The sequence below is a fragment of the Drosophila ananassae genome, assembly GCF_017639315.1.
Source record: "Drosophila ananassae strain 14024-0371.13 chromosome 4 unlocalized genomic scaffold, ASM1763931v2 tig00000054, whole genome shotgun sequence".
In the NCBI taxonomy this organism is placed as follows: domain Eukaryota; kingdom Metazoa; phylum Arthropoda; class Insecta; order Diptera; family Drosophilidae; genus Drosophila; species Drosophila ananassae.
In genome coordinates this window covers 7,374,173-7,518,351 of record NW_025319037.1, presented here as the reverse complement: position 1 = coordinate 7,518,351, position 144,179 = coordinate 7,374,173, and the positions used below count along the sequence as shown (strand labels likewise).

General features: G+C 40.3%; 2 protein-coding genes across 2 annotated transcripts; both read left to right on the top strand.

The window, feature by feature from the left end:
- Positions 1–51,565: 51,565 nt before the first annotated feature.
- LOC6505486 (meiosis-specific transcription factor mei4) lies at positions 51,566–135,726 on the top strand. Its single transcript, XM_032455876.2, has 5 exons — positions 51,566–51,837; positions 117,784–118,175; positions 134,631–134,814; positions 134,866–135,360; positions 135,416–135,726. Exons 2-5 carry the CDS (start codon positions 117,787–117,789, stop codon positions 135,677–135,679), a joined length of 1,332 nt encoding a protein of 443 aa, XP_032311767.1. The 5' UTR covers positions 51,566–51,837; positions 117,784–117,786; the 3' UTR covers positions 135,680–135,726.
- LOC123257748 lies at positions 97,119–102,170 on the top strand. Its single transcript, XM_044717686.1, has one exon. It carries the CDS (start codon positions 97,119–97,121, stop codon positions 102,168–102,170), a length of 5,052 nt encoding a protein of 1,683 aa, XP_044573621.1.
- Positions 135,727–144,179: the final 8,453 nt, after the last annotated feature.

Genomic DNA, 144,179 nt, shown 5'->3' with positions numbered 1-144,179 from the left:
AAGACTCGATATTTGGATTTCCATTTCACGATTTGTCTGAGTGAACACATCAACGGAAATTCAAACACACCTTCTGAAATTCAAATTTTATTGGTCTACAATATCTTGTTGACGCCGGACTTGGGTTGTGCCATACGAGACAAACGATAAATACAGCTGAATCGTTAGCTTTAGAGTCTTGAAACGCTTGTTTATAAGAGCTGTGTCCCGAGGATCCATCAAATCCCCACTTAGAGATTAGATTCATTTCCTGAAGTTGGTCATCACTCAGGGTATTTATGACATTATTCAATGTTTGACATAATCTCATAATAGTATGATCTAACGCCAGTTTCAGTTACAGTAATATCTGTTGGATAGCAAAGTTTTTTAGCTCCTTGAACTGATTTTTGAACGGGAATTTTTCAGGATCACTTCTTCTTATCACATCATACTGCTCGCGCGATAGCTTAGCTTCTATCAGGACAGACAATGCATCTTTAGGAGTTGTTGTTGTGGTTTTAGAGATTTCTCAAAAGCTTTTTCATAACACTTAGCACGTTCTGGATGGTCGGAAATATATTTTATAAGCTTCGAAGCATGAACTTGACCTTCAGCTCGTAAATTCATACAAGTCGCGTAAACCAACTCTGAGGTAGAACATGATTCACGTAATTGTTTAGTCTTCAAACGTTTGGTTTTTTCTGAAGAGTCCTTGAAAGATAAAACGGGTCGACCGTGACCTCTTTTAACTGATGAATTTATAGTACTCAGGAAACTAATTGATTTCTCAAGCCACTCTTTATTATATTTTTCAAATTTTTGAAGTGAAACTTCTTTAGGCGCGTAATGGATTTTCGGGGACGGAGTAAAACCGAGTCAGGATCGACACGAAAATGCGAGTACCCCACCCCCCTCACCGTTCACTGTCCCTCTCTCACCATATGCGCTTGTTGAGGTGGGAGAGCCGCTCACGAACGTTGTCTCTCTTCTCTTCTTTCCCTCTCTCAGACACCAGCGAACTGCGTTATTGAACTTTTTCAAAAACACACTCAATTTGGATATTGTTAATGATAGGAACACTAGCACGACTAGACACGGGACAACAATCGATGCAGTTTTTGCACGATTCATTAAGGATTTAAGTGCTCACGTATATATCTCGCACTTTAGTTACCATAACCCAATTATCACGACATTAGGAAATGATATTCATGAAATTGACAATGAAAATGGCACATGATTGGTAAATTGTCATTGTAATTTCTTTGTAATTTTTATACCCTTGCAGAGGGTATTATAATTTTGGTCAAAAGTGTGCAACGCAGTGCAGGAGACCTCTCCGACCCTATAAAGTATATATATTCTTGATCAGGATCACCTCCTGAGTCGATATGAGCATGTCCGTCTGTCCGTCTGTCCGTCTGTCTGTTTCTACGCAAACTAGTCTCTCAGTTTTAAAGCTATCGAGTTGAAACTTTGCACACACCCTTCTTTCCTTTGCAGGCAGTATATAAGTCGGAACAGCCGGGATCGGTCGACTATATCCTATAGCTGCCATATAACTGATTGATCGGAAATGCCATAACTTTGTTGTTTTTTAAGTTAGAGGGTTGGGACTTTCCACACATGTTATATTTGACCAAAATATCTTGTGTACAAAATTTCATAAGGATCGGCCGACTATATCCTATAGCTGTCATAGAACGATCGAAATTGGCATAACTTTGTTGTTTTTTAAGTTAGAAAGATGGGATTTGGTACAGATTCTATTTTGGGAAAAACAATCTGATTTGTCGAATTTCAAAAGGATCGGCCGACTATATCCTATAGCTGTCATATAACTGATTGATCGGAAATGCTATAACTACGTTGTTTTTCAAGTTAGAAGCATGGGAGTTTCAATGGATTCCTCTTTTGGCAAAATAATTCGATATGCCAAATTTCATAAGGATCGGCCGACTATATACGATCCGCTATATATCTAATAATATAAGATGCGTGGCGCCACCTAGCGGACTGCGACTCAACTGCAAGGGTATATCAACTTCGGCTCCGCCCGAAGTTAGCTTTCCTTTCTTGTTAATTGTAATATTGTTATTTATGTAATATTGTATACTTGTGAATAAATTGAAAATTTTTGGAACTATACATTAATCGAACGTCATTCATCTATAGGAAAATATTAGAAAAAGCAAATTCATGCTTCGTCGTTGAATTATTTAACCTCTAATTTTCAAACTAACCTAAGAGAGAAAATAGAGATGATGAAATGAAAATAGAGAGAGAGGAATACTAGAAGTTTCACTTCTGTCTTGCGTAGGCTTGACACACCCTTTTATTCTTTTATTCTACTCGCTTTGCACCATCTTGACTTATACTGGAACTTGAAACTACTCAAATCATTTTTTATATCCTTGACATGACCACTTGTTCGTTTTTGTATCTCTCTTACCAAAGACATGTATTGTTGCTCGAAACTCTTCTCGCCAGAACTGGACATTATATTTAAAAGTTCTTTTCTTGTAATACATAATGTATTAGAAAACATTTCTGAAAAATGAGAAATAGCGTTGTCGGCGGGTAGGAACAAGTTGTGTCCTGTCGACATTGACACGGGCGCCCTGCTTCAAATCGTTATATTTTCTAAAGTAGCAAAAAGTAGCAGAAAACAAAAATTGCTTGTAACAGCCTATACAGCAATGATTATTTTCAGATAACAACCAACCTTTAAAAGTGCTTAGAACCCTAACGAAATTTCTATTGTTTATTAATTTTCCAATCATACAACTACACCACAAACATTATCTCGACTAACGGAAACTATTCAAAATTCAAATGAAAAACCATTACTGAAAGATATTTACATACCTGCGGATGAGGATTCCATTGCACGATAAAAAAAAAATAATTATTTTGTTGTGAAACTAATTTTAACTTGCGAGTAAATCACCTCTACTGAATAGCACGGTCAGAATAATAACTAACAATATCTTTTGTTTGGTTTCTTAACATCATCAAAAAGTACCTTACATATTATACTAGTGATGCAATATAATGAGAGAATACTGCAATCACTTTCTTTTTTCTCAATTTTTGGCATCTTTTTGGGATTCTGCCCCAGTGTGCTCCGTAACTAATACTGCGGCATCAGTACGTACCGGGGGTCCGGACGGTTGATAACCATGTTTGGTGATTGTTACGGGGGTTTTAATTATTGAGTGTGTGATCGCTTGAAGCGATGCCACAGAGGACATATCGGACAATTGCTCATTAATTTTGAGATATTTGGAAGCCGAATATTTCTCAGGTCCGGCCCTTGGGGTGGCCAGAGATATAAGTGGCTGCATAGTTTCGGCTGGGCAGGCTGAAGATTATTCGCCACAAGAACATCACTAAAACAGAATTTCTTACGCTTTGGAAACTCATTTAGTAGATGAAGACTACTAAACTGTGTATCGATCGCACAGAACTGGTCATTGATTTTACGAAACCACTGATTAACTCCTTGAATCCACTTTTAGTCTGTCTCATAAACGATCTCATTTCGTCCTGAACAGTACGACAACCGTCACAGCAAAAGGTGAGACCAGACCTACGTGAAAGAGTATCCGAAACTGAGGCCGTGAACCCGGCACACTTAGCGTGTAAAACGTTTTCACAAAGCCAGCAGTGGATGGGGAGAGGGAAGAGGAGATTGTCTTATTACAAGACTTCAGCGCACAGAAAAGTAGAAGATATAGTCGACCGATCCCGGCCGTTCCGACTTATATACTGCCTGCAAAGGAAAGACGGGTGTGCAAAGTTTCAACTCGATAGCTTTAAAACTGAGAGACTAGTTTGCGTAGAAACGGACAGACGGACAGACGGACATGCTCATATCGACTCAGGAGGTGATCCTGATCAAGAATATATATACTTTATAGGGTCGAAGATGTCTCCTTCACTGCGTTGCACACTTTTGACCAAAATTATAATACCCTCTGTAAGGGTATAAAAATGCGAAGCCTGATGGAGGCAAGCACCCAATCTTACTTATCAGAATTGTAGGGGCCTACGAAGTAAGCTCCTATTCTGGTAGAGATTCTGATTCTCTATTCCTTTGCATCCGATATTATAGTCTTTACTGAAACATGGTTAAGGCCGGAGATCCTTAGCTCTGAAGTTTTTCCAAGTAGGTACACTACTTTTAGACATGACCGACCTCTGCGATGAGGAGGAGTCTAAATCTCTATTGACTTTAATTTCGCATCTGAAGAGGTAAAGTTAATAGAGTTTGGTGATCGTTGTTTATTACTAGTCTGCTATACAGTCTGTTTCCAATCTTATGTCCGATAGTGACCTTCTAGTAATTCTTGGTGACTTTAAGTTACCAGAACTCACTTGATCAAATACTGAAAAATTTTCTGTTTTTAAGGCGGGCATCGTTGGCTTGCCCAGATCAACCATGTTAGAAATGCATTAGGTTTGCTTCTAGACTTATGTTTTGTATCTGATCCAGATGGTACCACTCTTTCCAGAGCTTTGCCTCTTAAGATCCATATCACCCCAAGCTTGAGGTTTCAATCGAAACCATTTCTGATATAGATCAGAAGCCTTCCCGCGTGTCAAATAAGAGGCTGAAATAAAAGGCTGACTTTCACAAACTTAATTGGTTAATTAACACTTTTGACTGGTGCGATATTCGATGCAGTTTTTGCACGATTCATTAAGGATTTAAGTGCTCACGTATATATCTCGCACTTTAGTTACCATAACCCAATTATCACGACATTAGGAAATGATATTCATGAAATTGACAATGAAAATGGCACATGATTGGTAAATTGTCATTGTAATTTCTTTGTAATTTTTATACCCTTGCAGAGGGTATTATAATTTTGGTCAAAAGTGTGCAACGCAGTGCAGGAGACCTCTCCGACCCTATAAAGTATATATATTCTTGATCAGGATCACCTCCTGAGTCGATATGAGCATGTCCGTCTGTCCGTCTGTCCGTCTGTCTGTTTCTACGCAAACTAGTCTCTCAGTTTTAAAGCTATCGAGTTGAAACTTTGCACACACCCTTCTTTCCTTTGCAGGCAGTATATAAGTCGGAACAGCCGGGATCGGTCGACTATATCCTATAGCTGCCATATAACTGATTGATCGGAAATGCCATAACTTTGTTGTTTTTTAAGTTAGAGGGTTGGGACTTTCCACACATGTTATATTTGACCAAAATATCTTGTGTACAAAATTTCATAAGGATCGGCCGACTATATCCTATAGCTGTCATAGAACGATCGAAATTGGCATAACTTTGTTGTTTTTTAAGTTAGAAAGATGGGATTTGGTACAGATTCTATTTTGGGAAAAACAATCTGATTTGTCGAATTTCAAAAGGATCGGCCGACTATATCCTATAGCTGTCATATAACTGATTGATCGGAAATGCTATAACTACGTTGTTTTTCAAGTTAGAAGCATGGGAGTTTCAATGGATTCCTCTTTTGGCAAAATAATTCGATATGCCAAATTTCATAAGGATCGGCCGACTATATACGATCCGCTATATATCTAATAATATAAGATGCGTGGCGCCACCTAGCGGACTGCGACTCAACTGCAAGGGTATATCAACTTCGGCTCCGCCCGAAGTTAGCTTTCCTTTCTTGTTAATTGTAATATTGTTATTTATGTAATATTGTATACTTGTGAATAAATTGAAAATTTTTGGAACTATACATTAATCGAACGTCATTCATCTATAGGAAAATATTAGAAAAAGCAAATTCATGCTTCGTCGTTGAATTATTTAACCTCTAATTTTCAAACTAACCTAAGAGAGAAAATAGAGATGATGAAATGAAAATAGAGAGAGAGGAATACTAGAAGTTTCACTTCTGTCTTGCGTAGGCTTGACACACCCTTTTATTCTTTTATTCTACTCGCTTTGCACCATCTTGACTTATACTGGAACTTGAAACTACTCAAATCATTTTTTATATCCTTGACATGACCACTTGTTCGTTTTTGTATCTCTCTTACCAAAGACATGTATTGTTGCTCGAAACTCTTCTCGCCAGAACTGGACATTATATTTAAAAGTTCTTTTCTTGTAATACATAATGTATTAGAAAACATTTCTGAAAAATGAGAAATAGCGTTGTCGGCGGGTAGGAACAAGTTGTGTCCTGTCGACATTGACACGGGCGCCCTGCTTCAAATCGTTATATTTTCTAAAGTAGCAAAAAGTAGCAGAAAACAAAAATTGCTTGTAACAGCCTATACAGCAATGATTATTTTCAGATAACAACCAACCTTTAAAAGTGCTTAGAACCCTAACGAAATTTCTATTGTTTATTAATTTTCCAATCATACAACTACACCACAAACATTATCTCGACTAACGGAAACTATTCAAAATTCAAATGAAAAACCATTACTGAAAGATATTTACATACCTGCGGATGAGGATTCCATTGCACGATAAAAAAAAAATAATTATTTTGTTGTGAAACTAATTTTAACTTGCGAGTAAATCACCTCTACTGAATAGCACGGTCAGAATAATAACTAACAATATCTTTTGTTTGGTTTCTTAACATCATCAAAAAGTACCTTACATATTATACTAGTGATGCAATATAATGAGAGAATACTGCAATCACTTTCTTTTTTCTCAATTTTTGGCATCTTTTTGGGATTCTGCCCCAGTGTGCTCCGTAACTAATACTGCGGCATCAGTACGTACCGGGGGTCCGGACGGTTGATAACCATGTTTGGTGATTGTTACGGGGGTTTTAATTATTGAGTGTGTGATCGCTTGAAGCGATGCCACAGAGGACATATCGGACAATTGCTCATTAATTTTGAGATATTTGGAAGCCGAATATTTCTCAGGTCCGGCCCTTGGGGTGGCCAGAGATATAAGTGGCTGCATAGTTTCGGCTGGGCAGGCTGAAGATTATTCGCCACAAGAACATCACTAAAACAGAATTTCTTACGCTTTGGAAACTCATTTAGTAGATGAAGACTACTAAACTGTGTATCGATCGCACAGAACTGGTCATTGATTTTACGAAACCACTGATTAACTCCTTGAATCCACTTTTAGTCTGTCTCATAAACGATCTCATTTCGTCCTGAACAGTACGACAACCGTCACAGCAAAAGGTGAGACCAGACCTACGTGAAAGAGTATCCGAAACTGAGGCCGTGAACCCGGCACACTTAGCGTGTAAAACGTTTTCACAAAGCCAGCAGTGGATGGGGAGAGGGAAGAGGAGATTGTCTTATTACAAGACTTCAGCGCACAGAAAAGTAGAAGATATAGTCGACCGATCCCGGCCGTTCCGACTTATATACTGCCTGCAAAGGAAAGACGGGTGTGCAAAGTTTCAACTCGATAGCTTTAAAACTGAGAGACTAGTTTGCGTAGAAACGGACAGACGGACAGACGGACATGCTCATATCGACTCAGGAGGTGATCCTGATCAAGAATATATATACTTTATAGGGTCGAAGATGTCTCCTTCACTGCGTTGCACACTTTTGACCAAAATTATAATACCCTCTGTAAGGGTATAAAAATGCGAAGCCTGATGGAGGCAAGCACCCAATCTTACTTATCAGAATTGTAGGGGCCTACGAAGTAAGCTCCTATTCTGGTAGAGATTCTGATTCTCTATTCCTTTGCATCCGATATTATAGTCTTTACTGAAACATGGTTAAGGCCGGAGATCCTTAGCTCTGAAGTTTTTCCAAGTAGGTACACTACTTTTAGACATGACCGACCTCTGCGATGAGGAGGAGTCTAAATCTCTATTGACTTTAATTTCGCATCTGAAGAGGTAAAGTTAATAGAGTTTGGTGATCGTTGTTTATTACTAGTCTGCTATACAGTCTGTTTCCAATCTTATGTCCGATAGTGACCTTCTAGTAATTCTTGGTGACTTTAAGTTACCAGAACTCACTTGATCAAATACTGAAAAATTTTCTGTTTTTAAGGCGGGCATCGTTGGCTTGCCCAGATCAACCATGTTAGAAATGCATTAGGTTTGCTTCTAGACTTATGTTTTGTATCTGATCCAGATGGTACCACTCTTTCCAGAGCTTTGCCTCTTAAGATCCATATCACCCCAAGCTTGAGGTTTCAATCGAAACCATTTCTGATATAGATCAGAAGCCTTCCCGCGTGTCAAATAAGAGGCTGAAATAAAAGGCTGACTTTCACAAACTTAATTGGTTAATTAACACTTTTGACTGGTGCGATATTCTGGCATGCACTGATATAATTATCATAGAAACATTTTTATTTTACATTAAATACATTATTAAACATTTTTTGACTTATTTGTAATCCGTCCACTTCAAAAAATTTTCCTTGGTTTACAAGGTGCCTTACGAAATTAAAAAAAGATAAACCCAGGCTTCTAAATAATTATAAAAAACACTTGTAGCAGCATAGATTTCTCAACATACTTAATAGAGATTTAGATTTTACCGTCCAAAACGCCAAATGTTTTAAAAATTATATTTGCTGCGATCAGATCGCTCCAGGATTTGTCATCTGACCACAAGGAAAACTATTAACGCTTCTCCTCACTAAGTTGTTTAGAAAGACCTTCTATTTCGAATAACACCCCACATCAGAGCTCAAAACATTATTCCGGCTCATCAATTTGGGTTCCGCTAAATTCATCCAGCATCTGATCCGCCAAAAATGGAGTTCCTCGGTCCCACACTCTTTGTTCTTTACAAATCCCCACAAATGAGTTTCCGACTTTCAACATTGATGTGTTCGGTGACGTCACAACCATCCTTAGCCGTTCTAAATGTCCGAATCTGCTCAACAATCAAAATGCCGAATAGGAACAGAATGGTACAAGAAGTGTACCATATATCTGCCTGAGGTACTAAAATTAACGAACAAAAGTGTAAAAAACAGGGACCGTAATCATTATGAGTTTTATTTTAAAAATCACAAATTAATTATTATTTTCTGAGCTAAAAAATAAAAAATAATCATTATTCTCAGAGCGAAAAAAAAAAGAAAATCCAAATATAATGATTATTTTGTGATTTTTATTTTTTTTGCTAAAAAATATCAAGCAATTTGTGATTGCGGGCTAAGAATTAAATTTTTTGGACATATGACTGTATATCTCCATAGACCAGGTATATAGCTCCAAATTAACACTATGATTTTTCCGCGATCACTCCTCCAAACCATTAAGAATTATAAAAAATGGGAAATCGTGCAATCATTTAAAACATAAAAGTGCGTAAGTGCACTTCGTATTTTGGGAAGGAGTGCGTAGAAGTCATTGCATTAGTGTTTAACACATTTATTCATTGGGGATCATTTGTGTCGAGATTCAAAATGTGACGAAAGAGAATATATGCAAGCAACAATTTATTGTTTATTTTTTTTGAGGACTTTGTTATACCACTTTGTTATAGCGTCAATTATTAATTCTAACCCCTTGTGTCGATTTCAGAAAATACTGCGGACCTGGATGTGCTACCTCTGGCTCATTTTGTAAATGGCTGCCGCCCTCAACGTTCATCGATCCGGACCTTACTGCCCTAAACTTCAACCGTCTAGATATCCTGGATATCCGTCTGGATGGGTGGCAGAGTGTCTCCTTCTTGCTGCCAGTTTTCTGTGCGCTTTTGAAGGAGGAGTATCTTACGCTGTTGCAGCAGCATTCCAAATGGCGTTTCAATGAACTGGCCTCTGGCCAGGATACTGAAGCTTGTTTCTGGGCACGACGGAGTGAATTGGGTAGCCATACTTAAGACAGCTTAAGTATGCCTACTTAAGACAGCGGTTGGAATGACTAAGCATGCGGTGACAAGGTTGTGTCTGCTTCCAGCCTCCAACGGGTGGCCAAGCAGCCAAAGGCAAAGCTTATATAGATTCTGAGGCGGAGGAGCAGGTTCTAAGAAAAAATGCTTATAGGTGCACAAAATTGCCCATAAACTATATTCTTACTCGGCATGTGCCTGATTTTTTTTTGTTTTTCTTGCACATGCGGAATAAGAATATATTTAATGTGAAATTTTGTACGCCTATATAGCATTTTTTCGTCACCAAAATTGATATCCGATATTTTTGGCTTGACATGCAGGTTCGTCACCGGAAGTTTACATCGTCAAGAGATTTTTTTTTATATAAGTTGTTTTCTTTTTGTATATATACAGTGGCGAGCAAAATTGAGTGCATGTTCAGAACTCAGACTTTCGTCACCCACAAAATCATAACCACACAAGATAATCCCAAAATTTTTTTTGTTTTATATTCATTATTTTATTCTTAATAAATTTTAAGCAAAAACAATCATGGCAGAGATAAATTCTAGGAGAATTACAAAATTTTTAATTATTAAATTAATATTAATATTTTGTCCAAAGACCTTTATTTGAGATAACTTCCTGTACACGGTTAGGCATGCTCTTTACAAAATTTTCAATTATATCTTTGGGAATACGTCTTCATTTAGCTTCAACACGCTCTCAAAGGATGCCCATGTTTGATGGAGCTTATTGCCCGAGCCGTCTTTTCACGATTGACCAAAGATTTTCAATCGGATTGAGGTCGGGACTTTGTGCTGGCCATTCCATTAATTTAAAAGGTTGCTTTTCAATCCACATTCTTGTTTATAGCCAAGGAAGCACCCTTTGGAGTTAGAAGCTTGTTCTTCCTAATTTCCGACATCATTTCCGACTCCTTCAATAATTTCTTACGACCTGCGTCTTGCACTTTGGGAGTCACATTCCGTCCGTGTTCAGAAGCAGCGATTACCGCCGATTGGCTTATACCTAGCCTTTTGAAAATAACACGTGATGTACAACCATTCTCGGTCAGGCTAACTACATTATTTTCAATATCTTCAGATAATTTTCGCATTTTTATGCTCGCAAATTTTGAACAATTTATTTATAATTACAAGCTAATTCAGTTACACTCTGCTTAGTCTGAAGCACGTTTTAATCTGTGCTACGAACATTAAGAATAATAGAAAATCAAAAATAATGGTGAATCTTGCCGTGTTGTGCTGATAAGAGAAGTTAGAAAGCGAAAATAGGCAAAAAAGTGCCTACGTGCAAAATTGAGTTTATGCGTGTTTTTATACCCTTGCAGAGGGTATTATAATTTTGGTCAAAAGTGTGCAACGCAGTGAAGGAGACATCTCCGACCCTATAAAGTATATATATTCTTGATCAGGATCACCTCCTGAGTCGATATAAGCATGTCCGTCTGTCCGTCTGTCTGTTTCTACGCAAACTAGTCTCTCAGTTTTAAAGCTATCGAGTTGAAACTTTGCACACATCCTTCTTTCCTTTGCAGGCAGTATATAAGTCGGAACGGCCGGGATCGGTCTTTGGTGTTGGTGTTTTTTAAGTTAGAAAGATGGGATTTGGTACAGATTCTATTTTGGGGAAAACAATCTGATCTGCCAATTTTCATAAGGATCGGCCGACTATAAACGATCCGCTATATATCTAATAAAATAAGATGGGTGGCGCCACCTAGCGGACTGTGACTGAACTGCAAGGGTATATCAACTTCGGCTCCGCCCGAAGTTAGCTTTCCTTTCTTGTTTTTCGTTTTTTTTTGTAATTCTCCTAGAATTTATCTCTGCCATGATTGATTTTGCTTAAAATTTATTAAGAATAAAATAATGAATATAAAACAAAAAAAATTTTGGGATTATCTTGTGTGGTTATGATTTTGTGGGTGACGAAAGTCTGAGTTCTGAACATGCACTCAATTTTGCTCGCCACTGTAGATCTTAAATTATTTAAAATAAGAAAGGAAAGCTAACTTCGGGGGGAGCCGAAGTTTATATACCCTTGCAGTTGAGTCGCAGTCGGCTAGGTGGTGCCACGCATCTTATGTTATTAGATATATAGTGGATCGTATATAGTCGGCCGATCCTTATGAAATTTGGCATATCGAATTATTTTGCCCAAAGAGTAATCCACTGAAACTCCCATCCTTCTAATTTGACGAAAACAACGAAGTTATGGCATTTCCGATCAATCAGTTATATGGCAGCTAAAGGATATAGTTGACCGATCCCGGCCGTTCCGACTTATATACTGCCTACAAAGGAAAGAAGGATGTGTGCAAAAATTTCAACTCGATAACTTTAAAACTGAGAGACTAGTTTGCGTAGAAACACACAGACGGACAGACGGACATGCTTATATCGACTCAGGAGGTGATCCTCATCAAGAATATATATACTTTATAGGGTCGGAGATGTGTCCTTCACTGCGTTGCACACTTTTGACCAAAATTATAATACCCTCTGCAAGGGTATAAAAAGACACATAACACGGTGCGACAGTGAAAAAACACTTGTGAAACGAGATAGTGTAGGTTGTTAATCTGGTCGAAGAGAACTCAAAAATATTTTTTTTATATTTTTGGAACCCTCCAATTTTTTTTTATTTAAAAAAAACCGTTTTTCGGGACTTTTTTGCGCTTAAAAATTCCTGAACGCGTTTTTTTCAACCGATTTCAAAATTTTCGGTGTTTTTCAATAGTTAAATGTTGTAGCTTTTGAAAAAAAATATATCTTCGATTTTGTTGAACAAAAAGGACAAAATTTTTACACCTGAAACTAAAGTTTTCGACTTTTATTCGTATTTTTCGGATTTTGATGCCAGTTTTCCGGTAAAACTTACTAAAATTCTGTCATGTTTGCCACATATCAATGTTGTCTCATTCATTCTGAATAAAACGAGATAAATTTCATCAAAAAATAATGAAAATTGGTGAAGTTATAACGCTTTTCCCAAAAAAAGTCAATTCAACCTTGCGTGCGCTCCGGAGTACCTGTGTGTATGTCAGGAATATGCTCTTCTTCTTATAGTGCTCCCATGGTTTTATTGACTTTTTTTGGGAAAAGCGTTATAACTTCAACAATTTGTATTATTTTTTAATGAAATTTGTCTCGTTCTATTCAGTATTATTGAGACAATATTAATATGTGGCATAAATGACAGAATTTTTGTCAGAAGAAAGCAATATACTCTTATTTTTATACACATTGTTCCTCCGAAGCGCCCGCTAGGTTGAGTTGACTTTTTTTGGGAAAAGCGTTATAACTTCACCAATTTTCATAATTTTTTGATGAAATTTGTCTCGTTTTATTCTGAATGAATGAGACAACATTGATATGTATCAAAAATGGCCGAATTTTTGTAAGTTGTACCGAAAAACTGGCATCAAAATCCGAAAAACACAAATAAAAGTCGAAAACTTTAGTTTCAGGTGTAAAAATTTTGTCCTTTTTGTTCAACAAAATCGAAGATATATTTTTTTTTCAAAAGCTACAACATTTAACTATTGAAAAACACCGAAAATTTTGAAATCGGTTGAAAAAAACGCGTTCAGGAATTTTTAAGCGCAAAAAAGTCCCGAAAAACGTTTTTTTTTAAATAAAAAAAAATTGGAGGGTTCCAAAAATATAAAAAAAATATTTTTGAGTTCTCTTCGACCAGATTAACAACCTACACTATCTCGTTTCCCAAGTGTATTTCGTTTTTTTTTTTTTTGTCGCACAGTGTAATATATAGAATATTAAAGTAACCCTCTGGACAGACGATTTACACAGTTAGCAATACTTTAAATGTAAGGATTATCTTAAAATAATCCGAGCGTTCAACAATACTGCAAGTCAATATGGGAATCAGAATAAAAAAATCCTCTAAAAATTCATCCTCCAAACTTTCGATTTTATTTATTTAAAAAAAAAATTCCCCATCAAATATACACAATCATGTATGTTCATATGTATGGGTACGTAACGCCAAGCTTGGCAAATGGCTGCAAAAAATTGGTAGCTCCACTTATAGGACTATATTTTAAGTAAACTAATTTTTCCAGATATAAGCGATATATCCAAAGTTGCGTCTCCACGAGAAATATAGATAAGATCGAAAAAGCCAATTTTAATATATATTTTTTTTCGTTGACAAAAAATTTATTTTCAGTGTATTTTGTTTTGTCTATTATTAAGACGTTTGGTCTTAGAGAAAGTAGATAGATAGATATTTATAGAGAGATAGAAAATAGAAGATAGATATTTAAAAAACCTTTTCAACGGTGTTTTAATGTTCATTTATTCACTATATATTTGCTTAAAACTAATGAAAATTAACAAAAGCGTTGCTAGCTGCAAATGAAGCTGTCGATGTGATGAGATGTAGAAAAGGTTGTGTTTTTAGAGATGGCCTCCGGCGATATCGATACTCTCATAAGATATCGAGTTCGATTGTGTTATGGTAAGCACTTAGGGTTGCCACAGTACCCCCCTCCTAGAGTTCCTGTTAGGAAAGATACTTTGCTGGGAATCTGACTCGTCGTCCTGATCTTGATAACTGATCGGTTGGCTGGGCAGTTGGCGCTGTCGTTTTCCCTTGAGTCGAGGGAGATTCGTTTTGGAAGATGTATGCCGGTTTAAGTCTGTCGATAGACACCTTGTTGTCTTTTGTATGTCCTTTGAGCGTAAAGTACTTGTCGTGCTTTGCTAGCACTTCGAACGGACCCTCGTAGTTTGCTTCTAGAGGGGTTTTGACTCGATCCACTCTGACGAAGACGTGGGTACAATGGTTTAAATCCGGGTGCACAAATTCCTGCGGTGTATGATGGTGCACTGGCTTAGTGGTTGGTAGCCGAGATATGGTTTTTTGAAGAGCCTCGGCGAACTCAGACTCGGTATGTTTTTGTGTGTTTGGTGTAAAAAATCCGCCAGGGACACGTAGAGCGGTGCCGTAAAACATTTCAGCTGGGCTCAACCCAATGTCGCTTTTAACTGTTGTACGTAGGCCTAGGAGGATTAAGTGCAGGGAACTGCTCCAGTTAATAGGATCGGCGCATTTTAAGGCCGCTTTTAATGTTCTGTGCCAGCGTTCGATCATCCCGTTGGCTTGTGGGTGGTACGCCGTCGTGCGCAGGTGCTTAAAACCGCAAATTCTGGCGAGCTCTTGGAAAAGTGTGGACTCAAATTGTCGGCCTAAATCTGTTGTGATGTGGAGAGGGATTCCGTACAGAGCGAACCAGCCCGAAATCAGAGCGTTGGCCACCGATTGTGCTGTGATGTCGACTAAAGGGATTGCTGTGGGCCATCTTGAGAAGCGATCGATACACGTGAGGCAGTATCGGTATCCGTTGGATGATGGCAGTGGGCCAACGATGTCGATATTGATGTGCTCGAAACGGGCGTCGCTGGCGGCATACTCTCCCAGTGGCGATTTTGTGTGTCGTTGGATTTTAGCTTTTTGACACGGGATGCAAGAGCGTACGATTTTGGCCACATCCTTCGCCATGTGGGGCCAAACATAGTGTTTGCCGACCAATTTATTCGTCGCCTTAACTCCTGGATGGCTCAGCGAATGCAGGGCTTGAACCACGGTTTGGCGTAGACATCTGGGCACGAACGGGCGTATCTGGTTATTGGCGACGTGGCAGTACAATTGTTTGTTTGAGCCTGAAAGAGATAATTTGGTTAGTGAGATGGTATTTTCTGGATCAGAATTGAGTAGCGATTGTAGTTCGTCGTCGTTTTCCTGTTCCAGTGCCATCTCGTCGAAGTCGATGTGTTTGATGGCTTCGATGCGTGAGAGAAGATCAGCCACGTTGTTTTCCTCTCCTGTGATGTGCCGGATATCGGTACTGAATTGGCTGATGAAATCCAGTTGGCGCGCGCGTCGCGGTGATGCTTTCTCGCTGTTTTGATTGAAAGCGTACATCAGCGGCTTGTGGTCGGTAAAAATTATAAAGTTTCTGCCCTCCAATGCGAACTTGAAGTGCAAAATGGCCTGATAGATGGCAGTCAGCTCTCTATCGTAGGTGCTGTACTTCTTTTGCGTCGGTGTGAATTTCTTGGAGAAGAAACCCAGTGGTTGCGTCTGCTCGTTGACAATCTGATGTAACACGGCACCCATGGCGTCATCGGAGGCATCGGTAGTTAGTGTTAATTGCGAGTTAGGTGCCATGTAGTTCAGCAACGTTGCGTTTGCAAGCTCGTTCTTGCAGGCGTCGAATGCGTGGTCGGCTTCTGTGGACCAGAGTATCGGGGTCTTGTCGTTCTTTTTATTGCCTTGGATTAGAGTCTGGAGTATGTGTTGGTTATCAGCAGCACGTGGGATAAAAGGCCGATAGAAGTTGATCATACCCAGAAACTTTTTTAAATCTTTAGCTATAAGCGGTTTTTTAAAGTGGCGAATGGCTTCCACTTTTGCTTCGGATGGTTTCAAACCGTGCTGGCTGATGTCATGTCCCAGGAACGTGAGTTGTGATTTACCGAATTGGCACTTCTCGAAGTTCACGGTGAGATGTGCCTTTCGAAGGCGGTCGAGGATAGTACGGAGGTGTGTCTCGTGCTGCTCCGCGGATTCTGAAGCGATCAGAATGTCGTCGATGTATGCGAAAACAAAGTCGAGATCCTGTATTACGTTGTTTATGTGACGCTGAAAAGTTTGCGCTGCGTTGCGTAAGCCGAATGTCATGAACAAGAATTCGAATAGCCCAAAAGGCGTGATAATTGCTGTTTTGGGAATATCTTGCGGTTCGACAGGGATCTGGTGATATGCTTTTTGCAGGTCGATTTTTGAAAATATCTTTTTACCGTGTAGGATGCTTGTTACATCCAGTATGTACGGAATAGGGTATCGATCCGGCACTGTTACGTTGTTTAGTGCTCTGTAGTCGCCGCATGGTCGCCACTCTCCGTTTGCTTTCTTTACCAGGTGTAATGGACTGGACCAGTGGCTTTTTGAGGGGCGGCATATTCCTTTTTCGATGAGGTAGGAGAACTCAGTCTGTGCGGCTTTGAGTTTGTCGGGCGCTAGTCGTCGGGCGCGGGCGTGAGTAGGCGGGCCGTTGGTCGAGATGAAGTGCGTTACTTCGGACTCTGCTGGCAGCCGGTTCGAGTTGATCGTTGCGAGATCGCGGTATTCGTGAAGCAACCTAGCGTATTGGTTGCTCGTGTCGTAGGATAAAATCGCGTTGATTTTACGTTGAGGCGCGTGACATGTTGATTCGTGCAGCGTAGCTCGATCGATGAGTTTGCGTCGTTTCATATCGACGAGTAAGTCGAAATGTTGAAGGAAATCAGCTCCAATGATAGCGCAGTTGACGTCAGCTAATACGAAGGTCCAAACGAAGTTTCGTCCCAATCCCAGCGACACTGTTATGCGTTTTTCTCCATAGGTTTGTATCTTCGTACCATTGGCGGCGAAAAGAAGCTTTGGAGTGAGCATAGTTTTTGCGATTCTGCAGGGTGGCATCACTGAAATGTCGGCGCCGGTGTCGATGAGAAATTGAGTTTTGGAGTAATTGTCGTTGATGGCGAGGCGGGCAATTGTGCTGTGGTTTTCTTCGAATTTGTCCGCCGAATCCGAAGACTGTTTTAGTTTTTTGGTTCGGAGGAAAACGAGCACGGTTGGCGACATTTCTTGGCGGCGTTGCCAAATTTGCTGTGGTACCAACAAAAGCCTGAAGTCGGGACGCTGTTGCGATCCGTTAATGTGGGTGAGCTATTCTTGCGGTAACGGTTTTTGAACAGCGCGTTGATTTGTTGCTCGATGCGGTCTAGACGTTCGTCGAAAACGGTGCTGCTGGGTGGCGCCGATTTGGCGTCAACGGTGCGTATATGGTGAAAATCGCCGACTTCCATGACTTTGTCTGCCAACTTAGCTAAATCTGCTAGGCGGGCGTCCGATGCTTGCAAGATCGCTTGCACTTGGGTTGGTAGGCGCTGCAGCCACAGTGCTTTTAAGAATGTTTCGTCAACTTTGTTTGCGGCGAGTGCGTTTAACTCGTTGAGCAGTTGTGTGGGGCGCTTGTCACCAAGGTCAGTCTCCGAAATCAACTTCTGGATTTTCTTCTGCTCGCTTTCGCAGAAGCGTTCCAAAATACACGACTTTAAGTTTTCGTACTTGCCTGTGCCTGGTTGGTTGACGATGGCGTCGGCGATTCGGGCCAGTACCGGTGCTTCGATTGACGCCAGGATCGTGTTGAATTTCGTGTCGTCTGCAGTTATTCCTGCCAGAACGAATTGGGCTTCGATTTGCGACAGCCATAATTCTGGGTGCTCGGTCCAAAAGGGCGGAATTTTAACCGCCACGCGGTTAATAACTACGTCGGAACGGCGAGTAACGGTATCGTGAAAAACGTCGGCGTCGTCTTGTGTGGTGTCGTTGTTTGCCATTGTAAGCACCGGTACTCGCGTCTATATAGTGATCACGTCGGGGTCACCAATTTAATGTTCATTTATTCACTATATATTTGCTTAAAACTAATGAAAATTAACAAAAGCGTTGCTAGCTGCAGATGAAGCTGTCGATGTGATGAGATGTAGAAAAGGTTGTGTTTTTAGAGATGGCCTCCGGCGATATCGATACTCTCATAAGATATCGAGTTCGATTGTGTTATGGTAAGCACTTAGGGTTGCCACAGTGTTAAGCATCTTCATTGATTATAAAGTTGTGCATTTTCTTGGATAACTGAAACAAATGGCGGATCGGACGGCTGGAGGTACCAATCGACGCGTCTTTAGTTGAGCGTCTTTTGGAATGGAGTGCGAATAAAGTGATTCCCAATATCAATATAGTTGTTCAAAATTTTTGTATTTTCACCCTAATTTCTCCCAAACCAAACGCCGTTTGGAAAATGTTTGGAAAAATTATCCAATTAAAACAATAGTTTTCGATTGGTATACAATTCATCAGATCGGATGCCTACAGAAAATTTGTAATTCTTCGGCTATATATACATAGAGTCTCCTCGTGTATGCCAAGGCATGTAGGTCGCCCCTCGTGGACTGCCGTCCACAGTGGTCCAATGAAAACAATACGTTTTATTTGGTACATCACTTATTCAGATTGAACGCACACAGAACATTTTTAATTATTCCTAGCGAACTGCTATCCGCTGTGATATTTTACAATTTCATTGAAAATATAGTATATAGTATAGAATAGTAGTATAGAATAGGTTACTTACCACTTAAGTCGCTAGGGCTTTCTATGATAACGCTAAGGCATAAATTGGGAGTGAATTATTATGGAAGTTCCTCCATCTTGCCGCTGATCTGCGTGTTGACATTCAGGTGGGGAGGATAGATGCAACTTCTTCTCGTCTTGCGGAACCAATTTGTTAATTGTCTCCACTGGCGACTAAGTCAGCGCCCAGGTCTGACTCAATTGTGGACTATAACCTGCACCCTTCCAATGGGTCGTCCGCTTCGCTTCGATCGTCCGTTCCAGCCGTGAAGGCTCTCGATGCTGCAACCGCCCTTAACCGTACTGACGATAATTATATTTCAATTGTCGATGAGTCTGCTGCAACAATCGACAAGTGCGCCTCCGCCTGGCGCAATCCCGGAAAGACGTTTCCCGTCACTCTCGTTTCCCTATTGGCTCCTTACTCAAGCGCTGTCTGGGTGACTCTGGGTCTAGATGGACACGAGAATAATAGACCTTGGTTTGTTTAATACGGTCGCTATCAAAAATCTGACAGCTGAAATCTGAATTTGTTGGGCTCGGGCAATCATGTTTAATCTATAAATTCAGTGAAACGTATACACGTACTCTGTGAGCTTGCCCGGACAGTTGTTGCGAGCATGGCAAGCAAAACAATTTCACTACAATTTACATATTGGCGTGGCGTTCTATTTATAACATAAATTTTATTCTTTAGCCGTCAATCCATAAACCACAAACTAAATACAGTCTATTAATCAAAATGTTATTTTGTGGAAGAAATCATTAAGCAGCCTTTCACTTTTGACCATAGGAACTGTATAGTCCTTTAAGCAGGACTGACTGGAAAGATAATTCACAACACATAGTATTGCATTAAATGAAGAAATACAATACGCAGGCCGTCGCAGACCATGGGTACGATCGCGAGGGTTGTTTATCTGCAACACAAATAAAAGAGGGAAATTATATGTTGCTCGCACAATTGATGTGCGACTGACTTTTGTATGAAGTTAATTTGAGTAGCTTGGAGACACGATATCCTTTTATTAAGCGGTCGATGGGTGCGTATTTAGATCCATCCCACGACCCTGAAGAATACGAAGGAAGGTACCTGAGGGCAAGGAAAATACTTGTTTCAGGAATATTTTTACTGGAACGTGTGACCGTATCTGAAGGAGTGAGTACACCTGTTTCCCAAGATTACGCAATTTTCGTGGTGGAATCGCATAATCAATTGCCAAAAATTTAAATGTTTTTGTAGAGACTTTAAGGAATGGCCGGCATTTTGGGATATATATAAAAGCAATAATATTAAATTTATAATATAATTTATAACTATCTGACTGACAGTTTCTATTTATGAAGTAACTAAAATATAGTTATGGTTCGATTGAAACCATTGAAATATCAAGGACCGTAATCATTATGAGACTTTTAATGAAAAAATTTGGTTTTTTAGATAAATCATATCAGCTTTCATGGAGCAGAATTTTTCTTCAACAAACCCCATTACATTTCTTGATGTTTTAATGCTGGCATATCTCAGCCACGAAAAAATTTGAAAAGTCAGCGTTTTGAATCCTTTCGCATCGATAACTGCTAGAGTGAGTTTTTCGTCTGTGACTAAATCTATACACGCATTTTTGACTTCGGCTTGTCCCATCGTCACCGAAAATTTAACTTTTTTGGGTGCACACTCTTCGTTGGTCATCGTATCCACTTCCGTATCATACACGTCTTTATGTTTAGTTTCTATGTGACACACACCTGTTACATCAAAACTTTGAATCCTTTAACTATCTCGGGCAAAAGATCAGCCATGACATGCTCCAGTAGACGAGGCTTAGCGCGAAAACAGCGTATGCATTTGTTTAAAATTCCTGAAACGGTCTTTCTCCCTCCAATGGGCCAGTATTGAGAACGGATTTTCGCAATTAGCGCCCGAGGGCCGGAGTGTAGGTTCGGAGTGCAGGTAGCCGAAGTGACGGGATGGCCTCTTGAAAGAATGATCGGATGACATCTATCAAAATTCAGCGAAGAGTGAGACAATCGCCCGAAGCGAACCAGCATCATTCACAAAAGGAGCGAGCGAGGCAAGCGGTCTTGAGGGTGTAATCAATATGCGCGATTTTAGTAAGCCTATCTCTTCCTTAATTCGGTAAGCTGGACGACGCGAATCAGCAGATGGGTTCCTACTTGAAGATCATGACATAATTTGTAAATGTTGTCTCTGTAGGGCGATAAACGCGTTGGCAAACGTTCACAATGAGGCGATATCCCTTTGTGGAACCGTAGCCAATAAGGTCCTGGCGCGAAGTGTGATGGTTTTTTTTCGGCCACAATAGCGATGGGCCAATCATCTTTGGATCAACGAAGAAATGGAGGGCCATGGGACCAAAGCTGGAAATTCAAAAGCTCAGTGGGAAGAGAACCTATTAACAGTAGATCGGCTAGGTAGACAATAGCAACATACCGCCATTTCATTGCCTTGGTGAGCTCCTGTATGATAGAGACGCGATTAGATACAAACACGTCAAATCGAGCTTGTTTGTCTTGAATCCAGGATAGGGCAACCGAGAAGTCACACCAACAATAATAATCTCCTTTATACGTTCCAAGATCAGCAACTTAGTTCCATCTTCGGTATTGTCTGAGTTTTTATGGGTGCCACTCGACCCTTTGAGCATAACAGCCGACAATCAGACCCGGACAATACTTATACGCAAGCTCCATCCAAGCTAGCGTTGCAGAATTCGTGGACCTCCAACCTTTCTCCTGACCAACCTGAGTTTGGTCAAAACTGCAATAGAATTACAAGCACTTGGGATTGAGAAGAGAAGGGATTAAGGAAAGCTTTCATCCCATGACAAATTTTCTCTGCATAGCTTCTGCAATAAGGTCTTTGCCCTGGTGACGACAGGACCTACCAAGCCCCTCGGGTCATATAAACGAGCGACGGAAGATAGTATAGATCTCCTGCTTGGTTTGGCGGTGGGCTGAAGAGCTTTAATCGAAAACAGCAGAAGGTCAGCTGAAGGATCCCATGCTAATCCAAGAGTCTTTGTGAACGGACTGCCGTCCGTTTTATGTATGACTCCGTATCGCTTTCGGGTACTCCTTCCAAAACCTCTGGGATGTTGGAGCACCATTTCCTTAATTGAAACTGACTCTTGTTCAACAGGTTCGATGTCTGAGCTATTCTCTCAACCGCTTCGGTCGTCGTTGGGGCACCATTGTCGAATCGAAAAGGATGTGCTATCCAGTTCAGTGTCTTTATTCGAATGATTTATTAGATTCTTACACTAAGGCTTGCTAGCTAACGGCGCAGCGGCAGAGCAGCCGTTTTATATATTTTATATATAAGTAAAGTTACAATATGTAGAAACGGGCAGAGAGTTATGCATGCACATATGTATATAAGTGGTCAGCGTGGGAACCATGCTGACTCGGCTCTATATGGTGAATGTAATTGCATATCATATTACATATGCACATGAAATGTGTTTGGGCACTTGGCACGCTGTCGCTGAGTACATTGTTATTGGTAGAACAACGAAGTGTTGTGACTTCGGCTAACAAAGTGTTGCCGCTCAATATTTATGTTGTGTAATAAGAACTCATATGTGCATACACCACACCAAATATGAAGTCGTCCACATAAAAACACTGGAGGACAACACGAGAGCAACGGCGGTTGCACGCTAGGCAGCGGGAGGGTGAGCATCAGTAGGCTAAGTGCTCAGACTTGATGAACATAAAGCAGAGGGCAAGACGCCGGACCTCATCGTATCGTTCCTCAACTGACAAGGCGAGGAACCTTCGTGTGCCCGCACAAAGCATACGAAGCAGGCGGAACATTCAGGAGTATGCACGATCGGTCCTAGGCAAATGCGGAGCTAAGGCCAAATCCAAAGGGTAAGGCACCTTTCTTCCAGAAACCAAGCCATAGATTCCCAAAATGGCAGACTGTCATCACTGCTTCCTGCTAGAGATTCTTCCCACTTGGCCTTTGTGGTCAAGGGAAACATCATAGTTAGCGTCAGTAATCTCCAGAGCTCTCACAGTCTCCAGGGCTGAGTCCCGCAGGCTTGAAATGAGCGGATGACTGTCAATAGTCGTCCTAAACTGGGCGCAGAAATCCGGCCACTCGGCATAGCCGCCGCTAAATGTTGGCAACGGGGGCAATGAGGGAGGAGATCTGTATGAAGTAGGTGAAATCCCAGCACCCCTGGTTCCATCCAGAAGCGTAGAGTGCGCAGCAACTCTCATAGAAAGCTAGGCAACCTCCACCTGGAATTTTTTCTTGAATTGCCTTTAACGATCCTATTTATATTGCAGGTGGAGATAACTCTTGAGAAAACCCAACTTTTGATAAATCGTTCGAGATGTACAAGGATTAACGGGCGGCTCAGGCGCAATATAAGGAGGGCCACTGGAGCGAATCGGGGCTGAGTCTTCTAGGGAAGCTGGAAAAGTTGAGAGAAAGATCACCAGTGGGTAAGCCTAACATTCAAGCAAGAAAGTTTCTTTAGAGAAATTAGGAGTATATGCTGAAGGACCCCCTGTGGGTAAGTCCGACAGTCTCAAGTGCGGGACTTAGAGCGAGTACGCAAAGTTCTGTGATCCGTGGCTCAAGAACCCCTTGAGTCCGGCGGCTGTACGCGAGTCATCAAGCAAGGATAAGTCAAGGAGTAAGTGGGGAAAGGATCAAAGATCCGCGGCGGAACTGAAGCCCAAGGGTAAATCGAGTCGGGTTGGTTTATTCCCGGACATGAAAGGTATCCTGGTGTCCATTATCGATTCTTGACCGTTACGACCAGGTGTGATCCTGTATAGCTGTCGCGTAGGCACGCAGGTGTTTGGAGGCGAGTGGCGGACGTAGCCGGGGGCGTGTCCTGTGGCGTAGGTAGGCCTTTCGTGCCGTGATCCGGGCGCCAGGCACCAAGAAGCGTATCCTGCCCGTCTGGAGGAGAGGATCGGCGACAAGTGCTGTGACAACAACGGGAGCATAGGCCCCGCAACTGGAGCACGTGAGTCCAAACGGCGGGAACATGCTGCTTGCGGGAACGGCTTCTTGTAGTCGGGGTACCTAAGTATGACATCCGACGATGAAGCCAAGAAAAAACACGCTCTGTGTAATAAATAAAAAATTGCGACAGACACCCTCATGTTTGCATCGTATAAGTTCTAAGGAAACACATCTTTTTTACATGACAACACATCTGCTTTACATGAGCATTCTCATTCTCTTAGAAGATGATGCCATCATCCACATAAACATAACAGAAATTGACGATCTGCCCTCTTAGGATGTCGTCAATGGTTCTTTGGGAAATACTGCCTGCATTCTTTAGGCCAAATGAGAGTCTTTTGAACTTATATTTTTCACCATTTACGGAGAATGAAGTTTTTCACGTTCGCCTTCAGCGAGCATGATTTGGTTATAGCCGAACTTGCTAAACTGTTCCTGTAAATGGGGGATTCTTACCCTAGTGACGGTTGTTCTCCCTACCGACTGGCTTACGTTTCTTGTCGCCAGTGAAGCTAAAAAAGGCTTCTCATCCCCAGATTTTGAGTCGCTCGAATACTTTCTATAGCTCCCATGCTAACTGATGGGGTCAGTCATGAGTGAACGCACATATAAACGGACAGACGTTCATTTGAATTGCTTTGAGCAGTGGGTAAATAAACAACAACAAAGCGAGTCTTGCGCGGCTGTCGTATGACTACGCTATGCAAATGAAAAACTTTGGTGTTTTTTAAGTTAGGTACAGTCTTGGCAAAGTAATCCGATATGCCAAATTTCATAAGGATCGGCCGACTATATCCTTTACCTGCCATATAACTGAACGATCGGAAATGGCACAACCATGGCTATTTTTAAAGATGCTTGGGGCTGTTTCCGACATTTTTATTAGAAAATTTATTCGTTCGTGAAATTCTCATAAGTATCGGCGAACTATATACGATCAGATATATATATAATAAAATTAGCTGCTGCTTAACTGCAAGGGTATATCAACTTTGGCTCCGCTAGAAGTTAGCTTTAATTTCTTGTTTGTTAAAAACATGTTGGAAAACGAGTCCACTTACATAATTTTTTAATAGCTATTTGCTACTTTAGGGGGTTGAGCAATGCAGTATTTTCCATATCGATGTCAAAATAGTAACTTCTTCCTGGGGTGCGTGTGTTCTTCTTTAAGTTGGGCGCCAACTAATACACTTCCCATTAGTAGAATTAGGATGATTCTGTTGCGGGATTGACTGGTCCCGTGTCGCTGGCCTTGAGCTCAGTCCGCAATAAAAGATAATGATTTAACGGCTATTGCCAGAGTTATTATTTTGCTATCTAGCCGAAGTCGGCGGTTCTTAGCGGCCACGCAAATATGCTGTGTTTGCCGTCTGGACACGAGCTTCCGGTATAGGAGCTTCTGGGTCAGCAAAATGCTAGTCGCTGAGAATTGGACTCTTGTTCTGTTAACTTAGTTAACTTACATGTGTATTTATAATTTTATTGTAATTTTAGCCCAGTTGATGAATAATCACAACATTTTCCTTAATTTTAATTTATTCAGCTTTATTAGGACACGTTCTTTTTTCTAGAAAATAAGTGAACCAGTTATTAGCTTCTGGTATAGGAGCTTCTGGGTCAGCAAAATGCTAGTCGCTGAGAATTGGACTCTAGTTCGGTTAACTTAGTTAACTTATATGGGTATTTATAATTTTATTGTAATTTTAGCCCACTTGATGAATAATCAGAACATTTTCCTTAATTTTAATTTATTCAGCTTTATTAGGACACGTTCTTTTTTCTAGAAAATAAGTGAACCAGTTATTAGTCTTCTTAGATTTCGATGCTCACAGTCACAGGAACTGTCTGAGAGAGAGATTTTTCTCTTTACAATAGCGTATTGTGTTTTAGTATCATTTTAACCTAAATTTTCTTTCTCGATTTCATATATGTATATATTACACAGGCCAACAGCAAAAAATCTCCACGCATAATTTTACCCTCTCCATATCCAATATTTTTTAATAGCTATGACTTCTTAAAACTATGAGATTAAAAATTCATATTTAATTGAAGAAAATCTTGCTTAACTAATAAAAATAAATTCTATTAAATTATTTCGAGTTTTAACTTACATCCAAAGTTAAAAAATGATATGATCTACAGATTTTAATAAGAAAAAAAATCTTCCATAGGAAAATGTTTGGGGAAAAATCATAGAAGTTCAAAAACAAATAAAAACAAGAAAGGAAAGCTAACTTCGAGCGGAGCCGAAGTTGACATACCCTTGCAGTTCAGTCGCAGTCCGCTAGGTGGCGCCACGTATCTTATATTATTAGATATATGTATAGCGGATCGTATATAGTCGGCCGATCCTTATGAAATTTGGCATATTGAATTATTTTGCCCAAAGAGTAATCTGTACCAAGTCCCATCTTTCTAACTTAAAAAACACCAAAGTTATATAGGATATAGTCGGCGGATTCTTATGAAATTTTGTACATAAGATATTTTGGTCAAATATAACATCTGCATAAGTCCCAACCCTCTAACTTAAAAAACACCAAAGTTATGGTGTTGGCACCTAGTGCCAAGACCTACTACCCTATATGCACACTTAGTAATTTGATCCAATCAATATGCATCAGCATGTCGCAATATACAAACCCACTAACCGATTTTCTCACCTATAAACAATTAGTAATAAGCATAAAACTATATCCAACCTATTAACCCAGCACTAGTAGACGGCGCCAAAAGCAGAAGCAGCATATCAGCGGGAAGAATGACCGACTGACCGATGCAAGTAAAAACCAGCCAGCTAAGCCGAAATGCGCAAGCAGTACATGAACAAACAATCTGAGTCAGCAGACTCAGAGGTGGGTGACCCTGGCATTAACCTTAGTTTAGCACGTCCAGAACTTTGACCTTTCTTAGATTTAATGATGTATAATTTAGCATCTTATATAAGAGTTATTCTTCTGAAATAAAGACAGTTCCGAAATCAGAGTCAATCGTCTCGTTACTCAGTGTCTGAACCACGGCACTTAAAATCAACCTACTTCGAGTGATCCTGTGTAAAACGGTTCACAAATAGGACTCTCTGAAAGCTATCTACTTCGCGTGGCTCCAGTGTAAACGGACCACCAGTAGAACTTTCATCATCGAATCTACTTCGAGTGGCTCCTGTGTAAACGGACCACAAGTAGAATCCGCGGCATACCAGTCTACTTCAAGTGTTGCTCCCGTGAAACGGACCACAAGTAGACCCCGCATTACCTAACCTACTTCGAGTGTTGCTCCCGTGAAACGGACCGCCAGTAGGACCGGCCGATAAGGAATCAGCCGAACCACCATACCACCGGTACTTGAGGAAAACCACCCCAGGACTTCAAGCACATCAACTCATGCCTGATCACAGCAAGCGTCTGGCCAACCCGAGCAGTCCCTTGCAGAATCCAGGTAAATTTAGTCAGGACTATTTACGGTTTTGACTACGACTCCGGGACCTACCGTTACTCCCGTGAGTTCAAGTTTGACGTAGTTGCCGCATAACGCTCTACGGACGAACATATGGCATTTCCGATCAATCAGTTATATGGCAGCTATAGGATATAGTCGACCGATCCCGGCCGTTCCGACTTATATACTACCTGCAAGGAAAAAACGGATGTGTGCAAAGTTTCAACTCGATAGCTCCAAAACTGAGAGACTAGTTTGCGTAGAAACCGACAGACAGACAGGCGGACAGACAGACAGACGGACAGACGGACATGCTCATATCGACTCAGGAGGTGATCCTGATCAAGAATATATATACTTTATAGGGTCGAAAATGTCTCCTTCACTGCGTTGCACACTTTTGACCAAAATTATAATACCCTCTGCAAGGGTATAACAAGAAAGGAAAGCTAACTTCGGGCGAAGCCGAAGTTGATATACCCTTGCAGTTGAGTCGCAGTCCGCTAGGTGGCGCCACGCATCTTATATTATGAGATATATAGCGGATAGCATATAGTCGGCCGATCCATATGAAATTTGGCAAATCAGATTATTTTGTCCAAAATAGAATCTGTACCAAGTCCCATCTTTCTAACTTAAAAAACACCAAAGTTATGCCAATTTCGATCGTTCTTTAACAGCTATAGGATATAGTCGGCCGATCCTAATGAAATTTTGTACATAAGATATTTTGGTCAAATATAACATGTGTGGAAGTCCCAACCCTCTAACTTAAAAAACACCAAAGTTATGGCATTTCCGATCAATCAGTTATATGGCAGCTATAGGATATAGTCGACCGATCCCGGCCGTTCCGACTTATATACTACCTGCAAGGAAAAAAAGGATGTGCGCAAAATTTCAACACGATAGCTCCAAAACTGAGAGACTAGTTTGCGTAGAAACCGACAGACAGACAGACGGACATGCTCATATCGACTCAGGAGGTGATCCTGATCAAGAATATATATACTTTATAGGGTCGGAGAATTCTCCTTCACTGCGTTGCACACTTTTGACCAAAATTATAATACCCTCTGCAAGGGTATAAAGACAATAAAGGAAAGCTAACTTCAAGCGGAGCCGAAGTTGATATACCCTTGCAGTTAAGCAGAAGCTTATATTATTATTATATATATCGGATCCTATATAGTTGTCCGATCCTTATGAGAATTTCACCATCAACAAAATTTCTAATAAAAATATTGGAAACAGCCCCAAGCATCTTTAAAAATAGAAAGGTTGTGCCATTTCCGATCGTTCAGGTTTATGGCAGGTATAGGATATAGTTGGCCGATTCTTATGAACATAGGATTAGATTGCCCAAAACGAAACCGTAGACAGTCCCATCATTCTAGCTTCAAAAACAACAAAGTTAAGCCAATTATCCTAATATCCTAATGTTTACGTTTTACTTTTTTAAGCCCTTTTTTATTTGGATTTTATTTTTAAATAAATAAACTATAATCTGAAAAGATATACTCCATTTTTTTTTAGGGTATTGACCAAATATATGCAGACTCCAAAAAGCAAAGGTGCCAATCAAATACACACACATGTATAAGTAAATGCAAGCTTCACAGGAGGCTGCTCAAAATGGGTAGCTGCACTTACAGAACTATATCTTGAGTTAACGGATTTTGCCAGATATGAGCGATATATCAAAAGTTGCGTCATCTCAAAAGCTATCTCCACGTGCAATATAAAAAGGATCAGTCGACCAAATTTTGAAAAATATTTTTTTTTCTTAAAAAAAAAGTTTATTTTCGGTGTATTTTTTTTTGTGTACTATATAGACGTTTGGTCTCAAAGAAAGTGAAATTGATATTTAAAAAACCATTTCTACGGTGTAAAGCTCATTTTAATATCTTTCTTAATTATAAAGTTATGCATTTTTTCATTAACAAAGTTTTTTTAATTTTTTGACGTAAGCTTAAGGTATTTAAAAAAGTTGTAGAACAATAGTTGCTCATATGATAGTAACAAACATTTTCCAATTTTTTTCAGGATTTTTAAGAAAAAAATAGTGCAAACAGACAAACCGACAAACCGACGCAAACTGGCTTCATTTTGAAGAAGAAAAAATCGAATTTTTCGAATAACTTCTAAATGAAATGTCGGATCGGGTACCAATCGACGCGTATTTAGCTCTAGAATTCGAGTATATAAAAATATTCTATCCTTCTATTCTAATGTGTCCACCAGCCCCACTTTAGTGATTAAAATTTTTTTTACTTTCACCCCAATTTCTACCAAACCAAATAACTTTTTGAATATGTTTCGACAAAAATTATCTAATTGAAACAATACCTTTCGATTGGTATATCATTCATTTAGATCGGTTGCCTACAGAAAATTTTTAATTCTTCGGCTATATATAGAGTTTCCTCGCGCACGCCTAGGCATGCAGGGCGTCACCTCGTGGACTTCCCTCCACAGTGATAATATTATTTCTATCTCCTATTTCCGTTACTTTATACAGACCCGTATATTTATACCCTTGCAGAGGGTATTATAATTTTGGTTAAAAGTGTCCAACGCAGTGAAGGAGACATCTCCGACCCTATAAAGTATATATATTCTTGATATATATTCTTATTCACCTCCTGAGTCGATATGAGCATGTCCGTCTGTCTGTTTCTACGCAAACTAATCTCTCAGTTTTAAAGCTATCGAGTTGAAACTTTGCACACATCCTTCTTTCTTTTGCAAGCAGTATATAAGTCGGAACGGCCGGGATCGGTCGACTATATCCTATAGCTGCTATATAACTGATTGATCGGAAATGCCATAACATTGGTGTTTTTTAAGTTAGAGGGTTGGGACTTTCCACACATGTTATGTATACACACATGTTATATACCAAAATATCTTGTGTAAAAAATTTCATAAGGATCGGCCGTCTATATCCTATAGCTGCCATATAACTGATTGATCGGAAATGCTATAACTTCGTTGTTTTTCAAATTAGAAGGATGGGACTTTCTGTGCATTCTAATTTGGGCCAACTTATATGATCTGCCAAATTTCATATGGATCGGCCGTCTATATCCGATAGCTGTTATACAACTGATTGATCGGAAATGCTGTAACTTCGTTGCTTTTCAAGTTAGAAGGATTGGAGTTTCAATGGATTCCTCTTTTGTCAAAATAATTCGATAAGCCAAATTTCATAAGGATCGGCCAACTATATACGATCCCCTATATACCTAATAATATAAGATGCGTGGCGCCACCTAGCGGACTGCGACTCAACTGCAAGGGTATATAAACTTCGGCTCCGCCCATTAGCTTTCCTTTTTTGTTTTAATCTAACTTTTGACCTGATTCATTTCTTAATAAAACTTTATCTCCTACTGATATAATATAAGTTAACACCCGGCACTCTCGCCCCCCCCCCCCCCCTTGCTCAGCACTATTCGCCCCCTACTACGACTACGCCTCGAACTCGACCCCAGACTCTTAAACCCCAATCCACAGCATAAGCAATTCCCAATATTCAAGTTCTGTGGGTTCAAGTACATCCGGGTATGTCGCAAGGGTGCAACTATGTCACAAGTGTGCAACTATGTACGCTGACTAGAATGTTGCGGGAAAGCTGACACACACCCTGAGTGTTACGCTGACTCTTGACTCCGGATAGCTGACACTTCACCCTCTGACACCACACACGCCGACACCGCACATGCTGATACCACACATAGTGTTGAAGTGGGTGATCGGCCGAAATCGAACTGTCGATCGGAGGGTCACAACTCTGGGAAGTCAGTCTATTCTTGACCGCCGAACTACGAAGCTGAACCAACTCCAACATTCTCCATCGACATATAAAAATATACCCCTTCCGTTAAATAAGAACTTACAAAACCGATTGTTAATATTAAGCGACACGAATAAATTGTACTCCCAACGTTATCCAAAGATGAACCAACGACTTTTCATCAGGTGAACCATGGAAAGACACCTTAAATGGCGCCCGAGCAGATAAGTAGAGTGAATGTGAATTATGGGTGTTAAAAAATTTTTTTTTTCCAAAACAAAAAAGAAAAAATGAATAAAAAAAGGTATAAAAGTGTAAAAATCTTTCTCAAAATAAAAAGAAAAGAGAAAGAAAAAGTTGATAGGAAAGTCTATATAAGTAAAGTAATAAAATTTTTCAAAAAAAAATAATAAAAATAATAAAAAAATTGAAAAATAGATGGAAAAGGGCAAAAGCAAAGTAACGTAAAGTTTTCTCAAAATAAAAAGAAAAGAAAAAGTAAAAATGGTTAGGAAAAAATATAAAAGTAAAGTAATGAAGACGAAGAGTTTTCTCAAGATAAAAAAAAAGGAAAAGTATAAACAAAGTATCAAAGATTTTTCTCAAAATATAAACAAAAGAAAATAGGAAAAATAAAGAGCAAAAGTAATATAAAAGTAAAAGTGTAAAAATATAAGAATAAAGTAGCAAAAATTTTTCTCGAAAAAAAAAGAAAGTAGGAAAAATAAAGATTACAACAGGAAAAGTAAAAGTATAAAAGTATGTAAGGAAAGTAATAAAATAAAATAATAATAAAGTATTAAAAAAAGGGAAAAGAAAAATAGGAAAGAGTAGAGAATGTAAGAGTGAAAATGAAATTAAAAAATTACAAAAAAGTTGCATAAAGAAACAAAGAGTAAAAGCCAAATCTGTGTTGTGATAAAAATAATGAAGCAATTACCTACTGCGGCGGTTTGCTACCAAGGCATATCCGCGAGTGCTAAAAGACATTCGCGAGTGTCAAGAATTATAAACAAAAAAAAATTTAAAAAGGGAAAATATGCAGCAAAGCAGCACCCGTAATACACGTTCACTTTACAACCTGTTATAATTCAATAATATTGAATTCTGTTATTCCACATATTTAAAAAATTTTCTTTTTTCTCATCATCAGAAGAATTTAAAGAAGACCAACACGAACACTACAATATTGATACACTTATGCTTGTAAAGGGTGAGTAAAGCGCTTCTCCCTTTCTCTTAAGGGGGCAGGATGGTTTCAGGGGCTGAAAAAAAGCACATTTTTGCGATTTTTTTTCTCATTTCTGAGTGAACGAAATGATCCAATTTTTTTACACGATAAATGGCTATATTTGTAGAGTATTTAAGAATATTTTTTATTAAGAAATAATTATTATTTATTCCGTGACGGCAGTCGGCCGGAGTCGCTTCAAAAAATTGGTCTCTTGCGGTGCGTAAAGTCTGGCCTTACAGTGTTATCTAAAATCAAAAAATTGAATTGATTTACTTAAAATATTTGTTTCTTGTGCGGATGAACGAAACCATTTTGAAAAATATGCAATTTTGAATTTTTGGCGCGGTTTCAAAGTCAAAAGTGCCATTTTTACATAAAAATCCGCCCATTTTTGCCCCTAAAAAAAGTAAAAAAATTTTTTTTTAAAAAAAAGCGTTCGTTCATCCGCAAGTATTTATTGTATTAAAGATGTGTACAAAATTTTATTAAGATCCGAGCATTACTTTTTGAGTTACGTTACGCACCGACTTGAAAAAGTTGTTTTGAGCAAAACGCGTCTAAAGTTTTAAAAGCAATGGAAAGTATATGGAGAGAAAGAAACTAGAAAATCGGTATCTCAGCAAGTTTTAGTCCGATCGACATGAAACTTTCACAGGATATTCCTAAGATAATGTTCTATTATATAAAAAATTTCTGAAAAAAAATTTTTTTTGAAGCCTCAAACCATCCTGCCCCCTTAAGTCAAATAAAGATTGAAAATTCTCTTTTATTATAACTATAATCATTAAAATTACAAATACTAAACTATATTGCAAGAATTTAAAGAATTGAATTACTTACATACCTATTATTTTTATAGGACTTTACACGTCATTCTCTTGTGGCCCCTTAACGCAATTTCTATAATATTTTTTCCGAACGAAATATTTTTCCCTCCCTTTTAAAATGGAAGAAATCAAATCTACCCTTCAAAAATTCGACGAGAGCCTTAAGACCCTATTCGATCAGGTTATAGGAGTAAAGGAAGATATTAAGAAAGTCGGGACAAGGGTAGCCACGCTGGAACAAGAACACGAAAAACGTAACCCTACGGTAACCCAACCCGTTCCGTTGGTCCGTCCGCGCACCAAATACGAATTAAAAGAAACGTCCACTCTGCCAGATTGTGTGAAGGAACTTCAGACTTTTGAGGGGGAGCCCGGGAAATTTGTGTCCTGGGTTAACAGGGCTCAAGCCATTGTTAATGACTACGAGATCATTATAGGCAAGCCCTTGTATAGGACCATCATTCTCTATATTAGGCTGAAAATAAGAGGCGACGCCGATTTTGCGCTTTCTTCTTACAATGTGGAAGATGATAATTGGTCGGAAATTAAGCGGGTTCTCTCGCTTCACTACGCCGACAAACGTCCGAACCCTTGAATATCAACTGAGCCAACTGACCCAAGCAGGTAGAACTCTGGAAAAATTCTATAATGAGGTCAATAACCACTTTTCCTTGATTTTAAATAAATTAAAACAATCAGAGCATGCGACTAACGTGACCAGCGCTCTAATTGAGATGTATAGGGACAAGGCGCTGGATGTTTTCGTACGGGGGCTCAACGGCGATGCTTCTAAGTTACTCATTATTCGGGGCCCAAAAAATTTGCCTGAGGCATATTCCTTTTGCCTAGAGCTTCGGAATGTATCGGTCAGGGTTAATGCACGTGTGGAACGCGCGAATAGGTTCGCCCCATTTCTTCAACCCCGTTACCCGACAAGCGCACCGCGCTATGCGCCTCCAATAGCATCCCCACGGAATTCGTCTTCAGTCCAACCACCAATAAGGGCACCGGCGGGCATGAACTTTAACGATAGCTCATCCGGTAACTCGCGAGGTTTTAATAGTTTCCAAGAGCCACGACCAGCCATTAAGATGGAGTCAAACCGGTCTGGCCAGTCTTATCAGTCCGGCTTTTGCGTACGCCGTGGACACGATGCTAGGTCCCAAAATACTTCGCCTGGTTCGAATCCCTTCGGTTCCGTCTAGCGTGGTGACAATGCCTGAAAACGACACGCAAAATTCCGCTTGTCAGTCTACTTACGAAGACGAAGCGGTGAGCGCCTACGACACGAGCCTCGAGTATGATGTCCCACACCATAAGGCCAACAACGAGAACGCTAGCGATGAGGAAAATTTTATGACGGACGCCTATCCAGCGTGCCATACATAGAATACAACGCGAGGAATGGCAGCAAGTTAAGGTTTCTTATCGACACCGGCGCGAGTAAGAACTTGGTTAGCCAAAAACACTCCGACGGCTCCACCCCATTACCTACTCCCTTTTACGTTGAATCTGCTGCTGACAATGTGTCGAAATACGTACTCAAGTACTTCCAATCCATGCTTTGAGAATTTTAAGCTGAATAAAATTCGAATAACGCAGAGATTGGTAAAAGATCAATTCATCTCCGCGAAACTCTGCTATAGGCTCTACATTATTTTACGGTGCCTAGAATGATAGTGTCGGACAACGAAAGGGGTCTCCTTTGCCCAACGGTACTAAACTACCTCCGAACATTGGAGATATAACTATAAAATACCCCTACTTAAAAGAGCGAAACCAGACTGTGGCCATAATAAAAATAGGACTGAACCTAGACAATATGAGTCGGGGGATAAGGTTTTCGTCGCTAATAAGCAAATTAAAACTAAAGAAAAACAACGTTTAAGACCGGAGGAGGTACAAGAGAATCGCGGAGTCACAATTAAAACTAGATCAGGAAAAATTTTGCATAAATCAGACTTGAGGAATTGAAGAGCGCTTTATGAACCTCTCGATTTTTTAACATACACATAGAATATTTTTCTATTTTTAACACAAAACATTTCTCCATTTTAACACACATACAAAACATTTCTCTATTTGAACATACACACAAAAAAACATTAAATGTAGTACACAAATAATTTAAGCATGAATACACAAATATTATACACACAAATACACAAATAATTTAAGCATGAATACACAAATATTATACACACAAATACACAAATAATTTAAGCATGAATACACAAATATTATAAGCGCGGATAGTATATACACAAGCTTTTCTTTCCTTCTCGATCAGGATGCTCCACGAGTCTTGCAATCATCGCACATCAGCCGCGCGCATATTCAAGTACGACGCACCCGTCGTTCCCCAGCAACAAGGAGAAGTATAGCGGATCAATGGAGTGTTTAAGCTGGTACATGTCATCGACCTACCAAGGATAATGCAACTAGAAGACGACACCAGCCGGGACGCGGCAACCCTGATGGACCAACGTGTTAGCGCAATAAAGAGACACTACCAGGAGCAAGCAGCGGAGGGTATAAACAGAGTGATGAGGCCATCATCACGCAGAGCTCGAGCAATAAACTGGGTTCAGCCTGGAAATGGATTGCAGGATGATCAGACGCGGAGGACTGGAATGCGATACTCAACTCGGAAGAGATGATCAGCGAAAACGGCAACCAGCAAATTCGGATCAACGTCAACGCTCAAAAAATACAGCTAATGTCTGGCGTTTCACGAGGCGTAACCCTTTCCTTTGTCTTGGAGGTTTCGCTAACAGTAGTGGTCTTCTCGATCTTGTTCATCATCTGGAGGAAGTTGACCTCCACCAAAGGAATACCAACCACGAGGGTTATAATCGAGGACCTGGAAAACCCAAAGAGGATGTCGACAACAGCTCACCATTCTGCCAATTGATCTGCGGGATGCAGACTTTTAGAGGGGGAGGAGTTAACACCCGGCACTCTCGCCCCCCCCCTTTGCTCAGCACTATTCGCCCCCTACTACGACTACGCCTCGAACTCGACCCCAGACTCTTAAACCCCAATCCACAGCATAAGCAATTCCCAATATTCAAGTTCTGTGGGTTCAAGTACATCCGGGTATGTCGCAAGAGTGCAACTATGTCACAAGTGTGCAACTATGTACGCTGACTAGAATGTTGCGGGAAAGCTGACACACACCCTGAGTGTTACGCTGACTCTTGACTCCGGATAGCTGACACTTCACCCTCTGACACCACACACGCCGACACCGCACATGCTGATACCACACATAGTGTTGGAGTGGGTGATCGGGCGATATCGAACTGTCGATCGGAGGGTCACAACTCCGGGAAGTCAGTCTATTCCTGACCGCCGAACTACGAAGCTGAACCAACTCCAACATTCTCCGTCGACATATAAAAATATACCCCTTCCGTTAAATAAGAACTTACAAAACCGATTGTTAATATTAAGCGACACGAATAAATTGTTCCCCCAACGTTATCCAAAGATGAACCAACGACTTTTTATCAGGTGAACCATGGAAGGACACCTTAACTTATATCTATATTGTATTATTTCTGATATGATCAGTACCTTATTTTTATTCTTATGCTCTTCTATCATTATCCTAGCTCTTTTATATGCTACTTCTAATCTATATTTACTTTCTTTAGCATAATCATCTATATTATATATTTTTTCTATGCTATCTATGCTATTAAATTTTATTGGTAAATTACTTGTTTTACCAAATACTAGCTCATATGAACAATAATTATGTGCCATAGAGGGGGTCGTGTTCAAACAAAAGACAAAATATTGAATCCATATCAGTTTTATCAACCGATATATAAGATCGTATGTATTCATTAAAAGTTCTATGACTTCTCTCTCTTGTTCCAACTGTCTGGTGGTGGTGTGCTGTAGACTATACTTGCACATATACTTGAATATTTTTAATACTTGCACAAATTGCCTATAATTAAATGCTTGTATTCTGTTCCCATGTCCGTATTGAGCGTCTTTAGTGGACCGTACTTCAAAATACAAGATTCAAATATTGTTCTAGCGACAGTATTAGCGATCTTCTTTGGTAGAGGTATGGCCACTAAATACTTAGTTAGGTCACATATTAAAGAGGGAGTTTTTCGTCTGTGACTAAATCTATACACGCATTTTTGACTTCGGCTTGTCCCATCGTCACCGAAAATTTAACTTTTTTGGGTGCACACAAATAATTTTAGAATCCCGCTCAGAAACGAAGCAGTGGAAAGGTTCTTGACTAACTCTTGACGAAGCAGATAAACACGCTCACTTAACATTTGATAGGGCCTTTTTTTCAAGACTGCCTTGTAGAGAAACGGTCCGCAAAAATCCACACCTGTTACATCAAAACTTTGAATCCTTTAACTATCTCGGGCGGAAGATCAGCCATGACATGCTCCAGTAGACGAGACTTAGCTCGAAAACAGCGTATGCATTTGTTTAAAATTCCTGAAACGGTCTTTCTCCCTCCAATGGGCCAGTATTGAGAACGGATTTTCGCAATTAGCGCCCGAGGGCCGGAGTGCAGGTTCGGAGTGCAGGTAGCCGAAGTGACGGGATGGCCTCTTGAAAGAATGATCGGATGACATCCATCAAAATTCAGCGAAGAGTGAGACAATCGCCCGTCAGCACGAAGCAAACCAGCATCATTCACAAAAGGAGCGAGCGAGGCAAGCGGTCTTGAGGGTGGAATCAATATGCGCGATTTTAGTAAGCCTATCTCTTCCTTAATTCGGTAAGCTGGAAGACGCAAATCAGCAGATGGGTTCCTACTTGGAGATCCTGACATAATTTGTAAATGTTGTCTCTGTAGGGCGATAAACGCGTTGGCAAACGTTGACAATGAGGCGATATCCCTTTGTGGAACCGTAGCCAATAAGGTCCTGGCGCGAAGTGTGATGGTTTTTTTTTCGGCCACAATAGCGATGGGCCAATCATCTTTGGATCAACGAAGAAATAGAGGGCCATGGGACCAAAGCTGGAAATTCAAAAGCTCAGTGGGAAGAGAACCTCTTGACAGTAGATCGGCTGGGTAGACAATAGCAACATACCGCCATTTCATTGCCTTGGTGAGCTCCTGTATGATAGAGACGCGATTAGATACAAACACGTCAAATCGAGCTTGTTTGTCTTGAATCCAGGATAGGGCAACCGAGAAGTCACACCAACAATAATAATCTCCTTTATACGTTCCAAGATCAGCAACTTAGTTCCATCTTCGGTATTGTCTGAGTTTTTATGGGTGCCACTCGACCCTTTGAGCATAACAGCCGACAATCAGACCCGGACAATACTTATACGCAAGCTCCATCCAAGCTAGCGTTGCAGAATTCGTGGACCTCCAACCTTTCTCCTGACCAACCTGAGTTTGGTCAAAACTGCAATAGAATTACAAGCACTTGGGATTGAGAAGAGAAGGGATTAAGGAAAGCTTTCATCCCATGACAAATTTTCTCTGCATAGCTTCTGCAATAAGGTCTTTGCCCTGGTGACGACAGGACCTACCAAGCCCCTCGGGTCATTTAAACGAGCGACGGAAGATAGTATAGATCTCCTGCTTGGTTTGGCGGTGGGCTGAAGAGCTTTAATCGAAAACAGCAGAAGGTCAGCTGAAGGATCCCATGCTAATCCAAGAGTCTTTATGAACGGACTGCCGTCCGTTTTATGTATGACTCCGTATCGCTTTCGGGTACTCCTTCCAAAACCTCTGGGATGTTGGAGCACCATTTCCTTAATTGAAACTGACTCTTGTTCAACAGGTTCGATGTCTGAGCTATTCTCTCAACCGCTTCGGTCGTCGTTGGGGCACCATTGTCGAATCGAAAAGGATGTGCTATCCAGTTCAGTGTCTTTATTCGAATGATTTATTAGATTCTTACACTAAGGCTTGCTAGCTAACGGCGCAGCGGCAGAGCAGCCGTTTTATATATTTTATATATAAGTAAAGTTACAATATGTAGAAACGGGCAGAGAGTTATGCATGCACATATGTATATAAGTGGTCAGCGTGGGAACCATGCTGACTCGGCTCTATATGGTGAATGTAATTGCATATCATATTACATATGCACTTGAAATGTGTTTGGGCACTTGGCACGCTGTCGCTGAGTACATTGTTATTGGTAGAACAACGAAGTGTTGTGACTTCGGCTAACAAAGTGTTGCCGCTCAATATTTATGTTGTGTAATAAGAACTCATATGTGCATACACCACACCAGATATGAAGTCGTCCACATAAAAACACTGGAGGACAACACGAGAGCAACGGCGGTTGCACGCTAGGCAGCGGGAGGGTGAGCATCAGTAGGCTAAGTGCTCAGACTTGATGAACATAAAGCAGAGGGCAAGACGCCGGACCTCATCGTATCGTTCCTCAACTGACAAGGCGAGGAACCTTCGTGTGCCCGCACAAAGCATACGAAGCAGGCGGAACATTCAGGAGTATGCACGATCGGTCCTAGGCAAATGCGGAGCTAAGGCCAAATCCAAAGGGTAAGGCACCTTTCTTCCAGAAACCAAGCCATAGATTCCCAAAATGGCAGACTGTCATCACTGCTTCCTGCTAGAGATTCTTCCCACTTGGCCTTTGTGGCAAGGTCCAGCTTTTGGAAGATGATCTGGATGAAGATTCACCCTTGAATTTCGGTCCCGGACCTCATGAGGGCCAGCAAATGACCATTGAATCGGTCGGATAACAAAGCATTGCAACGGATCCCGAATCAACCAACCTTAGCTGCATGTGAGCCTGGAAGATTAATCGTCGGTTACTGAAACGGTTGCGCAAAAGATCAAGGGAAACATCATAGTTAGCGTCAGTAATCTCCAGAGCTCCCAGAGCTCCAGAGAACCCAACCCGTTCCGTTGGTCCGTCCGCGCACCAAATACGAATTAAAAGAAACGTCCACTCTACCAGATTGTGTGAAGGAACTTCAGACTTTTGAGGGGGAGCCCGGGAAATTTGTGTCCTGGGTTAACAGGGCTCAAGCCATTGTTAATGACTACGAGATCATTATAGGCAAGCCCTTGTATAGGACCATCATTCTCTATATTAGGCTGAAAATAAGAGGCGACGCCGATTTTGCGCTTTCTTCTTACAATGTGGAAGATGATAATTGGTCGGAAATTAAGCGGGTTCTCTCGCTTCACTACGCCGACAAACGTCCGAACCCTTGAATATCAACTGAGCCAACTGACCCAAGCAGGTAGAACTCTGGAAAAATTCTATAATGAGGTCAATAACCACTTTTCCTTGATTTTAAATAAATTAAAACAATCAGAGCATGCGACTAACGTGACCAGCGCTCTAATTGAGATGTATAGGGACAAGGCGCTGGATGTTTTCGTACGGGGGCTCAACGGCGATGCCTCTAAGTTACTCATTATTCGGGGCCCAAAAAATTTGCCTGAGACATATTCCTTTTGCCTAGAGCTTCGGAATGTATCGGTCAGGGTTAATGCACGTGTGGAACGCGCGAATAGGTTCGCCCCATTTCTTCAACCCCGTTACCCGACAAGCGCACCGCGCTATGCGCCTCCAATAGCATCCCCACGGTATTCGTCTTCAGTCCAACCACCAATAAGGGCACCGGCGGGCATGAACTTTAACGATAGTTCATCCGGTAACTCGCGAGGTTTTAATAGTTTCCAAGAGCCACGACCAGCCATTAAGATGGAGTCAAACCGGTCTGGCCAGTCTTATCAGTCCGGCTTTTGCGTACGCCGTGGACACGATGCTAGGTCCCAAAATACTTCGCCTGGTTCGAATCCCTTCAGGAAGGCACAACGATTGTACCACATGACGGCGGTTCCGTCTAGCGTGGTGACAATGCCTGAAAACGACACGCAAAATTCCGCTTGTCAGTCTACTTACGAAGACGAAGCGGTGAGCGCCTACGACACGAGCCTCGAGTATGATGTCCCACACCATAAGGCCAACAACGAGAACGCTAGCGATGAGGAAAATTTTATGACGGACGCCTATCCAGCGTGCCATACATAGAATACAACGCGAGGAATGGCAGCAAGTTAAGGTTTCTTATCGACACCGGCGCGAGTAAGAACTTGGTTAGCCAAAAACACTCCGCCGGCTCCACCCCATTACCTACTCCCTTTTACGTTGAATCTGCTGCTGACAATGTGTCGAAATACGTACTCAAGTACTTCCAATCCATGCTTTGAGAATTTTAAGCTGAATAAAATTCGAATAACGCAGAGATTGGTAAAAGATCAATTCATCTCCGCGAAACACTGCTATAGGCTCTACATTATTTTACGGTGCCTAGAATGATAGTGTCGGACAACGAAAGGGGTCTCCTTTGCCCAACGGTACTAAACTACCTCCGAACATTGGAGATATAACTATAAAATACCCCTACTTAAAAGAGCGAAACCAGACTGTGGCCATAATAAAAATAGGACTGAACCTAGACAATATGAGTCGGGGGATAAGGTTTTCGTCGCTAATAAGCAAATTAAAACTAAAGAAAAACAACGTTTAAGACCGGAGGAGGTACAAGAGAATCGCGGAGTCACAATTAAAACTAGATCAGGAAAAATTTTGCATAAATCAGACTTGAGGAATTGAAGAGCGCTTTATGAACCTCTCGATTTTTTAACATACACATAGAATATTTTTCTATTTTTAACACAAAACATTTCTCCATTTTAACACACATACAAAACATTTCTCTATTTTAACATACACACAAAAAACATTAAATGTAGTACACAAATAATTTAAGCATGAATACACAAATATTATACACACAAATACACAAATAATTTAAGCATGAATACACAAATATTATACACACAAATACACAAATAATTTAAGCATGAATACACAAATATTATAAGCGCGGATAGTATATACACAAGCTTTTCTTTCCTTCTCGATCACGATGCTCCACGAGTCTTGCAATCATCGCACATCAGCCGCGCGCATATTCAAGTACGACGCACCCGTCGTTCCCCAGCAACAAGGAGAAGTATAGCGGATCAATGGAGTGTTTAAGCTGGTACATGTCATCGACCTACCAAGGATAATGCAACTAGAAGACGACACCAGCCGGGACGCGGCAACCCTGATGGACCAACGTGTTAGCGCAATAAAGAGACACTACCAGGAGCAAGCAGCGGAGGGTATAAACAGAGTGATGAGGCCATCATCACGCAGAGCTCGAGCAATAAACTGGGTTCAGCCTGGAAATGGATTGCAGGATGATCAGACGCGGAGGACTGGAATGCGATACTCAACTCGGAAGAGATGATCAGCGAAAACGGCAACCAGCAAATTCGGATCAACGTCAACGCTCAAAAAATACAGCTAATGTCTGGCGTTTCACGAGGCGTAACCCTTTCCTTTGTCTTGGAGGTTTCGCTAACAGTAGTGGTCTTCTCGATCTTGTTCATCATCTGGAGGAAGTTGACCTCCACCAAAGGAATACCAACCACGGGGGTTATAATCGAGGACCTGGAAAACCCAAAGAGGATGTCGACAACAGCTCACCATTCTGCCAATTGATCTGCGGGATGCAGACTTTTAGAGGGGGAGGAGTTAACACCCGGCACTCTCGCCCCCCCCCCTTTGCTCAGCACTATTCGCCCCCTACTACGACTACGCCTCGAACTCGACCCCAGACTCTTAAACCCCAATCCACAGCATAAGCAATTCCCAATATTCAAGTTCTGTGGGTTCAAGTACATCCGGGTATGTCGCAAGAGTGCAACTATGTCACAAGTGTGCAACTATGTACACTGACTAGAATGTTGCGGGAAAGCTGACACACACCCTGAGTGTTACGCTGACTCTTGACTCCGGATAGCTGACACTTCACCCTCTGACACCACACACGCCGACACCGCACATGCTGATACCACACATAGTGTTGGAGTGGGTGATCGGCCGATATCGAACTGTCGATCGGAGGGTCACAACTCCGGGAAGTCAGTCTATTCCTGACCGCCGAACTACGAAGCTGAACCAACTCCAACATTCTCCATCGACATATAAAAATATATAATATTAATATATAATATTAAATAAGAACTTACAAAACCGATTGTTAATATTAAGCGACACGAATAAATTGTTCTCCCAACGTTATCCAAAGATGAACCAACGACTTTTTACCAGGTGAACCATGGAAGGACACCTTAACTTATATCTATATTGTATTATTTCTGATATGATCAGTACCTTATTTTTATTCTTATGTTCTTCTATCATTATCCTAGCTCTTTTATATGCTACTTCTAATCTATATTTACTTTCTTTAGCATAATCATCTATATTATATATTTTTTCTATGCTATCTATGCTATTAAATTTTATTGGTAAATTACTTGTTTTACCAAATACTAGCTCATATGAACAATAATTATCGTGGGTCGTGTTCAAACAAAAGACAAAATATTGAATCCATACGTCCCAATCAGTTTTATCAACCGATATATAAGATCGTATGTATTCATTAAAAGTTCTATGACTTCTCTCTCTTGTTCCAACTGTCTGGTGGTGGTGTGCTGTAGACTATACTTGCACATATACTTGAATATTTTTAATACTTGCACAAATTGCCTATGCTTGTATTCTGTTCCCATGTCCGTATTGAGCGTCTTTAGTGGACCGTACTTCAAAATACAAGATTCAAATATTGTTCTAACGACAGTATTAGCGATCTTCTTTGGTAGAGGTATGGCCACTAAATACTTAGTTAGGTCACATATTAAACAGGTCACATATTTTTCGTCTGTGACTAAATCTATACACGCATTTTTGACTTCGGCTTGTCCCATCGTCACCGAAAATTTAACTTTTTTGGGTGCACACTCTTCGTTGGTCATCGTATCCACTTCCGTATCATACACGTCTTTATGTTTAGTTTCTATGTGACGTCTTAAATTTCACAAATAATTTTAGAAGCCCGCTCAGAAACGAAGCAGTGGAAAGGTTCTTGACTAACTCTTGACGAAGCAGATAAACACGCTCACTTAACATTTGATAGGGCCTTTTTTTCAAGACTGCCTTGTAGAGAAACGGTCCGCAAAAATCCACACCTGTTACATCAAAACTTTGAATCCTTTAACTATCTCGGGCGGAAGATCAGCCATGACATGCTCCAGTAGACGAGACTTAGCTCGAAAACAGCGTATGCATTTGTTTAAAATTCCTGAAACGGTCTTTCTCCCTCCAATGGGCCAGTATTGAGAACGGATTTTCGCAATTAGCGCCCGAGGGCCGGAGTGCAGGTTCGGAGTGCAGGTAGCCGAAGTGACGGGATGGCCTCTTGAAAGAATGATCGGATGACATCCATCAAAATTCAGCGAAGAGTGAATCGCCCGTCAGCACGAAGCAAACCAGCATCATTCACAAAAGGAGCGAGCGAGGCAAGCGGTCTTGAGGGTGGAATCAATATGCGCGATTTTAGTAAGCCTATCTCTTCCTTAATTCGGTAAGCTGGAAGACGCGAATCAGCAGATGGGTTCCTACTTGGAGATCCTGACATAATTTGTAAATGTTGTCTCTGTAGGGCGATAAACGCGTTGGCAAACGTTGACAATGAGGCGATATCCCTTTGTGGAACCGTAGCCAATAAGGTCCTGGTCCGAAGTGTGATGGTTTTTTTTTCGGCCACAATAGCGATGGGCCAATCATCTTTGGATCAACGAAGAAATAGAGGGCCATGGGACCAAAGCTGGAAATTCAAAAGCTCAGTGGGAAGAGAACCTATTAATAGTAGATCGGCTAGGTAGACAATAGCAACATTCCGCCATTTCATTGCCTTGGTGAGCTCCTGTATGATAGAGACGCGATTAGATACAAACACTTCAAATCGAGCTTGTTTGTCTTGAATCCAGGATAGGGCAACCGAGAAGTCACACCAACAATAATAATCTCCTTTATACGTTCCAAGATCAGCTACTTAGTTCCATCTTCGGTATTGTCTGAGTTTTTATGGGTGCCACTCGACCCTTTGAGCATAACAGCCGACAATCAGACCCGGACAATACTTATACGCAAGCTCCATCCAAGCTAGCGTTGCAGAATTCGTGGACCTCCAACCTTTCTCCTGACCAACCTGAGTTTGGTCAAAACTGCAACAGAATTACAAGCACTTGGGATTGAGAAGAGAAGGGATTAAGGAAAGCTTTCATCCCATGACAAATTTTCTCTGCATAGCTTCTGCAATAAGGTCTTTGCCCTGGTGACGACAGGACCAACCAAGCCCCTCGGGTCATATAAACGAGCGACGGAAGATAGTATAGATCTCCTGCTTGGTTTGGCGGTGGGCTGAAGAGCTTTAAACGAAAACAGCAGAAGGTCAGCTGAAGGATCCCATGCTAATCCAAGAGTCTTTGTGAACGGACTGCCGTCCGTTTTATGTATGACTCCGTATCGCTTTCGGGTACTCCTTCCAAAACCTCTGGGATGTTGGAGCACCATTTCCTTAATTGAAACTGACTCTTGTTCAACAGGTTCGATGTCTGAGCTATTCTCTCAACCGCTTCGGTCGTCATTGGGGCACCATTGTCGAATCGAAAAGGATGTGCTATCCAGTTCAGTGTCTTTATTCGAATGATTTATTAGATTCTTACACTAAGGCTTGCTAGCTAACGGCGCAGCGGCAGAGCAGCCGTTTTATATATTTTATATATAAGTAAAGTTACAATATGTAGAAACGGGCAGAGAGTTATGCATGCACATATGTATATAAGTGGTTAGCGTGGGAACCATGCTGACTCGGCTCTATATGGTGAATGTAATTGCATATCATATTACATATGCACTTGAAATGTGTTTGGGCACTTGGCACGCTGTCGCTGAGTACATTGTTATTGGTAGAACAACGAAGTGTTGTGACTTCGGCTAACAAAGTGTTGCCGCTCAATATTTATGTTGTGTAATAAGAACTCATATGTGCATACACCACACCAGATATGAAGTCGTCCACATAAAAACACTGGAGGACAACACGAGAGCAACGGCGGTTGCACGCTAGGCAGCGGGAGGGTGAGCATCAGTAGGCTAAGTGCTCAGACTTGATGAACATAAAGCAGAGGGCAAGACGCCGGACCTCATCGTATCGTTCCTCAACTGACAAGGCGAGGAACCTTCGTGTGCCCGCACAAAGCATACGAAGCAGGCGGAACATTCAGGAGTATGCACGATCGGTCCTAGGCAAATGCGGAGCTAAGGCCAAATCCAAAGGGTAAGGCACCTTTCTTCCAGAAACCAAGCCATAGATTCCCAAAATGGCAGACTGTCATCACTGCTTCCTGCTAGAGATTCTTCCCACTTGGCCTTTGTGGTCAAGGGAAACATCATAGTTAGCGTCAGTAATCTCCAGAGCTCTCACAGTCTCCAGGGCTGAGTCCCGCAGGCTTGAAATGAGCGGATGACTGTCAATAGTCGTCCTAAACTGGGCGCAGAAATCCGGCCACTCGGCATAGCCGCCGCTAAATGTTGGCAACGGGGGCAATGAGGGAGGAGATCTGTATGAAGTAGGTGAAATCCCAGCACCCCTGGTTCCATCCAGAAGCGTAGAGTGCGCAGCAACTCTCATAGAAAGCTAGGCAACCTCCACCTGGATTTTTTTCTTGAATTGCCTTTAACGATCCTATTTATATTGCAGGTGGAGATAACTCTTGAGAAAACCCAACTTTTGATATATCGTTCGAGATGTACAAGGATTAACGGGCGGCTCAGGCGCAATATAAGGAGGGCCACTGGAGCGAATCGGGGCTGAGTCTTCTAGGGAAGCTGGAAAAGTTGAGAGAAAGATCACCAGTGGGTAAGCCTAACATTCAAGCAAGAAAGTTTCTTTAGAGAAATTAGGAGTATATGCTGAAGGACCCCCTGTGGGTAAGCCCGACAGTCTCAAGTGCGGGACTTAGAGCGAGTACGCAAAGTTCTGTGATCCGTGGCTCAAGAACCCCTTGAGTCCGGCGGCTGTACGCGAGTCATCAAGCAAGGATAAGTCAAGGAGTAAGTGGGGAAAGGATCAAAGATCCGCGGCGGAACTGAAGCCCAAGGGTAAATCGAGTCGGGTTGGTTTATTCCCGGACATGAAAGGTATCCTGGTGTCCATTATCGATTCTTGACCGTTACGACCAGGTGTGATCCTGTATAGCTGTCGCGTAGGCACGCAGGTGTTTGGAGGCGAGTGGCGGACGTAGCCGGGGGCGTGTCCTGTGGCGTAGGTAGGCCTTTCGTGCCGTGATCCGGGCGCCAGGCACCAAGAAGCGTATCCTGCCCGTCTGGAGGAGAGGATCGGCGACAAGTGCTGTGACAACAACGGGAGCATAGGCCCCGCAACTGGAGCACGTGAGTCCAAACGGCGGGAACATGCTGCTTGCGGGAACGGCTTCTTGTAGTCGGGGTACCTAAGTATGACATCCGACGATGAAGCCAAGAAAAAACACGCTCTGTGTAATAAATAAAAAATTGCGACAGACACCCTCATGTTTGCATCGTATAAGTTCTAAGGAAACACATCTTTTTTACATGACAACACATCTGCTTTACATGAGCATTCTCATTCTCTTAGAAGATGATGCCATCATCCACATAAACATAACAGAAATTGACGATCTGCCCTCTTAGGATGTCGTCAATGGTTCTTTGGGAAATACTGCCTGCATTCTTTAGGCCAAATGAGAGTCTTTTGAACTTATATTTTTCACCATTTACGGAGAATGAAGTTTTTCACGTTCGCCTTCAGCGAGCATGATTTGGTTATAGCCGAACTTGCTAAACTGTTCCTGTAAATGGGGGATTCTTACCCTAGTGACGGTTGTTCTCCCTACCGACTGGCTTACGTTTCTTGTCGCCAGTGAAGCTAAAAAAGGCTTCTCATCCCCAGATTTTGAGTCGCTCGAATACTTTCTATAGCTCCCATGCTAACTGATGGGGTCAGTCATGAGTGAACGCACATATAAACGGACAGACGTTCATTTGAATTGCTTTGAGCAGTGGGTAAATAAACAACAACAAAGCGAGTCTTGCGCGGCTGTCGTATGACTACGCTATGCAAATGAAAAACTTTGGTGTTTTTTAAGTTAGGTACAGACTTGGCAAAGTAATCCGATATGCCAAATTTCATAAGGATCGGCCGACTATATCCTTTACCTGCCATATAACTGAACGATCGGAAATGGCACAACCATGGCTATTTTTAAAGATGCTTGGGGCTGTTTCCGACATTTTTATTAGAAAATTTATTCGTTCGTGAAATTCTCATAAGTATCGGCGAACTATATACGATCAGATATATATATAATAAAATTAGCTGCTGCTTAACTGCAAGGGTATATCAACTTTGGCTCCGCTAGAAGTTAGCTTTAATTTCTTGTTTGTTAAAAACATGTTGGAAAACGAGTCCACTTACATAATTTTTTAATAGCTATTTGCTACTTTAGGGGGTTGAGCAATGGAGTATTTTCCATATCGATGTCAAAATAGTAACTTCTTCCTGGGGTGCGTGTGTTCTTCTTTAAGTTGGGCGCCAACTAATACCCTTCCCATTAGTAGAATTAGGATGATTCTGTTGCGGGATTGACTGGTCCCGTGTCGCTGGCCTTGAGCTCAGTCCGCAATAAAAGATAATGATTTAACGGCTATTGCCAGAGTTATTATTTTGCTATCTAGCCGAAGTCGGCGGTTCTTAGCGGCCACGCAAATATGCTGTGTTTGCCGTCTGGACACGAGCTTCCGGTATAGGAGCTTCTGGGTCAGCAAAATGCTAGTCGCTGAGAATTGGACTCTTGTTCTGTTAACTTAGTTAACTTATATGTGTATTTATAATTTTATTGTAATTTTAGCCCAGTTGATGAATAATCACAACATTTTCCTTAATTTTAATTTATTCAGCTTTATTAGGACACGTTCTTTTTTCTAGAAAATAAGTGAACCAGTTATTAGCTTCTGGTATAGGAGCTTCTGGGTCAGCAAAATGCTAGTCGCTGAGAATTGGACTCTAGTTCGGTTAACTTAGTTAACTTATATGGGTATTTATAATTTTATTGTAATTTTAGCCCACTTGATGAATAATCAGAACATTTTCCTTAATTTTAATTTATTCAGCTTTATTAGGACACGTTCTTTTTTCTAGAAAATAAGTGTACCAGTTATTAGTCTTCTTAGATTTCGATGCTCACAGTCACAGGAACTGTCTGAGAGAGAGATTTTTCTCTTTACAATAGCGTATTGTGTTTTAGTATCATTTTAACCTAAATTTTCTTTCTCGATTTCATATATGTATATATTACACAGGCCAACAGCAAAAAATCTCCACGCATAATTTTACCCTCTCCATATCCAATATTTTTTAATAGCTATGACTTCTTAAAACTATGAGATTAAAAATTCATATTTAATTGAAGAAAATCTTGCTTAACTAATAATAATAAATTCTATAAAATTATTTCGAGTTTTCCCTTACATCCAAAGTTAAAAAATGATATGATCTACAGATTTTAATAAGAAAAAAAATCTTCCATAGGAAAATGTTTGGGGAAAAATCATAGAAGTTCAAAAACAAATAAAAACAAGAAAGGAAAGCTAACTTCGAGCGGAGCCGAAGTTGACATACCCTTGCAGTTCGGTCGCAGTCCGCTAGGTGGCGCCACGTATCTTATATTATTAGATATATGTATAGCGGATCGTAAATAGTCGGCCGATCCTTATGAAATTTGGCATATTGAATTATTTTGCCCAAAGAGTAATCTGTAACCCTCTAACTTAAAAAACACCAAAGTTATGGCATTTCCGATCAATCAGTTATATGGCAGCTATAGGATATAGTCGACCGATCCCGGCCGTTCCGACTTATATACTACCTGCAAGGAAAAAACGGATGTGTGCAAAGTTTCAACTCGATAGCTCCAAAACTGAGAGACTAGTTTGCGTAGAAACCGACAGACAGACAGACGGACAGACAGACAGACGGACAGACGGACATGCTCATATCGACTCAGGAGGTGATCCTGATCAAGAATATATATACTTTATAGGGTCGAAAATGTCTCCTTCACTGCGTTGCACACTTTTGACCAAAATTATAATACCCTCTGCAAGGGTATAACAAGAAAGGAAAGCTAACTTCGGGCGAAGCCGAAGTTGATATACCCTTGCAGTTCAGTCGCAGTCCGCTAGGTGGCGCCGTGCATCTTATATTATTAGATTTATAGAGAATCGTATATAGTTGGCGGATCCTTATGGAATTTGGCATATCGAATTATTTTTCCCAAAGAGGAATCCACTGAAACTCCCATCCTTCTAACTTGAAAAACAACGAAGTTATGGCATTTCCGATCAATCAGTAATATGGCAGCTATAGGATATAGACGGCCGATCCTTACGAAATTCGACAAATTTTTTTCCCAAAATAGAATCTGTACCAAATCCCATCTTTCTAACTTAAAAAACACCAAAGTTATGCCAATTTCGATCGTTCTATGACAGCTATAGGATATAGTCGGCCGATCCTTAAGAAATTTTGTACATAAGATATTTTGGTCAAATTTAACATGTGTGGAAAGTCCCAACCCTTGAGCTATCGAGTTGAAACTTTGCACACACCTTTCTTTCCTTTGCAGGCAGTATATAAGTCGTAACGGCCGGGGTCGGTCGACTATATCCTATAGCTGCCATATAACTGATTGATCGGAAATGCCATAACTTTGTTGTTTTTCAAGTTAGAAGGTTGGGATTTTCAATGGATTCCTCTTTGGACAAAATAATTCGATATGCCAAATTTCAAAAGGATCGACCGACTATATACGATCCGTTATATATCTAATAATATAAAATGCGTGGCGCCACCTAGCGGACTGCAACTCAACTGCAAGGGTATATAAACGTCGGCTCCGCCCGAAGTTAGCTTTCCTTTCCTGTTTTAATTTAATATTGATAAATCTGCAATCAATATTTTGGAAAATTGATAAATAATAACTATTCAGAGTCCGCACATTAACCTAATTAAACTGATTATTGACTAATATATGCAATATAATTTTGAAAAGACCAGGATATAATGACATCTACTAAAAGTATAAAATATAAAATAGTTCGTATTACAGTAGTATCCCTAAGGGTGCATTTAAAAATAAAGAAAAAGTGGTGGAGGAATAATAAAATAGGTTGGGTTTAATCACACGTATACTATTAGAATAAAAAAAAGACCTTGTCAAATTAGGGTGGTTTGGATAAAGCTATTCGTAGATGTCGGTCGATGGTCAATCGGCCACTTTCGGGTCGAGTGCTATGTTAGTAAGGGATATGAAAAGTAGTGGGCTTAGTTCACTACTCTTGTTCTCTGCAATAATACTCTCTTATACAAAGAATTCCATTAAAGTTATCCCATATTTTGTAAAAACAAGAGGGTTGCTTGAACATTTAATATACAGGTGCAAATATAATCTACATGTGCAGTATATTTCAAGAAGTTCCATCGAAAACAGGTTGACAAAAAGCAGTGGTTTTGTGCATAAAGTAATAGTAAGGTAAGATAGATAATTTATAAAAAAAATTTAATTAAGAAATATTGGTATCAGGAGTTCCGTATTCAGACATATCTTTGTTATAGTTTTAATAACTAATCATTAAATAATAATATTAAAGGTCATGTTGCATAAATTAAAAAACTACGAAAATAAAAAAAATACGTGGCCATGCTTGAATCATAATGGTCAAAACGTAGGTTCAGAAAGATAACTTTTTTTTGGTGTTGCTGTTAGGAAATATTTAAGAAAAAAATTTCGTTTAATACGAAATTCGTTTAATACGTGCGCACATACACATAATATATGTATGTGCGCACATCTTTACATAAAACAAGAAAGGAAAGCTAACTTCAAGCGAAGCCGAAGTTGATATACCCTTGCAATTAGGTAGTAGCTTGGAATATAGTTTGTCGATCCTTATGAAAATTTCACAATCAAATCAATTTTCTAATAAAACATCCCCAAGCATCTTTTAAAATATCAAAGTTATTCCATTTCCTATCGTTCGTTAAGATATAGTTCGGCCGATCCTTATAACATTTTATTTGAAATAGCTGCCATATAACTGATGGATCGGAAATGCCATAACTTTGGTTTTTATTAAGTTAGACAGTTGAGACTTTCTACACATGTTCTATTTGTCCAAGATATCTTATGTACAAAATAAAATCATAAGGATCGACTGACTATATCCTATAGCTGTTGGCATAATTTTGGTGTTTTTTAAGCTAGAACGATGCGAGTTTCTACGGATTACATTTTGGATAATCTAATCCGATCTGCCAATATAAGGATCGTCCAACTATATTTCATATACCTGCCATATAACTGAACGATCAGAAATGAAATAACCTTGCTATTTTTAAAGATGCTACAAAATACTGTTTCCAACATTAAATTAAAATATTAAATTGATGGTGAAATTCTAATAAGGATCGGCCAACTATATAGAATCCGATATATAAGATAATAATATGAGCTGCTACTTAACAGCAAGGGTATATAAACTTCGGCTCTGCTCGAAGTTAGCTTTCCTTTCTTGTTTAATATATTTTTAATGTTGAAAAATTTATCAACGTTGTCAAGCTTTTTATTTCCTCACAACATTTCTTCATTGATTTAGTTGAGGATTTGAGGTGCCTATCGATAAAGTCCTTAAATGTTAAAAGTTGACTCAACATTTGGTATGTTGAACACCAACGTGTGGACACATCGAGTACTGGTTGCGGGAGAGATTAATTTTCTTTTATTTACCTATTGAAAAAATTGAGCCAAATACTTTGACTTATATGCGAAAGGAAAAAGGGTATCACCACGGTGATTATCACCACGATTATGGTGTCTGTAATAATTTGGGTATTATAATTTTGGTCAAAAGTGTGCAACGCTGTGAAGGAGACATCTCCGACCCTATAAAGTATATATATTCTTGATCAGGATCACTTCCTGAGTAGATGTAAGCATGTCCGTCCGTCTGCCTGTCGGTTTCTACGACCGATCCCGGCCGTTCCGACTTATATACTACTTGAAAACAAGAGGAGGATGTGTGCAAAGTTTTAGTTCGATAGCTTTAAAACTGAGAGACTAGTTTGCGTAGAAACAGACAGACGGACATGCTCGTTTCGACTCAGGAGGTGATCCTGATCAAAAATATATATACCTTATAGGTCAGAAATATCTCCTTCCCTGCGATGCACACTTTTGACCAAAATTATAATACCCACTGCAAGCACATAAAAATATTTGAAAACTTAATTTTTAGGCACTTTGGGCTTTATAATTTAAGCGAGGATGATTCAATGATTATACAGATGTTTACATATGTATATATGTATTCCAGCTAGAAGATAAGGCATGCGTGTCGCCACCTAGCGCTCGTTTCGCCTGAAAAGCTGCTCATCCGGGAAAAAAAAGAAGCTGCAAATTTCTTGGGAAATTTTTTCGGAGTGCGAACAATTCCCAAACAGCTAATGGCACTTTGCACTGGCCGGTCGGATCGGGATGGTTAAGGTACCAATCGACGCGTATTTTCGATCAGAATCTGTGTATATAAAAATATATTTTGTCTATTTCCAAGTATTTTACATTTGCGCAAATTTCTCCCAACCAAAATACTTTTGACAAATGCTTGGATAAAATCCATCTAATAAAAACAATACCTTTCATTTAGTATATCACTCATTTAGATTGAACGCAAACAGAAAATATTAAGTTTAATTTTTCGGCTATATATTGTGTCATCAAGCACTAGGTACAAGCGGCTAGCGGACTGCCGTCCTCTGTGATAATTGTTTTTTGAAGAGTGTGCCAAGTTTGTGGCAAGTGATGTCCAAAGGTGTGAATATGCAGTTGTATTTTTGATTACAATCTCTTTTATTTCCAAAATATTGTGCATTACAATGTTTATAAAAAGTTTTTATATTCGGTACTCGTTGATACCATAGGTAAAAGTTCATTAGTTAAGGCAAGGGGAAAGTCGTTAATAAATTATGAAAAGTGTGGATTCAAGATGGCTTCTTTGTGCCGCGTAGCAGCTTTTCAGCACACAGCCTGGTTCTCCATCGGGGCCTGGAGAATAAACGGACTTGACCTTAAGAAGATCCGATAACACGCCACTTTGATGAAAAGATGGGTAAAATATAAGGTTGACTTATTTTATTTTATGTAAAAAGCAAAGCTGGAATGGTTCTTGGTGAAAACGTTGCACTGTTCGCATAGGAGTTTACAATCGTAAGCAGAGGAGGAAAAGATGCATGTTCACGCTTAATGTTTAAAAAGTTAAGGTAAAGTTACAAACTGCTTTGGATCCTGAGTGAACTGAATCTGGCAGCGGCGAATATAACTGATATAACATTCTACGTTATGCACGGTGGCCCGAGCTACTAGGTATCTTGAATACCTTATTGTACAGCCAGTTATTTTATGCAATGCAAACGTCGATAGATCGGAACAATCAAGTAAATGGATCCTTAGGATTAAAAACGAAATTCCATCAGGATCTGGATCGAAACACAAGTGTAGCAAGTCCGACATAACGAATTTCTCCGAACGTGGTTAATTTTGCCAAGTGGCATACCAAACATGCCTTTGGAGTTGTCGTGGAGCGTGTTTAATAATAAAGACGGTGAATTATCATCATTAGACTACATACAACCAAGTTTCTGTAAAGACTATAAAGTGGGATGCCAAGAAAGAACTATCAGAATACAGTTTCGGATATTTTATATATATGATAGGTGAGTGTTAGTGAAGAAATTAGTTTTTTGCAGCCGAGGAAGATAAGGTGAAAGGTGTTCAGTGGCTCTAAAATGTGGGAGCTTCTATAAATTTTTTTCTTCCCGTACTTGACTGATGTTCTTGCCCGAAAATGCTCTCTGGCCAAAAACTGACAGAACAAATCTTATTGAACATCTGCACGGGCACACGTATGTGAAAGATGAGGTGTGCCTTTATATGTGTATTTAAGTTTTTTAACGTCCGCCATCTTTAAGTCAGCTATTGTTTTGTCTTTGCTGTAAGCCGCAGTATCAATCCGAAAAGTGAGGCAAGCCGGAAAACAAATATATGTTTCGATGGGGGATCACATGAAAAGGTTTTGGTGTGTAGTTACTAATACTGTGCAGCGTCAGATGGTACCGGGGGTCCACACGGTTTATTACTCTGTTGGGTGACTTTTAAGGGGGTTTGAATTGATGGGTCTGGTGGTATCACTTGAGGCGATGCCATAGAGGACATATCGGACAATTGCTCGGTTATACGGAGATATTCGAATTTTTCCTAGGTCCAGCTCTTGGGGTGGCCAGATATATGAGTGGCTGCATAATTGTTGCAGCAATGATTAGCTGCATAACAGCAGGCTGAAGATTATTTTCCACAAGCACATCACTAATTGAATCACTTTGGAAACTAATTTAGTAGCTGAAGTCTACTAAACTTTGACCGATCCCGGCCGTTCCGACTTATGTACTACCTGCAAGGAAAAGAAGGATGTGTGCAAAGTTTCAAATCGATAGCTCCAAAACTGAGAGACTAGTTTGCGTAGAAACCGACAAACAGGCGGACAGACGGACAGACGGACATGCTCATATCGACTCAGGAGGTGATCCTGATCAAGAATATATATACTTTATAGGGTCGCAGATGTCTCCTTCACTGCGTTGCACACTTTTGACCAAAATTATTATACCCTCTGCAAGGGTATAAAAATAAGGAAGCAGAATTATGCTTCGAAGATGGGTGAGCAGGCGAGAGTTAACAATATTCTCCGCCACTATCAGAATACTCTTCAAGACGTACTCCTTTGGAGCCACTTTCTTCACTATGTGACACAGCACTCATTGAACACACTACACCATTGGCTCCCAGACTCCGACCTCTGACGAATTTGCTGGGAAATTAAAAATCCATTCAATGCTTACTTGACAGCTCCGTCTGGATCCTCACATGTCCGAAGACTTCCGAAAATCTCTTGGCCTACCTGCCCTCTCCAACGAAGTTTTTGCCGTGTTCGCTACGCAGTAAATGCACTGGCCCTCGTCGGCAGATTTCTGATCACAATTATTCAGAAATCCATGGCCAGTTCCAGATGAATCGTCCGGAACGTAAACAGGCAACTCACCGCTTTTCCTGGGGACGAACGGCGGTCAAGACCCATGCTCTTAAACGGCCAACCACTGGCCTCCAGACGAGCCTCCAGCAGAGATCACGTAATCGGTGGCATCGGCCGCGCTCTGTGCAGCTTACACTCCAAATTCGCTTCTGATGAGGTAAAATCACAAGCGTTTGGTGACATTGAATTTCTTTGCATCAAAATCACTTTGTCCGATCAATCTTTGTATGTTACCTGTTCGTACATACCACCTTCGTCCGAACCGCCAACATACTGGCAACATTTGTCCGCTATTCGTTTGGTTTTCGATCGTCTGTTTGATGGTGACCAGCTGATAGCTCTGGGTGACTTTAATATCCCAGAACTTATGTGGTCAAATGTTGATAATTCACCGTCTTTACAGCTTAACTCCCACCATGACTTCCCTGAGGGCATGTTCGACATGTCACTCGGGCAAATTAACCACGTTAGAAATTCTTTAGGTCGGCTGTTGGGCTTATGTTTCGTTTCTAATCCTGATGGAATTACTCTTTCCAGAACTTTGCCCCTTTCTAACCCCCTTTGCCCCTTTCTAATCTAAAGGATCCATATCATCCCACTCTTGAGGTTTCAATCGAAAATAATTACTTTTTTGACCTTAAGTCTACAGTTAAATCTCAGAAAGTTCGTTTCTTTCGTAAGGCTGTCTTTACGAAATTAAATAAGTTAATTTTGGAATTTGATTGGTCTGATTTACTGGCATGCGAGGATATAAACAACGAATCCGCCTTGGTATACAAGGCACCTTATAAATTTAAAGAATAGTATGAGTAGACTTTTAAACAAACATAGATTATCTGGCTGTACAGTTAGTTATTCAAGATACTTAGTAGCTCGGTCCAATTTCACCGTGCATAACGCAGAATGTTATAGGAGTTATATTCGCCGCTGCAGGATTCAGTTACTCAGGATCCGAAGCAGTTTTATAACTTTGTAAACACTAAGCGTAAACATGTATCTTTTCCCCCATTGCTTACGTTTGAGAACTCTTATGCGAACACCGATCAGGCAATGGCCGATCTCTTTGCACAGTTTTTTCAAACTACCTATTCACCTAGCAGCAGTTTAGCTCAGCCTTACACTTATAATATCCAATCAGCCAACCTTATATTTTGCCCATCTTTCGATCAAAGTGGTGTGTTATCGGATCTTCTTAAGGTTAAGCCCGTGTATTCGCCAGGCCCTGATGGAGTACCAGGCTGTGTTCTGAAGTACTGCGCCGAGGCACTGTGCAAACCGCTTGTTAAACTCTTTAATCTATCGCTGGAAACTTCGATCTTTCCCCTTATGTGGAAGGAATCCTTCATTATTCCGCTGCATAAAAAAGGGAAAAAATCCGACGCTGCTAATTATAGAGGCAATCAGCAATTCCAAAGCTTTTTGAAAAACTTATCACTCCACATTTGCAACACCTATGTAGTTCAATAATAACTCCGTGCCAGCATGGCTTCATGAAGCGCCGCTCCACCACTACCAACTTATTGGAGCTAACATCTTTTATCACGGATGGCTTCCGGAATGGCTTACAAACAGACGTCATATACACTGACTTCAGTAAAGCATTTGACTCTGTTAACCATTCACTTCTTATAAGTAAACTCAGTCTTTTGGGATTCCCAACTGATCTTCTTATGTGGATTTCGAGCTACTTATCAGGGAGAACCCAACGTGTTTTCTTTAAAGATGTTACCTCGCGTTTAGTCCGCGCCACATCGGGGGTGCCCCAAGGAAGCCATCTTGGACCCCTACTTTTTACTCTGTTTATAAACGACTTGCCCCTTGCCTTAACTAATTCACTTGTACTTATGTACGCTGATGACGTTAAGCTATGCCTTCAGTATAAATTCACTAGCACCCAGTCTAGACTTCAATCCGATTTGGATAAACTTCAAAATTGGTTTTTAGCAAATAACCTAAAGCTTAATGGATCGAAATGTAAACTTATGTCTTTTTACCGATCTAGTCCTCACCAGGCTATGCACTTTCTCTATGGGAACGCCTTAGAACGATTAACTCAGGTTAACGATCTAGGTGTCCTATTAGATTTGAAACTTAAATTTACCGACCATGTATCTACCATGGTTAATAAAGCTATGTGCTTGGTTTTATTAAAAGATGGTCAAAAGAATTTAATGACCCGTACATAACTAAAACGTTATATACATCCCTGGTCCGTCCGATTCTTGAGTATGGATCGTGTGTCTGGAGTCCTCAATATGGAGTACACCAAGATCACATTGAATCTGTACAAAAAAACTTCCTTACTTTTGCGCTTAGGGGACTTAATTGGAATGCAAATCTTTACCTCCCCTCTTATCATAGTAGACTTTTACTAATCAACTTACCATCATTAACAAATCGTAGAACGATGCTGGGTGTCATGTTTTTATACAATCTTATTTATGGAAATATAGACAGCCAGCATTTACTAACACGCTTAAATTTTAACATTCCTAGTAGAAGGACCAGAAACTTTCGTTCTCTGCTCCTCAGCCATTGTAGTTCGACATATGCCCAACACGATCCGTTCAGGGTATTATGTTCGGACTACAATGGTCTCTACCACATCTTGTCACTTTGCTCTACTAACAATCTTAAATCGCTTATATTAACCGCCTTATCTGTGCAACACTCTTCCTCGTAATATCTTTCTCCTAATCCTCGCTTATCTATCTCGGATCTATTCCCGCGATTCGAGCCGTACGTTAAGCGGCAGCGTCCCTCGGTCGGTTGGACGGGAGGTGGGCTGTACGTATGCAGTGGGAACCGCGCAAAAAAAAAAAAAAAACTCCCTTTTCGTGGCCATTCTCTTATCATCCGACACGATGGGGACAATTTTATGGTACTTTACTAGAATCTCATTGGGATCCGAATTCAAGAATCGCGTGGGATTCACAGTGCTGCGCCGCAGTCGGTCAGCATTCAGCTCCAAACGCCATCACACACATCTTATATACCTCGGGATCCCATTGGTCACCATTATCTCTTCACAAAAATCCACAGACTCCGGCAGCGCGTTACCTGAAATGGAAGAGAATAGGTAGCCCTTGGCATAGTGACGCAGGCCCTTGCACAGCGCAGAATTCAACGACAAATCTCCAACTCGTGCAGCTGCATCGAATACCAATCATATCTCTCTTGGCTTGTTAAGATTAACCACTCCAAAATGTGCTATCAAGCCTTATAGCTGTCCGTAGCGATTTCGTTTCATTCCAAACGCCTAGTATCTCCCTTGACAACATGATCCGTGAACATTCCTGGGTAAACTGCCCGTTTCGTTTAATTATCCTCTCAATATTGATTAACCGATTGCACGCCATATCATAGCTACGTGGCAACACTACGTGATCCGTTTTCCAAAATAATCCCATCTGGTATAGAATCCTCGCGGTACAGCTGTGCAAAACTGTACACGTTTCCATTCCAAATCCAAGTAGATATTAATTTTGGAAGCATTTTATACAAAGAATACTTATAAAATTCCAGCTACCGTATCTTTGAAATACTCATGCAAAAATGAAATATTCAATTTAATACATTTTTTTGTGTTTCTAAGATTTATCCCTTTTACGAAGCTCACGAAGCAGTCGCGAAGTAACGGTTCGTTTTGAATTTGTGGATTATTAAGACAGTGTTATATAATTTGAATTTAATGGAGTTTCCCAACTCTAAAAAAAGGGATCTAGTTCAAGAAAAGTGTGCAAACTCTATTAGTAAGATGTAAAGTTTATAATTTATAACAAACTGTTTTTGCTGGTTGGAGCTCGCAGCAAATGCTGCGGTTAGCTCACAGAGTTTGTGAATCGTTCCACCGAATTTATAGATTCGACGTGATTGCCCGAGCCCAGAAATAACACAGGGTGCTTCCTTTCACAAATATCCCCCTTATTTTATAATGGTTTAAAAGGGTGAATCTCACCGACTGCTCGGCTCAGACGATCGACCGCTCGTCCTCCCGTCGTTCCCCGGTCACCGTTCCGGGTTGGTGCAAATACACACGCCCCCCCAAAGCTTGCGCCTAGCAGGACGTGTGGTCTTGGTGCCTGGCGCCGTTTGGACTCACGTGCTCCAGTTGCGGGACCTATGCTGATACTGTTGGGCTTGAGTTCCCGAGCTGGCTACCCCTCGCTTTACAGGATCATACCTGGTCGGAACGGTCAGGAATCGACGTACGCCAGGCCGATCCGTCGCTATCGCTATGACACCAGGATACCTGTCGTGTCCGGGAATAAACCAACCCGACTCGATTTACCCTTGGGCTTCAGCTCCGCCGCGGACCTTTGATCCTTTTCCCACTTGCTCCTTGACTTCTCCTTGTTCGACGACTCGCGTACAGCCCACAGGGCCACATATCACAGATCCTTGCGCACTCTCTCTAAATCCCGCACTTGAAACTGTCGGACTTACCCACTGGGGGTCCTTCAGCCTATACTCCTAATTCCTCCAAGGAAACTTTCTCGCTTGAATGTTAGACTTACCCACGGGGGTCTTTCACTCAATTCTTCCAGCTTCCCTAAAAGACTCGGCCCCGATTTGCTCCAGTGGCGCTCCTTATATAGCGCCTGAGGTGCCCGGTAATCCTTGCAAATCTCGCTTCCTGCCGTTAATCCTTCGTTCCTCTGTTCTCGCCGTTAGCTTTCTTCAATTCTTATCGCATTTCTATTGGCGGGATCTCTTTGTTGCTGATTATTAGGTTGGATATTGTTTCATGCTTATTATTAATTATTACTCGGTGTGCCAATAGGTTAGTGGGACTGACTATTGTGTATTGCGACATGCTGATGACCATTTATTAGATCAGATTACTAAGTGTGAATATATAATCCAATGCGGCTGTGCGTTGTTGTTGGACCGTCTCAGTGAACCTTTGTGTCGCCTTTCACTAGAAAATATTGTGGATCTTAAAACTAATTACTAAAAATCTAATGTTAATACCAAAAAAAAATTGAATCATTTAGTTGAGATCTCCAACATTCATAAGATACCAATGATATTTCTATCCGGCCTGTTGTCTCCTTCGCCTTGTTGCGCGCCCTCGTAACCATTCTGCTTGGGCATCCCATGTAGTACTAGGCGTTTTTTCTGGTTGGTCAGTGCGCATACAGGACTCTTGGTCTTTTCTTGGCCTTGCTTCTTGCTCCCTTTTGGAGATGCCTGTTACCCATGCCGGGTGATGCCTCCCTACATACTCTAGAATTGGAGGTGACTTCAACTCCCTGAATTTCCTTGTTTACTGGCCCTTGCACTTTGTGCTCTTCAGTTGTGAGTTGACAAACTTGGGCTTGTGAATCAGGGTCCGTCTGCGGCTCTCCTTGTTGATCCGCCATGCGCGGGGAACTATGTAATCTTCCAAATTTTATTATTGGCCCCTTGTCGATGCATGCAATCAAACTTTGTTCCAATACGATTTCACCGAAACCCTTTCGTGGCTTGTTAGCTTCCGGTGTCGAAGTCGCCGTATTACAGACGACTTGTTTTGCCATGATATCAGGAGATGACTTGTTCTGCCTTGATTCCGGTCGCACTAGCCCCATCACCATCCATACAAGCACGGTATTTTTAAGTAGGGGCTGTCCTTCTCCCAAATATGTCTGTTGTGGCCTCATAAGCTGGGATATGATTTCGGCGCCCAATAACAGGTCAAAATTCTGGGGCTGCGTAAATACAGGATCGGCTAAGCGCAACTGAGGTGAGATATTTCGTGGCTCTTGAATAGGGTGGGATGTTTGATTGGGCATTATTTCTGGCAGTACAACGACGTTGACTTGATTTTCGAAATCCGTGGTTAATGATAGGGTCACCACAGCTATTTTTCGCGATCTTTTAGTTGTTCCTCCCAGTGCAGCGATGTTCAGGGTTGATGGCTCCAATTGTAGTCCAAGTGTATCAGCCATCCATCTCATCTCTAAGCAGGGCTGTGGCTGAACACACCACTCGTGATGAACTGGATTGAAGTGGAGCGGTCGATGTTTTTTTTTGCATTGTTACTTGACTGGTTGCCTGACGCTCAAGGTTTTTTAACATCTCCTTCAGAGATTGTCGATTGGTTGGATCGGTGATGGCTAGATCTAGATTTCTAGAATCCCAGAACTCTACTTTAAAGCGTCTATTGACGCTTTGAGTACCTTGAGAGTGGCGACCGTTCGGAGCACGGTATCATGTAAGCTGTGCAGCTGGTCCATTTGTTCTGAGGTGTCCTAAAAGCTCTTGGATCGCGGATTTAATCAACAGCCGTTCATTGTGGTATCGATTCTTTAGTCGTTGCCAGGCATCCTGGTAACTGGTCTGTCCGCCAATTGACGTTGAGATTAGGCTTTTTGCTTCACCAGTTACATGATTCTCCAAATGACGGAATTTTACTGCATCTCTGAAGTCTTGATTGTGGATGCATTTCGTAAAAATTTCGAAGAATCGTAACCAATGCCGGTAGTCTCCGTCAAACTCCGTCAATGGACGTGTTAATGCCAATGTTAATGCCAGTGTCACCCACCTCTGAGTCTGCTGACTCAGATTGCTTGTTCGTGCATTGCTGGAACATGCATTTCGGCTTAGCTAGCTGGCTTTGCTTGATTCGGTCAGTCGGTCATTCTTCCCGCTGATACTGCTGATTTCCGCTTCTGGCTCCGTCTACTAGTGTTGGATTATTAGGTTGGATATTGTTTCAAGCTTATTGTTAATTATTACAAGGTGTGCCAATAGGTTAGTGGGACTGATTATTGTAAATTGCGACATGCTAATGACCAATTCTTAGATCAGATTACTAAGTGTGAATATAGGGTAGTTGTTATTGCCGGGATATATGGCTCCCACGTTTCTTTAGCGAACACACAATTTTTCTTATTAATAATCTTTATTCATCAATATGCGTGTTATGAAAAGCGCTAAAAAACTTCGTGTTCTTCCACACGTTAACTTCACCGTATTTCTCTTTTTCTTTCTGCCTAGCGATGGCCGACGCTTTGTCTTCTTTTGGCCGTTACTAACCTATCGATAAGTTTACATATGTGTGCTTATTCTAACAATTTAAATTTAAATCAAAATTCTGTTACGGCGGCAATATTCCCTCCCCCGTAATTGATCCCGGTTCGTGGTCAGTTACCATCCTCCAAGCCGAGGTCCAAAACCGCTATTTTCGTTGCTGGTCGTTCCAAAAGCCGTGCTGGGTCTCGACGAACTTGCCCATCCTTGGCCATCATTATGTCGATCACTCGTCTTTTTAACCACAAGTTCCTGGGGAGGAGCTCGTCCACGATGACTACGATGCTCCCAATGGTTATTGGAGGTACCTTCTCAAACCATTTGGTGCGCCTGGTTAATACGGGTGCATACTCTTTAATCCATCGCTGCCAAAAACGGTCCCCGAAGCGCTGAGGGGTCAGAGCGGCGTCATCCTCAGTGTCCAGATTTACGGCCGTGAGCGGTCGTAAGTTGATGATAAATTGAGCCTCCATCAACGCGTTCCTCAGGCCCTCGTCGTTGAAGGAGTAATTTGGGCAAATTTTCTTCAAAATTCCTTTTGTTGTCCGGACGAGCCCATGCTCCACCCATGTGTGGTGCTCCTGGTGGGTTGAATCGCCACTTTATTCCATCAGACTTAATGGTAATCATATCGTGCTCGATATTTTTTAGCTACTCTCGCACGGCTTTTTCCGTGGCTCTTAACTTCGTACCATTCTCTGAGAATATTTCCTTTTGTGTTCCTCGAAGCGCCATAAAATTGGAGATGCACATCATGCATGAACTTGTGCCATTACTTTGCAAGCTCTTAAGGACTTCTTTTGAATTTGATGACCAGTTGCGGATCTCGAATCCGCCTCTTCGATGAACCTCTAGGACTTGTCTGGTGGTCTGGATGGCCTCCTGTTCGTTTCTCATGCTATCGATGTAGTTGTCGACGTAGTGCGCCTTTTGGATGGCGTTTAAGGCCAATGGGGATCGGCGAACAGGAGTATTAGCGCCACTGCTTTATACAACCGCCACCAGTTCGAGAAATAGTGCGCATTGAACGTAACCGCAGATCTCGTACGCGTTGTCAACACATGCTTCCTTATTTCCGGATGCTCTCCTGCTTTGTAGGTATTGGCCAATGGCTGGATTCAGCTTTTAGGAACCCAGGGCCCGTTATCCACGTCTTTTGCTGGGTTTGGACAGTGATCTGGGCAGAATAGGACTCTAGCTGTAAGTCTCTCAAATGCTGGAATCTGCTTTGGCAGTGCTTGGTTCTAAACGGTCTGGACGTTGTTCAGCCAAAAAAAACTATCGGAATGGATTTCCGAGATTTGGACTGACGGTTTCACGGATTCACTCTCAAATAGAGTTGTTTCTGCGGTCCACTGTAAACACATAGGCGCAGCTTGGCCTTGTAGTCCTAATATTTGGAATACAGATGCGTCTACTAAGGTCACGGAGTATCCTTCGTCTAGGAATGCATAGATTTCGATCATCCTGCTGCCATTGCGTAGCTTAACTGGAACGATGCGAAAGAATTGACTTCCGTGGTTGTCGTCTTGATGCGTACTCACGAGACTTTGTGTTCTGCCTTGTTCCGTGTGAAGTAGCTCATGGTGCCTTCTTGTACATCCGTTAACTCCACAGCTGCCGGTTCGGCATCTATTGCGATGTACTTTGAGGCAGCAGAAGCATGTTTTACTCGATGTGATTATCTGCCACCTGTGCTCCGTGTCGAGGTTCTAAAACGCCTGACATTGTGGTGGGCGGTGATTGATGTTGCCGGACGCCACGCACCCCGATTAAATTTGCTGCTGAGCTGCTTCCGTCTGGCTCGCGATCGATCGTGCTTGTCCTCGTGATGGTCCAGGCTTATCCGCCTCTTGTCTTTGCGTTGCGTGACTGTTGTGAGTGTTAACTACGCCCGATTTGTAAAACGATTGAAGATGCTGCCTCTGCGATCTTGTACAACCAATCGCTGAATGGTTTAACTGCTGCTATCCTAATGGTGGTGCCAGTCTTCGCACCTTTTCCACCATTCTTTCTAGAATATGCTCTGGTCTGCCGAAGAAAATCTTCAGAGTGCTGATGACATCTGAAACTAACGAGCCTTTCCTTTAAACGACTTTTGCAGACGTAGCATGTTTTCCACGTTAGTGTATCCGGCTGCTGTGGTGCTGTGTTTGAACGTGCTGATAAATAACGGCCACTCTTTGGGTCTTTGGGTATAGGATCTTTGGGTATAGCTTGCCGGCCCGCTATTTGACTGATCGTTGGTGAATCTGTAGCTCGAATCATCCCGGCTTCCGGTACATCAGTGGGATTCATCTGCATGAGAAGTTTATACTTTTCTTTTATAAACTTTGCCACCGATTGCCTTTTCTCCTCTAGCATCTTTAAAACCAATTGGTTCCTAGTTCTTTCCGGATTGCCTTCCTGCGCGTGTGTGTTCTCTCCGCTGCCGGCCGTATCGATTAGAGTATCGACAGCCAGCGGTTTGCCGTGCGGTTCGGGGGTGGCCATTGCGTCTTCGCGTGTTTGAGGTTGTACCGGTGATCTTTGCATACTGCCGAACGGTGCTATGTGGCTGCAACCCGCGAGGCAAAAATCACAACTCCAGTCCTTGCTCTCAATGTCGTCCTCTACGCCACACTCAAAATGGTACCACCTTCCACAAGCGTCACACTGAACCCAATTTTCTGACGCTGTCTCGTTCTTTTTCTCGCAAATTTGCCACACTTCTATGTTCATGCTCTACTCTAACCGGCGTGCGTGTTCCGACGCGTCTGCATGTATAAGTGTGCTTCTTCGTTCGATCTGCGTGCTTACCTAGCTTTTCTTTCTCGGGCAGCCACGCCTTTACCTCTGCCTTGATCCGCGAGAGCCCTTTCGTTCCTGTAATCGACGTGATCAATTCGACCTAGCTGTTATCTGCCAGGAATCCGATGCTTTGATCCATAGGTAACGAAGTTTTTTAGAACGAAGTTTTTATACCCTTGCAGAGGGTATTTTAATTTTGGTCAAAAGTGTGCAACGCAGTGAAGGAGACATCTCAGACCCTATAAAGTATATATATTCTTGATCAGGATAACCTCCTGAGTCGATATGAGCATGTCCGTCTGTCCGTCGGTCCGTCTCTCCGTCTGTCTGTTTCTACGCAAACTAGTCTCTCAGTTTTAAAGCTATCGAGTTGAAACTTTGCACACACCCTTCTTTCCTTTGCAGGCAGTATATAAGTCGGAACGGCCGGGATCGGTCGACTATATCCTATAGCTGCCATATAACTGATTGATCGGAAATGCCATAACTTTGGTGTTTTTTAAGTTAGAGGGTTGGGAGTTTCTACACATGGTATATTTGAACAAAATATCTTATGTACATAATTTCTTAAGGATCGGCCGACTGTATTCTATAGCTGTCATAGAACGATCGAAATTGGCATAACTTTGGTGTTTTTTAAGTTAGAAAGATGGGATTTGTTAGAGATTCTATTTTGGGAAAAACAATCTGATTTGTCGAATTTCATAAAAATCGGCCAACTATATCCTATAGCTGCCATATAACTGATTGATCGGAAATGCTATAACTTCGTTGTTTTTCAAGTTAGAAGGATGGGAGTTTCAATGGATTCCTCTTTTGGCAAAATAATTCGATTTGCCAAGTTTCATATGGATCGGCCAACTATATACGATCCGCTATATATCGAATAATATAAGATGCGTGGCGCCACCTAGAGGACTGCGACTGAACTGCAAGGGTATATAAATTTCGGCTCCGCCCGAAGTTAGCTTTCCTTTCTTGTTTTTTTTTTTTTTTTTTTGTTTTGTTTGTTTTTTTTCCCATTTTTTCTTTTTTTTTCCCCCAGTGTGTGTTTTTGTTCACATCTTTTTTTTCAACCTTTTTTATTTGAACTCCTGCACCGACTCCAGTGCTTTGGCTTTTAGTTCACTCAGGTGTGCCCTCTTTTCCTTCTTTGTGCCAGCGTGACGTAGCACAGTAATCACTGGCGATACAAAGTTCAACACCGTTTACGGCCCGTCGTACTTTGGCGCTAACTTCGCCGCGAAACCTTCGGCCCCTTTGGACAAATGATGCTCCTCTGCTCACACTGTGTCGAAAATTTTCGGTCTCCACTGCCGACTCCTTAGACTGTAGTGCCGAGCTTGCTCCTGCGCCGCGCGATCCATGTTCCTTAGCACCAGCTCGAACACTTCTTGTAGCTTCGCTGCATTCTCTAAGTTGCACTCGAACTGTTGCAGCTCGAAGACCCATCTCGCAATCCTTCCCAATGGGGAAGGATTTCTATATAGGATATAGGATTCTATATAGAAGGATCTCTATATTATTCAGCCATTTCAGCGCCATATGGTCCGTAATCACGTCCAACTGGTACCCCTCCAGGTGTGGTCTCATCTGCCGAATTGCCCATATTATGGCTCGTTGCGTAATCTCAGTCGCCGAGTAATTTTTCTCTGCGCCTATCAGCGTTAGACTGGCGTAAGCGGCGACTCGCTCGCCCTCATCAGGGTCCTGCGTCACAACTGCACCCACGCCGTAGTCGCTGGCGTCTGTTTGCAGCACAAATTTCTTTGAGTGTTTTGAGGCACTTGTCCGTGTTTATCCTTAAGTTTTCCGCCATCAGTCTACGGAATACTTCCTTCAAATTCGCCATATGCTTCTCCCTTTTGCGTCCGATCACGATGATGTCATCCTAATATGCAAATGCGTGCGGAGCCATATCCGGGCCTGGTTCAAAGGCCTTTCGCAGTGGCCGGCACCTAATCCGTGTTAGTAGACCAATAGGATCACCCCCCAGGCATACGCCGGGCAGGATACGCTTCTTGGTGAATGGCGGCCGGATCATGGCACGAAGGGCCTACCTACCCCACAGGACTCGCCTCCGGCTGCATTCGCCACTCGCCTCCAAACATCCGCGTGCTTGGAGCGGATCTATGGCTATCCTTTAACTCCAGGTGATACGCTCCGCGTACGCCCCAGCGCACAGTGAGAGATTTGGTCCCGCTAGCGGCATTTATTTAATAACTTCTAAACTAAAATAGATGTTTTCAGTAGGTTTTTTTTTACTGATCAGAAAAAAGTCATAGAATTTTTTAAGCTAAAAAAATTTAGTTTTAAATTTTTATTTTTATTTTTTTTTTAATTAAAAAAAATTTTTTTTTTATTTAAAATTTTGTTTTTCTTTTATTTTATTTAAACGTCAATTAACATATTTTATAAATAAACTTTATCTAAAAAAGGCCAGAATGTTATTCGGAATCATCGGAATCATCAGAGAGAGGCATATCCAGATGTTTTATTAGATTTGCTTCTAACATCTCTTAACATCATCATCCATAATAATTTTTTTTTAGAGGAAATTGCAGACCCATTTGACAATGACGTTACAAAACAGTACTAAATACAAAGTTTTCCATGGCAGCAAACTTCTTTGTTGGGATGACTTCTGAGTGCCATACCAAAAAAAAGCACCCTTTTTGCTACTGACATTGTTCTCAAAAAGTACCATAGTTTGAAGGCTAGCAGGTAATAGCAGTTGATATTACACATTTTGGACGGCACTAATTCACACTTTCGGCTTATAAAAGATTTAGACTGAATCCACTTGAATCCGGTAAGTTCTACTCCACGAAAAACAGGTGTACGCTAATCCGGGCTAGTTGTTAATACACTGAATTACCACTACGTTTTATAAGCTACACATTTATAGACCGGTCACAAACATTGACTTTTTTTGTAATACATACCTTGAAGATAATAAAAAGCCAAACTTTTAACAAATTCACTAAAAATTGTAAATTTCCGAGGAACTCAAATTCAATGCGCGCAAAGAGAAAAAATTGTGTAAAGCTCTTTGCAAAATCATATGGTGTGTTTGACCGCTCACAGCTGATGATTAGCTGATCGTAGAGCTTTTAAAAACTTTTAAAAATATAATCAAAGCATTTGCTACCGATATGTGAAAAAATATAAACAGTTTTTTAAATTTGAAAATTTGAATTAAATTCCGCTAGCGAGACCAAATCGCCCACTGTGCAGCGCCTGGATCAGTAAAGTAAAGTAATTCATTCATTCATTCATTCTACTGACTTTACCGGGGTGACCCTGGTTGGTTTCACTGTTGGGCTTGAGTTCCCGAGCTGGCTACCCCTCACTTTACAGGATCATACCTGGTCGGAACGGTGAAGAATCGACAAGGCGTACGCCAGGCCGTTCCGTCGCTATCGCTATGACACCAGGATACCTGTCGTGTCCGGGAATAAACCAACCCGACTCGATTTACCCTTGGGCTTCAGCTCCGCCGCAAATCTTTGATCCTTTTACCACTTGCTCCTTGACTTCTCCTTAGTCGACCCACTGGGGGTCCTTCAGCCTATACTCCTAATTCCTCCAAGGAAACTTTCTCGCTTGAATGTTAGACACGGGGGTCTTTCACTCAACCCTTTCAGCTTCCATAGAAGACTCGGCCCCGATTTGCTCCAGTGGCGCTCCTTATATAGCGCCTGAAGCGCCCGTTAATCCTTGTAAATCTCGCTTCCTGCCGTAAATCCTTCGTTCCCCAGTTTTCGCCGATAGCTTTCTCCAATTGCCGTCGTATTTCTATTGGCGAGATTTTGCTCCCCCGTTACGTTTCGCGGTGATTCTTCTTTCTCCTTCTTCCGTGCGTGCTGGTTCTTCTGCCCCCTCTGCTGCCCTCCTTGTCACCTGTCTTGGCGTGTGGGAGACCTAATCTCCTCGCAAATTTATTATTAATATTTAAATGAAGATTTAAGCGTTTTGTTCATAAAAGTCGGCTTGAATTACGTGGTAGGCTCTACGGACCTGGGAGTGTCCCAACATTCTGCAATTCTTTGCCATCCGGAAAACCACGTGCCTGGAAAGTTTTTTTTACCTAGAGTGAGAAAGGAGTGAGGACGAAGTATAGGAAATATGAGAATGTAAACTTGCCGGATTCTTACCCCATGGCTCTCAAACGTCTCAAGTGCTTTGAATGCATGGTCAAGGGCCCAGATCTAAATACGTTCTTGATCGACACCATGCAAAAATACGACAAAAAGAGTTACATTCGAAAACTAAATTAGGGAGAGTTAGTTACTAGCCAATTTTTCTGGTGTATTCCTGTATTCGTAGTGATCAACCCCAAAAAGAAAAAGAAACGTTTAGTCTGGGATGCGGCTGCACACGGGAATGGAGTATCACTGAATGATACCCTCATAAAAAGACTGGATTTGTTGGTGTCCCTATTGGGAGTACTGACACGATTCAGAGAACGTCCTGTTGCTGTAACAATAGATATTCGAGAGATGTTTTACCAAATTAAAGTTTGTGCCTCCAACCAGTCCGCACAAAAGTTCTTATGGCGAGATGGAGAGATCGATCACCCACCGGATATATTTGTAATTCAAGTGATGAACTTTAGCGCTGTCTGTTCCACATTCCTGGCCAATTTTATACTGAGGAAGAATGCAGAGAGATTCGGTGAACACTGTCCAGATGCTATTAGAACTATTTGTCAGAATACGTTTATTGTCGATTGGCTAGAGTCGGTGGATGCCGACGATAAAATGATTCAACTGGCTAACAATGTCAAGAAGTTTCACGGGCGGATTCGAAAGAGAAATTGGTTATCAAATTCCGAACAGTTTCCCAGCAGCATCCCGAAAATATCTGGGTATAGAACAAGAACTTCAGGAGAAAGTTCTGGGCATCTTCCCGAGTCAGACATCCCAACGATCGTAATTAGACCTGAGTTGCTGCAGAAGTCCGTAATCAGCATTCACAAGCGAAGCGTCGGGTACTAAGTATAGTAATGTCAATTTGCGACCCTCTCGGGCTACTTGGATTCTATAATATTCGTGCCAAAATAATCCTTCAGAATATTTGGATATGTCGTGTGAGCTGTATGGATCTGATGTGAGTATGACTGGCGGGCTTGGCAATTTTCGTTGTCCAAACTGAGTAATTTGCGTATCCGTTGCATGTATTTTTCAAAGACTGCAGACTGCCAACTGCACATATTTGTTGACGCGAGCCTGGATGCCTATGCTGCAGTACCGTACCTACGGGTTGAACTTGGCAGCGAAATCAAATGCTCCCTTTAAAACCCATTGTAGCCTCTTTGAAACCCATATCGGCGCCAAGAATGGAATTGATGCAGCCAATTTGGGCCTTCAACTTTCAAAGTTTTTGGAGTCTGAGTTTTAATTAGAATTGATAGACGTATCTTTTGGAAAGATGCTTTTGATCCTCGAACGATCGGATTTTGTCGATTGGCGCTGGATACCTTCGGAGCTTAATATGGCGGACGAAGAAACCAAATGGACAAAAAACTGTGAGATAATCAGCTCGATAAGGTAGTTTACTGGTCCCGAAATTTTGTTGCAGGACGAGTCAAGATGGCCATCATCGATCAGAACCGTCGAGAGCAGCTATGGCACATTGCTATGTCATCGCAAGTTTCACTATCTGCACTGTAAAATAGTCGTGAACGAGATTTGGCAACGTTTTTCACCTAACGTACACTGGAGTCGATTACTTCAGACCAATTGAAGTCGCTGTTGAAAGACGACATGAGAACACATGGGGAGATTATTTACGTGTCTGACAGTTGCCTGCAATACATTTGGAATTGGTCCCTTCTCTGTCTATGGACCCATTTTTACTGGCTCTGAAACTATTTACTGCCCATCGAGGTGTACCTATTAAGATGCTATCAGATAATGGAATGAATTTTCGCGGCACTATTCGAGTGTTGTCAAAAGAGATCGGGCGCATATACACTTTGGATGCGAAAAATAAGTTTCCAGAAATGAAGTTTACGTTTATTCCACCTGGCTCACACCACATAGACGGTGCTTGGGAATAAAAATGTATATAATTCTAAAAAAATAAATATTTAGAATAAAAATGTTGGCCATAACTTAAGAATCTGGAGTCAGATTTTCAAAATCTACAACAACAACAATCCAACAATTTTTTGAAAATTCGTCTGCCATATTGAAGTTTGAAAATCTGACTCCAGATTCGTAATCAGCGACCCCAAAAACCCCTGGGTACCCATTTTAATGAAAATCCAACAATTTTTTAAAAATTCGTCCGCCAAATTGGATCCGCCATATTGAATTTTGAAAATCTGACTTCAAATTCGTAATCAGCGACCCTAAAAACCCCTGGGTACCCAGTTTCATGAAAATCCAATAAATTTAAAAAAAAGTCGCATACCTCCAAAAATGTGAAACTTTTTTTGAGGTTAGGAAGAAACGTACACGTGCAGGACCAAAATGGACTTCAGATTCGTGTTCAGCGGTCCAAAATATATGGGGATAGGGTACTCTGATCTCCCAACCCGGACATTTTTTTTTTTTGTGTGGCTGTGTAATTAATCAGTAAATAGTATTTGAAATAAAATCTTACTTATCTCTGACACGGCCTTCCTGACTATAACACGTCCTCGTGTTGCTATGCATAGTACAAGATAACACTTCTCAAATTCTCTAGAGTACAAGCTCTCTTCCGTACAAACCCAACCACTTGGATATCCATCAGAGATTAGCTTAGCAGGATAACTTTCTTTTCTTTTAAATATTTTAGAGTACTCGCTCTCTTCCGCTAAAGCTCTATCATCTGGTTACCAATTCACTCATCATTAAATCATAATTTTAGCATGCTTCTCTCATACAAATCAGAGTACTTCATAAAATCTTTCCTATGAGCCCCTCTTAGGTCACAGATCTCTTGCTTGCACGCACTACTTTTTTGCCGTCGTCAAACTCTTCCGCTAATTCCAAAGTCTCTCGATCTTTATGCACCCTACGCACATTACACGGTGTGACAGTGAAAAAACACTTGTGAAACGAGATAGTGTAGGTTGTTAATCTGGTCGAAGAGAACTCAAAAATATTTTTTTTATATTTTTGGAACCCTCCAATTTTTATTTATTTAAAAAAAAAACCGTTTTTCGGGACTTTTTTGCGCTTAAAAATTCCTGAACGCGTTTTTTTTAACCGATTTCAAAATTTTTGCTGTTTTTCAATAGTTAAATGTTGTAGCTTTTGAAAAAAAAATATATCTTCGATTTTGTTGAACAAAAAGGACAAAATTTTTACACCTGAAACTGAAGTTTTCGACTTTTATTTGTGTTTTTCGGATTTTGATGCCAGTTTTTCGGTACAACTTACAAAAATTCGGCCATTTTTGATACATATCAATGTTGTCTCATTCATTATGAATAAAACGAGACAAATTTCATCAAAAAATAATGAAAATTGGTGAAGTTATAACGCTTTTCCTAAAAAGAGTTAATTCAACCTAGCGTGCGCTCCGGAGTACCTGTGTGTATAAGACAGAAATATGCTCTTCTTCTTATAGTGCTCCCATGGTTTTATTGACTTTTTTTGGGAAAAGCGTTATAACTTCAACAATTTTTATTATCTTTTAATGAAATTTGTCTCGTTTTATTCAGTATTAATGAGACAATATTAATATGTGGCATGAATGACAGAATTTTTGTCAGAAGAAAGCAATATACTCTTATTTTTATACACATTGTTTCTCCGAAGCGATCGCTAGGTTGAGTTGACTTTTTTTGGGAAAAGCGTTATAACTTCACCAATTTTCATTATTTTTTGATGAAATTTGTCTCGTTTTATTCATAATGAATGAGACAACATTGATATGTATCAAAAATGGCCGAATTTTTGTAAGTTGTACCGAAAAACTGGCATCAAAATCCGAAAAACACAAATAAAAGTCAAAAACTTCAGTTTCAGGTGTAAAAATTTTGTCCTTTTTGTTCAACAAAATCGAAGATATATTTTTTTTTCAAAAGCTACAACATTTAACTATTGAAAAACAGCAAAAATTTTGAAATATGTTAAAAAAAACGCGTTCAGGAATTTTTAAGCGCAAAAAAGTCCCGAAAAAACGGTTTTTTTTAAATAAATAAAAATTGGAGGGTTCCAAAAATATAAAAAAAATATTTTTGAGTTCTCTTCGACCAGATTAACAACCTACACTATCTCGTTTCCCAAGTGTATTTCGTTTTTTTTTTTTGTCGCACAGTGTTATCATTTGGATATTTATACACTCGTCTAGTTGTCAATAATTTTAACAAATATCGGTCACCATCTAGCAATGGCACAATTTCGAATGGTCCCTTAAATTTTGGATCCAACTTCGTTTGGTGCCGCTCTTTGTTCTTCAGTAATACATGATCGCCAATTTTATGCCTTACTGCCTGAGCATGCATTTTATCTACTCTTGCCTTATCATACTGAGCATTCTCACTTATACCTTCCTTAGCTTCCTTCCTAGCATTATTCCTCGTTCTTCCTCATTTACAGTGAGAATTCCCAAGGGCCTCGCTTCTTTGCCAATCATCAACTCTAATGGACTATGTTTAGTTACCCGGTTCATGTTACAGTTTATTATATTGTACTTCGTCCAATGCCTCTTGCCATGTTCGTTCACTCGTCTTTACAGCCGTTAGTATGCCCTTTAGCACACATGACACGCTCCACCTGACCATTTGTTCTACTGGCACCCGTTCCTACTACATGGAGGTCAATTTTGTTATTGGAACAGAATTTTCGAGACTCGCTACTTGTGAAGCATCTACCTTGGTTCGTTATAATTCTGTTAGGAACACCAAATATTGATATTTGGTATTGATATTGATATTGAGACTTTACTGACTGTATGCAGTTCACCGTGTCCAAGATTCAGGTATGGTACAGGTAAACAAACTTGGTGAAGGCATCAATTTGATTTGCGATATATCTTGATCACACTTCTGTTCGGATATAAGCCAGTTGTGGGTTATAGTTGCCATGTCAACTCGTACCTCCACTACCTTAATCAAACTTTCCTCCTCTACTATAGCGACGGGATTCCTAGACAAACAGTCAACGTGAGCCATTTGTCTCCCTTTCTTGTATTCCACCTGGAATTCTTATGACTGCAGAAATGGCCACCAACGATGAACCCGCGGTGTCAATATCGCTTTCTTTTGACTTGCACTAACAGAATTCCAATCCGTATATACCGTGAACTTTCGCTTAAATAATGTCGGAAATTTCTGATCGCGTTGTACACCGCCAATGTCTCGAGTTCATACGAGTGATATTTTGATTTCGGTATTGTGGTGCATTTACTGTAATACTCAATTACACGGCGCTGACCATCTACCATGCGTAATAGCATAGCGCCATACCCATTGGCGCTAGCATCCGTATGCAGCTCTATTGATAAATTGAGATCGAATATGATCAACACGGGGTCACTAGTTGGAACCTTAATAATTTTTTTTCGAATTTCCTCATGCTTTTCGCTCCACTCAAATTCGTTCATTTTTGATGTCAGCAGATCATATAAAAAAACCTCTTGACGAGGTAAAGTACTGGTGACGAACCTGCATGCGAAACCCAAAATATCTGATATCAATTTTAGTGACGAAAATATGCTAAAGGTACGATATAGGTGTACCAAATTGCATATAAAAAATATTCTTGTTCGGCACGTGACAGATTTTTTTTTTAGTTTTTCTTGCACGTATATAGCATATTTTCGTCACTAAAATTGATATCAGATATTTCTTTATATGATATCAGTTGTTTTTTTGTATACATTGATCTTCAATTATTTAAAATAAAACACATAATATATAGAATATTAAAGTAACCTCTGGACAGGCGATTCATAGTTAGCAATACTTTAATTGTAAGGATAAACACCAAAACTGTTGTTTTCAACTCCATAGATTTTGACATTCAAGAAGGAATAATTATTGGAATAATTAAAAGCCTTTCCAAAGACGCAAAGAATTTTTTGATAGCTTCAGTGGTTCTGAATTAATACGTATTTTTAATTAACAAAGGTTTTGAAATTTGGTTGGTTTAAAAATTTTAATTAAAAATTTGCCCAAAACTATATTTTAAATCCAAAATTGATTCGTAATTGTGGGAAACCAAATTGTTTAAACAAATTAACAGATGAGAGGCCTATCCTTATGAGAGTTTCTCTATATAATAAATTATCAGAAAAAAAATAAGAAAGGAAAGCTAACTTCAAGCGGAACCGAAGTTGATATACCCTTAAAGTTAAGCAGAAGCTTATATTATTGTTATATATATCGGATCGAATATAGTTGTCCGATCCTTATGAGAATTTCACCATCAACAAAATTTCCACTAAAAATATTGGAAACAGCCCCAAGCATTTTTAAAAATAAAAAAAGTTGTGCCATTTTCGATCGTTCAGTATGGCAGGTATAGGATATAGTCGGCCGATTCTTATGAAACATAGGATTAGATTGCCCAAAACGGTAACCGTAGATCGTCCCATCATTCTAGCTTCAAAAACAACAAAGTTAAGCCAATTATCCTAATAAAATTTTGCAAATCGGATAAGATTGCCCAAAATGCTTTGACTGTTTTGATCAAATATAACATGTGTGGAAAGTCCCAACCCTCCAACTTAAAAAACACCAATGTAATGGCATTTCCGATGGATCAGTTATATGGCAGCTAAAGGATATAGTCGGCCGATCCTTATTTGTACACAAGATATTTTGGCCAAATATAACATGTGTGGAAAGTCCCAACCCTCTAACTTAAAAAACACCAAAGTTATGGCATTTCCGATCAATCAGTTATATGGCAGCTATAGGATATAGTCGACCGATCCCGGCCGTTCCGACTTATATGCAAGGAAAAAAAGGATGTGTGCAAAATTTCAACTCGATAGCTCCAAAACTGAGAGACTAGTTTGCGTAGAAACCGACAGACAGACAGACAGACAGACGGACAGACGGACATGCTCATATCGACTCAGGAGGTGATCCTGATCAAGAATATATATACTTTATAGGGTCGGAGATGTCTCCTTCACTGCGTTTCACACTTTTGACCAAAATTATAATACAAGGGTATAAAAACAATAAAGGAAAGCTAACTTCAAGCGGAGCCGAAGTTGATATACCCTTGCAGTTAAGCAGAAGCTTATATTATTATTATATATATCGGATCCTATATAGTTGTCCGATCCTTATGAGAATTTCACCATCAACAAAATTTTTAATAAAAATATTGGAAACAGCCCCAAGCATCTTTAAAAATAGAAAGGTTGTGCCATTTCCGATCGTTCAGTTATATGGCAGGTATAGGATATAGTTGGCCGATTCTTATGAACATAGGATTAGATTGCCCAAAACGAAACCGTAGACAGTCCCATCATTCTAGCTTCAAAAACAACAAAGTTAAGCCAATTATCCTAATAAAATTTTGCAAATCGGATAAGATTTCCCAAAATGCAATCTGTACTAAATCCCATCCTTCTAACTTATAAAAAAAAAACAAAGTTATGGCATATCCGATCAATTATATAATAAACATGTATTATATGTAAAATAAATGCGCAAAGATAATAAATTAAAAAAAAACAACGTTTTTCCAGTTTTTCTAGTTAAACCAATTGTTGAATGCAACAATTTATTTTGGGTGTGCGATATAAAATAATAAATATTAGAAAAGTATTGGCGGAGTTGGTTTGCCTGGTTTTTTAGCTTTTAATCCATGATTTGGCCCAAAAACGGTGGTGGCTGTAATTTAAGTAAAGCAGAGTTTTATTTATATGCTCAGTGGGGCATATGCATATAAAGCTTTCTAATCGTAAAATTATGCATTTGTAATTCTTCTCATTAAGACATGAGACACTGAAACCCAAAACAGAAATACATCAAAATTTGCCATCAAACAACGAAGTTCGACGTTGGCCGAGTGGAGAGCGTCGTGGTTCCTAACACGGAGTGCCTGGGTTCGAGTCCAAGTTGAGTCAATGTTTTATGTTTTACTTTTTAAGCCCTTTTTTTATTTGGATTTTATTTTTAAATAAATAAACTAAAATCTGAAAAGATATACTCCATATTTTTTAGGGTATTGACCAAATATATGCAGACTCCGAAAAGCAAAGTTGCCAATCAAATACACACACATGTATAAGTAAATGCAAGCTTCACAGGAGGCTGCACAAAATGGGTAGCTGCATTTACAGGACTATATCTTGAGTTTACGAATTCTGCCAGATATGAGCGATATATCGAAAGTTGCGTCATCTCAAAAGCTATCTCCACGTGCAATATAAAAAGGATCAAATGAACAAATTTTGAAAAATAATTTTTTTACCAAACTTACTATATAGGCGTTTGGTCTCAAAGAAAGTGAAATAGATATTTAAAAAACCTTTTCAACGGTGTAAAGCTTTTTAATATCTTTCTTAATTATAAAGCTATACATTTGTTAATTAACAAAGTTTTCTTAATTTTTTGACGTAAGCTTAAGGTATTTCAAAAAGTTGTACAACAATAGTTGCTCATATGATAGTAACAAACATTTTCCATTTTTTTTCAGGATGGTTAAGAAAAAAATAGTGCAAACAGACAAACCGACAAACCGACGCTTCATTTTCCGAATAACTTCTGAATGAGATTTCATTCGATCGGGTCGATTGAGGTACCAATCGACGCGTATTTAGCTCTAGAATGCGAATATATAAAAATATCTGGGGACTGAAATGTGTCCACCAGCCCCACTTTTGTGATTAAACATTTTTTTACTTTCACCCTAATTTCTCCCAAACCAAATAACTTTTGGAATATGTTTCGACAAAAATTATCTAATTGAAACAATACCTTTCGATTGGTATATAATTCATTTAGATCGGTTGCCTAAGAATTTTTAATTCTTCGGCTATATATAGAGTGTTCTCGCGCACGCCAAGGCATGCAGGTCGTCACCTCATAGACTTCCGTCCACAGTGATAAAGTGGCTTCATTACTTCTGAGAAGTGGGGGACAAATTTCCTAAAGTAAGACGCAAAACCTATGAATTGTCTAGTTTGTGTGACTGATTCTGGTTTGGGCAGTTGGGTTAGGGGCTTATATTTTCGAGGATTGGGTTTTAGCTCGCCATCTCTTATAAGAAAACCTAAGAACTCTATCTCCGTTTGCACAAATTTGCACTTTTTAATGTTAAAGGAAAAGCCTGACTTTGATAATACGCTTAGAACTGTTTCCAATCTGTCAAATGCTTCCTCTATAGTACAAGAAACAATTAATACGTCATCGATGTAGACTACTGCGAATTTATTAACCAAGTCCCCTAAAGCTCAAACTATGGCACGTTGAAAGACAGACGAAGCGTTTTTGAGGCCAAAGGGCATGGCTAAAAATTCATATTGACTGGGGCCACGAATGCAGTTCGCTCAACCGAATCGGGGTGAATTGGGACCTGATAGAAGCCACTGGCCATGTCTAGGCTACAGAAATATTTACCGCCTCGCAGGCGATCTATCTGGTATGATACTAATAGCAAGGGGTATCTATCTGACACAGTATTTGTGTTGAGCTCTCGATAATCTATGCATAGTGTATCACTGCCGTCCTTCTTTTTTACTAGTAACATTGGACTAGAGAAAGGGGAGCTACTTGGTCGAATTACGTTGGATTCTAGCATTTGCTGAATCTTTTCACTCACTATTTTTTTCTCATCCTCACTAAGACGATATGGTCGCCTCTGTACCGTTTTGTTTACATCCACTAAACGGATTTCTAAAGAACCTGTAGTAACACGTCTATTTGGAATGCCATCAATGAGAAATTTGGAATATTTGACCAGTATGTCGTTTAATTTTAACTTATCACTATTACTTAACTCCACACTAACATTACTTTTATGATCTATCGCATTTACATTTTTATCATTATTTAGAGACAATACGGTTTGAGTTCTGTAGATATCGAATCTATCTCTTTCTAAAGTTACTCCAAAACCAAGCTCAAAAATGTCTTGTTCAATTATCATATCATATTTAAGGCACTTATTATCTACTACGTGAAATGACAATTCAAAATTCAGAGATTTGTATGGTGGACAGAATTTTCATATTGCTCTTGACGACGTTGTCGCCTATGCCTCTCAACACAACCATGTTATGGATTCTTTTACCGGCTTCGCGCCGACTGTTTCTTTTACCAAAGAGCATTCTGATCCCGAATCAAAGAAAAACGGAAACTTCTCACCAAATTGAATTACAGTCCCGTTAGGCTGATGTACTGCGCACATGTCTACCCTTCTTTTGTTGCTGCTTGGGCTCGCTGTTGCTGTTCCCCTCGTACACACTGACGCGATATGTCCAACGCCGCCACACTTAAAACAATTTACTGTTGATCTCTTTCGTGCCATCGTTGATCTGTTGTTGCTATGGCCTGGTCTAGTCTCATTTCGTTCTTTTGTTCTCCTCTTGCGACACTCCATTGCCTTATGTCCAAGTTTCCCGCACTTATGGAATATAATCGGGGTCTGCATTTTGAACCTCTTCTTTTCGGGTCCCTCTGATCCAGAAAATTCTACATTTCTGCTGAACGTGTGCGCCTTGATTTGTTGTTGCAGTTCAGCACGCGTTTTTATGTTTATAGTGAACGCTACACGCTGTAGTCTGGGGTCAATTTGGGATGCATGAGTCAAGACTAGGGATATGACGATCTCCTCATGGGTCATTGATTTCCACTTGGTCAATAATGATGTAATTAATCGACTGGAATACACCGAGAGGCATTCGTTTGCATTGGGACGTCCCTTGAGCATATTGAGCAACACTGCTGCTGGCGTCTCGTTGCCTTCGTAGCGTTCCATGAACAATTCTCGGAATTGTGACCAGCTCATTCCAGGAAAACAAATTTGCGACAGCCACTGCGATGCACTACCGAGCAGCGATTTGCTGAGCGTCATCACCAAGGATGCACCTTATTGTGGATGTTCACTTTGAATCATATCTGCCGTTTTGCACCATGCTGCCGCGGCTTCTGCAGCTTCGGGGTTGAATGTCGGTAACATTGCGGCGTTGCTTTTAGTAGTTCGGTTAACACTCTATTTTGCGATTCTAATAGTCTGCGCCAGCTATTTTCCGAGCTATCATGTAGGGGTCTTTTCCGAACAACCGAACTGAGTGGACGAATTTTTTCAGAGCTCAGTGAACCAAACGAACGGCTTCTACTCTTACTTTTCAACCCGCAATATCGAAACGGAAAAATTGGAGATTAAGAGCAAGCCGGCTCTACTGACCGCTGAAAGCCATAGGGCACGGTCTGGCTCAACCGCTCTGCTCACTCCGACTCCCGCGTCATGGAGTTCACAGTGTGAAACCACCCCTCCAATGGCGGAACCAAATTTCGCACCAACAACAGGCAGTGCTGCAATTTCAGCAACCACAGCGACATCCACTGCAACTCAAAATACCGCGACATCAACGATTAGTACAAAAACAACAACTTCGGAAAGTACCAAGACGGCCCCGGCCATACAGACTGGATTGGATCGCTATACAAGTCCCAGGTAATGTTATTGTCAGCGAGTTTGCGTACTTTGATCGGCGCCAGGTTAGCTTGGGGCGTCCCACTCTTCTGCTTCCTTGCGGCGTCTTTATTATTCTTTGCGATGTCAGCCAGGTTTTCGATCCGTACATCAGTACGGATTTGATGCACGCATTGAAGATTCTCAGCTTTGTTTTTCTGCTGATCTGCTGGTTTCTCTATATGCGTTGCAATCTCCCCAAAACCAGATCTGGCTTTGCTTAGACGGTTCTCCATGTCTTTATCCACTCCCTCGTTTGCGGATATAACGGTGCCTAGGTATACGACATATTTGACACTTTTTCCGCATATGGTGATCCTACTTTGGTGGGAGTGGAGGATCCGCATCGCTTTAGTTTTTGATGCATTAATGGAGAGTCCAGCTGCTTTGGCCCGAGCTTCGAGGTCACTGCATTTGGTTTGGATGTCGGTGAATCTATGAGCTAAGAGGCAGATGTCGTCCGCGTAGTCCACGTCCTCTAGGTGTCTACTGCACACTTCTCTCATAATCTCATCGATCATCAGGTTGAACAACAACGGTGACAAAGGGCATCCTTGCTTGACGCCAGTGTTCGTCTGGAAAGGCGCTCTGATTTTACCATTGTGCAGTACCGCCAAATCCGCATCATCGTACATAGCTTTCTCTATGTTTATGATATTGTGTGGTACTCCCTTCCTTGCAAGCGCCTGCCATATCGCTGCTCTATCTACTGAATCGAACGCCTTCTGGAAATCGATGAATAGGAGGTACAGCGGCGCGCGCCATTCCACAGCTTTTTCGGTGATTGCGCGTAATGTGTTCGCCTGGTCTACGCAAGTTCTATGTGGCCTAAAGCCTCCTTGTTCATCGCGTATTGTTGGCTCGATTTTTTCCAGTAGACGTTCATTCAGTGAAGTGGCTAGCACTTTGTAACTGGTGTTCACCACGGTGATTCCTCGCCAATTATTGCAATCACTGAGGTCTCCTTTCTTTGGTAATTTTACGATGATGCCTTTCTTCCAAGATGGGGGGATTTGCTCGTTCTCCCATATGCTCTCGAAATGCGGGTGCAACGTTTCGGCCATTAGAAGCGTGTCAACTTGGAGCAGTTCTGCGGGTAAACCGTCCTCTCCAGCTCCTTTGTTGTTCTTCAATTTCCTGATATCATCTCGAATTTCTCTAACAGATGGTGTCGTGTGAGGAATTCTGGTGTTGGTGTTGGGTACAATACTTCTGAAGTCGTTATCTGCGCTGCTCGCATGCTCTGTGTGACTGATTTCTAAGAAGTGTTGTCGCCATCTGCGGATCTGGGCATCATCATCGACAAGGAGTGTTCCGTTGACATCTCGTACTGGATGGTTCTGCTTTTGGTAGCTTCCAGATAGCTTACCAATTGTCTGGTATAGTGAGCGCATGTTGTTGGCGTTGGCGGCGCTCTCTGCATTTTCTGCAAGTCGATCTATCAGTGCTCTCTTGTCATTTCTGGCTGATTTCTTCACTAGCTTGCAGAGTTCCTTGTATTCATCACGGGCTCTGCAGTCGTGATCCGCTTTCAACTTGAGGGAATTTCTTCTACTTATAAGCTCCCATGTGCGTGTCGAGATCCAGTCTGTGCTCCTACGTTGCCGGGTGCCAAGCAAACCCTTCGCAGTGCTCCTCAGTGTGCTGCATGTGTGTTCCCAGGGGTGGTTCTGCTGCGGTGTTAAGCTGTTCACGCAGCATTGTTGCCAATCTGGTGGATATGACGGGGTCTCCAAGTCGGTGTTAGTTCAGGGGGGGGGGGGGGGGGGGGGGTGATCTTTTTGTGCTTCTGGTGACAGTGTAACTTCGTCTGAGCTTGATTGAGAGCTCTCCGACTAATAGTTCATGGTCACTGACAATTGACGCACTTCTCCTGTTCCGTACATCGCTAAGGGAGTGTCTCCATTTCCTACTTATGCACAGATGGTCAATTTGGTTGCGTGTATGCCCATTCGTTGATGTCCACGTGTACTTGTGCACTTCCTTATGGGGGAATACAGTGCCACCAATGACTAGTGGAAATGTCTGGCATAGGTCGGCCAGCATATCACCATTGTTGGTACGTGTTCCCACACCGTGCCGGCCCATGATTGGTTCCAATCCATTGTTGTTTGGGCCTAGTTTCGCGTCGAAATCTCCCATGAGAATTTTAATATCACCTCACTTGCTCTTGGTGAGTGAAGATGTGAGGGCTTGTAGAAGTCGTCTTTGATGTCATCACTGGCGTCTTCCGTCGGGGCGCAGCATTGGACGATGGTAATGTGCCTAGCGTTGCATTGGAATCTAGCAATGATGATTCTATCGGATACCGGATTCCAGATGATAAATGTCTGTTTGTATTGCTTTGACACATATATTCCTACTCCATTCCTGCCCCCATCACTGCTCCCACTATGCACTACTAGATTGCCATGTGTTGTTGTTGTCGTCCCACTGCCTTTCCACCTCATCTCGCTCATGCCAGCAATTGCGATCTGCATTTTGTCCATCTCCTCTTCAAACTGCGCAAGTCTCACATTTCATTGTCCAATTCGTGTCAGTTGCGAAAAGCGGAGGGTCGTCGTCGGGTTGGGGGATGATTGTTTTCTGATCTTGTGTTTGTTTCTGTAATCGTTATTGTGCAGTCGATCTGGTGATTAGCCGAGTGCAACTTATCTCAGAAGTGGGGCTGCCACCTAACGACATCTGGGAATGCCGGTATTTCGGGTTTCATGTACATAATTATAAATAGAGAAAATCCAACGAGAACTTTCGCTATTTACATTATATGCGCGAGCGCCGAAAAACTTGCAGGGCCATGCACTTGACATGAGTGGGCTCGAACCCACGACCTCACGCCTAGCGAGCTAGTACACTAACTACTAGGCTATGAGGCCCCCTAGGCTATGACGTTTGTAATACGTACCACGTATTATACGTATGGACACACTAGGTCATACTGCACACTTCAGGCTGTCTATGTAGTCTGCGGGGACACCCACAACTCCACTTACTGCTCTACAAACAAGGGCACTACCGCGAAGAAATGTACAAACTGCGGAGGCAACCATACGGCAAACTATAGAGGATGCATGGTGTACAAGGAGTTGAAGAGTCGCATGCGTCAAGCGACCGCATCGCGCAACCAAAATCCACAGAATGTGTACATTGGATCAAAAACTTGTTTAAAACCAGAACATGGTAATAAAGCTGCTCGTTGCACAACAGTCCAGGCCCGGCAGGAGTAGTGGGTTGAGTGGGTAGCTAGACCCACTCGAGAAATCCCGAGTAGTAAAATTACCCACTCGAAATAATTGAATACCATATATAGTAAACTTGGATGATTTACACATTTTGAATTTCTCGCGGGAAACATGCGTGCTCGGAGCATGCGAAAGGTGTACGTGCACGTGTTATATGTGCCAACGACAGCTGTGTATAACCTGGAGGCAAGCGCCATTCAAGGCACCCGGTGGAAAGGGGGCACCAAATAGTACTGCCTGGTAACATCACTCGACATCAAGAACGTCTTGAACTCAGCAAACTGGTCGCGGACGTAAGAGGCGCTTTTGAGAATGAACATACCTGGATACCTCCTAAGAATGGTGGATAGCTACCTGAGCAACAGATCTCTTCTATTTGTCACGAACGAGGGACGCTAAGAGCGCGAGGTCACCGCTGGATTGCCCCAAGGCTCAGTGCTCGGGCCACTGCTCTGGAACGCGATGTACGATGGTGTTCTTCGGATTGCAATGGCCGAGGGAACATCTGTAATTGGATTCGCCAATGACGTTGCAGTGGTGGTCGTGGCGAAGACAGTCGTGGCGAAGACAGGGAGGTGGAAGCTACGGCGAACCGTGCGATCGAAAAAGTGGAGGCTTGGCTGTCCACCGCCGGACTACAATTGGCACCGCACAAGACGGAAGCAGTGCTAATCTCGAGCCGGAAAAAAGTGAAAACGGTGACGGTCCGAGTAGGAGGAGTGGCCATCACCTCAAAGAGAGCCATCAAATACCTCGGAGTGATGCTGGACACGTGGCTCTCATTCCGGGAGCACTTGGAGCATACTCACAAGAGGGCAAGTGAGACGATAAGGGCACTCTCACGCATGCTGCTCAATATTAGAGGCCCGAGGCAAGAAAGGCGTAAGCTCATCACCAGCGTGGTAAGCTCGCAGATTCGCGCGGTCTAATGTGAGGGGTATCGAGGCTGATTATTTGTGCGGCTTTGTGCGTTACGCACGTAATGCGCCTTCAGAACGGTGTCGGACGACGCGGAACTTGTGATCGCCGGTCTCATTCCGCTAGGGGAACTGGTTCGGGGAGAGGTCAGAGCTGGCCGAGACTGTGCAGGACGAAACCGCGTCGGCGTCGGCTAGGAAGGCAGCGGGGAGAAGCCAGACCAACTGGCAGAGCTTATGGGAAAACTCTACAAAGGGACGTTGGACGCACAGGCTTATTCCGGATGTGGGCATATGGACCGGAAGAAAGCACGGCGCCCTTAGAGGCCCTTAGTGGACACGGGTGTTTCAGAAGCTATTTGAAGCGATTCGGGCACGAAAGAGAGGATGGCTGCCCCTCATATGGCAGGGGGGTCATGGAGGACGCCTACCATGTCCTCTTTGACTGTCGGCGGTTCGACGAGGAACGCACCAACCTTGAGAAGAGCCTGGAGGAGACCTTCTCACCGGAGAGCATGGTGCCAATGCTGGAGTCGGGGCGCAAATGGGAAGCCACAGCCAAGTTTGTGGCAAAGGTTTTGAAGGAGCTGCGAGCCCTGGAGAGGGTGCGTAACGGGTGGGAGGACTCAGTTGCAGGAGTTGGGCGAAGCATTGCTTCACGGCCGTACCGTCCAACACAGCAGCATCAAGCTCCTCTAGCCCCAATAATAAATTAAATTACAAGTAATTTAAATAATTAACTGGTAGGATATATTTAACATAAGAGAAAATAAATAAAATACAAATATAAAAAAAAAAAACAAGAAAGGAAAGCTAACTTCGGGCGGGGAGCAAGTTGATATACCCTTGCAGTTGAGTCGCAGTCCGCTAGGCGGCGCCACGCATCTTATATTATTAGATATATAGCAAATCGTATATAGTCGGCCGATCCTTATGAAATTTGGCATATTGAATTATTTTGCCCAAAGAGTAATCTGTACCAAGTCCCATCTTTCTAACTTAAAAAACACCAAAGTTATGCCAATTCCGATCGTTCTATGACAGCTATAGGATATAGTCGGCCGATCCTTATGGAATTTTGTACACAAGATATTTTGGTCAAATATAACATGTGTGGAAAGTCCCAACCCTCTAACTTGTGGAAAGTCCCTAACCCTCTAAAAAACACCAAAGTTATGGCATTTCCGATGAATCAGTTGTATGGCAGCTATAGGATATAGTCGACCGATCCCGGCCGTTCCGACTTATATACTACCTGCAAGGAAAAAAAGGATGTGTGCAAAGTTTCAACTCGATAGCTCCAAAACTGAGAGACTAGTTTGCGTAGAAACCGACAGACAGACAGACGGACATGCTCATATCGACTCAGGAGGTGATCCTGATCAAGAATATATATACTTTATAGGGTCGGAGATATCTCCTTCTCTGCGTTGCACACTTTTGACCAAAATTATAAAACCCTCTGCCAATCATATGTTTATATTCGTGACCGTGACAAGGTTTTGCAGCTTTTGTGCAGGCAAAATGAGCAAGCGAACAATTTGGGGGGAGTTGTGAATTTCTTGAAAAAATACGAATGGGCTAGAGGGCTCATCCCAGATTTTGTTCGTTTTGTTCGTCTGTTGATAAAAATTCTAGGGCCATCCTGTTCAAATGAGAGAAGTTTTTCGGTCCTTCGTCGACTGAAAACATATTTAAGGTCGACAATGTCACAAAATCGACAAAATCGAAATAATCTATGCAGACTCTACGAATATCAATGTGGAACGCCAATGGTGTCTCACGGCAAAAAACTAGAATTGTCACGATTCTGTCACGATAACCATATTGACGTTATGCTACTGGTGGAAACGCATCTTACAAGCAAATATAACTTTCAAATAAAAGGCTATACAATCTACCGCACAGATCATCCAGATGGGAAAGCCCACGGCGGTACTGGAGTTCTAATCAGAGAACGATTAAAACACCATTTTCACAAAAGGTTTGAAACAAACTTCTTGCAGGCCACATCGATACAAATTCAGACAAGAAACGGAAGCCTTTCAATCGCTGACGTTTACTGCCCTCCTCGTTTCTCCATCTCGGAAGGACAATTTATGGACTTCTACAATTCACTTGGGGATCGCTTTATAGCCGCAGGAGACTAAATCGCCAAACACATGCACTGGGGATCACATCTAGTGACTCCCAGAGAAAGGCAATTGTACAATGCAATTATAAATGTGAGAAATAAACTGGACTATGTTTCCCCTGGAAGTTCCACATACTGGCCAACCGACCCACGCTCCCAGACCTTCTTGATTTTGCGGTGACAAAAAACATACCTTGCATTCTAATGAGTGCCAATGCAGCCTTATCATCGGACTTATCATCAGACCACTCGCCTGTGCTTTTAACGCTTCTTCAAAGCCCAGAAATAACTGAACACCCCCTAAGCCTGACATCGCCAAAACAAACTGGCTTAAATACAAAAAGTACGTGAGTGCCCACTTAGAACTCGCCCCAGAGTTTAACATAGAATCGAACATCGATTACACTACGAGCGCTCTGGAAGAAGTACTCGTTGCGGCAGCCAAAATCTCTAATTCTCAAGGGAAGAAGGTAGACCGAAACAAATACCACAAATTTAATCAGCAAATTGCTCGTGCGAGAAAAGAGGCGCACGCGTCGTGATTGGCAAAACAGCAGATCACCAGCTTTAAAGCAATACCTTAAGGAAACAACACGATCACTCGACCAGGCTCTTCACCAAAAAAAAGAAAATGCACAGCTAAGGTACATCCAGAATCCTTCACCTACAAGCACAAAGTATCCTCTGTGGAGGGCCCACCCAAATCTCAGCGCCCCAATCGAAACAACCACCCTGATAAGAATCTCTTCGGGATGCTGTGCTCGCAGCGACGAAGACCGAGCTGAAACATTCACTACAAATCTCGAAAGTGTCTTCCAGCCAAAAACTGCCTCAAATTAATTACTTCTGCCAGTCATTCAGCCAGAGAGTACCCCTCAGTCAACTGCACCTTCATTCCGGCCGAACGAAATCAAAAAAGTCATAAGAGGGCTAAAACCAAAAAAGGTTCCCGGTGGTGATTTACTGACGCCAAAGATGCTGATCGAACTTCCAAAATGCGCTATAGAGGTCGTCTGCAAACTATTTAATGGTATCATTAATCTTGGCTATTTCCCAAAAAAGTGGAAGAAATCCATCATTATAATGATACCGAAGCCTGGAAAAGACCACACAACACTGTCATCGTACAGACCAATAGGCCTTCTATGTTGTTTGTCTAAATTGTTTGAAAAATGCTTGCTAACTCAAATAATACCACATTTGGAAGCTTGCAAAATTATCCCGGCACACCAATTTGGCCTCTGAAGAAACCACGGAACCATCGAGCAAGTGAACAGATTAACATCCAAAATACGCTCAGCCTTCGAACAGCGAGAAAACTTTAACGCTATTTTTCTTAAAACTCGCTCAGACCGAGTTTGGCTTAATGGACTCATGCACAAAAACAGAAAGTATTTGCCAACATACACCCACAAGCTAATCATACCTCCACAATAGGGTATTCTCCATGAGATGCAACGCAGCTACTTCGGGCGACTACATCATCGAAGCTGGAATTCCACAAGGAAGCGCACTAATCATCTAATAGTAGTGAAAAGGTGGCTGTCCGACTGGCGCATTAAAATAAACGAACAAAAGTGTAAACATGTAACGTTTACTCTTAATAGACAAACATGCCCTCCACTTTCACTATACGGTATGCAGATCCCTCAAGCTAACGAAGTAAAGTACCTTGGCGTCCACCTTAATAGACGACTAACCTGGTGTAAGCACATCGAATGCAAGAAGGTGCACCTAAAACTGAAATAAAAGCAACGAAAAAAAAAAAATCTTGTAAGAGTGATCCCACTTCTGATGTCAGGAAATGGTGGTCATTTTCCTCTGCCATTTTGTATTTCACCACACGCAGCGAGTCACAATGATATTCTTTTACGTCCGTTCACTTATGATGGCTGTTCTTGATTGCCTTCCCTTTCCTCTTCCTCCTTTCCTACCGCGTTCTTATTCAAATAAGCTTCTCTTTCTTCATTCTCTCTTCAATTGCAATGCTCATTTATTTCCTCTTAGACTATACACTTAACTTATAATTAATCAGTAAATAATATTTGAAATTAAATCAAACTTATCTCCGACACGGCCTTCCTGACTATAACACGTCCTCGTGTTGCTTTGCATAGTACAATCATCCGAAACATGATTGTCTTTACCCTGAAGAAACTCCACAGAAAATTCATACTTCTCTAGTTCGCGTGTTGGCATTCAGTGGTCCATTCGAATCTTACATCCTTTTTACCTCGTCCTTTCATAGTCTCGTTATAATACGTGCATAGTCGAAAAAACCTTTACTAAATCGTCTATAATAGTTACAAAATGCAACGAACCTTCTAGAGCTCAGTGCGTCCTTAAGGACTGAGTATTTCAGTACATTAAATTACGTGTATTACATTAAATACACGTAATATATGTCGGAGATAAGTTAGATTTAGATTCAAATATTATTTACTGATTAATTATAAATTAAGTGTATAGTCTAAGAGGAAATAAATGAGCACTGCAAATGAAGAGAGAGAAGCTTATTTGAATAAGAGTGCGGTAGGGGAGGAGAGTAAAGCCCTGCTGAGCGTGGCGCAATGATGGAAAGGAGGAAGAGGAAAGGGAAGGCAATCAAGAACAGCCATCATAAGTGAACGGACGTAAAAGAATATCATTGAGACTCGGCGCGCGTGGTGAAATACAAAATGGCAGAGGAAAACGACCACCATTTCCCGACATATTCATAACTAAGAGCTTGCGCAGAAGCACTACCAAAGCTCCCAAAGTGCGTGCTTTACAAAAGAACAACAAAGCGCATGCGAATCTGGGAGAACGGGCTGATAACGGGCAATTAGTGAACCGCTGCGGCCAGTTACACTGAGAGAACTACTTAGTGATAATTACAATATTTGATTCTGCACAAGTCCCAACAGTCATCATTCTTTGAAAAGAATGCGTCGCCATTTTTAAACCATAGGTAAATCGCCTGAATAGAAAGGCGCCATTGCTTGTATAAAATGATTTTATATTTCTTGAACTTTCTTCAAGTTCTATTTGGTGAAATCCGGATTTTATATCTAAACATGAAAAATATTTTTCTCTTCTTAATTGATCGAGAGTATCATCTATTCTATGAGATGCGAATTTCTCAGCCAATAATTTCTTATTGATTTGGCGATAGTCTATAACAAAACGCCATCTTTTTTCATTGGAATTCGGTAAGGATTTCTTTGTTAGGAGTAATAGTGAACTGCTATATTCAGATACGGATGGTTCCATTATCTTATCCTCTACAAATTTAGTTACTTATCTAGATATTTCGGCTTGTTGGGAATGAGGTAGTTTTGTACGTAATTTGGTTTATCGTGTTTATTGCTTGTAAAAATTATTTGCTGTGATTGGTTTCATTTCTAAATATCTGTATACTTTAAACATAATTTTGTCATAAGGTCTTTTCGTGCAAGTGGGAAGTTTTTCCCTAATTTTTTCATAATTTTTGCTAACTACTTCGCAACGTATTTCTACCTCAATTTCGTTTGTAGTATGAACGATTGGGATTTTTATATATTGATAAATATTATCGGGATGAGGCTATCACCTCATAATTAGTGCAGTCTTATTATAATAATATTATCAACTAGCTGTACCCTGCCACACACGGCAGAACACGGCAGGGCATAAGTTTCGAATACGTATAATTTCGTAATACTTGTGGGTAAACAATATTTTTCGTTTCTCCATTCTCCGCGTAAATACGAAGGCTATCTGGTTTGCCTACACGGGAACACGCAACGTACAATAACCCGTGTGAAAGGCAATCCGCATCTAAATCTTAACCACAAAATTCCAGTGATTGACCTTGAGCTTTATTAATGGTCATGGCGAATGCCAATCTGCATGGGAAACTGCAATTTTTTAAATTGGATCGGTGTATCAGACGGGATCAGGGGAATCCTAAAAAGGAAGACATCTTCACCTTTGAAAGATCATGTTAAGATCATTGCTTCCACTAGCATTCCGGATCATAATAATTGGGATACCCATTTTTAATTTCAATATGTGGGGTGGCATCCCAGGCAGATCAAGTGAATTCAGAAATTCCGTTGGGTAATTAACTCCTTCATCTGTCTCCACATCGATGTCTATTGATTTATATGTAATTTCCTCAGTTTCTATGCTGGAGTGGATAACATGATTACGTTGATAGACATCTTTATTCTTGGCGGCAAAGATAGCCCATTCACTGAGCCAATCGTGATTCCTATAATTGATTTGAATATTAGGAAATACTTTTTCGATTAGTTCCTCTTTCGATGTTACTAAATTAAAAAAATTTTCTGGTAGTCATATTTTTCTTGACGTCTCATTAACTGGCAGTTAATACAACTGGACATGCATATTCGTCATTAACTGAAAAGTACAGACGTGTCGCCACAATGTTGAATATTTAATGCAAGCATTTATCTCGTCCGCTGGTGCCGATCGAGAAATTACAGGCAATATAAGCCTGAAATCTCCTGCGAGCAATATTAACGCATTCCCGAATGGTTGAAAGGTTCCACGCAAATCCTGCAATGATCGATCAAGAGCCTCCAGCGCTTTTTTATGTGCCATGGTACATTCATCCCAAACAATGAGCTTACATGCTCGCAGTACTTTTCCCATACCTGATGCTCTGGAAATGTTGCATGTGGGAATCTCGATGATTTGCATGTTCAATGGCAACTTCAGCGCTGAATGAGCAGTCATTCCTTTTTTACTAGAACCGTGGCCAGAATAAATCTGATAAGGAATGTTTTCCCAGTTCCGCCTGGAGCATCATTTGCATAACATGATCGTAAGCGCCTTGTAGTTCATGGGTTAATTTAGTAATCGCTTTTGTAAGTCTGCTCACGGCCAAATCCACATCAAATGAATCAGCCGCAATTCGGGTGGGTACTGGCATACCCAATTAACTTAGCACTTTATTTGCAATAGCTAAGCACTTATCTTCAATGTTAATCAAAGTTTCAATGCAAATAATGTCTGTCAATTCCGTGGTCATATCGGAATTTTCTAGGCGTACTCTGTTCAAAATATCCTTAGCAATATGCAAACGATATCTCTCCCATAACTGTGTTGGAGGTGAAGGGAAGTTAGCGATCAAGGATGTTATAATTGAACAATGCTCAAGATAATATAAAACAATGAGCGAATTTGGTTGGGATGTGCAGTGTTGCACACATTATAAATGCAGATATCCTACTGTTGGTCGTTCTTCTATAAATTTAGAGCTTGGCACGCACTGCGAAAAATAACATACGTGACGCCATTGACATTTTTCAAATATTGGAAAGACCTAGGACCAGCCACAATTACCAACAGCATGCGAAGGAAGAAACATTCCCTTTGATTAAGATGCACTGTATAGATTCTACCAGTTGTATTTTCTTTGAAAATGACAGGTTGTCCTTCGACGGACTCCCCTCGTTTGCGTCGTCTAAATACTTTTTTAGTTATATTCCACGCGTAATAAGAGGGCACTTTTAAATAGAGTAGTGTTCGGTCGAAAACGTCTTCCTGGCATAAGGTGAAAAAAACGGTTAGAGTTGTGGCAGGCGGATTGAGGGATTTGTCTTGCCCATTTGCATCTGTGAAATAGACACGTGGCCATTCTTCAAATGCACTGCTAAGTGTTCTAAGCTTATTGCTCTCGATTCCAGCCGATGTTTGATAGGAAAAGCTTCGATTCTGCAGTGGATCCAGCAAGCAGAGTTCACAATGGCTCTGGTGGTGTTTCAAATTGAGGTAATTTGATTTTCCCGCCAGAACAACACATCCTTTCGTTTCATTATTGAACTTCAGAGCTCAATCCAATTTCAACTGCTCCATAACCTTTAAGCTAACATGATATGATCTACTGATTTCAATAAGAAAATAAAAATCTTCCATAGGAAAATGTTTGGGTAAAAATAATAGAAGACCAAAAATTAATGTAGAAAATCTGAGATTTCAACTTTGGATGAGTATTTCAAAGCTATGGTAACTGCCAGATACCATTTTTATTTTTAGTTGGTACACATACATTTCAAAAATGATATTTAATAAAAACAATGATGGTCATAGCCATTACACGGCGTACATAATTAAATATATATGGTAAAATTTGATCAAATTCTTCTCTTAGGTGTACCGCGGAAACTGTGGGTGATAGAACCTATATTTGTTCTGGACTTTGGTTTAGGGGGCTTAAAGGTTATGGAGCAGGTGAAATTATGCGTGGACATTTTTTGCTGTTGGCCTGTGAGACAGACTAAAAATGGATTCAAAGAGTTGATTAGCGGTTTTCGTAAAATCAATTCGACCAACTCTGTTCGCTCGATACACAGTTTAGTAGTCTTTAACTACTAAATGAGCCTCCAAAGTGCTTTTAGTGAGGTGCTTGTGGCGAATAACCTTCAGCCTACTCACCCGAAAATTATTCAGCCGTTTATATCTCTGGTGTAATATGCACATATATGCACTATTAATTTATTATATTATATAATTATACAAGTATATATATATATCGACCACCCACTGTACAAGAGTACTTAAAGGGTACACACTGTAACACTTTGTTGCAGTGTTTATGTTATCCAAGATCTCGGTCATAAACCTAAGTGCACCGAAATATGAATCGCCCGCTGTGCCTTTGCTGCACGCCGAAAAGTGCATATGTCCGCATATACGTAACACGAGTGGACCTTATGCATGTCCACATACCTCCGCCTAAGCGAACATAACATAAATATATATTCATATATAAATATTTAAGAATACATAAACGTCTCTCCGCTACCGCTTTGGGCAGCGCAGCTACGAGACTTAGACTTCCTTTAACTCATAAGTAAATTTGTAAAATCAGAAACTCCCATGAGCTCGGAGCGGCAACAACAGCTGCTCCGAATACAAAGCAAACCTTAAATAAAATAAAGATATGCTAAACCTTCAAACCAACCGATATAATCAATAAAAACTGGAAACACGACCACAAACCTGGGGAGCCTTCAACATAACACTACATGGCGACCGTGACAGGAACAGAGGACATCGAAGGATCCCCAACGCAGAAGGCATCATAGGATCAACAACTGGAGGAAAAAAAAACATCAAAGAGAAAAAAAAACACACACAGCAGCAGCCACTTTTAAATGGAATTCCAATGATCTAAATGGAAAACAGAATATCGCAGAATTACCGAGAATAAAGAGAAAATGCCCCAATGACTGCAGAGGACCCCTGGAATCACCCTTCTGCGAACAAACCTGTGCCAGCACCGGTGCCCCAACAACCAAATAAGGAAAACAAGCCTGTGCAGCCAGCACCGGCCCCATTTAGCGCTCCAAGCTTAGCCCGGAACAGTGAACCGACAGCGCTACCAAGAGCGCAAAATTTTTTTTTCCCCATGCACTGCGTTGCATATTTTTTTTGTATTGCACTGCGATGCATATTTTTTTTTAGTATAAAAAATCCTTTGTAAAATTGAGCGACATTAAAGTTGCCCGATTAGCGTGTAGGCAGGTTTTTATGTAAAAAATACAATGAACAACAAAGAAAAACTACCAATATATATATAAAAAAAAAAATTTATAGGCAGGTTTTATAAAAAAACAAGAAAGGAAAGCTTACTTCGGGCGGAGCCGAAGTTGATATACCCTTGCAGTTCAGTCGCAGTCCTCTAGGTGGCGCCACGCATCTTATATTATTAGATATATAGCGGATCGTATATAGGCGGCCGATCCTTATGAAATTTGGCAAATCAGATTATTTTATCCAAAATAGAATCTGTACCAAGTCCCATCTTTCTAACTTAAAAAACACTAAAGTTATGCCAATTCCGATCGTTGTATGACAGCTATAGGATATAGTCGGCCGATCCTTATGAAATTTTGTACATAAGATATGTTGATCAAATATAACATGTGTGGAAAGTCCCAGCCCTCTATCTTAAAAAACAACGAAGTTATGGCATTTCCGATCAATCAGTTATATGGCAGCTATAGGATATAGTCGACCGATCCCGACCGTTCCGACTTATGTACTGCCTGCAACAGAAAGAAGGGTGTGTGCAAAGTTTCAACTCGATAGCTTCAAAACTGAGAGACTAGTTTGCGTAGAAACAGACAGACAGACAGACGGACAGACGGACAGACGGACATGCTCATATCGACTCAGGAGGGGATCCTGATCAAGAATATATATACTTTATAGGGTCGGAGATGTCTCCTTCACTGCGTTGCACACTTTTGACCAAAATTATAATACCCTCTGCAAGGGTATAAAAATAACGGAAAAATAAAAATTAATTTTTAGACATATATATAAAAAAAATAATAACAACGCTCAATGCCAAATTCTGACATATTAAAGATGCACCTATGATATATACAAAAAAAAAAAAACGATTTCATATGTTCATGAATAATCTTATCTTTACGTACAATGAAAATAAAATAAAAAAAAAAAATAAATAAAATAAAGAAAGTTTAAAAGAAAATAATTCCAGTATGAGTACACAAAGAGCCATAGACAAAACATATGAAAAGGACCCCTATTTCAAAGAAAGGATCAAGCAGTTAGTATCAACAACTCCAGTTAGTGTGTATGAGTTAGAAATACTTTATATAGAAACATTTAACTGCCACGTTTCACCATTGTTTCACTGCACCGCAACCCAAAAAGGAATAGTATTAACAACTGTTGATGAACGGTCACTGTAAAACTAAAAAACTGCATTAATTAAAAATTCGATTTGGAAACTGGGCACACAATAAGTTTATGTAGAGAAGAAGAAGGAACTAGAAGCGTCGATTGCAAGTTCGGTGTGTGAGTTTTTGCTTTGCTTTGTTAGACAGATGGCGAAATCAAGCGATTGAGCCAGCACTTATATTTCAATAAATAAAGTTAATCATCATAAGGAAGTTTGGTCCTTCAGAGCCAGATTCGTTATTGTTAGTAAAGTAAAGCACCATTGCGATGGAACAACTCAAACGGCTAAAGGGAGTGAGGGGCCGTCTCAAATCCAGCCTCACCAAACTGCTACACACAGCAGAAAACTCTTCCCTCAAGCGCTCACAGGAGCCGACAACACCAACAACAACGAGACATGCAGAAGGAGATTCAATAGCTAACAACGACGCTATTTCTCGCTTAGTGCAGCAACAACAAGAGTTTTTCGAACGCCTAGGAGCAACTTCAACACCAACCCAGGCTGACGCCGCGGCGCCAGTAAGGGAGACAGAATTACCGAAAATACAAATAAAACCGTTTGGTGGCATTTACAAGGAGTGGCCAGCCTTCAAAGCACTGTACATAAGCACTGTACATAGCAAGCAACATCTGGGTAAGATACAAAAGTACCACTATCTAAAATCGTTCCTCGTGGACGAGGCTGCAAGTTTGGTACGCCATTTGCCGATTTCTGAGACGGCATATGACAACGCTTGGGAGCGCCTCAACGAGAGATACGATCGACCACGGCAAATTATTCACAACCTGTTGGACACCTTTATGGAGCTACCATCGACTAATAATGGAGAGGTATCCATATTGCGTAGCATATCAGATGGTGCAAATGAGGTCATCCGTGCATTGGACTCAATTGGCCATATGGACCGAGACTGCTGGGTTATCCATTTATTGCTGAATAAAATCGATCCAGAGTCACGCCGCAAATCGGTAGATGCAAGCCGTGCTTCAAATTCACCAAAAGTCGAAGAGTTTTTCAAGTTCCTGGATGCACGATGTGAAGAATTTGAGCTGTGTCAAAGCGATCCTGCACCGAGACAGGGTGGTAACAACAAGAAGACAAGCAGAGTCATGGTAACTGCTGCGCTGACAAAATGCGTGAATTGTAATGCGGATGGGCATCAACTGTCTAAGTGTCCTCAATTCATTGGTTTGTCTATCGACCAACGCCGTTCTTTTGTAAAGCACAAATCTCTCTGCTTCAACTGTCTCAAACCAGGTCACAGGTCATCAAACTGTAGCTCAAAGTACAACTGTCAGCAGTGTGGCAGCAGACACCACACACTCATACACACGCATGCTATGCAGACCAACGAGGGTCAAATCATATCCACGTCTTCAAGCGATCACAAGGATCCGGACACGACATCGGTGACTGCGAGTCACATGTCACAGGCACTACTCACGCCAACCCTATTGTCACATGGGCAAGTAGGACGAACATGTACTTTGCCAACTGCATTGGTACACATCCGCAACTCTCAAGGCACATACACAAACTGTCGGGTGCTACTCGACACGGGCTCGGAGTTATCATATGTATCGGAACGCTGTATTAAGGCACTGGGTCTTAGTCGGGTTCCTGGCCGAATTCTCATTTCCGGCATTTCTTCAATCAAGGCCGATACCACGAGGGGATTCAGCACACTCACGATCAAGTCTCGAGTTTCTGATCACTCGCTACAAGTAAAAGCTCATATTCTAGGAAAAATCACATCTATGCTGGCAAGGGAAAACATTGATGCATCTGCGCTTGAGATCTTCAATGGGATTCCGCTTGCAGACACTGAATTCAACTCGGCATCGCCTATAGACGTCCTACTAGGCACCGATTCTGTATGGGCTATTTTAACCGGCAACAGGAAGCTGGATGCGCAAGGCAACATAATAGCTATTTCAACAATCTTTGGATGGGTTATCACATCGATTGCGTATCAAAATCCATCAATCACCACGTCATTTTTGTCTACAGTCGATATCCATGCTACTCTACAAAGGTTTTGGGAAATCGAGGACTCCCAAATCACCACTCACCATGATCCTGAAAATGTTAAGGTTGAAGAGCATTTTCAAACCACGCCCTCACGCGACTGCAAGGGAAGATACACCGTAGAGCTTCCATTCAAGGATGCAGATCCACAATTCACTGACACTCTGCAGGGAGCAACCCAACGCTTTGCTTCTGTGGAGCGCCGTCTACATAGAGACACAGATCTGCACTCACGGTATGTACAATTCATGCAAGAGTATATTTCTCTAGGCCACATGGGCCAATTGAACCCTGACGAAATTCTCACCAACGATGGAAGGGTATTCTACATGCCACATCACCCTGTACTTGGAAAGAAACTACGAGTAGTTTTTGACGGTTCATTCCAAGATTCTTCTGGTCAATCTTTAAACGACACCCTGAACGTTGGGCCGAGCATTCAACGAAACCTGTTCGATGTATGCGTACGCTTTCGCCTACATAAATACGTTTTTTCTGCGGACATCATCAAGATGTTCAGGCAAATTTGGATCAACAAGCATCACCGCAACTATCAACGTATCGTTTGGAGAGAACATCCTTCAGCTCCACTTCTACATTACCAACTCTGCACTGTAACCTATGGCACTGCGTGTGCACCATTTCTGGCTGTACGGGTTCTTGAGCAACTGGCCAGAGACTACCAACATTTGTATCCAACTGCTGCGCGCATTCTTCTTGAAGATTTCTACGTTGACGACGTTTTAACAGGAGCTGACACCGAGGAAAAGCTTCTACAATACAAACAAGAACTAATTCAACTAATGTCATGTGCTCAACTCGAGCTTGGAAAATGGATTTCCAACAGCAACCGCGTTGTCGACCCTGAGACAACAATCACAAACAATACATCATACAGTCCACTCGAAACTACGAACAAGGTTTTGGGAATTCATTGGCAACCGCACACGGACACATTGGCATACAAGGTATCTTTGCCCAGCGAGGGAAAGATTACAAAACGGCAAGTTTTATCAGACGTGTCTCGCATATTCGACCCACTTGGATTGGTGGCTCCAGTGGTTATTCAATTCAAAATCCTGTTCCAAGAACTTTGGGTTCTCAACTTAGACTGGGACAGCCCGCTACCGCTCAGCCTGGAAGATTGGTATCTCAAATGCAAGCACGATATCAACACGCTCAATGAACTTGAGGTTCCACGCTACATTGGCAACTCTACTGACACAATTGAATTGCACGCCTTCTCGGACGCATCTATAAAAGCCTACGCCGCTGCCGTGTACAGTAGAGTCACTCTCCCTGATGGTAACATACAGGTTACTCTTATTGCTGCAAAGACTCGTGTTGCACCGCTCAAAACACAATCACTTCGACGCCTGGAATTGTGCGGCGCACTGCTACTAAGTCGACTCATCAACTCAGTCAAAGCTGCACTGAAAAACTACAACGTCACTGTTTACGCCTGGTGCGACTCTACCATTGTTTTGGCTTGGCTCTCGCACATACCTGCCAAACTAAAGACTTTCGTCGCAAACCGCACTGCCGAAATCCTCAGCATCATTCCACGAGATCACTGGCAACATGTCAAATCAGATGACAACCCTGCTGACTGCGCTTCAAGGGGCATGCTAGCTGCTGACTTAGTAAACCACAACCTATGGTGGAAGGGCCCACACTGGCTATACTCAACCGAAGCTGAATGGGTAAAAACCCCTAGCACTCCTCATTCTAGTTTCATTTCAGATGAACAAGTCCAGGCTGAAGTAAAAGGTTCCGCTTTCACGACAATGAGAACATCCAACACTGAAACCTCACTATTGGATGAACTGATCGACCGTGTCTCCTCGTGGCCGAAGCTACTTCGTATTCTCGCCTACGTTCTCAAGTTCATCCGACGCACTCGCAGAAAATCCAACACCGCTACGCTGACACTTGAGGAGATCCATGACGCACGGATCCTGTACCTGCGCCATGCCCAAGACGAATTCCAAGCTGACTACAAGCGACTCCTCAACCAGCAAGATTTGGGAAACAAATCAAAATTGCGCACCCTTTCACCGCAAATCGACAAACATGGACTCCTGCGAGTGGGTGGCCGCTTAGGTAACTCAGAATTGCCAGCGGATGTGCAGCATCCAATAATTATGCCCAAATCTCATCGCATAACAAAACTCATTCTGGAACATGAGCACCGGATTCACTTACATCCTGGAGTATCGGCGTTATTCGTCATCGCACGCCAACGCTACTGGGTGTTTGGCGCACGCAACCTCATTCAAAAGATCACGCATGACTGTCTAAAATGCTTTAGACAACGGCAACACACATCTCACCAATTCATGTCAGATCTGCCGTCTGTCCGGGTTCGGCAGGCATTTCCGTTTGCAAACACTGGCTGCGACTACGCCGGGCCAATCACCCTCAAGGTCCACAAGGGACGAAATCCACGCAAGGAAAATGGTTATATCTGCCTATTTGTATGCCTAGCCACTTCTGCCTTGCATTTGGAATTGGCTACAGATCTTACAACCGACACATTCTTGGCGGCACTCAGACGATTTATCTCTCGTCGCGGAAAATGCTCGCAAATGTATAGCGACAACGGGAGAAACTTCGTCGGGGCAAAAAGGCTATTAAACGAAATGCAAACTCTTCTGAAGTCAGACGAACACAACAACACTGTACTGAAGGCCCTGGCAGACGAAGGAATCAACTGGAATTTCATTCCCCCCCATGCACCACACTGGGGTGGCAAATGGGAATCAGCTGTGCGCTCTGTCAAACTGCATCTTCATAGAGTCATTGGCAAGAACGTCCTCACCTTTGAGAAAATGCACACACTTCTCGCCCAAATAGAAGCTGTGGTCAACTCACGTCCACTATTCTCAACTTCGGACACTGAGGACAACTATCTGTCGCCAGCACACTGCCTCATTGGTCGTCCCTACACGACAGTACCAGAAGGCGATCTATCTAATGTACCAATCATCCGTTTGGATTATTGGCAACAGACTCAAGCTATGCTGCAAGGCTTCTGGAAACAATGGCACATGAAATATCTTACATCACTCCAGCATCGGCCAAAGTGGATGAACAAATCGGTCAACATGGCCAAGGATGACATCGTGCTCCTTAAGGATTCTCACACCCCGCCAGCAGCATGGCCTCTCGGAAGAGTCATCGAAACGTATCCAGGGAAGGATGGAATGGTCCGCGCTGTACGACTTAGGACTCCAACTGGAGAAACCACCCGTCCAATTGTCAAGCTCGCCCTATTACCCAATTCTTAAACAGTGTTTCAGGGGAGACCGGGATGTTGATGAACGGTCACTGTAAAACTAAAAAACTGCATTAATTAACAATTCGATTTGGAAACTGGGCACACAATAAGTTTATGTAGAGAAGAAGAAGGAACTAGAAGCGTCGATTGCAAGTTCGGTGTGTGAGTTTTTGCTTTGCTTTGTTAGACAGATGGCGAAATCAAGCGATTGAGCCAGCACTTATATTTCAATAAATAAAGTTAATCATCAACAACAATTCCGGGTGTGCTAGTGAAATCAAGATTAGACGAGCATCCAATTTTAGGTAGAACGATTGTTATGTTGTCGAATATTAATATATGAACACAGAGAAAAGTTAAATCCGGATCACTGGTCTCGAGTATCAAAGTTTTTGATCAGACTAAGATCTAATCTAACATCTGTTAAAGAAAGGTTCAAACTTAATATTTCAATACCTACTATTCTCAATACTTCAATAACAATTGAAGCTGGTGACGAACCAGAATGAAAAGAAGTTATTGACCAACAAGAAATAGAAGAAAGCGATATTAACAACCTTATGGTTCCGGCAATCCTTATTCAATCTGAATTATCAGACCAGGACTTGTCCGACTCTGAATTTAACGACAGCGTTGTAGAATTAAAACCAACCGCAATGGCTGACGAGAGCATTGCCCAAAGGGCATACATTAAAGAAATATCGAATGCCATCCCGGAATTTAACGGGCAAAGGTTACACCTTCAAAGATTTATAATAGCTTTGAGGTTAGTTAACCTAACGAAAGGCACATTCGAGAATTTGGCTGTAGATGTAATTAAATCCAAAATAATTGGATCAACTTTATACAGAGTCCAAAATGAAAGAACAATAGAAGCAATAATCAGAAAACTACAAGACACTATAGTCGGAGAAACCTCTGACATAATTAAAGCCAAAATGGCGAAAACAACCCAGAAAGGCAAAACTGCGGAAAAATTCACGACGGAAATAGACAACTTAAGAAAGCTCCTAGAAGCTTCGTACATTGACGAAGGCCTATCGGCCGAACACGCTGACAAATTCAGTACCAAGGAGGCCATAACCACAATGGTTAAAAACTGTGAGCATGGCCGCCTCAAAACAATATTGGAAGCAGGCACTTTCATAACTATGAATGAAGCCGTCACAAAGTACATACAATGCAGTACTGAAATGACAGGTAATGCCAATTCAACATTATACACCCAACGAGGAAATAATTATCGCGGTAATAATTTCAGAAACAATTATCGCAGTAGAGGTAATAATCGAGGTAATTATAACAATACCAGATATTACCAGAATAACGGTTATAATCAAAACAATAGCTACTACTGAAATAACGGTAACCAGAATAATGGTTATTACACAAACAACAACCGCGGCGGAAATAACCGTGGTGGAAACAACCGCGGCGGAACTAGCCGTGGGGGAAACAGCATTAATAACGGTAATAATAATAATAACCAAAATAACAATATAAGGATAGCCCAAACGAATTCGGAAAACTCTCAAATACCTTTAGATACACGTCAGTAAAAAATAACAAGATTCACACTATAAATGTCAGTCGAAGTACATTCGTTAGTTTCATAAACGCAGCAACAGGAAAAGAATTAATTTTTCTACTAGATACAGGTGCAGAAATTTCCATATTAAAGGAAAATTCTGATAATTTTCAAAACATTCAAGATGATAATATCATAAACATACAGGGTATAAGCCAAGAGGTTACCAAATCAAAAGGCATAACTTCTATTGAAATTCAGACTTCTAAGTACATCATCCCACATGATTTCCATATAGTAAATGTGCAATTCGCTATTCCTTGTGATGGGATACTGGGAATAGATTTTATCAAAAGGTACAATTGTCAATTAGACTTCAAGCCTTCTGAAGACTGGCTTGTAATTAGACCAAATAATCTCAAATATCCAATTTATGTTCCGATAACATACAGTTATGGCAACAACTCCCTAATTCTGCCAGCAAGATCCCAAGTCATCCGAAAAGTTAAGATAAACTCCGAAGAAAATAGTGTACTGATTCCGAATCAAGAGATTCATAAAGGTATCTATATAGCAAATACCATAGCAACAGTCCAGAATGCATATATAAGACTACTAAATACCACAAATATAGATCAGGTAGTTAATATTAAAAATATTCATCATGAACCACTTTCAAACTACGATGTAGTAAAAACAGACCCCGAAAACCATAAAAAAAACTGTATTATCCCAACTTACAAAAAACTTCCCACCTCAATTCAATGATCAACTTACAAAATTATGCACCCAGTATAGTGATGTATTCGGACTAGAAACCGAAGCGATCCCTTTAAATAATTTATATAAATAAAAACTGAGATTAAGTGATGATGAACCCGTATATACAAAAAATTACAGAAACCCTCATAGTCAACAAGACGAAATTCAAAAACAAGTCCAAAAACTCATTAATGATGAAACAGTAGAACCCTCTGTATCGCCTTATAATAGCCCACTTTTGCTAGTACCAAAAAAGTAATAAAAAATGGCGATTAGTAATAGATTATCGTCAAATTAATAAAAAAACTCTTATCTGATAAATTTCCACTCCCTAGAATCGATGACATTTTAGATCAACTAGGTAGAGCAAAGTATTTCTCATGTCTCGACTTAATGTCCGGTTTTCACCAAATTGAACTCGAAAAAAATTCACGAGATATAACATCCTTTTCAACGAACAATGGTTCATATCGTTTCACGCGATTACCATTCGGTTTAAAAATAGCGCCAAACTCCTTTCAAAGAATGATGACTATAGCTTTCTCTGGATTGGAGCCTTCCCAAGCATTTCTTTACATGGATGACTTAATAGTCATAGGTTGCTCCGAAAATCACATGCTCAAGAACCTCACTGATGTTTCTCACTCCTCACTAAAGTTACATCCCGAAAAATGTTCATTTTTCATGCATGAAGTCACCTTCCTAGGACATAAATGCACAAATAAAGGAATCTTGCCCGACGACAAAAAATACGTCATTCAAAATTACCCAGTCCCACATGATGTGGACAGCGCTAGAAGATTCGTTGCATTTTGTAATTATTACAGACGTTTCATAAAGAATTTTGCAGAATACTCCCGTCACATAACAAGATTATGTAGGAAAAATGTAAAATTCGAATGGACAACAGAATGTCAAAACGCTTTCGAACATCTAAAATCAGCATTAATAAACCCAACTCTGTTGCAATACCCAGATTTTAGCAAAGAATTTTGCATAATTACAGATGCTAGCAAATACGCTTGTGGAGCAGTACTAACTCAGAATAAAAATGGATTACAGCTTCCAGTTGCATACGCATCAAGATCCTTTACGAAAGGTGAAAGCAACAAGAGCACTACAGAACAAGAATTAGCAGCTATTCATTGGGCAATAACATACTTCAGACCATATATTTATGGTAGACACTGTCAAAACAGACCACAGAGCACTTACCTATTTATTTTCAATGATAAATCCCAGTTCCAAACTAACACGAATGAGACTTGAATTAGAGGAATATAATTTTACAGTAGAGTATCTAAAGGGTAAAGATAATTATGTAGCTGATGCGCTGTCTAGAATAACAATCACCGACTTGAAAAACATACATTTAAACATTAAAATTCTGAAAGTCACTACCAGAAACCAAAGTAGACAAAAATCCTGCGCATGAAAAGAAAAAATAGAATTGCATAAGCAATCCATAGAAAAAGCTTCAAAGCCCAACGTATATGAAGTCATTAATAATGATGAAGTACGTAAAGTAGTGACCTTGCATGTAAATGACAATATGTGTTTATTTAAGCACGGAAGGAAAATTACAGCAAGATATAATGTTAGCGATTTGTATACTAATGGAACCCTTGACTTAGGTCAATTCTTTCAAAGGCTTGAAAAGCAAGCCGGTATGCACAAAATCAGCCAACTTAAAGTGGCACCGTGGGAAAATATCTTTGAACATGTTTTAATTGATAATTTTAAAAATATGGGCAATTATATATTGAAATCATTAAGAGTAGCGCTACTCAACCCGGTGACCGTAAAAAAAAATAATAAAGAAAAAAAGGCAATATTGGCTACATTTCACGATGATCCAATACAAGGTGGTCATACAGGCATTACTAAAACCTTGGTCAAGGTCCAGAGGCATTATTACTGGAAAAATATGTCCAAATACATAAAAGAGTACATAAAGAAATGTCCTAAATGCCAAAAGTCTAAAACAACTAAACACACTAAGACCCCATTAACTATAACTGAAACTCCACAAAGAGCTTTCGATAGAGTTATTGTGGATACGGTTGGTCCACTACCAAAGTCAAACAATGGAAACGAGTATGCAGTAACACTCATATGCGATTTAACCAAATACCTGGTAGCGATACCAATACCAAATAAAAGTGCAAATACGGTAGCAAAAGCTATATTTGAAGATTTTATTCTAAAGTACGGTCCAATGAAGACGTTCATTACGGACATGGGAACGGAATATAAAAATTCAATTATTGAAGGTCTATGTAAAAATTTAAATATTGAAAACATAACTTCTACTGCACATCATCACCAAACTGTAGGCACCGTGGAGCGAAGCCACAGAACACTCAATGAGTACATTCGTTCATACATTTCAGTTGACAAAACGGATTGGGATGTATGGCTACAATACTTCGTCTATTGCTTTAATACGACCCCCTCGATGGCACATGACTATTGTCCATACGAGCTAGTTTTTGGTAAAACTTCAAATTTACCTAAGCATTTTAATAGCATAAAAAACATAAAACCTCTTTATAATATAGAAGATTATGCTAAGGAATCAAAATTCAGATTAGAACAGGCATTTAAGAGAGCCAGACTAATGCTAGAATCTCATAAAATAAAACAAAAAATTATTTACGACAAAACTAGTTTAGATGTTGAGTTGGAAATAGGAGATAAGGTCTTATTAAAAAATGAAACTGGACATAAGCTAGATTTTAAATATACAGGCCCTATAAGGTAGAACAAATAGGAGATGGGGATAATATAACTATATTAGACAATAAAAATAAAAAACAAATAGTACATAAAGATAGATTAAAACTTTTTATTTCATAATCAATCAACATTTCATAAATATATCACGTATGGCCATACATAAATAAATAAATAAAAAAAAATAAATAAATAAATAAAAAAAAAGAGAAAAATAAGCATACCAAATATAACACTAAAAAAAAAACTTATTGTTAACATCATTTATTAAATTTTTTACAATCTATGTTAGAAAATAACTTCATTATATTACGTTATTTTTCAAAAGGAGGGAGATGTAATATGCACATATATGCACTATTAATATTATATATATATATATCGACCACCCACTGTACCAAGAGTACTTAAAGGGCAACACTGTAACACTTTGTCGCAGTTTTTATGTTATCCAAGGAATCGGTCATAAACCATAAATAAACCATAAATCGGTCAGCTGCTCCGAATACAAAGCAAACCTTAAATAAAATAAAGATATGCTAAACCTTCAAACCAACCGATATAATCAATAAAAACTGGGAACACGACCACAAACCTGGGGAGCCTTCAACATAACACTACACTGGCCACCCCAAATTCCGTGCCTTGGAAATTCGACTTCATAATATCTCAGTATAAATGAGCAATTGTCTGATATGTCCTCTGTGATACCACCAGACCCAATAATTCAAACCTCCTTAAGAGCCACCGAACAGGGTTATCAGGCGACTCAGTATTAGTTACTCGGTAGAATCAGTATTAGTTACGGCGGCAACAAAACCCTTGCTGGTGATCCCACCATCGAAACAAATTTTGGTTTCCCGGCTTGCCCCTGATACTTCTGAGATTGATATCTCGGCTTATATCAAAACCGAATCAAAATCCAACATAAAGGTAGTAGATATTGCAAAATTGAAATACTCATACACCAAGCAAACGTCATCTTTTAAAATAAGTGTGCCCGTGCAGTTGTTTAAGACGGCTTGTTCCACCAGCTTTTGGGCAAAATGTAATGACAGAATACCAAACTGTATTCTGCATTAAATCTGGTTAAAGCCGGAGAGCTTAAGCTACAAAGTTTTTCCAAGTAAGTACTCTACTTTTAATTTTACACCACGTTATAAAACACTGGGAAGGGGAGGAGGAGTGTTAATTTCTGTAGACTTCAAATTCGCTTCTAAAGAGGTAAAATCACAAGAGTTTGATGACATAAAAATTCTTTGTATCAAAATCTATTTCCGGTCCTCTTCTTTTCGTTGCTGGTCGTCTGTCTGATGGTGACCAGATGGTCGCCCTGTGTGACTCTAGAAGGATAAATATTATCTTGCACAAATTTTAATACACTTTAAATATATTTTCGACTCTTGCCTGCCATGGAAATATCCGTCCGCTTCAACTAATCCGCCTTGGTATACAAGGCACCTATTAAATTTAAAGAACTTTAAGACTAAACTCTTAAATAAACATAAAATAACTGGCTTTTTATTTAGTTTACAGCCACTTAGTGTGGGTTAGTAGCTCGGTCTAACGCAGAATGTTATAAAAGTTATATTCGTCGCTGCCGGATTCAGTTTACTGAGGATCCGAATCAGTTTTATAACTTTGTAAACTCTAAGCGCTAACATTTATCTTTTCCTGCTCTGCTTAAGTTTGAGGACTCATATGCAAGCACTGATCAGGCAATGGTCGATCTCTTTGCACAGTTCTTTTAAACAACTTATTCACCTAGCTCCAGTCCATCTCAGCCTTAGGCTTACAATATTCAATCAACCAAATATATATTTTCCATCGTTTGATAAGAGTGGTTTATTATCGGATCTTCTTAAGGTTAAGCCCGTGTATTTGCCAGACCCCGATGGAGTACCAGGTTGTGTCGTGAAGATCTGGGACGTTACTAAACCAGCTAAACTTACAAAAGATATGATTTCAACGTAGAAACAGTTTTACATAGCCATGACTTTTTGAAAATAAGTCATAAGTCCTTTTTAATTGATGAAAATATTTTTTAACTTACTATTATAAATTCAAAAAAATTATTTCGAGTTTTTCCTGAAATCCAAAGTTAAAACGTGGTATGATCTATGTAGAATTAATGTAGAAGATTTTGTAGAAGTTGAATTGTTTTGAAGTCTAGTATAAGTTAGCATGGGGCGGAGCGGGAGCGCAAGAAAAGCTCACTTGCGCTCTCCCGCGAATTCGCCCCGCTCCGCCGCAATAGATAAGCTAGGCTTAAGTTCTTTTGGTAAAAATATAGCGATTTATAACGTTGAGTCGAACGCTTGTGAATTATTTTTCAAACTGTAAACTCTAAAACTGTTTCTTTATTCAAAACGTATCTATTGCAGGTTCAGCTTGTTTAGTAAAGCTTTACAGAAGTTGTAGATAGCCATGACTTTTTGAAAATATGAGATTAAAAACTCCAATTTAATTTAAGAAAATATTGTTGAACCACCTATATTAAATTCAATAAAATTATTCCGAGTTTTTCCTTAAATCCAAAATTAAAACATGGTATGATCTACTGATTTCAATAAGAAAATAAAAATCTTCCATAGAAAAATGTTTGGGGAAAAATCATAGAAGAGCAAAAATTAACGTAGAAAATCTGAGATTTCAACTTTGGATGAGTATTCCAAAGATATGGTAACTGCTAGATACCATTTTTTAATTTTAGTTGGTACACATACATTTCAAAAATGATATGTACTGGAAACAATGATGGTCGTAGCCATTTCACGGCCTACATAATTCAATATATGGTAAAATTTGATCAATTTCTTCTCTGAGGTGTACCGCGGAAACGGTGGGTGATAGAACCTATGTTTGTTCTGGACTTTGGTTCAGGGGAGCCTAAAGGTTATGGAGCAGGTAAAATTATGCGTGGATATTTTTTGCTGTTGGCCTGTGTTATTAAATAAAAAGCAACAAAAACAGTGACAGTGACACAAAAATACATTGAAAACAAAAAAAAAAGTTGTCCGCGACGGTTGTGTTGTGAACATTTAAAAAACAATAAAAAAAAAACAATTTAAAGTTCGCGTCGCGAAGCAACATTTATATCTGGAGTCATCGTCATCTCCATGTCCGGCACCTCCATCGACTGTCCTAGGGAAGTAGCCGTAGGATTAAAGGATCCAAAATCAAAACTGCAGGTATTTGTGCAAAAAATTGAAAGTCGAAAAAAGACAAAATAATATTCGTCTTGTGCTGGAATATTGCACCCTCCTTTCAATTCTTGGCGCATACGTACTTTAAAGTAGAGTAGAGCTAAATTCATTAGTAGAGCTAAAGTGAATAATAAAGTTATATATAAATTTTATTAAATATGGCCAATACATATGAAAAATTGCCTTTGGAAAAAAATAAAGACGCATAAATTATTCAAAAATCACTGTCGCCCCCTACCCGTCTCATTAATTCTGAATAAAACGAGACAAATTTCATCAACAAATTTTTAAAATTGGTGAAGTTACAACGCTTTTTCCAAAAAAAGTCAATAAAACCATGCGAGCACTATAAGAAGAAGAGCATATTCCTGTCTTATACACACAGGTACTCCGGAGCGCACTCAAGGTTGAGTTGACTTTTTTTGGGAAAAGCGTTGTAACTTCACCAATTTTAAAAATTTGAAATTGATGAATTTTGTTTTGAAATGACACAATTTCTGTAAGTTGTACCGAAAAACTGGAATCAAAATCCGAAAAACACGAATAAAAGTCGAAAACTTCAGTTTCAGGTGTAAAAATGTTGTCCTTTTTGTTCAACAAAATCAAAGATATATTTTTTTTTCAAAAGCTACAACATTTAACTATTGAAAAAACCGAAAATTTCGAAATCGGTTGAAAAAAACGAGTTCAGGAATTTTTAAGCGCAAAAAAGTCCCGAAAAATGGTTTTTTAACCATAAACCAAGATTTTGAGGGTGTTACAAATATTTCAAACATGGTTTTGTGATATGCTCGACCCAATAAACAATTCCTACTATGTCACTTCAAAAGTTCAGAATCACTGTAACACCGTGTAATTGGTACATACAAATAGACGGTACATAATAAATAAAGACGCATAAATTATTCCAAAATCACTGTCGCCCCTACCCATCGTTTTCGATATTGTAAATATTTGCCAATAAAATAGATAAAGTGCAGCCCAAAAAAATATTTTATATATTTGTGCATAACCATAGCGGTGAACTTATCGTTTTCGCCTCCCTCCGTTATCCGCTGTTGTATGTATACACGTATATGCAATTTTGGAGCCTTTTATTCAACGGACGCCAAGTGACGCGATACCCTGGTTCGGTATATTGTTTTCGGTATCACTGGCGAACAAATATTAAAATACTCAGTGCTTCGACTATATTTTATTCGACTATCAATTAATTAATTAATTATTGTTTTCATTGGTTGATAATTAATTATTTATTTTTTATTATAAAAAATAAAAAATTACAATCCACAGAATTACTTTAAAATAAACATTTAAATAAAAGTAATTTAGTAAATTAATTAATTATTATTGTTTTCGTTTTTTGTACCAAAATTAAAATTAAAATTTTTTTAATTTTTATACATATTAAAATTTTATTTATTTATTAAATTTTAAATAATTTTTAAATATTTAAATCACAACGAATTCGCTTTTTTTTAGAAAATAAATAATTGTAGAATGGAGAGTAATAAACCCAAAATTAATTCCACGACCCTTTTTGATTTAAAAAGAAGATTAAATGTTAAAGTTAAAAGCATTCGCCGGTTAGAGGAATGTTTGGAAAATGGATCACTTCCTCTAAACAAAACCGAGCTAGAGTGCAGGCTTCAGGTTTTAGATGAGGCAATTTCTAAAGCAAATGAGTTGCAAGACCAGATCGAGCAAATAGATGAATCGGATGATTTCGGAGCCGAGTTGGAAAAATTAGGAATAACTACCAAGGCAAGGATTATGTCCTTATGTAAGGCCTTGAATTCAGCTGAAGACTCCCGTTCAGCTACTGCAAGTTCTGCAGTCCCAACTCGAGCTCGACTTCCTAGTTTGGCATTGCCAAAATTCAGTGGAAATTATTCGGATTTCAAAAATTTCATAAGTCTTTTCGAGACATTAGTTGACAAAGATGTGAACATTCCAGTTACCGAGAAATTTAATCATTTAATTTCTTGCCTCTCTGGTGAAGCCTTAGGAACTGTCAAGGCATTCCAGGTCACCGAGAGTAATTACGACAAAGCTATCGCTAGTCTAAAAAGAGTTTATGATATCTGCGTCGTCTGCGTCGTCATTGAGGGGTCTCATCGACACTGTGTCATCAATTTATGGATCCTTATTATCCATAGGAGATGATACTAAAATTGCAAACTCAATGATTATTCATTTAGTTTTGAGTAGAGTGGATCCACTGACCAAGCAAAAATGGGAAGAGTCACTGGATTATGAGGAATTGCCGCTATGGTCCGATTTCGAAAAAATACTAAATCGTAGATACCAGCATCTGTCCGCTGAAGACACTGGCAACTCAAAACTGGGTTTAGCAAGCAACTGAATAGAACTTCGTTTATTTTGGCCCAGTTTTGGCCCAACCATTTTTTGGCCCAGTGCAGTCCGTTTGCTCGCCTTGCTGTAATGCAAAGGTTTGAGTTTGTTAGCGAAGTTGGTAGCGAAGTGCGAATCGACCAGGTGTCAAATCTGTGCAAGATCGCACCATAAACTTCTGCACCGATTAACAGTGACTGAAAATAACTTAGCGTTACCACCACCCACACAAAATCCTCCTCCAGCGTTAACGAATGATGGCCCTTCTGTAGAAAAGGTTTTGTTAGCAACGTCGATCGTAAGCGTTCGAACAAATAATGGTGAGCATATATTGGCCCGAGCATTACTTGACTCAGGGTCACAAATGAATTTTATTACAGAAGATCTTGCTCAACGCTTACAGATCTTAGGGAGCAATCGTGCATCAACTTGCTTGGAATTGGTCAAACTAATTCACAAGTAAAGAAAAAGATACACACCGTGGTGAAGTCGAAAGTCAATGGTAGCGAGTTTCCGTTCGACTTTTGGGTTTTGAAAACAATTTCAGGCTATCCCCCTGACCAGTCAGTGAACGCGAAGGATTGGACCCTACCAAAGAACTTGCCATTAGCAGACCCATATTTTTACAAACCTCCGCGAATAGATATGCTAATTGGAGCTGAGTCATTTTTCGAACTGTTGTCCGTTGGCCAAATAAAGCAAGGTCCGAACCATCCCATCCTTCAAAAAACTCTCCTTGGGTGGATAGTATCGGGAAAATACATGGCAAATTCTTCAACTCCTCAACAACCGGTCTCTAGCCTGAATTGCCAGGAAGAAAAATTAGAATCGATAGATCACAATTAGAAAAAATTCAGGTCATTGGAAGAAGTTCCATCTTCTAAAAAGATTTTGTCGCCAGAACAGGAGTTTTGTGAGAAACATTATCAAAAGACTACTAGAATACTGCCTTCAGGTCGATTCGAAGTCAGACTTCCATTTAAGTCGGATCCAAGCGTTTTGGGCAACTCATTCGAGATAGCCAAACGCCGTTTTTTGCCGCTCGAGAGAAGATGAATCCCTAGGTCATATGTCCCCTATAAGCAATGATGTTCTTGCTACTCCATACTACGTAATACCCCACCAGTGTGTCTTACGGCCTCAAAGTACAAAGACCAAACTACGAGTCGTATTTGATGCGACCTGTAAGACATCCACACAGAAGTGTTTAAATGAGTTGTTGATGATGGGTCAAACAATTCAGGAAGAGCTTTACTCAACTCTTCTTAGATTTCGGCGAAACAAATTCGCTCTGGTAGCCGACATAAAAAAGATGTATCGTCAAGTGATGATAAATGAAGCAGATCGACGATACCAGTTGATAGTGTAGAGAAAAGACCTGTCTGAGTCCTCGAAATTGTGCAAGCTCAACACCGTTACTTATGGCAATGCACCAGCCCCATTCCTGGCCATAAGGTGTTTGAAGAGGTTGAGTGAATCCGCGAAAAATACATTCCCTCGAGCTGCTCGAGTTATTGGGTCTGACTTTTACGTCGACGACATGTTAACGGGTGCTGGTTGCGTGGAGGAGCTAAAGACAATTAGGTCTGAAGTAACTCAGGTTCTCACTGCACTTGGAAACCGCGTGGAATAAAATTCAGCTTGCCTTGTCACAGTTAGAAGATATCTCAATACCGAGATTTGTGATGAGTGAGCCAATGTTACCAATTGAAATTCATGCCGTCTCTGTCGCATCGATGAAGCCTATGGAGCCTGCGTCTATATCCGTTGCAAATCTGCAGAAGGTAGTAAAGTCTCATTGTTGACTGCAAAGTCGAAAGTAGCGCCGCTCAAGACAAAGACGCTCCCCCGTCTTGAGTTATGTGCCGCTCACCTTCTCGCGGACCTCTGTCGCAAAATAAAACCTCTTATCAAAGCACCGATCGAACGAAGTGTATATTGGTCAGATTCGGAAGTTTGTCTTCATTGGATTCGTTCCCATCCATCGTCGTTGTCAACGTTCGTATCAAATAGAGTTGCTGAGATTCAAGAGTGGTCAGAGGATAGCACGTGGCGGCATGTACCAACTAAACAGAGCCCGGCAGATATTGTGTCAAGAGGTGGAGACGTAAAGGAAACGATAGAATCAATTTGGTTCACAGGTCCATCGTTTTTAACGGAGACGGAAGATAAGTGGCCAACGAGCCCCCGGTTTGATCCGCCACCAGAGATTTTGCAGATGGAAACAAGGTTTTTCCTCTCACTTAAAACTGCTGCGAGTGTTCGTTTACATGGTCCGCTTTATAAAGAAGTGTAAAAAATGAGTAGTTACTTCTGATAATGTACCTTCACCTGTCGAATATCAAGAAGCTTTTAATAAAATTTCCCACATAGTCCAAGAGCATATGTATCAAGAGGAAATTAAAAATATTCGAAAAAATCTTGTTGTTAGCCCAAGCCTACAGAAGCTAAGTCCGTTTGTCCATGAAACCTCTCAGACTGGGCTTACCTTTTCATTGTTGCGGGTCGGGGGGCGACTAGCTAATGCTCCAATTTCGTACGATGCCAAGTTCCCAGTATTGTTGACGAAGCGCTCTCAATTTGTTCAGAGCTACGTCCGATGCTTGCACGAGTCGAATTTTCATGTGGGTCCACGAGCACTGGTGAGTCTCTTGCGACAGTGCGTTTGGATAGTGAACGCGCAGGAAGTCTGCAGTCAGATAGTGCGGTCATGCATACGCAGTTTTAAATGCAAGCCTCATCTGATGACTCAAATCATGGGAGATTTACCCTTAGATCGAGTTCGCTCCGCCCATTCTCCATATGTGGTATGGATTGAAACGACGTTGAAAATTCGTGGTAGACCACCCTACAAGTCTTACATAGCCCTTTTTGTTTGTTTTGCGTCCCATGCAGTTCATTTAGAAGTAGTATCTGACTTATCAACTGATTCCTTTTTATTGGCATTTCAAAGGTTCGTTGGCGCCGAGGATGTCCGCAGATCGTGCACTGCGACAACGCGACGAACTTCGTCGGAGCGAGTCGCCACTTCGCGGCACTGCGGCAGCGAATCGAGGACGATGCGGACGAACTGCGACAATACGCATAAAAAAAAGGATGCATATTTGCATTCATACCGCCGCGGGCTCCGCACATGAGCGGACTATGGGAGGCAGGTGGGAAGTCTTCAAAGCACCTACTCCTACGAGCGGTGGGCAGCGCGAAGTTGACCGCAGAGGAGCTGCAGACCGTCCTTGTTGGAGTCGAGGCCGTCCTAAACTCGAGGCCCCTGGGCGACCTCAGTCAGGACCCAAGCGACGGCGAGGCGTTGACTCCCGGGCACCTGTTGACAGGCGGGCCGCTCATCGCCCCACCAGCACCGTGGACCCCGGACCAGCAGGGTCTAACGTGCTTGCGGTGATGGCGGCTTGTCTCGTCAATCAAGCAAACGTTTTGGCAGCGATGGTCCCGGGAGTACGTCTTTGGCCTACAGGCGCGGTCGAAGTGGCAGCGGGAGCAGGTGGACGCCAGGAAGGTCGATCTGGTCCTGCTCGCCGAGGACAACCAGCCGCCCCAACAGTGGATCACCGCCAGGGTCGTCGAGACTCATGCCAGCGCGGACGGAAGGGTCAGTGTCGCCGACGTCAGGACTAGTGCAGGAGCGGTCTTCAGGAGAGCAGTCCACAAGCTGGCGAGGTTGCCAGTGGTTGAAGCCTGATGAAGGCCTTCAACGGGCCGGTGTAGAATTAATGAAGAAGATTTTGTAGAAGTTGAATTGTATTGAAGTCTAGTATAAGTTAGCATTGGGCGGAGCGGGAGCGCAAGAAAAGCTCACTTGCGCTCTCCCGTGAATTCGCCCCGCTCCGCCGCAATAGATAAGCTAGGCTTAAGTTCTTTTGGTAAAAATATAGCGATTTATAACGTTGAGTCGAACGCTTGTGAATTAATTATTATTGAAAATGAAATTATAGTAAACAGCCACCTTTAGTTTTTTCGAAAGTGTGAGGTAAACTCATCTCAATAAACAATCTTACTTATTTCAATAAGAAAAAAAATCTTCCGCAAGAAAATGTTTCATAGATCATAAATAATCATAGAAGCACAAAAATAAATGTAGAATCGGAGAAATGTAGATCGGAGATTTCAACTTTGGATGAGTAGTCCAAAGATGTGGTAACTGCTAGATGTAATTTTTTGTTTTAAGTAGGCAACATACATTTAAAAAATGATATGTACTAAAAACAATTATGGTCAACGCAATTAAGCGATCTACATAATTCAACATTTGCTAAAATTTGATCAATTTCTTCTCTTTGGTGTGCTGTGGAAACTGTGCGTCTTGGTTCAGGGAAGCCTAAAGGTTATGGAGCAGTTGAAATTTTTCGTAGAGGAAAGAAAAATTGGAAATTGTCGGCCTGTGTTATCAGAGATAATTGAAATTTCGTGTGACTCCTAAAATATATGTGTTTCACCGGTGAACAGAATAAGTCCCGACAAGGTCTCTCTCTTTCAATTTTGCTTGAAACTAAAGACCTTAACAGACAAGCACTTATTTTATTACCCCTCTTGTGCGACTGCGCGCAGAGTGAGAGGGTGATGTGCTGCTTAATGGGCAAGAATGGAGTGTTATCGCACTACAGTTAAGTTTTTTCTTTTTGTTCAAATATTTCAAACTTTAAAATAACATTAAGGCATTACATGATAACATTACATAATAACATTAAATAAAATGTACTTATAAAATTTAAAATTAAAAAAAATTTCTCAGCTAGCACTACATCTAGACTTAATATTGCAAAGTTTCAACTCGATAGCTTTAAAACTGAGAGACTAGTTTGCGTAGGAAGAGACAGACAGGCATGCTTATATCTAAGACGGGCATGCTTATAATTAAGAATATATATACTTTATAGGGTCGGAGATGTTTTGACCAAAATTATACTACCCTCAGCAAGGGTATAATTATATATCAGATAGATTTGTTATATATTTTAAAAGACAATTGCGAGAATATGTAATTTAACTTATTTAAAATATTTTCTTATTTTTTAAAACAGATAATGGCGAACATGCAAACTAAATTAAATGTGAAAAAAAAATATTACACAAATGAATTAGATGATTCTGACGAAGAGCGAGAGCTTACCAATCTTAACTGGCTTGTTGGAAATCAAAGCATAAGTTGGTCTACGACTATTGACTTAAGCCTAAATAATAATTTAAACTTTATTGAAACTGCCAGAAAAAAAGAAGAAACGATAATATGGGATAATTCAAAAATAGTTCTCGACGAAAAGAAAATGATCTACAGCAAGGAAAGCATACCAACCAAAAAAACCAAAATATCAAAATCAAAATCTGTTTCTGATTTTAAAGTAGCAAAATCGTCAACATCAAGACGGGTAACTCCCGATGAACGTTATGAAATCTTTTTAAAAAAAATTAAATGGTGAGACAAATTATTTATAGATTTAAAGATAAGTATCAAAAACAAATTTCTCAAATTAAAAATTATAGAAAATTATAGAACTTAATGTATATACTGTGCACTATAAGAAGCTTGAAATTAGTAAAATTTTTGGTGCAACGCATTCACACCAGGCCATTCTTTAATATTGCGCTTAAGAGATTTCATTCGATTTGGTTTGATTGAGAGTACCACTTTGAAGATGTCTGGTGTCAAAGACTGACATTTCGTTAGTATAAAACATGATTTTGATTAGACACAAATTTAAGACAATCAAGAAAGAGAAGCTAACTTCAGGCGGAGCCGAAGTTTATATACCCTTGCAGTTAAGGTTGTGCCATTTACGATAGTTCAGTTATATGGCGGCTATAAGATATAGTCGGCCGATCCTTATGAAATTTGTCAGATCGGACTAGATTGCCCAAAATGAAATCTTTTTAACTTTAAAAACACGAAAGTTATGCCAATTCCGATCGTTATATGACAGCTAAAGGATATAGTCAGCCGATCCTTATGATTGTATTTTGTACATAAGATATCTTGGCCAAATATATCATGTGTGGAAAGTCCCAACCCTCTAACTTAAAAAACACTAAAGTTAAGGCATTTCCGATCAATCAGTTATATGGCAGTTATAGGATATAGTCGACCGATCCTGGCCGTTCCGACTTATACTGCTTGCAAACCACAGAAGGATGTGTGCAAACTTTTAACTCAGAAGCGTCAAAACTGAGAGACTAGTTTGCGTAAAAACAGAAAGGCAGACGGACCGACGGACTGACGGACATGCTTATATCGACTCTGGAGGTGATCCTGATCAAGAATATATATACTTTATAGGGTCGGAGATGTCTCCTTCACTGCGTTGCACACTTTTGACCAAAATTCTAATACCCTCTGCAAGGGTATAAAAAACGAAATTTAAAAAAATTTAATTTTGATTATTCTTGTTGTTATACCCTTGCAGAGGGTATTATAATTTTGGTCAAAAGTGTGCAACGCAGTCAAGGAGACATCTCCGACCCTATAAAGTATATATATTTTTGATCAGGATCACCTCCTGAGTCGATATGAGCATGTCCGTCTGTCCGTCTGTCTGTCTGTCTGTCTGTCTGTCTGTCGGTTTCTACGCAAACTAGTCTCTCAGTTTTGGAGCTATCGAATTGAAACTTTGCACACATCCGTTTTTTCCTTGCAGGTAGTATATAAGTCGGAACGGCCGGGATCGGTCGACTATATCCTATCGCAGCCATATAACTGATTGATCGGAAATGCCATAACTTTGGTGATTTTTAAGTTAGAGGGTTGGGACTTTTCACACATGTTATATTTGACCAAAATATCTTATGTACAAAATTTCATAAGGATCGGCCGACTATATACGATCCGCTATATATCTAATAATATAAGATGCGTGGCGCCACCTAGCGGACTGCGACTCAACTGCAAGGGTATATCAACTTCGGCTCCGCCCGAAGTTTGCTTACCTTTCTTGTTTTTTATCTATGCTCTCCTATGCAGTTATTCTCTAACCAAACATCTTTCAACATCTATTTCGTAATAATTTACCGCTATTTTAAGCCATATTTTTTCGAACTGAAAGCTATTAGAACAGCTTTAAAGAACAGCTTTCCAATCCTGACGTAGAATCGTCCTCGATTCCGTCAATGTCACCTTCATCAGAGAAATCTAGATTTAGTATAGCCGTGCACCAAGTCATTATCTTCCAGGAGTAGAGGGGCAATATTTTCGTTTTGTCTCAGGGATTTCTTCGGTTTGAATTACATTCTTGATTCTGGATCTTATTTTCATTGCAAAAACTGGCAAGTTGCTTAAAGGTAAAGGCCTTCCCTCGATCGGAGATAATTATGCGTGGTAGTTCAAAATAGCTTGAAACTTCAGGGTGTTTATAACCTGAGTTGTTCTTGTATTCCTGACAACTTTAACCAATAGAGCGAGAACGTGTGACTGTTTCCACGCTTACTTCTAAGCAATTTGCCAGTTATTGCAATGAAAATTAGATCTAACATCAATAAATTAGTGACCATTTATGGAAGTATATCGAAGCTTTGTGGTTTTAAAATTAATCTAAACCTATTTTAAGATTGAACTCGCAAAAATGCTTTCCTTTTTGTGCAATTTGAATATTTACTTCTGTCAGGTGTCATCGCGTTAGCTAACTTTCGAGCCGAAGTTGATTTATTTCGCAAATATCGGCTATAGTTCACCGATTCTTGTTAAAATTTAATTAAAATTACTTTTTTTTAATACAAATTTTGAAAAAAGTCCATACCTTTTATCTTAAAAATCAGTTAAGTTGTGTAATTTTCGAGCATATATTTACTTGGCAGCTATAAGATATAATCGGCTACTGCTTTGTAAAATTAAGTCGATCGGATAAGTTGCCTCAAAATAATGGTTTGTTAGATTTGGTAAGACGCCTGGCGGTCGCCTCCTGTGAAGAAGGACTTATGGTCTAGCAGTTCTCCCACCCTAAGGCTTTGGTTAATCTTTCTATCTTAGGATCTATTTCTGACATAATTGATAAGTTGTTGAGGTATCTGTTGCCCAGGTGTTGAAGTCTGAGAGAATGCAGGGCTGGACAATGGCACTGAGGGTATGCGTATGTCACTATCCTGCATCCACCCTCTTCCATCTTCCTCTTCCAGCTATGTTCCATAGGAGAGTGGAGAGGACTCCGCCTTGCGGTATGCCTCTACTGACGGCACTTGTGAAAGAAAATGTACTTAGGGAGGACGTCACTTTTCTGCAGGTTAGAAGCTGGTAGCATGTTCGACTGTCATCGCATGCAGACGGGTTTTTTATTGTTCTCCGGGAAAAAATATTCAATAAAATCATAAAAGTGCAGTGACTGGTCTAAGAAATCTACAATAACGCGAAAAGACGCTTTTTGCGATGAAATCGCTTATGTTTATATTGATTAATTAATTAATTAATATAAAACACAACTCTTAAAACTCAAACTAAATCAACCTCGACTGCAATGAGCTTAAACGACGTTCGCACACAACGTTAACGTGAGCAAGACGAGAGACGGCTCTCAGTACAAAGAAACAACGCGTACTTCTCTTTTAAAGCAACCGAAAACCATGCAAGCTCTGATCAAGCGCGGTCAATTACCCCCAACTTGACCGAATTCTTAAACGTAGAGAGCGAGAGAGCGCGTTCCTGCTCCCCCTCGATACCATCGATGTCTCTGCAGCCAAAGAGTGCAGTAACTAGTACCTCAATTTCTTTGACAACGTCAACAGTAACAACAACAACAACCGCAACTGTATCGACAGCGCGTTTAACGACGTCATCAGCTAGCAGCGCAAATAGTAATACGTCCGCTCTGCCCGAAAACCAAAACAAAAACAATGACTATATTAAGCCGGCTGTGCAGACTGGCATGGATCGCTACATCCAAATCAAAAGGAAGCTGAGGCCCCTGAATTCCAAACGCAAAATAACCCGTGGCAATGCTAGCCTAGCAGCAAAAGAAACGCCCATTAACTCAAACCGATTTAAAATCTTGGCAGACGCCGATGAGGTTGAGGCCGTCGAATCCACTGAAGATGAGAAAAGGAAGCCAAAACCTCCGCCTATCTATATACGCGAAAAAAGTTCCAATGTTCTTGTCAACAAAATTATTGAGCTTATTGGTAAGGATAACTTCCACATAATACCCCTTGTAAAGGGCAACATTCAAGAAACAAAAGTTCAAATGAAGTCTGAAGATAACTACAGAGTATTATCAAAATATCTTACCGAGAATAAAAAGAACTTTTACACGTATCAGCTAAAAAGCAGCAAGGGCCTGCAAGTCGTACTTAAGGGCATAGAGCCCGAAGTAACGCCTGCGGAGATAAAAAAGAAGGGTTTTAGCGCCAAGACAGTCCTTAATATCCTTAACAGGGATAGAAAGCCGCAGCCACTCTTTAAGGTTGAGCTCGAACCAGAAACCAAGCTCCTGAAGAAATACGAAGTGCACCCAATATACAATCTTCAGTACCTGCTGCACCGCAGAATTACAGTTGAGGAACCGCACAAACGCAATGGCCCGGTACAATGTGCGAACTGCCAGGAATATGGCCATACAAGGTCATACTGTAAACTGCGCCCGGTGTGTGTAGTTTGCGGAGAGCTTCATGACTCCGCACACTGCCCAGCGAGCAAAGATGACAGCAACTCGAAAAAGTGCGGCAACTGCGGTGGCAATTACACTGCTAATTATAGAGGATGCCCAGTCTATAAAGAGCTGAAAAGTCGCATCCACCAGAAAGGAATAGCTGCCCACACCCAAAATGGACAGTTCACGGCGTCCAGATCAAACCCTGAAGTCTTCTTCTCGACTGCAGCCAGATCCTCACTTGGACCCATTAACTCTGACAAAAATGTGACATACGCAAGCAACTTTGAAGCTATGATATGCAGCCTACAACAAAGCCTGACGGAATTTATGTCGTTTATGCGTAAACTATGCAAGATTTAATGCGAAACCAAAATCTATTGATTCAAATGCTGGTTTCACAACAATCCAAATAATGGCTTCCCTACGGATATCTACGTGGAACGCTAACGGCGTTTCGCAACATAAACTTGAGTTAGCTCAATACCTACTCGACAATCATATCGATGTAATGCTGCTTTCGGAAACACACCTTACAAACAAATACAATTTTCAACTACGAGGATATTCATTCTACGGAACAAATCATCCAGATGGTAAAGCACATGGTGGGACTGGAATTCTAATCAGAAGCCGCATAAAGCACCATTATCAAAACAAATTTGCTAAAAACTACCTACAGGCCACATCTATAAATATACAACTAAATACTGGCAACCAACTTACACTAGCCGCCGTATACTGCCCCCCTCGCTTCAATATAGCTGAAGAAGAGTTTATGCAGTTTTTCAACACACTTGGAGACCACTTCATAGCAGCAGGAGACTACAATGCCAAGCACACACACTGGGGATCCCGTCTCGTGACTCCAAAAGGGAAGTAGATCTATAATGCAATTATCAAAGCCAAGAACAAGCTCGACTATGTTTCTTCTGGCACACCAACATACTGGCCGGCAGACCCAAGGAAACTACCAGATTTAATAGACTTTGCGATTACCAAAAACATCCCTAAAAATCTGATAAGCGCCAATTTTCTATCGGATCTTTCATCTGATCACTCGCCTGTCCTGTTTATTCTACTGCGACATCCAGGAACATTGGAACAACCATTAAAATTGACCTCACAGAAAACCAATTGGGTTAAGTACAGAAAATATATCAGCTCACACATTGAGCTAAGTCCTCATCTCCACGATGAAGCCAACGTAGACAGCTTTGTTAATTCACTTGAGTCTGTACTCGTCTCTGCAGCTCGAGCCTCAACATCGCAAACTATAAATACACAAAGCAATAAAAAGACAAATCTACAAATCGAACAGCTCGTCCTCAAAAAGCGGCGTTCACGTCGCGAGTGGCAATTCCACAGATCGCCATCTACTAAGCAAAGCTTTAGACATGCCTCACGTCAAATTACTAAAGCCCTACAGCAAGAAGAAGCTTATGTCCACCGCCGCTATATAGAGCAATTGTCAACTTCTAGTACAAAACACTCACTATGGAGAGCTCACCCAACTCTAAGCTCACCGAAAGAAACAGTGATGCCTATTAGAAATCCCACAGGCGGCTGGGCGCGCAGCGATGCAGACAGAGCCAGCACGTTTGCCAATCACCTCAAAAATATCTTCCAACCAAATCCGGCCACTAGTGCCTTTACTCTGCCGACTTTACCATATGAGCCTCATCTTCAACATGAACCAATCGAGTTTCGCCCAAACGAAATCGCTAATATCATCAAAAACCAACTAAATCCGAAAAAATCACCAGGCTGCGACCTCATAACTCCCAAAATGATCATTGAGCTTCCATATTGCGCCGTCTGCACTATCACCCAGCTCTTCAATGCCATCGCAAAACTTGGCCACTTTCCAGCGAGATGGAAAAAGTCAATTATAATAATGATAGCAAAGCCGGGAAAAGACCACACAATTCCCACGACGTATAGACCTATAAGCCTACTTTCATGCTTATCTAAACTATGCTTATCAAATACCTAAGGATCCAGGAAGGAATCCCGTCACATCAGTTTGGGTTTCGTGAAAAGCACGGAACAATTGACCAGGTCAACCGGATAACAGCAGAAATTCGGAATGCATTCGAAAATCGCGAGTACTGTACCGCAATATTTCTAGATGTCTCTCAAGCATTTGATAGAGTCTGGCTAGAAGGTCTAATGTACAAGATCAAGACAATGCTTCCTTGTAATACCCACAAGCTCTTAGAGTCTTACCTTTACGACAGAAAATTTGCTGTGAGGTGCAACACTGATATATCTGACGAATTCACTGTTGGAGCTGAAGTTCCTCAAGGAAGTGTACTCGGACCAACATTATATGTTCTCTACACAGCAGACATCCCGACAAGCACACGACTAACAACATCTACGTTTGCTGATGATACAGCTATTCTTAGCCACTCAAAATGCCCGATGCAAGCAACTGCGCAGCTAGCTCTTCATCTGGTGGATGTTGAAAAATGGCTATCAGACTGGCGAATTAAAGTAAACGAACAAAAATGCAAGCACGTTACGTTCACCTTGAATAGGCAAAACTGCCCGCCCCTTACGCTAAACAACACCCTACTCCCGCAAGCAAACGAGGTAACATATCTAGGAGTACACCTCGATAGAAGACTCACATGGCGTCGGCACATAGAAGCTAAAAGAACGCACCTAAATCTAAAAGCCAGCAGCTTTCATTGGCTTATCAACGCTCGGTCTCCCCTTTGCCTTGAATATAAAGTCCTGCTGTATAACTCGGTACTTAAACCTATATGGATGTACGGCTTCCAGTTATGGGGGAATGCCAGCATTAGCAATATTGACATAGTCCAGCGAGCTCAGTCGAAGATCTTGAGAACAATCACCGGGGCACCGTGGAACGTTCGCAACGAAAACATACATCGCGACATAAACATTCTTTCAGTCAAAGATGTGATCGCAGAACAGAAGGAAAAGTACTTTAGCAAGCTATTGTCGCACCCTAACCACCTGGCGAGAGGTCTAACAAGGTTGAGCAACCAATCACGACTTCGTCGCAATGACCTACCCACCCAGCGACCGTCTTGAGGAACGCGCAACCAGAATGCAGTCTTAGTCTACTGTTAGTTAAATGTTAATGTTAAGATTTGAAAACTTATTGTTAGTCTCAAAATTAAGAGAAGATCCAATAAATAAAAGCAAAGTTTAAAAAAAAAAAAAGAAGCTGGTCAATGAGTCCCACCAGGTGATCATCTCGTTTGATCATCTCGTTTGATCATCTCGTTTGTACCCCACCATGTGATCGTTTGGTTTGGAAAAAATTAGAGTGAAAGTAAAAAAATTTGAATCACTAAATTGGGACATGTAGTCCCCAGATAGAACATTTACAATTTATGTATTCGCATTATACTCCTAAATACGCGTCGATTGGTACCTTAACCTGACAATTCGATTGGTATCCCGATCCGACATTTCTTGCAGAAGTTATTCAAGAAATTCGATTTTTACAGCTATTTCAAAATTAAACCAGTTTGTCTGTTTTTCTGGTTGTCGTTTGCACAGTCCAGTGTCTGTGTCTACAATTTCTGTAAAGTTTTACTAAACAAGCTGAACCTGCAATAGATACGTTTTAAACATAGAAAAAGTTTTAGATAGCCATGACTTTTTGAAAATATGAGATTAAAAACTGCAATTTAATTAACGAAAATATTGTTTAACCACCTATAATAAATTATATAAAATTATTTCGAGTTTTTCCTTAAATCTAAAATTAAAACATGGTATGATCTACTGATTTCAATAAGAAAATAAAAATCTTCCATAGGAAAATGTTTGGGGAAAAATCATAGAAGACCAAAAAATGATGTAGAAAATCTGAGATTTTAACTTTGGATGAATATTCCAAAGATATGTTAACTGCTAGATACCATTTTTTAATTTTAGTTGGAACACATACATTTCAAAAATGATATATACTAGAAACAATGATGGTCATCGCCATTACACGGCCTCCATAATTCAATATATCGTAAAATTTGATCAATTTCTTCTCTTAGGTGTACCGCGGAAACTGTGGGTGATAGAACCTATGTTTGTTCTAGGCTTTGGTTCAGGGGAGCCTAAAGGTTATGGAGCAGGTAAAATTATGCGTGGAGGAAAAAAAAAGTTGGATATTGTCGGCCTGTGTTATTTGGCATAATTTTTTTTTTTTGTCGTATTTGGTTCTATTAAATCAGGGATGCCCAGTCCCATTGCTCTCGTTCCTCCTTTGTTGTTGGATTGCTCTGTCATATGGGTAGAGCAAAATCATATACGTGTGCTGCTCCCAGTATAGGCAAGGCAAATTACAATAACAATTTTTCGTAGTTTAATAACACTTAAACAGTTTCAACACTTTTCTGGCATTTTGTTGTTGGATTGCCGAAAACTTTTCACTGCAAAAAATCACTTCTTGTTGTGGTTTTGGACAGAATGGTTGACTGTGGAACGATGCATTTTTTCTTTGTCGAAAATTTTCTTTGCGAGCAGCAATGTATTATATGTAATATAATAATAAGCGGAAACAAAAAAATTAATTTGGAAAGGCATTTTATTAAATGCTATGCTAAAGTATCTGCGTCACAAGCCGATATGGAAGCGCAGTAAAAAAAATTCGAAAAATAATTGAGCATATTGAAAATAATTATAATCCTAAAATTAATTCTCAATTATCCGAAAAAAATTTTTTTTTTTTTTTCTGTTGAAAATGTTACAAAAATTTTTTTCAGTGATACGATAGAAAAAAAAAAAAAAACTATCGCTCATATGTATTTGTGCTTTTGTGCATAGGTATTGGAATTTGCTCTGTCATAAGCAGTGCTTGGGCACCCCTGTATTAAATATACACTGTTTTACGCTAATACGGGTTTTAATAGAAACCGAATAAATAGACGAGTTTCAGTTCAGATTTTCAATATTTAATTCAATTAAATTAGGTTCAATTAAACCTAATTTAACCCTAAAACCTCGTGGGAGAAACAAACAAAATAGAACAGGCAAAACTCGTGCAGAGAAGTCTGGTGATCCTGGGTGAGGAATCTTCGCTGAAACTCGATCAGTTCATTCTTGGCACCCATAAAATTGATAGCATTATCCAACCATATCTGTCTGGGTTTACGTCGCGTACAAATAAACCGTTGGTACGCGCTAAGAAACGAAGCTGTGTAAAGGTCCTTGACTAACTCAAAATGGATTACCTTCATACTGAAGCAGATGATTACGCTCACATAACATTTAATACGACCCTTGTTTTGAAACTCTGCCTTGTAGAAAAACGGTCACCAAAAATCTACACCTGTTACATCAAAGCTTTGAACTCTTTTAAATCTCTCGTTCGGAAGATCAGCCATGACATGCTCCAGTAGATGAGGATTAGCGCGGAAATAGCGATCGGATGACATCCCCGTCAACACGAAGCAAACCAGCATTATCCACAAAAGGAGCAAGCGAGGCAAGCGGGCTTGAGACGTATATTGGGCCCTTAAATTTGGATGAAGATCCAGCTTGCGCCAATGAATGGAACCACCTGTGCGTATGATTCTCCTAACAGCTCCACGCTGTGATTGATTGGAAGACGAACCGAATAAGCACCTGATTCAAGACGGACGTGGTGCATGGCGAAGGGGGCATCGCAATCGAGCTCCTCCTTAGTAGCCTAAACGATAGGCGCAATACAGGCTTCCAGTTCGTAGAATTGGTGGAGAAGACAATCAAGTTTAAAAGGGTTTGCAGAGTCAGGAGAAATCATCTTACATGAGGCGGCCAAATCAGATCAAAAAACAGGCTTGGTTCAATCAGCAAATCCATACGCTGAGCTCTGAGGAAGTTCGGATAATTTGGAGATATATATGTTCAGGCCACGCTGACGCTGTATGATATGATATACCTCAACTGCCTCAATGTACACAGAATACGTGGATAGGCGTGACTTCAGGCAAACATTAAAGGATGCTTAGTGAACTTAGCGTCTCCAGGGCCAGTCACAGCTAAAATGCATTTGGTGCGATGAAGCTGAAGTTGGCTGGCCAGCCGTGGTGTGATGAGATGAACTTGTAAGCCGGAGTCAAGTAGCACTCGACACGAAAAGCTCCTGATCGGCCACGGATGAGAATGTTATCGGTGGGAAAGAACACTACTTCAGCGCGGTGATCCTGGGTAACTAGCGTAACAGGAGGAGCCTGAGAAGCCGCAACCACAGCTTGATTGGCCAGATTCAAACCAGAAGCGGGAATGGAAGTAGTGCTATATAATTGCTCGCAAGGATGCAATAGAGCATGATGACCCCATTGTATCGAACGTTGGGCAAGAAGGCACAGCATGTGCCATGATGCCGCACAAAGCACACGAAGCAGGCGGAGCGTTCAGGAGCATGCACGACCGATTATTAAATGGCCTACCGCGGCCCACCTGATTGGCTTGCAAATGCGGAGCTAAGGCCAAATCCACAGTCTCAAGGGTACTACACCTTTGTTCCAAGAACCAAGCCATAAATTGTGGTAGGGTCCAGCTTATGGAAGATGATCTGGTTGGGGAAGCACCCTTGAATTTCGTCCGACATTTTCTGACACGTCACTTCTGCACGTCTCCGGAGCATCCTTTTCCTACTTGACGTAGCAGATCCAGTAGCTTCAGTTCCAGACTCTATTACGCAATTAAAATGCAACTTTGAAACAACAAAAACACCGGCGTTTTAGTGGCACTTCTTATGTTTATCACAATAAACGCATGAAAAAGCGCATGAGGTACAAATACCACCAAGCGCATGTGTACGTGAGAGAAACAAACAAAATATAAACTGCTGATAAGCCTGCCACTGCTCCTCCGTTTTAGAGCCTTTATAATATATTTATAATATAGCCTTTATAATATAATATATTATAATATATTTGAAACAGCCTCGCCTTTGGCTGCTTTACCCAACACACTAAAATTTTAAATTTAGCTTGGCTTAAAAGCTTCTGTTCATAAGCAAACCGTCCAACGCTGTTTGAATGAGATTCACTTGTGAATCTCTTCTGGAGCGTAGTGATTAGATAACGCAAACTCTTTTCCACAGATTCAAATTTGTGGAATCCTTATCTACGCTGCAGCCCTGACCTTATGATGCAGGGCGTCAAAATAATACGGTCCCATTTTGCTTTGCTCCTGGTTTCGCAGTATTTTAAGCCCAATATATAATATAACGATTTACAAATGACTCCAATAACATCGAGGAGATCAGTGAGAGGGAAATTACTATCACTTAAAATTAAAGATATTATTCAGTAATATGGCATTGAGCTTGAACAAATTTACAGGTAAGCTTACAAGAATATAATACAAAGATATAATACAAAGAATTGAACTCGTTGTATGTTTTTAAATATTTATTATGCTTTGCAAAACTTTAGACAATGCAATGCAATGGATGGTATTCAAGATATTGATCTTGAATTAAATAAATATTAAATAACGTGAAGCCTGTTTGATGTGCAGCGCATACATTGCAGCTGTGTTTGACGTAAATAAAACATGTGATATAGGCACAAAAATACACGCAAGCCGTCAGGTCCTTCACTTCCCTAAATTTCATTTTAAATAAAAGACACGCATCTTTGACAGCTGACAATATCAATTCACTATTAATTATTATACTTAATTCATAAAATTTAGTTTTCAACAAAAATATGAGTAGAATATTGGATACAAAAACATTCATACAAGCAGCGTCGTGGTGAAATTCAATCCAAAAAGTTGCGATTTGTTTTCCTGTTCCTGTAAACGAGGAGACTATCGAAAACTGCACACGGCAAAGGTTTTACAGTATTGGACCTGCAAAATGGATTCTTCCACGTACCAGTGAAAAAAGGCCGTCGGGCTTACACCACAATCATTGCACGTGAAGGACTCTTCGAGTTTAATAGAGCTCCGTTTGGTTTTCGAATCTCCCAATCCACGAATTTTCTTTTTGTGCCATTACTTCGAAGATGGTAAGATTTTTCCGGGATCATAGAAAACCACTGCAATTAGCAGCTTCCGCATGCCTAATATGAAAGCAGTGCAATCTTTCCTTGGGCTCATTGGATTCTTTAGGAAGTTAATGCCAAACTATTACCAAATAACTCGCCCACCCACAAACTTTCTAAAAAAGGGCGTCGAATTCAAGAGTAGGCCAGAAGAATTACATTCGATACATAAGATAAAAAGGTTACTTACAAGTGAACTTACAGTACTCCGATTGCATATAAGAACGTCAACCGAATTGCATACGGATGCTTTAAAGGAAGGTTTCGGAGTCATCCTGTTGCAGAGTTTCTAGAAGAGTTACATCCGGTATACTATACTTTCGGAGTAAGAAAACGACGGCAGCAGAGTCCAAGCAGCACATCTACATTCTGGAAGTTAAAGCAGCGTACCTGGCGCTGAGAATGTTCCGCCATTATCTTCTGGGACTCGGTTTCAAACTTCTCACGGATTGTAATGCGTTCACACAAACATCTACCAGGCAAAATTCGCCGCTGGAGAACTATAAGCTTAAAGATGGAATACTATTCATAAAAGAGGATGGGAATGAGTAGTAGTTCTAAGACTGATGGAGCAAGAAATCGTCGTAAGTGCTTACGAAGCAGGTCACCCAGCAGTGCGTAAGACTATGCAGAGAATTCAACAGCAGTTTTATATTCCACATCTCGGAAAAAAATTATTCCGAGTGATTTACAATTGTATCAGCTGTATCGTCCACAACAAAAAGCAGGAAAAGCGGGAAGGTTGCAATGTATCGAAAAGGGAAGGTTCCACTATATACCCTGCACGTTGATCCCCTAGGACCTATGGAAGCCTCAGCAAAACAATATATGTTTATCTTAGCGATTGTAGAAGCTTTTGTAAAATTTGTTTCGTTTTACAAATAGAATCATAAGCGACAGAGGATCTGTGTTTAAGAGAGAGTGACAGAATCTCTCGCCACCGAAACGTCACCGTTCGAACTGTTATTCAGAACAAAAATGATTTCCAACATCATTAACATCATTCGAAAACGCATCTTTTAAATGAATCATTTTCGGATATTATTATTGCTCAGTTAAAACCGTAACGAATAGTTGCAGTGCTGAGTTGACATCGTTGGTGATATCGGATGAGAAAAAAGGGTTGCACGCGGTGTCAGACTAGATCCCGTCGGCTAATGGGCGGGTTCTGAAACACCCCTTCTCTTTCCCTTATGCTGCCTGGGAAATCATAAATTATTTTAACATTGATGCGCGCGCATCACGAACCGCGTAGGTCAAACATGAGCTCCTCAGAACGGTAGATACAAGGATCTCTTGGGGTCCCAGAGAAAGTCCATGGGACTGGCTAGCGACAGGGCGGTGGCATATTAAACGAGGCGAATTATATTTTCTCACTCCATTATATTTCCATATTTATTCCTTAAAGAAAGTCCTTATATCTCTAAATAAGGTTACTTTTTCTCGAGCTTCGTAAATATTCAATATATATTCTTTCTTACTACGCTTAACGATAGTTTATCACTAAAGGTTTATAAACTTAATATATATTTAATTCGACTAAGTATGCGGAAGTACGCTTAATCTAATCATTCAAAATTTTAATAGTTAAAAGAGTTCCACTGCAAAGTCCGCCTACGGAAGTGGGCCATATTCGATTACCACTATCTAACTAGAGAAGCCTCTTGCGCCGGAATTCGGAGAACGCGGAAAAGTATTGATCGGAGAATTTCGCGTCACTTCAGCTGGCTTGGCATAGATTAAAGATTACTCACTTTTTTTTATATCCGCGACGAGCCGTTGAAGCGCTTCCACTGCTCGAGGCTGGAAAAGAAAATATACATATCGGAAGGACTCTCGCCTATTCCGTCAACAAAGCCAGCGTAAAACCTTCGCCAACAGCAGTGTTCCAGCCCGAAGTCTCCGGACACTACTTCCTCTTTCCCGTTTTCGGCACCGTTAGGCCATCAGTCAGATGAACACCTCAGCTCCCTTGAACACCGGACCGCTTCTTGAAAGCGCTGCAAGCGCTCCGTTCTTGCTTCCGCTCCTACAGGATGGCGCCTACTTCACGACGACTCCTGAGAGTTAGGGCCGTACCCTATCCGAATTTACAGCGGAGCGCGCCTTAAAGCGTCGCGGCTGCTTGCCACTACTTCGGCTACAGTCGAGCTCACTCTGCTCCTAGCTCCAAACTAGTCGAAGTCCTCTTTTCGCCACGACGTTTCTGAGACTAGCTCTGCTTCTTCTGACCGAACGCACAATTCTCTTTTTCCTCTGCGCGTGCCGCTCAAATCCCGCTTCGTTGCCACTAAGGATCTAACTTGTACGCCAAGACCCTTGACCTAATGAATCGAAAACATCTACGCCATGCTCACACGATCATGACCTATCCTCATGACTCACCTCGCTTCTGCGATCTGCGACCTGCCTCAAATTAACTCCGCGTACGCCAGCAAATGGCCGCTTGTAGCCTTTTGATTAATGCGGGCCCGCGTCAGCTCCTCAAACGCGACGATCCCTCAGCGGGTAAACCTTCGCTATAGCACTATTTGAATTTCTCGTTGCCTTTCACTAATCGGCCGATCTTTCCACTCAGTGGTAAAAACGCCAAAGAAAGCTGCTGCCACGCGGTTTTCTAACCTATGCTAACCTAGTTTGTTGCCAGATCGTCAGAACCTGCCATGAAATGTTAAATAGGGTCCTACTATGCAATAGGGCTGCCACATAGGCTGCTTCACCGATTCAATTGAAAACAATGTTTCAGGTGGAGTTTATAATGCCAGCAACTTTATTATGCCATTATCCTTACCGCTGAAAAGTTCTCGCATGTGCTGCGTTTCTCTAAGCATTTCCATAGATATCGAGATTGATTCCGTATAGTAGAAATGGTTGAACCATAACAATGTAGAGCCACCTAACCGTCCCCCGGTTGAATGCTTTCCTCACTGAATTTTTGAAAGTCTGCAGCGCTAGAGTCCACCAAGTGATTTCTTGCTTATAGTTAGTTTATGGAAAGGCGTTGGTAAAGCGTCTGGGCTCGTAATAAATATACTTTTTCTCAAGATAAAATTTTCTGGATGAAGGCGACGTCTGGTCCGCTTTCTGTTAGCAAAAGGGCAGAAGCTGTCTTTCTATGCAGATAAATCTGCACCAATGTTAAAAACGTTGCGCTTCACCTCAGTGACCTAAAGTGTAGGTCCTAAACCTCCCCATCAGAGCCTCTATACCAACCCACAAAAGCTTCACCAGCAAGGTCATATTCCTCATACCCGTCAAAGATGTTGGCTGGCTGGTCTGCAACCTGGCGTCCGGACTTCCCCTCAAGCATCCACCCCATGGCGTATGCTGCTCCATCTTGATCGTCTTACTAATGCCCCATTATTTGAATTACTTGTTTTGCCGACTAATATTTGCTCATTTAGGTCGAATTTTTCCTTCAATATTTAATTATTTCAAATACGGAGCCGAAGTTGAGATGCCCTTGTAGTTAAGTAGCTGCTTATATTATTATATATATATTGGCTCGTATATAGTTGTCCGATCCCTATGAGAGTTTTTCCATCAAATCAATTTTCTAATAAAAATGTTGCACCAAGCATCTTTAAAAAAATCGTTTCCGGTAGTCCTACCTTAGGTGTGGGAGTAAAAATGGGAGTATAAATTACACAGTATGTTGATTAGATTTATTAAACGACGGTTAATTTATATTTTATAATATAAACTGCTACTAAACTTAGGTTTATAAGGATGGGCTGCGCCACAATTTAACATTTTTATACCCTTGCAGAGGGTATTATAATTTTGTTCAAAAGTGTGCAACGCAGTGAAGGAGACATCTCCGACCCTATAAAGTATATATATTCTTGATCAGGATCACCTCCTGAGTCGATATGAGCATGTCCGTCTGTCAGACTGTCTTTCTGTTTCTACGCAAACTAGTCTCTCAGTTTTAAAGCTATCGAGTTGAAACTTTGCACACAAATTTCGTAAGGATCGGCCGTCTATATCATATAGCTGCCATATAACTGATTGATCGGAAATGCCATAACTTGGATAATTTTCAAGTTAGAAGGATGGGAGTTTCAATGGATTCCTCTTTGGGCAAAATAATTCGATATGCCAAATTTCATAAGGATCGGCCAACTGTATACGATCCGCTATATATCTAATAATATAAGATGCGTGGCGCCACCTGGCGAACTGCGACTCAAATGCAAGGGTATATAAACTTCGGCTCCGCCCGAAGTTAGCTTTCCTTTCTTGTTTATAGTTTTTTTAAAAATTTTTTTTTCCTTTTTTTAGTGATTTAGCAGAATATGAAAAACTAGCTAGTAAATACGAAACTGATGTGACTAGAAAACCACCATTTAATTATTCAAATATAATTGGAATGGCGATGTTGAAGAATGGGCGTGTCACATTACAACAATTGTGCGCTTGGATTGAGTCGAAGTTCGCTTTTTATCGCGTCCGGAAAAGATGGAATGTAAGTTTAAAAGTAATATATCTGAATTTTTAATATTATGAATTTTTGTAGAATTCTATAAGGCATAATTTATCACTTCATCACTGCTTTCGTAACCAAAAAAGAGAGGAAAAGGGAAAAGGCGGTTACTGGGAATTGGGACTTGACCCAAAAAAAAGTGACAAAAAGCGGATTCGTAATAGAAAACTGCGCCACGATAAATTACACAATGCCTTGGAGAGTAAGACCAAGTGCTTTCCTGTGCAAAAATTTGAAAAAATAAATAAAAGTAATAATAATACAATTTCCTCCAAGCCGTCCGTCAGTTCTAAGCAAAGCTCAGTATTAATTGATCCGATGCCATCGTTAACTAAAATGCCAACCAACGAAAACACTTTAGTAAACAAGGATCGTTTGGAAATTAACTCTTTTAATGCTGGTTCTAGGAAAGAAATTTACGAAAAAGATCATATACTGGATGCTGTACCTATAGGATCAGCTGAAATTCTTGATGCACGCCAATCCTTTCACAATTTGAGCTATCATGATTCAGATAGAAATCAACAGGTAAGATAACGAAATCATAAAATATCATATAATATATTTTTATTATTTTTAATAGATCGCCGCCCCAAATTTCTTGCTACCCAGTGGTGGTACCGGTTATGATGACACTATACCTGTACTTTCATCTTCCACACATATTAGTTTAGACGAGAGTATTCAAGCAGGAATTTCAAGTTCTGGCAACGTTAAAACTAATTACGATTCCGAAAACTTAGATGGTATTGATGAGCGATTTCATTGTCTACATGCCAGCATTCAGTACAGTCGTGGTGACGATATCTTAGACAACTTCTTGGACGTTTGTCCATTACATTATTAAAGAAAATCTAATAAAGCTATCAACAAAAAAATATGTTTTCTAGTTATTATACCTTGAAAAGGCTATTATAATTTTGTTCAAAAATGTGCCACGCAGTAAAGGAGACATCTCCGACCCTATAAAGTATATATATTCTGGAACAGGATCACTTCCAGAGTCGATATCTACGCAAAATAGTCTCGCAGTTATAAAGAAATCTAGTTGAAAATTGCCACTCATCCTTCTTTTGTTTGAAGGCAGTATATAAGTCGGAACGGCCGGGATCGGTCGACTATATCCTATAGCTGCCATTTAACTGATTGATCAGAAATGCCATAACTTTGGAGTTTTTTAAGTTAGAGGGTTGGGACTTTTCACACATGTTATATTTAGCCAAAGTATCGTATGTACAAAAATTCATAGGGATCGGTCGACTGTAACTTATAGCCGCCATATAACTGAACTAAGAGAAGGAATCGGATCGTCGGTGAGTGCAGACGTGTTTATTTTTTCTTTTTGTCCATCTTCTTACAAGTAATTTAAATAAAAGATCATACCATGTTTTAATTTTGGGTTTAAGGAAAAACTCGAAATAATTTTATTGAATTTAGGTGGTTAAACAATATTTTCTTCAATTAAATTGAAGTTTTAAATCTCATATTTTCAAAAAGTCATGCTACTGCTAAATACATGGTTACCGTTAATATTGACACAAATGACGAACTTGTAAATGGAGCAACTGGTCAGCTAAAGCAAATCACTGTGGATGGAAGTCCACGAGGTGACGACCTGTATGCCTAGGCGTGCGCGAGGAAACTCTATATATAGCCGAAGAATTAAAAATTTTCTGTAGGCAACCGATCTAAATGAATAATATACCAATCGAAAGGTATTTCAATTAGATAATTTTTGTCGAAACATATTCCAAAAGTTATTTGGTTTGGGAGAAATTAGGGTGAAAGTAAAAAAATTTTTAATCACTAAAGTGGGGCTGGTGGACACATTTTAGTCCCCAGATAGAATATTTATATATATATACATTTTAGAGCTAAATACGAGTCGATTGGTACCTCAATCGACCCGATCCGACATTTCATTTAGAAGTTATTCGAAAAATTCGATTTTTTCTTCTTCTTCAAAATGAAGCCAGTTTGCGTCGGTTTGTCGGTTTGTCTGTTTGCACTATTTTTTCTTAAAAATCCTGAAAAAAATTGGAAAATGTTTGTTACTATCATATCAGCAACTATTGTTCTACAACTTTTTGAAATACCTTAAGCTTACGTCAAAAAATTAAAAAAAACTTTGTTAATGAAAAAATTCATAACTTTATAATTAAGAAAGATATTAAAATGAGCTTTCCACCGTTGAAATGGTTTTTTAAATATCAATTTCACTTTCTTTGAGACCAAACGTCTATATAGTACACAAAAAAAAAAAACACTGAAAATAAACTTTTTTTTAAAGAAAAAAAATTATTATTCAAAATTTGGTCGACTGATCCTTTTTGTATTGCACGTGGAGATAGCTTTTGAGATGACACAACTTTTGAGATATCGCTCATATCTGACCAAATTCGTTAACTCAAGATATAGTCCTGTAAGTGCAGCTACCCATTTTGTGCAGCCTCCTGTGAAGCTTGCATTTACTTATACATGTGTGTATATTTGATTGGCAACTTTGCTTTTTGGAGTCTACATATATTTGGTCTATACCCTAAAAAGTATGGAGTATATCTTTTCAGATTTTAGTTTATTTATTCAAAAATAAAATCCAAATAAAAAAGGGCTAAAAAAAGTAAAACGTAAACATTGACTCAACTTGGACTCGAACCCAGGCCCACCGTGTTAGGAACCACGACGCTCTCCACTCGGCTAACCTCGAACTTTGTTGCTTGATTGCAACTTTTGATGTAATTCTGCTTTGTGTTTCAGTGTCTCATGTCTTAATGAGAAGACTCATAAGATTGGTACTTCAACCGACCCGGTCCGACATTTCTTTCAGAAGTTATTCAAGAAATTAGATTTTAAACTAGATAAAAACAAGAAAGGAAAGCTAACTTCGGGCGAAGCCGAAGTTGATATACCCTTACAGTTGTGCCATTTCCGATCGTTCAGTTATATGGCGGCTATTGGATATAGTTGGCCGATCCCTATGAAATTTGGCCAATAGGATTATTTTGCCCAAAATGGAATCTGTACCAAGTCCCATCTTTCTAACTTAAAAAACACTAAAGTTATGCCAATTCCGATCGTTCTATGACAGCTATAGGATATAGTCGGCCCATCCTTATGAAATTTTGTACATAAGATATTTTCATATATTTCAAAAATAAAATCCAAATAAAAAAGGGCTGCTAACATAAAACATTTACTCAACTAGGATTAGAACTCAGGCCCTCCCGTGATAGAAACCACAAAGCTCTCCACTCGGCCAACCTCGAACTTTGTTGCCTGATGGCAACTTTTGATGTAATTCTGCTTTGTGTTTCAGTGTCTCATGTCTTAATGAGAAGAATGCAAAATTTTATGAGTAGAAAGCTTTATATGCATATGCCCCCACTGAGCATATAATGCATATAAATAAAACTCTGCTTTACTTAAATTACAGCCACCACCGTTTTGGGTCAAATCATGAATTAAAAGCTAAAAAAAACCAGGCAAACCAACTCCGCCAATACTTTTCTAATATTTCTTATTTTATATCGCACACCCAAAATAAAATATTACATTCAACAATTGGTTTAACTAGAAAAACTGAAAAAACGTAATTTCCAGTTTTTTTTAATTTTTTATCTTTGCGCATTTATTTTACATATAATACATGTTTATTATATGATTGATCGGATATGCCACAACTTTGTTTTTTTTTTATAAGTTAGAAGGATGGGACTTAGTACAGATTGCATTTTGGGAAATCTTATCCGATTTGCAAAATGTTATTAGGATAATTGGCTTAACTTTGTTGTTTTTGAAGCTAGAATGATGGGACTGTCTACGGTTTCCGTTTTGGGCAATCTAATCCTATGTTCATAAGAATCGGCCAACTATATCCTATACCTGCCATATAACTGAACGATCGGAAATGGCACAACCTTTTTATACCCTTGCAGAGGGTATTATAATTTTGGTCAAAAGTGTGCAACGCAGTGAAGGAGACATCTCCGACCCTATAAAGTATATATATTCTTGATCAGGATCACCTCCTGAGTCGATATGAGCATGTCCGTCTGTCCGTCTGTCTGTCTGTCTGTTTCTACGCAAACTAGTCTCTCAGTTTTAGAGCTATTGAGTTGAAACTTTGCACACATCCTTCTTTCCTTTGCAGGCAGTATATAAGTCGGATCGACTATATCCTATAGCTGCCATATAACTGATTGATCGGAAATGCCATAACTTTGGTGTTTTTTAAGTTAGAGGGTTGGGACTTTCCACACATGTTATGTTTGATAACAAACATAACAAACATAAAAAATATTCTTGTTCGGCACGTGCAAGAAAAACAAAAAAAAAAATCAGTCACGTGCCGAACAAGAATATTTTTTATATGCAATTTTGTACACCTATATAGCATATTATTGTCACTAAAATTGATATCAGATATTTTGGGTTTCGCATGCAGGTTCGTCACCGGTACTTTACCTCGTCAAGAGGTTTTTTTATATGATTGACCATTGCGTAGTTAATGGCTCAAATTTAATAAGGCGACTTTGGATTAATTTTTTCGAGCCCATGGTTGGTGCTATCGCCAGATCAAAAGTCCGAAACAGTCCAGATCCCGAATGGAATCCTATGGTAAAAGCCTCTCGAGTTTTTCACTGTGGAAGATCAGAGCATGCTTCTGTTGTCAGAAAAAAGTTCCCAATTATTCCTGCTGAGGCTATTACCATCCATAAAAGCCAAGGAGCAACATATAGCAAAGTCGCGGTGCATCTTAAAAGAGGCATTAAACGAGCTTCGCTGTATGTTAGATGCAGTAGAGCCACTAGCGCATCGGAACTTTTCCTTTTAGGCGACTTGGTTTCTCCAACAAGATTTGGAGCTCCAAATGTCCAAGCCGAACTTCAAAATTTAAGAGAACACAAGTTCTTGGCTACGCATTACGAGCTTGTGGTTAACAGAAACGAAGCAAACTGCCTATATTACCATAATGTTGAGTCTCTTCGAAGCCATCGCGAAGATATTTTTAACGACCTTATTATTTGTTCTGCAAATTTTCTTTGTTTTGTCGAAACTTGGACTCTTCCCAGGGAAGATTTCGATATTATAAAAAGAGTTGATAGTGATCGATTAAATGGTTTTGGGAAAAATGGAATAATTATTTATGCCAAGTAAAACATTTCTGAAAATGTAGTGTTTTTGTTTGAGACAAACAAGTCTTTAAATTCCAGAACCATATATAAATCAATTGCTTTTAAATATCTTTATACATCTTTTATTGTTGTTTATAGGAATCCTGCGTATCCTATAACACAATTTCGAAATGAAGTTACGGCGGATGTAGAATGAATACGCAGATTAGATAATAATAGAAAATTGGTAATATTAGGAGATTTTAATATATGCAGATCCAGGAGCACTGATCAATTTTAAGAGGCTTTAGGGGAACCTAACCTTTGTCCATTCAATAATATTGCAACTACAAAACATTTAACGCAAATTGATTGGATATTTGCTGAAAATGAGCTGAGGAATGCTGTGGCTATTACATACAAAACAATCTGCAGTCATCATGATGGAATTTTCTTAAGTTAATTAATTTATTTAATTTATTTATTTATCGTATTTATTATTAGTTTACTTATTAAATTCGTTAACATAAATTGTAAATATTTATAGAAATTAGTAATATGCTTGTAGATTTAGAAAAATTGTTTATTTAAAAAAGTGCAATATAGACTACGCTATTTATTTCCCTCTCATGGTTTGAGACCTTGTCGTGGTGAGGGGCTGAGTCAGTGAGGATTTTTTTTCTTGTAAACTATTTAATTTTTTTGAAATATCGTTTTATTATGTGAAAGTACATTATTTTAACTTAAATTTGAAAAAAAAAGTAGAAAATATTTAGGGGTTTCAAAGTTATGCCCCGTCGAAGTGAGGTCCGTCCGAAAAAGACGAGTTGCGGTGACCAACACTGTGAAAAACTGGATAGTCTGAAATCAAAAAATGAAACGGATTTACATTTATTAAAAGTAAATCTAGTACTTAATCGAAGGATATTAAAAAAAAAAAATATTTGACAAAATGGCGACCTTTCAAAGTTGAAAAATCGTTTTTCGTCAAAAAAATCTGTAGTTTTTCAGCTGTAAAAAAAAAAGTTTTGCATAAAAAAAAAATCCTTCGATTAAGTACTAGATTATTATGTAATAAAAGAGCATGCTAAATTTCAAGACAATCGGGTCACTAGTTTTCGAGTAAGAGTGGTCACCGACTTCAAAAACGTAGTTTTGTGAAAAACGTGTTTAAAGTTTCAACTCACCATTACACTTACCGGAGGCCCCTCCCTTTCAACATGTGTAGCTCAGTGTATTTTCATCGGATCATTTCAAAATTTTGTAGACACATTTCTAAATGTATATACTTTAAGAAAATGCAAAAAAAAAAATCGATTTTTTGAAAATTACAAGTGCGCATGCCCCCTTAATAAACATCACGGAAACCAGCATCAATCCTTTGTGTTAATTATTTTATAAAATACACTATACTTTTATAAATTAAATTTTTAAAAGCATTTCAATAAACCCTTTTCCCAAAGTTGACATTAGCATAAACGAGAAATTCAAAGAAAATTTTTCAAATTCATTTTTTACTGTATTGAAATTAGATAAATTTTCAAATTTCTATGGTAGCTATAGGATACAGTCAGTCTAAAGTTTAAAATATGTAAAGTTTATGTTTAATATTGAAGAAGACACAAACACAGTCGCCCGATCTTTATTAAATTTTGTAGATAAGATATGTTAGCCAAAAATAAATTTGTTGGAATTTGTGGAAGCAGTTGAGTCGCAGTCCGCTAGGTGGCGACACGCATCTTATATTATTAGATATATAGCGGATCGTATATAGTCCGCCGATCCTTATGACATTTGGCATATCGAATTATTTTCCCCAAAGTGGAATCCATTGAAAGCCCCAACGTTCTAACTTGAAAAACACCAAAGTTGTGTCTTTTCTGGTCGTTCAGTTATATGGCAGCTATAGAATATAGTCGGCCGATCCTTATGAAGTTTGGCAAATCAGATTACTTTGCCCAAAATGTAATCTGTACAAAGTCCCATCTGTGTAACTTAAAACACACCAAAGTTATGCCAATTCCGATCGTTCAATGAAAGCTTTACAATATTTTGGTTAAATACAAAATGTTTAAAAAGTCCCAACCTTCTAAATTAAAAAACACCAAAGTTATTGCATTCCCGATCAATCAGTTATATGACAGCTATAGAATGTAGTCGACCGATCCCGGCCATTCCGACTTATGTACTGCCTGCAAACAAAAGAAGGATGTGTGCAAAGTTTCAACTCGATAGCTTTAAAACTGAAAGACTAGTTTGCGTAGAAACAGACAGGCAGACAGACAGACGGACAGACGGACATGCTTATATCGACACAGGAGGTGATCCTGATCAAGAATATATACACTTTATAGGGTCGGAGATGTCTCCTTCACTGCTTTGCACACTTTTGACCAAAATTAAAATAATTATTATAAGGGTACAAAAACCTCTTGACGAGTAAAATACCGGTATATGTGATATCAATTTTGGTGACGAAAATATTCAGTTGTTTTTTTGTACATATCTTCAATAAACAAAAAAGAAAAGCTAACTTCGGGCGGAGCCGAAGCAAGGGTATATACTTGCAGTTGAGTCGCAGTCCGCTAGGTGGCGACACGCATCTTATATTATTAGATATATAGCGGATCGTATATAGTCCGCCGATCCTTATGAAATTTGGCATATCGAATTATTTTCCCCAAAGTGGAATTCATTGAAACTCCCATCCTTCTAACTTGATAAAGTTATCCTTTAGTCGACCGATCCCAGCCATTCCGACTTATGTACTGCCTGCAAACAAAAGAAGGATGTGTGCAAAGTTTTAAGTCGATAGCTTTAAAACTGGGAGATTAGTTTGCGTAGAAACAGACAGACGGACAGACGGACATGCTCATATCGACTCAGGAGGTGATCCTGATCAAGAATATATATACTTTATAGGGTCGGAGATGTCTCCTTCACTGCGTTGCACACTTTTGACCAAAATTATAATACCCTCTGCAAGGGTATAAATATTGGAAACAGCCCCAAGCATCATTAAAAATAGCAAGGTTGTGCCATTTCCGATCGATCAGTTATATGGCAGGTTTAGGATATAGTCGGACGATCCTTATGAAACATGGGATTAGATTGCCCAAAAAAGAAACCGCAGATAGTATTATTATTCTGTGTGGAAAGTCCAAACCCTCCAACAAGAAAAAAACCAAAGTTATGGCATTTTCGATCAATCACTTATATGGCAGCTATTGGATATAGTTGTCCGATAGACAAATAATGTAAAAGGAAAAAGAATTTACTATTTTCAAGTTTATTGCACACATACATACATGAAAAATCTCAAAAAAATATTCCCCATTAAGTGGGCAGGATGGTTTGAGGCTTCAAAAAAATTTTTTTTTCAGAAATTTTTTATATAATAGAACATTATCTTAGGAATATCCTGTGAGTTTCATGTCGATCGGACTAAAACTTGCTGAGATACCGATTTTCTAGTTTCTTTCTCTCCATATACTTTTTTTTAAAATTTTTTTTTTTTACCATTTTTACGGGCAATAATGGGCGGATTTTTATGTAAAAAATGGTAAATCAATTCAATTTTTTTATTTCCGATAACACTGTAAGGCCAGACTTTACGCATCGCAAGAGACCAATTTTTGGAAGCGACTCCGGCCGACTGCCCGTCACGGGATAAATTATAATTATTTCTTAAAAATAAAAATTCCTAGAAACTCTCCAAATATAGCCATTAATCGTGTAAAAAAATTTAATTAATATATTTACTCAGACATAAAAAAAAAAATTGCAAAAATCTGCTATTTTTCAGCCTCTGAAACCATCCTGCCCCCTTAAATAAGGACATCCACTTATGTACTTATGTATGTATGTGTACGTAACACCAAGCTTCACAAGTGGCTGCACAAAATTGGTAGCTACACTTATAGGACTATATCTTAAATTAAAGAAATTTTGCTAGATATAAGCGATATATCAAAAGTTGCGTCATCTCAAAGACTATCTCCACGTGCAATATAATTAAGATGAAATGAGCAAAATAATTTTTTTTCTTAAAAATTTTAAAATTTTTCTTAAAAAAAAATTTATTTTCTGTGTATTTTTTTTTGTGTACTGTTAAGACTGTTGAGCTATCAGCCGAATTAAATAGACAAGGTTCAATTTCTATTTTCAATATTTATTATAGCCGATCCAAAACAATGTCGAATAACAAGTTCATACAACTAAGATCTTGCGCAG

Excerpts from the sequence above, each read along its gene's own strand:
- LOC123257748 (XM_044717686.1), top strand. The coding sequence starts at position 97,119 with ATGGAACAACTCAAACGGCTAAAGGGAGTGAGGGGCCGTCTCAAATCC.
- LOC6505486 (XM_032455876.2), top strand. The coding sequence starts at position 117,787 with ATGGCGAACATGCAAACTAAATTAAATGTGAAAAAAAAATATTACACA. Across the intron at positions 118,176-134,630 it reads TTTTTAAAAAAAATTAAATG|TGATTTAGCAGAATATGAAA; the intron begins GTGAGACAAATT and ends TCCTTTTTTTAG. Across the intron at positions 134,815-134,865 it reads GCGTCCGGAAAAGATGGAAT|AATTCTATAAGGCATAATTT; the intron begins GTAAGTTTAAAA and ends GAATTTTTGTAG.